Source organism: Gymnoscopelus microlampas, assembly GCF_963454915.1.
Source record: "Gymnoscopelus microlampas genome assembly, chromosome: 18".
Lineage (NCBI taxonomy): Eukaryota > Metazoa > Chordata > Actinopteri > Myctophiformes > Myctophidae > Gymnoscopelus > Gymnoscopelus microlampas.
The window spans coordinates 2222393-2356766 of record NC_139955.1 but is presented as its reverse complement, the minus strand read 5'-3'; the positions used below and the strand labels follow the sequence as shown (position 1 = coordinate 2356766).

General features: G+C 42.4%; 2 protein-coding genes and 1 pseudogene across 3 annotated transcripts; 1 reads left to right on the top strand and 2 right to left on the bottom strand.

Annotated features, from left to right (window-relative positions):
- Nucleotides 1-32757: 32757 nt before the first annotated feature.
- On the top strand, nucleotides 32758-49528 carry LOC311065310 (myosin heavy chain, fast skeletal muscle-like; annotated as a pseudogene). The gene is made up of 41 exons (XR_014602926.1): nucleotides 32758-32780; nucleotides 33961-34002; nucleotides 34120-34338; nucleotides 34421-34564; nucleotides 34820-34976; nucleotides 35067-35094; nucleotides 35185-35293; nucleotides 35424-35516; nucleotides 35604-35667; nucleotides 35750-35848; nucleotides 35933-36036; nucleotides 36652-36790; nucleotides 37105-37223; nucleotides 38466-38615; nucleotides 38712-38882; nucleotides 39080-39383; nucleotides 39569-39633; nucleotides 39959-40046; nucleotides 40368-40485; nucleotides 40824-40947; nucleotides 41041-41177; nucleotides 41861-42116; nucleotides 42564-42806; nucleotides 43169-43345; nucleotides 43429-43574; nucleotides 43698-43786; nucleotides 43902-44291; nucleotides 44503-44629; nucleotides 44799-44917; nucleotides 45389-45585; nucleotides 45986-46169; nucleotides 46301-46466; nucleotides 46614-46738; nucleotides 46859-47167; nucleotides 47281-47484; nucleotides 47570-47695; nucleotides 48307-48477; nucleotides 48561-48665; nucleotides 48768-48863; nucleotides 49159-49287; nucleotides 49388-49528. The product of XR_014602926.1 is annotated as a myosin heavy chain, fast skeletal muscle-like (transcript).
- Nucleotides 49529-60748: 11220 nt separating this feature from the next.
- On the bottom strand, nucleotides 60749-82157 carry LOC311033727 (myosin heavy chain, fast skeletal muscle-like). The gene is made up of 41 exons (XM_084041339.1): nucleotides 82115-82157; nucleotides 81222-81263; nucleotides 80869-81087; nucleotides 80642-80785; nucleotides 80368-80524; nucleotides 80250-80277; nucleotides 80046-80154; nucleotides 79842-79934; nucleotides 79691-79754; nucleotides 79310-79408; nucleotides 79128-79231; nucleotides 78448-78586; nucleotides 74967-75085; nucleotides 73457-73606; nucleotides 73191-73361; nucleotides 72689-72992; nucleotides 71591-71655; nucleotides 71181-71268; nucleotides 70974-71091; nucleotides 70726-70849; nucleotides 70501-70637; nucleotides 69581-69836; nucleotides 68843-69085; nucleotides 68331-68507; nucleotides 68105-68250; nucleotides 67811-67901; nucleotides 67331-67720; nucleotides 66987-67113; nucleotides 66699-66817; nucleotides 65448-65644; nucleotides 64942-65125; nucleotides 64584-64749; nucleotides 64314-64438; nucleotides 63857-64165; nucleotides 63545-63748; nucleotides 63334-63459; nucleotides 62166-62336; nucleotides 61978-62082; nucleotides 61782-61877; nucleotides 60974-61102; nucleotides 60749-60873 (listed from the first exon to the last, which is right to left on the bottom strand). Exons 3-41 carry the CDS (start codon nucleotides 81073-81075, stop codon nucleotides 60853-60855), a joined length of 5802 nt encoding a protein of 1933 aa, XP_083897465.1. The 5' UTR covers nucleotides 81076-81087; nucleotides 81222-81263; nucleotides 82115-82157; the 3' UTR covers nucleotides 60749-60852.
- A 14975-nt stretch (nucleotides 82158-97132) lies between these two features.
- pcdh18b (protocadherin 18b) lies at nucleotides 97133-112052 on the bottom strand. The gene is made up of 7 exons (XM_084085985.1): nucleotides 111323-112052; nucleotides 109050-110719; nucleotides 108125-108695; nucleotides 107312-107400; nucleotides 105993-106171; nucleotides 99989-100464; nucleotides 97133-99483 (listed from the first exon to the last, which is right to left on the bottom strand). The coding sequence occupies exons 1-7, from the start codon at nucleotides 111632-111634 to the stop codon at nucleotides 98854-98856; spliced, it is 3927 nt and encodes a 1308-aa protein (XP_083942111.1). The 5' UTR covers nucleotides 111635-112052; the 3' UTR covers nucleotides 97133-98853.
- Between the last annotated feature and the right edge of the window lie 22322 nt (nucleotides 112053-134374).

Below are 134374 nucleotides of genomic sequence, written 5' to 3'. Positions count from 1 at the left end.
AATTGGAAGGACCTCGAGCATGCTGCCGCCGCCGGAGCTGTTGGTGGAAGGCAACAGGGGGGAGATAGATTTTCTTCTTTTTTTGGTTGTGAAGGGGCGGTTTGGATATGGATATCATGATGTCCATAGCGCAGTGTTGTGTAAATGAATGCTTTGTTTATTTGTTTACACATTCCAATATGTTGCATTCATGCTAAGGCGTATTTCCAGACAACCACTTAAACTTAAATACTTTGGAAACCTGGCCATGGCTTTGTACTTGGCCTTGCTCTGTACTTGGTTTGACTCTTACGGGTCTGTAACTCGGGTCTGTAACTCTGAGAGTGTACACATGGAACCACATGGACCCGTAACCACATGGACCCTTACGGGTCCATGTGGTTCCATGTGTACACTCTCAGAGTTAAATTAACTCTGAGGATTTCACAGTATAAATTGGGGTCCCAGAGAATAGTTTGAAATGGGGGTCTGTGGCCTAATGCACATCAAACTGGGGGTCTAAAATCACTATTACTACTAAACCCCATCTACCTCATTGACCGGGTCCCCCGGGGCTCTATATTGTACTTGGTCCTCTCCCCCCCCCCCCCCCCCCCACCCCCCCTTAAACACTGAATCTCCTCACTGAAAATAGCCAATCTATGCCAGGCTCACAACAATGCATCGTGAGTGTGTAGATCTGCTATTTTTTTTGTCACAATGTTCGCCACAAAGTAGCGACGCTATAGGGTTCATGCGGTTACGTTTTATTGTGCAGTCCTTTTGATATTGAAATGTGTATTTCTTCTGTTGACTTAACTGTGTTGTCAATATGTTGTCAGATAAATCGCCTATAATATGTAAAAGCGTCACTTCCAAATGATCTCAGACAACTCCTGCCTCTCTCCTCTCTCTCTCTCTCTCTCTCTCTCTCTCTCTCTCTCTCTCTCTCTCTCTCTCTCTCTCTCTCTCTGTCTCTCTCTCTACAGGGAAACCATTATGTGTCATAATATAATGTGAAGGTGTGAGATGTTCACATATTAAACGCCAATCAGAGCAGTGGGCTTTTAATAGAGACAGGTGCTAATATCACTTGTTTCAGACAAGCATAAATTAGGAGCTGCATATAGAACTGATATAAGATTTTAAAATACTGTGAACATGCAAAGCTACAGTACTCCTAAAATCAAAATATATGAGATGGAAATTAGCATAATAGGCAACCTTTCAGCTCACACACAGATAGACTTGTCTGCACACACACGTGCATGCACATATGTGCACGCAGGCATGTGCGCACACACACGCACACACATACGCAAACCTAGACAGACAGGCTCATTAGCATGCATGCATGCACACGCGCACACACACACACACACACACACACACAGGCAGACAGACAGACAGACAGACAGACAGACAGACAGACAGACAGACAGACACACACGCACATGCACACGCACACGCACGCACACGCACACGCACACGCACACGCACACACACACACACACACACACACACACACACACACACACACACACACACACACACACACAGCACACTGTAAGAGGGGAGGCAGAGTGTATAATTAGCTCAGACAGCACACAGCGGTGGCTGTCTCTCTCTCTACTCAGACATGTCGTTGCGGGGAGCAGAATGGAGGAATGTTTTAAGTTCATGTCATGTCGTGTGCTTTCCTGCTTCTACCGTCCCTAAACAGTGGTTCCTCAACCTTTTCTGGACCAGGGCCCACTTAAAAATCTTGAAAGCGCAGCCCACCCATCTGACCACTTAACGGCTGCCGTGTTAAGCGGTTCAGATGGGTGGGCCGAGTAAATTTACAGAGCATGATTATTTTAACTAGAGGTCTCACGGCCCCTCACACCTATGTTGCACCGCCGATCCGACCGATAGGCTCATATTATGGAGATCTCTGTCATTCCTTGTCCCTTTTATGCCCGTATGTGGAGATCCCTGATCGTTTTAAATGCCCATATATGGGCATGTGATGGGGTCATGTCTGAGTCATGACGGGCCGTCGGCCGGCCTCTATATATGGTTATGTATGAGTCATAGGTCCAACGGCCGATGTATGGCGCTGACTGATTTGTTCGTGCCTGATGCCACGACGACCACATTGAGGCTAGACAACACACTCCATATTTGGGCGTAGCTGCATTGGGAACTCCTTATATGGCTGAGTCAAAGTGACATGTCACCAGCCCTCCCATTATTAGTATGTCGATTAATCAATTGTGTTACGGCTTGGATGAGTGGAACTAACATAGCATACTGAAAACAATTTTTTCAAGGTTTATATTAATGTTATACTGTACTAGTTCAGATCTTTTAGTTTTTTGTTTTGCCAAAAATGTGGAGGCCCACTTGCAATATCCTCACAGCCCAACTAATAGCAAAAATAGCAGATCTACAAGCTCACACTGTATGATGCTGTGACACGGTGTGAGCTTTAGGTCCGCTATTTCTGCGTGTGATTTTTTCTTCTTCTTTTTTCCCTTTTTTGACAAATACAAACTATTTTTGATCATTGTTTTGGACAATATAATGACCAAAACATGTGAGTTATGATTTTGTGCAACACGTTTTAAATGTTGCACTACCTCTAAACCAATCTGGGGAACCCATCGGCAAAAAAATTAAGGAAAAAAATTAGCAACAACAACCTCTACGTTTTAACAGGAGTTGCCGACAGATTCAGCTAAGGAGCTTTGAATCTGTCTTGAGAGATTACCTCCAAACAAACAAAGGCCTCACACCACGCCTGTGATCTTTGGCGCCCCCCCAAATAGCAACTTCATAAGCATTACATTACATTACAGTCATTTAGCAGACGCTTTTATCCAAAGCGACTTACAATAAGTGCATTCAACAAAGGTAGGCAAGAAAACTACTAATCACCAGAAGTCTTAAGTGCATTCTCTTCTAAAACAAGCAACTAAGAGTATACCGTGCTAAGGTAAAAGTGCAATATATCAGCTACCTACAGTACTTTCTAGATGAAACATATGAGACAAATAGGAAAATCAAATGAGCAGAAGCTAAAACAAATAAACAAGATCCAATAAAAACAAGAGCTCGTACAAATAACTGATAACAAGTAGGCAAATAATTGACAACAATGAGCAGTGGTGGAAAACATTACTCACATCTTCGCAAGTGTTACCAATTATTATAACTTAAACAAAAAGCATCAATACTGCACTCTGTTAGAAGTAAAAGTCCGGTAATTGAAATTTACTTCAGTAAAAGTACAAAAGTATTGTCATCAAAATACCATAAGTACCCAATATGCAGAATGTCCCGTTTCACAAGGTAGCCCTCCCCCCCGGGCTCTGAGAGAGACCGAGATTAGCTTTCCCACCCACCCAACGCTGAACTCTTGAACTCCCGAAGTCAATCAATGAAGGAGGCGATGTTCCTTTATGAATGTGTGTATGGATGTCTTTTATGTTTGCATGTATGAGCTGTGTGTGTGTGTGTGTGTGTGTGTGTGTGTGTGTGTGTGTGTGTGTGTGTGTGTGTGTGTGTGTGTGTGTGTGTGTGTGCGCGGGCGCGCGGGCGTGCCTGTGTGCAGTGCATACTTTGTAAATTATTAGGTGCCGGAACATGTGCCATATTTGTTTTGTCCATACAATTAAATGCATTGATTTCAACCAAAGGCCTACTAGCCCCAGAAAGGCCAAATAACAACATAATGGACTGCTGTTTCCACATCAAATAAAGGCGTTGATGAGGTGAAATTACAGAACAGTAATGGCGTCCCCCATAGGCAACGAGCGGTGACAGTAATGTGATTAGATTAAACAACGGTTATTTTGTCATTAATATTATAATTGATTTCTTATAATATTGAACCAATTTCAACCTGGCATCCATATTGTCCATTTCCATTATAGTTTGATCTATTTTTAAAATAGGACATCTACAAGCGGTGTGATGCGTTTTGAACAGGTTGGCAATTTTCTGCTGTCCGTTGTACAGAGTATACAGTTATTTTTTAACATTTTGTTCCAATTTGTGCAGGAATGGAAAGCCTGTGTTGGAAATGAGCTGGGTTGGTTGGTTTGTTAGTCCATCTGAAACTAGAAAGACGTGCCCTCTTGTCTCGTGAACTTCAAAATAATGTTAACTTGACTATTTAATTAGCGGCCTGTGTTTATCCCACGTATCCGTTGAAACGGCGAACTGTGATCATCAGCATCACGCGTTTTGATTATCGTCTCTGTCGGGTGGAAGCCTCATATATGTCCAAAACTGTTATTTTCCAGGACTCAAAAGTGAAAAAATACCACAGGTAGCAGATCGACAAGTTCGAAACGCGTCGCTTCGTGCCGCGTTTCGAGATTGTACATCTGCTACTTTTGATGCTTTTGTACGACGCTGTAGGATCAAGTAGGGTGTCGATTTAAGAAAAAATAAAGAAAGTTAAAATATGGAGATAAGAGGTTTCTGCCTGACAACAGTGTTATGCTAGAGGGGTCCGTCTGTCAAACCTGCACACCGAGAGCGGTTAGCGGTAGAGTGTCTTGCACAAGGACACTTCGATATGGGGCCAGAGGGATCGAACCGGGAACCCTGCTGTGACTCTCGACGTGCGCTCTACCAGGAGCAACCTACCCACCGTGTGTGTGTGTGTGTGTGTGTGTGTGTGTGTGTGTGTGTGTGTGTGTGTGTGTGTGTGTGTGTGTGTGTGTGTGTGTGAGTGTGTGTGTGTGTGTGTGTGTGTGTGTGTGTGTGTGTGTGTGTGTGCGCGTGCGTGCGTGCGTGCGTGCGTGCGTGCTTGTGCAGACACACATACTCAGACAAACTGCGGATAGTTTTTTTTACAGGAAGCAGCAATAGAGGATAGATGAAAAGCTAACTTTGTCAACCCGGGGGGTTACATCTCTCATCTCTCATCTCTCCGTCACTGCACGGCCCAAGCCTGCCAAAGAAAAAAATAAGAAGCCCTAATAATAATAATAATAATAATAATAATAGTTGGGATGAAAGGTGTTAAATCTAGCATGAAATCTGACACATTCTCTATTTTGGGCTCTTAAGTGGAGTTGCCTGTGATTAGCTGGGAGATTTGTGGCAGCGAGGAGGGAGAGATTGAGAGATGAGAGCAGTGACATTTATCAAATATTTGCAGATGCTTTCAGGAGTGACGCTACTGGCTCAACTTAATTGATTCTGCCGTCTGGCTTGCCAGGATAGGTAATCCGTAGCAGACTGGGTCTGTGCGCGTGGGCATGCGCACGCGCCCTTGTGTGGGTGTGCGTCTGTGCTTGCGTGCGTGCGTGCGTGTATGTGCGCGTGCACGCTTCAATCAGTGTGTGTCGGCTCAATTTGAAGCGATCGGCTCCTGCTTGGATTCAGGCGACAGGCAGACACATCCAGCCAGGGATGCAAAGACATCGGATTTGCCACCCGGATATATGAGAGAGAGAGAGAGAGAGAGAGAGAGAGAGAGAGAGAGAGAGGGAGGGGGGGGGGGGGGGGGGGGAGAATGAGACAGTCAGACAGACAGACAGAGAGAGGGGGGGGGGAGAGAGGGGGAGAGAGAGAGAGAGGGGGGAGAGAATGAGACAGACAGACAGACAGACAGACAGACAGACAGACAGAGAGAGGGGGGAGAGAGAGAGAGAGAGAGAGAGAGAGAGAGAGAGAGAGAGAGAGAGAGAGAGAGAGAGAATGAGACAGACAGACAGAGCGAGAGAGAGCCTTAACCTGTTATTCCACACAGTAAAATCCTCAGCGTTAATCAATCCATTTTTATAACTCCTGAGAGTGTACAAATGGAACTAAATGGACCCGGGGTCCATTTGGTTCCATGTGTACACTCTCAGGAGTTACATTAACACGGAGAGGACTTGTGTGTGTTTCAGTGTGAGCCATGATGCGGCGGGGAGTTCACCCAGACAGGACTCTCACTGTTTTCGCTGCTCGGCTGTTGCCATCCATTCGTTGGAAAAGAAACAGCCCCACCTAGTGGCAGTCAAGAGAATGTGCTCCATCGTTTCCGCACAGATAAGTGTCCAAATGGGGAAAGTGGTTTTGTCCTATAGTGTTCCTGTACTAATGATGATAATAATAATGTCACCTCATCACAGATAGTGAGCTTTAGATTGGCTATTTTTGGGGCAAAGAGATTTGGTCTAGACATAAAAAAGCGGTCCAAGTACAGAGCTAACTCAGGTCCAGTTTAACAAGTCTAAAGGGTTTCATTGGTTAAACAGCTAATGAAGAAACACCCTAGAACATCAATTTTGCAGGATTTCACCCTCCACCACCCGCTACCGATACTTGATGCACTATTGTGGGATTCGGAAGGCCAAGGTAGGGAAGATGTAGTTTGCTCCCTCAGAGTATCTTAGGCACATCATTATTCATCACCAAACCAAAAATAAATACATTACTCATGTTATATTCATATAAAAATATATGTTAGTCAATTTATGACTGAAATTATCTAAATTTGCAGGTTAAAAGATGAACCCGACAAGTATCACAATAGGGCTGAAGTGGTTAATGTATGTTTTATATAATCTAATAATTGATATCTGCAATGTAACTAGTAACTAAAGTAAAAGTACAATATTTGCCTCTGAGATGTAGTGGAGTAGAAGTAAAAGTACAGAACATTGGAAGTACTCCAGCAAAGTAACAATTCCTCAAAAGTGTACTTAAGTACAGTACTTGAGTAAATGTACTTACTTTACACCGCTGTATTTACCCAACCATCTGGACCTATGCGATCCGAAAGAATGTGTTAATCAACGACCCGAATCTGACCCGAAACTTAAATAAATTCATGTTAACATGCCCGCCAATAATTGCGTCGGGATCTTACGGAACCCACCCGACCTGAGGATCAACCTGTGGGTCGAGCCGCGCATCACTAGCAGGCAGGAAATCATTTATGAAATGTCTTGGACAGTCCAGAGTGCAGACAGAACAAAGCAGCACTAGAAAGGCCGTCAACGTTCAGACTTTATTAAATGGTTGCTGTGGGAGCTTTCGTTTTCATCATTGTCTCCGGCAGGCCGAAAGGCATGGCGAGAGAGTATGTTTTACCCTCCGTCCGTCCTTCCGTCCGTGTGTCCGTGTGTGTGTCCTGTCTGTGTGTTACCAGCTAATCTCCGGCACCGTTGGTCCGTTCGCTCCGAAACTGTGCACACACACTCCCTGGATGCCAATTCAGAACCTCTGCCCCAATTTTTTCACATGGGCCTGTTATAGCGCCACCAGGAGGCCGATTTGTGCAAAACACATTTTTTTACATTACTCCTACAGATTTTATCCAAATGTCATGCAAATCGGTACACAGTATCTCTATAGTCATGAGATCAACACGGATCTGTCCGATTTCCCATATTCCATCCTGATTGCCTATGGTTGGCTTCCAAAGTTTGCAGGATTGGTCCGTTTTGAACAAAATGCCTCAAACTATGCATGCAGCTTGCGATTTCCGTGAAATTTCACACACACATTCCCAGGTTACACATCGCTATTCCTCCACATCGCCACTTAGAAGATTGACTTCCATTCTTCGGAGTGGAGATGTTTCCCATTTGTTTTAAAGACATCGCTATTCCGACTGTGACGCATTGCTATTTATAAACACCGCCATTCCGACTATATAATCACAATGAATGTGAATTAATGTAGGCATACTTGGTAAAGCATCTCATGCGCATTAATGAGACACTTGCATCTGATCTATTGTCAAATCAGCCCAACATCAAAACACCATGTGTGTATTAATGCTTCATTAATCCTCCTTTATTAAATAATATTAAAGTTTACACCTGCCACAACCATAGGCATATGTCATTTTTGTGAACAGCACTGCTTTCTTTTTGTCATCTCCAATTAATTCTGGGCCTTTAGTTTGGAGACAATGGAGAGATTCAGTTTTAACCCAGAATGAACCCAAATCTCAAGCCCAGTAGTTCAGGGTTCTCTCTAAATCCTAAGTGCATATATCCATGTTACTTTTGTGAATAATTATGATAGGCTACACATGAGCCAAGCTTTCAGAGTCCATTATTGCGGTGCGGGATGGGGCGCGCTGCGCAGGTCGACACGCAACAAAAATAAAATAAAAAGCATTATACCGTCTCTCTCCCTCTCCTCTCTCCTGTCTTCCCGTCTCTTTCCTCCTGGTTGGAATCATCTGAGCTTAATATGTTAAATGTGTTGCTTATTTGCTGCCTCTAATGAATTAAAAATCATTGCAGAACGACACGCGCATGGGAGGGAGATCCGTTGTCATTTCATTGTAGATTTAAAAGCAGCCTAGTATTAGCCTACTATTGACTGTACTACAATATGGCTTGGTAACATGAACATGAACTTGGATGCATCACAGCGCCACGCCTTGTGAACTATAGGAGATTACATATTTTCGAAGAAACTGTAGCATTTAAGAAACTATGAAAAATAAATTAAGCATCCCTGCGCAACTTGGAGCTCTCCAAATTGCCACATTCAGATTGAAGGATTTTTCTCACCTAATTCACAACAACTGTCGTGAATTCTAACCACCAGAAGTATGATCAAATTAATCTTTCACCTTAATCTGTCCACTTACTATAATAGTCCACTTCATATGCCCATAAATGAAGTCTTCAAGAGGCGTCCATGAGATGAGATTGCGCACAGCTGTCCACCGACAGCCTGGTTTGGTTTGATATTAGACCAGACTGGACAGTGGACACTGCATGTGTCTCAAACCAAACGAGGCTGTGCGTAAATGCTGTGCAGTGCAATAAACAAATTGATGCTATTATTATTATTACCCTTATTATTATTATTATTATTATTCTTATATTATAATTTAGCACATTGGCGTGAGTGCGCTCCCACACGGACGCCCTGCATGGGTCTGTCTGTCTGTATCTATCAGTCTATCTATCTATCTGTCAAGCTCTTTGCCAAAAATAGCCGATCTACAAGCTCACAACGCCTGGTGCTGCGAGGTGTTGTGAGCTTGTAGATCGGCTACTTTTGGTGCGAGTGAGTGTGCTGACTGTGCTCCGACGGATGTCTGTCTGTCAAAGGTCCGCGGCCGTAACACGCAAGCTCTCTCTCTCTCTCTCTCTCTCTCTCTCTCTCTCTCTCTCTCTCTCTCTCTCTCTCTCTCTCTCTCTCTCTCTCTCTCGTGTGCGTCTGTCTACAAACTAAGTGCCTTTGATCCTAACCACCTTTGATGTGTGCGCCGAATGGGCCATCAAGTTTTTCTGATCTCCCAGTGGGGAGCTAACGACCGCTGTTGATTCATTGACTGAAGCCATCCACACCTATTTAATTGTTGTTGTTTTTTTCCTCGAAAGTTAGAAGACTCATGGAGAAATCATGATGTCATCTCAATCACCTCAATCAATCATGACTGAATGGCAGCTTGCTCTCCGGTCCAAGCCAGCTGCTGGGGACTATTTGTGGGGAATTAGGAGAGAAGGAGAGCTGTGAACTTTGCCTATACTGTGCACCCATGCAGGCAGGGATGTGCAGCACGCGCTAAATAGGCCCATGGTTTATTCTGGTATAGGTGGAAAGATCACCCCCCCCCCCTTTTAAATCATTAATAATACATTCTTAATTTATAACTAACTAGAGGTCCGGTCAAGCTCTTTGCCAAAAATAGCCGATCTACAAGCTCACAAAGCTAAGAAGATCCCCAAGAATGTTAGCCTACAGTGAGCTATATGTACAGCACACGTTGTGTATTATTATGTTACATGCACTTATGTGCGTAATTACGCACGTGTAAAATTCCGCTGTTACGGTAGTTGTTCCACTCAGAGGAGGGGGGGGCACCTGTCAGGAACCCCACAAATCACAAATTATGTGTATTTGGCCGTGGACCCCAGAGAGGAGGGAGAGAGAGAAAGCGCATATGGAATGCTGTGTAGTGTGTTCTGCAGACAAGTAGCCTACATCAAAATTTGGGGGTCCTTGGCATGACAAGGACTTTACTTTATTTAGTAAGACATGAGAACAGCAGTACAAGTACAAATTCGCAATACAAGGTCTACTAAACTGGAAGACTCATTAAGCACTGAGCTTGTTTAAGATGAGATCCCCATGCACACAAATCATGATGACAAAGGAGGCATGTGTAAGATAGAGGCCTATACTTCTTTTTTCAAACAGATCAGAATGAATAAATCAACATTTTGTGTCAGTTGGACCCCAGTAAAATGTACTGGGTTCATTTATTGAAATCAAGTAGCCTGCCCTATACTGTGTGAAATAAGGTGTAAAGTAGGGTAGTTACTTTACACCTCTGCAGACGCGCTGAGCAGCGTTAAGTAGCCTACATTTACTCAAGTACTTTACTTAAATGTTGTCTTATATATTACTCTGTGTCACAGACAGTGATTTGAACCGACGGCAGGCGTATATAGTAGCCATAGAGGCGAGAGTCTTCAGACTTCTATTAGAAGGGAGGTTTTTCATTGAATATAGGTCACTATTAGAGGATTTAGCCTACTCACAACGCCTCATAGTGCTAGGCATTGTGCGGTTGTAGATCGGCTATTTTTGGCATAGAGTGTAGAGAGAAAAAAGAGCAGACCACGTAAAAAAAAGACATATATATATATGGAGAGAGAGAGAGAGAGAGAGATATGTTTCATAATATAATAATATATATCTGACAAGTAACTAGTAACTAAAGTTTTCAAATAATTGTAGTGGAGTACTATATTTGCCTCTGATGTAGTGGAGTAGAAGTAAAAGTATTGGAAATACTCAAGTAAAGTACAAATACCTCAAAAGCGCACTTAAGTACATTACTTAAGTAAATGAGTTAAATTCCAGCTGTCTTTATTGTTATTATTATCATTATTAATATTATTGTTAATATTATTGTTATCATTAAATAGCATAATATTATTATCAATAATAATAATGGCATAATAATAACAACAATGATAACGATAATAATAATAATAAGGGTAATAATAATAATAATAATAATAATTAATATTAATAATATATATTAAAAAACATACTCTCTCGCCATGCCTTTCGGCCTGGCGGAGACGATAATAAAATAGGATGATGGGGGGGTTCGTTTTTCTAAGTGGGGATGTTTCTAAGTGGGGATGTTTCTAAGTGGGGGTGTTTCTAAGTGGGGGTGCTTCTAAGTGGGGGTGTTTCTAAGTGGGGGTCTGTCCCCACATTCCCACTAGGCCGAGGAAGAAATGCCACCCTTTTCTCATTGGCCTGTTATAGCGCCACCAGCAGGTCTAATTTAGCAAAACACATTTTTGGAACAAAATGCCTCAAATCATGAATGCAGTGTCTGATTGCCGTGAAAGACCTAAGAATAAATGGCACCCTTTTCACATTGGCCTATTATAGCGCCACCAGGAGGCCACAATAACGTACCTGACCTGGCGGAGACCTGTGCTCCGAGGAGCACTTTTTCTAGTTCTTTATATTTTTGCCTTTTGTCTTACTGGGGTCCAGTTCAAAAACGTCTCTGTCGTCGGGCGGAAAACTCATATGTCCAAAACTGTTAAGCCCCTTACACACCGGGGGCGAATTTTTCATGCGAATAATGTTTAAAAAAAAAAACCTTATAAAGTCAATGCAAGCTTACATGGAGCGAAAAAGCGAAGCGAAAAATTATTTTGCGTATATTCGCATATTCGCCGGTGTGTAATGACCTATACTTTCAGGATTCAAATTCAAAAATAGCAAAAGTAGCAAATCTACGGGCTCAAAGTTTCGAGCTTGCAGATCTGCTATTTTTGAGAGAGAGAGAGAGAGAGAGAGAGAGAGAGAGAGAGAGGCCTTGCAGCAGAGGTTATTCCACTGATCAGCCAGGACACTTATGCACACACACACAAGCGCGTGTGCGCGCACACACACACAACAAATAAATGGTTCTATCAGGGCTAATCTGCTGTGGGCAGCCACTGATAACAGTGGTGTGTCCACAGATAGCGGCAAGCGCCTGGAAAGGTGTTTACAGCCACCGACAGGCGCAGATTACACAGGCTTACCAAGAGAGAGAGAGAGAGAGAGAGAGAGAGAGAGAGAGAGAGAGAGAGAGAGAGAGAGAGAGAGAGAGAGTGAGTGAGAGAGAGAGCTCTCACACACACACACACACACACACACACACACACACACACACGCGCGCGCGCAGACACACGCAGGTACGTACATAGACACGCGTGCACACACACAAGCTGCACACTATATATTGTTATTGTCAAGCACAAACCTCTTATCTCAATACTCTAACCTTTTGTGTTTTTTGGAAATTAACGCCTTGCTTGATCATACTCCAGCATCACACAAAAGCATCAAAGGTAGCAGATCCACAAGCTTGTGTTGAGCTTGTAGATCTGCTACTTTTGCTATTTTCTTTTATTTAAACCTGAAAAGTTACAGTTTTGGACATATGTGACTGGTTACAAGGCTTTGTGCACACACACACACACACACACACACACACACACACACACACACACACACACACACACACACACACACACACACTGATTGCGTGCCCACAAGTGAACATATACGGTATGTACGGACTCTCTCTCAGACATCCCGTGCAGCAAACATCTTTACCAAATGATAAAGATGCATATGTGACACCTACAAGTGTACGTACACAATTGTGATATGTTATTTTTTTTATGTTAGGTATTTGCATTGAGAGAGGCCAAATGCAGACGTGTTTGTGTTCACATGATAGTAAAAGTAGTTACTTAGTCATGCCACCAGGGGGAGTATCACCTAAGGGTGAGCATGGGTTGTGTGATATTATGGACCACGGAAGCTTCCGTTCAGATTACAGCCTGCTTTGAGAACGCAACATAACGTCTCCTGTCTATATTTTCGCCGTACAAAACAGGTCAGTAACGTGTGCAAAAGTATCACAACTGATTTCAAAGGACTCATCTTTTGTTTGGTCTAAGACTGTTACAGAGATATTGTGTTTTGGTTCAGTTTGGAACTTAGTAACTGTGCAGTCAAATTAATGACTGTAATTCTACAAAATGGTGGCCTTGTTTATTTTCTGTGTAAAACGGTAGCTTCCTGACATTATGTGCCATAACTCCACAGTTTAGCGTATGGTTTGGTGTAATACTGTATACATGTTTACTGTAGCTTTTGTGATATTTTGTGGACAAGTATTTTGATTAATGAAGTTGTGTTCTGTACAAAACATTCTGTGAAAACTAAAACAAAACAAGGTTTGAGACAGCATTACAGTACTGACTGGTAAAGTAAACTACAGAGACTGGTTAAAGCAGTATTAACATAATGTGAGTTCCAGAGCACATATTGTATTTTCTCAACAGTATTATTGGTGAAATGTGACAACAGAAAACAGACCAATGTGTAGAATAGTATTCAAACAGTAACAGTTCATGGTGAATTGTGAAATGTGGATTGATGAATATGTGTGAATATTGAGAATGAGATTCAGAATTGAAACTAAGAGAAAAAGAGAAAGAAAATAAATTAAGATTAGATTACAAACTGCTTTGAGAACGCAACATAATGTCTCCTGTCTATATTTTCCCTGTACAAAACAGGACACATCTTCTGCTAACAGGTAACTTATGCCTGAGGCCTGTACGTAACATATACACACACCTACCCAGCCACAGCACACACACACACACACACACACACACACACACACACACACACACACACACACACACACACACACACACACACACACACACACAATTCCCACCATTTACAAAATTGAGCCAACACAATGGGTGAAGATTGGAGACACACGCACATGCTCACCCACACACACACACACACACACACACACACACACACACACACACACACACACACACACACAGAGCACAGAGTGCTGTGTTAGCTTCTAGCTAAATAATAGGCCATTACCTGAACAATAAGCATGCTGTGTACAGACAGCCTGCCTCCCCACTGCGACCACAGACCTGCTGCTGCTCTTATATCACACACACACACACACACACACACACACACACACACACAGTGGGGTTCGGAACTGTGACCACAGACTTGCTCTAATATAACAGTGACAAGCAGCACTGAATGCTTCAAGCTTTTGGTCTAGCCTACATATTATGCATAATATATAGACGCACATTAAAAAGACAAGATATACTTAGACCTGATTTAATAATAATAATAATAATAATAATAATAATAATAGCATCTGGGATTTATATAGTGCTTGTCTAAGTACTCAAAGACGCTTTACCGCTTTACCTGTGGGGGACTGGCATAGCGCTGGTGTAGGGCTGGTGTAGCGCCCAGGATCACTTAGGAAATTGGCACCGGGTGAAAAAAATGGGTTACAAAAATCGTGGGATAAAAATTTAAAGAAAAAAAAGACGCTTTACCGCTTTTATGTGTGGGGCCAGGGGAGAAGGAAAAAAAACAAGATAACAGGAAAATGATTAGAATTAAAAGCAACTAGAAAAAGTGCTCCTCGGAGCACAGGTCTCCTCCAGGTCAGGTAGGTTATTGTGGGCCAGGAATTCGCCAATCATGTGGAGAATCGGACGGATCGGACGGATCCGTCTTGATCACTTGACTAAAGAGATAATATGTACCGATTTGCATGATGTTTGGTCAACAATTGTGGGAGTAATATAGAAAAAACATTAGGGCAATGTTGAAGGGTGACATTTGTTCCTCAACGTAGTGCGAAAGTGTGTGCGAAGTTTCACCGCAATCGGACGCTGGGTTCATGATTCGCGGCCTTTTGGTCAAAACGGGTGACTACTGCAAACTTTAGATGTAGCCAATCAGGATGGAATATGAAAAATCAACCAGATCCGTCTTGATCACAGGACTATAGAGAGCATGTGTACCGATTTGCGTGAAGTTTTGATAAAATCTGAAAGAGTAATATCCAAAAATGTATTTTACATAAGTCGGCCTCCTGGTGGCGCTATAAAAGGTGGATGTGAAAAATGCAGGGCAAAGGTTTTTCCACAGCCTCTAGGGAGTACACATACAAAGTTATCTGTGAAGTTATAGGTAAAAACACAAATTGGCCTGTATTAGCGCCACTATGAGGCTGATTTGAAAATGTTCAAGTGCTATTTCTTCCTCGGCCTAGTGGGAATGTGCGTGCAAGGTTTCACGGAAAGTGCACGCTGTGTTCATGATTTGAGGCATTTTGTTAAAAACGGACCAATCCTGCAAACTTTGGAAGCCATTTTAGCCAATCAGGATGGAATATGACAAATCTGAAAGACGCGTTTCATTTAATGACTATAGAGATACTGTGTACCGATTTGCGTGATGTTTTGATAAAATCTGTAGAAGTACTGTCAAATGTTTTTTTTGCAAAAATCGGCCTCCTGGTGGCACTATAACAGACCCATGTGAAACATTTGGGGCAGAGCTTCTGAATTGGCATCCAGGGATTGTGTGTGCACAGTTTCACTGTGATCAAGCCAACATTGCTGGAGATTATTAGCTCCGACAGAAGGACGGACGGACGGACGGACGGACAGGGTGCAAAACATACTCTCGCCATTTTTCGGCCTGGCGGAGACAATAAAACACAAAAAAATACAAAAAGTGCTCCTCGGAGCACAGGTCTCCGCCAGGTCAGTAGTCAACGCGATGTGAGGGCTGTGATTGGCCAGTAGTCACTTTGAGTGTCAGCTTTCCTCCTCTAAAATGGCGGCCACGATACCAGTTGCTCCAATGAACTGCAGAGGCCAATGAGTTATCTAGGTTTCTATATCTATGGGGGCCAGACCCAAATCACAGAGGGCATTTTTTTTTTTGCACTGGCAGATTCGTCTGGTCCCAGGCTAGGAAAAAGGAAGGGACCAATTATAGACCCCTGGGGGACCCCGGTCAGTGTATCTAGGGTTAAAGTGGATAAACCAAAAAGCTAAACGGTGAAGATAATATTCCAGTGGGTTACAGACTTTTGGCAAAGGTTTCAATGACCAAATAATAATACAAAGTAAAAAAAAAACGTTTTTAAAAAACACAAGGGGAAAAAAAGGAAAAAATACAGGAACACAAAATGATTACTGCTGAATGGAGATCTACAGTATGTGATACAACAGGGACATGCCCGAATCTTAGCCAGAATGTAAATACAAAGGAACACATAACCCTGAACAAGTTGGAAGGTTAGAAGGAAAGACACACATTCCCACTAAGGCTATGCCTTTAAAAAACCTACTGAACTTTATACATACAAATCCAGGGAACAGCACGTTTAAAGAAATGTTAGAACATGTTTAGTTCATACTATGTTTATACTGTGACATATAGTTCACCCTATTTGTAGCCTCAGAAACCCATGCCTTTTTTTTTGTTTCAAAAGAAAAAAAGCCTGGGAGAACCTTGCAGGAACGCTGGTCTTAGGACCTTGTTATCTCCTAACCAATCAGAGTGCTCCAAACCCAGGCGCTGGAATCCAGCGCCTGGGTTTGGCTCCGCCCTTCAAGACCATCGATTGGGCTCGTTCTTTCAGTCTACCCTATTTGTTGTGGGCAATTATCTCACAATGCGGTTCATGAGGCATTCAAATTGAGTACATTGAGGAAAGATCCAATTGTTTTGGGGAATTGGAATACACTTGAGCAATAAAATGCATGTTTAGGCCTAGATGAAATGTACAATGTTGTTGGTTTTCAATAAACCATTAATTGTTTGTCTTTGTGACACAATACTACAAGTATTTTATATATCTGATCTGTGGTTTGGTGGCAGTATACCGAAGCATGTTTATGTTATTGCATTAACAATTTCTCACAAAACATTTTCTCAGATACATATTTAAGTACACATGTTTAACTATTTAGCTGCCAAAGACGTATATATACGTCTTTTAATAATCAGCTGTTGTCCGCCAAAGACGTATATAGGCTATACGTCTTTGAAAAAAAAAAAAAAAAAATGTTTTTTGAATTTTTTTATAATTTCAACCCTTGTCGAATTACGAACAGATTAGGAGCTAAAAATGTTCGAAGATTTGCTGCTCCATTCACTTCAATGTTAAAATTCAAACGGACAAACAATTCACTTTGTTTTTTGGTTTAAAACTACTGGTTTTGAGCTATATTGAAACATCAAACAACACATGTCAACGAGGTCAAAATGACCTCGTTGACATTTGTGAAACCACACCTGAATCTCATCTGTGATTAGAAACCATCTGGGGATCAATCATACTGGAGGAAAAAAATCTGTGGCTACGCGAACAGGTACCAAAATCATGGCAAAACCCTGGCAGAGGCTACAGACTATTCTGAAAAAACTCTGGCAGTCAATGTGTTAAGTTTAAAATGGTAACGTTTGTAAAGCCCCCTAATCCGAGCATCTCAGAAGTGGCTAAACCCAGCTAGATTTGTCTAAATAAGCAAACTGTATATTATATACACTGCATTATAAGACCTGAAATGACAGGAAGATGTGGAGGTATGAATAAAATACATACCATCCAAGCATGCAGGCTACTTACAGAATAAACATGGACAAAAAAATGTACATAGTTTTACAGTCAGAAAGTGTGAAGTGTAACAGGTGGCAGTTGCTCAGGAGGCACAGCGGCCGCTTGGGAAACGGAAGTCGAGTCAAGTCATGTTTATGTATATAGCACATTCAAAAACAACAGCAGTTGGCCAAAAGTCCTTTCCAATAGACAAACAGCAACATATATAGACCATAGTTCATTCACAAAAGGAATGATAGAACACATAGCAAAAGCACACACAAACAACATCACATTTCTGAGGTAAATGTATTCCCATTGAAAGGAGGCGTTTGAGGGGCACGGTGGCGCAGTCGGTAGCGCTGTCGCCTCACAGCTAGAAGGTCCTGGGTTGGATTGCCACCGGGGACGCTGTGGGCGCTGGGGGCGTGTTCTCTCCTCCGCGTCATCAGTGCCCACACCCTAGGTGGGGTTGGTGAAAGGGCCTTTTGCATGTGCTCCCTGTGTCCCCTAGGGTAGGTATACCCTCAGAAAAACATGCAGTAATCCTGGTCTCTATACTGCCTCCCCCTGGTCAGCCACATAAGAAGCGGCCTGCTCACTCCTCATGCCTTGAAGGAAGCATGAGCTCCGTTCAGGGCTTTCCCCAGGCTGGCAGAGGGAGAGTGAAAAAATTGGGTTACAAAATTGTGGGATAAAAATTATATAGAGTGAAAGGAGGTGTCAATCACTGCCGCCGTTTTTCCTTTTTCTCCTTTGTACATAGTATTTTTTGTTGATGACATGTATTATTGTGTTCATTTTGTATGCTTTTGATGAATTGAATACATAGGACCACAATGGAAATAATAGTGAAGTGAATGTACTTTGTTACTGTCAAAAATAGCTGATCTATTAGCTCACTTGATCTGCTATATCAGGTTCATGTGGTAATGCTTCATTTTCGGTGGTTGTTAATTTGCCCCTGCAAGTTCACCCCGGCGATTTCTGCCTAGGTTGGCAAGAATCCACTGAGAAACAACTTTTATCTCGTCCGCCTCTGATCGCAGTCGCAAATTAAGATAAAAAACCTCTGAGAAAATCACAGAGATAAAGTAATAGATTTTCAATAGATGAGCTATCACAGTCAGCCACGCCCAGACCATAGGCCTAAATGAATCAAATTCTCTGTCAGGGTTGGATCGGGACACTATGTTTTACCGGTAATTTAAGGATTCTGCCGGCCCACTGGAAATGGACGGAAACCTTGTATGTCCAAAATTGTTACTTTTCGGGTGATGGGGGAAAAAAAAAGAACCTCCGTTCCTATAGACCAATTATTTGTTTACTAACATTGAGACTGGATGCACAGGTGATTGTTTCACGCAATCAATTCTCAACCTGTTGTTTCGGGGTGCGCTGGTTTCAGCACACCTCAACCCCCTCTTGTGTGTTGGCTAGTGAGACGCGTCCTAGCGAGACCTGACAGAATGGGTTTCATTGCGCGCATACTGGTTGCACGCATACTGGTTCTTATCAGTGTGACGTCGTCTGTTAAGGGGTCTATGGATACAATTATTATTTCATCCATTGGAAGTGGAACACATTATTATTTAGTCACAAGCTGTTGTAAATACTTTTAATTGGTTCAATATTTATAGAACTCCACAGATAACAGTAACCACTTTCACATATGTTTGCTTTTCAATAAACAGTGGAAATAGCGGAACTACAATCTCACAACGTGTCGCAATTGGCTATTAGTATTTCCGCTACTTTCGAGCGACACAGTTGTGCTACAAAGTAGGCCATTCATTTACAAAAAAAATATATATATATGTGGAGATATATGTGCCCGACAGCAACGATACAGTATAGGCTCCATGCCAAGCAATGTGTCTGTGTGCCGTTATGCACACACATAATAAGACCAACATTCCACACGATAACAAGCTCAGACAACCAGTTACCATAATGAGGCCTCATGCATTCACAGTAACATAAATTCACACACCGAAGGTGCTGGGGGTGAATATCTGAGTTAATTTTAGAACATGCCCGGTTTTCATTGTCAAAATGACATTTTTCTTATAACATTTGATGAGTATGGGCACGGCAGTCACTGGCACTAACTTCGCAACGAAATTATGATATCGCCTCTGTCGGGTGGAAACCTCATATGTCCAAAACGCGTTTCGAGCTTGTAGATCTTCAACTTTTGATACTTTTGTGAGCGTTGATTTACGGGGGAAAAAAACACAAAAATGTAGAATGTGGAAATAAGATTCAACTTTGTAGGGTTTTTTGTTTTCGTAAATCAATTGGAACACAGGTTTTTTTTTACATACAAGTTTTCCACCCGACAGTGACGATATATGTCCTAATCTCGGATACAGGCTATGGTGACAGCATGCAAAATGATCACACAGAGGCATGGTGAAAAATAGACTCATGGGAACCACATGGATCCAATGTGGATCTCTGTCTTCATGGTACCAGCCTGTGACATCAGTAATCTGTGACAGTGGTTCCCAACCTGTGGGCCGGGGCCCACTGACGGGCCATGACGATATTGCAAGAGGGCCCGCAAATAATTGTCACAACATAACATCTATGTAACAAAAATGTTCTTTCTTGAAAACCTTGAGACGTGAGTGAAATCAGTCATTGTGATACCGATAAATAGGAACTGACAATTTACAATTTATGCATTTAGCAGACGCTCTTATCCAGAGTGACTTGCAATAAGCGAGGGAATTACATACATCAAATGCAGATAGACAGTGTACACTATAGTGTAGTGCCTCAGTAAACTAGGATCGCAGGTAAAACAAGAACCTAGCCTAAAGTCTACTTCGTTAGTTCCAGTGATCCAAGCCGGGATGTGATCGATTGATCATTAAAATAAAAATGCTCTGAAAGCGCACGCGGCCCACCCATCTGACCGTCTAACGGTCCCATGGGTGGGCCGCAAACGCTTTCGAGATTCAGCATCAATGTTTCAGCCCCATCACATCGAGCCCCACTGACTTTCATTACAAAATGTAAGCAAAATATTTCAAAGGGTATGAAAATTGGTATCCCGACCTGAAAAGGTACTTTCTGTGTACTGGAGAGCTGGAGAGATGGGACGCCCTTGTTAACCGTGTTAACAAACACTCTATAGCAATGATTACTATCAGAAACAACACTCTATAGCAATGATTACTATCAGACAGTGGTGTAAAGTAACTAAGTACATTTACTCAAGTACTGTACTTAAGTACAACTTTGAGGTACTTTTACTTTGCTGGAGTATATCCAATTGTCTATACTTTTACTTTTACTCCACTACATCTCGGAGGCAAATATTGTATGTTCACTACACTGCAATTATTTGAAAACTTTAGTTAGTTAATTTGCAGGTATACATTATTATATTATAAAACATACATTAACCACTTTAGCCCTATTTTATACCTAGGCTATTTGAAAATAGCTGATCTACAAGCTCACAACACGTCGCGACGCGTTGTGAGCTTGTAGATCTGCTATTTTCAAACATTAAGTACTTTTACTTTTGGTACTTTAAGTACATGTTGATACCAATACTTCTGTACTTATACTCAAGTAAAATTTGAATTCCGGACTTTTACTTGTAACAGAGTACTTCTACAGTATTGATACTTTTACTTAAGTAAAACATTTGAGTACTTTTTCCACCACTGCTATCAGAACATAGAGCTGAACTATTTCATCTCTATTTCAGGAACCGCTGTCACAGATTACTGATGTCATAGGCTGGTACCATGAAGGTACCACATTGGATCCATGTGGTTCCCATGAGTCTATTTTTTCACCATGACTCTGTACGATCATTTTGCATGCTGTCACCCTAGCCTGTATCCGAGATTAGGACATATATCGTCACTGTCGTGTGGAAAACTATCGTCACTGTCGTATGTCCAAAACCGTTACTTTAAAGGATGAAAAAAAAAACCTGTGTTGCAATTGATCCAATGTAGTTATTAATTATTCACAAGCTCAATACTTGTTTCCGCAACTTTAGAATTAGCGTGACCGTCTTGAACGACAAAGTAGGGCACCACATTTAAAATGGCTTTCATTTAAAAGTGAAATTTGACAAAGACCCTGTTTCTTTACTTTGTTAAGACAGTTAGCCACGGTAGGCTATACTTTCTTTTTTTCCTGGGGCAGATAGATCTACAAGTTGTGAGCTTGCGGATCTGCTATTTTGACCGAATGATCGCCTCCAGAATAAGTTTAAGTGGTTAACTATCTGGACATGACTAACATTTGCAGACTAATTTGATAGAGAATAAAACAGAGTAGAATTTGTGGAGAGAGCTGTGTGTGTCGGCTCGCCACTCCGTGATGAATTACTTTAATCATTCTCCTGCGCTATTGTCTCTCTGTGTTTGTCCGGGCGATCAATACAAAAATGGTAGCGCGCACACGCGCGCGCATGTAGGCACGTGCACATCGCACTGTGCCGAGCACAGGGCGAATACATTCTATCACCTTGCACATTAACGTTGATGGTATCGCATGGAGACATGCACGTACACACGCATGCACACACGCAGGTAGCCACGCACACACATACACACATACATACACACACAGGGGTGCATTTCTCCATTCCGACATGTCACCTTTCCGACGTTGACGAACCCTATACCTAACCCTAACCCTGACCCTAACCGCACGCGGAAGCAACTAGTCGGAGTGGTGAGATGTCGGAATGGAGAGTGAACACCCACACACAGTCACACACACGGGCAGTGCTCAATTAAGCCTCAACGTAAAGGAAACAATATTTTAGCATAAAACAACCGTTAGCGTGAGGACAGGGGAAAAGTGTCCTCGCAGTGTCTTATTTCTCAAATTCTACTATACTTGTGGGGACATTTTGCCATCACAAGTATAGTAATACAATGCACGCACACACACGCACGCACGCACACACACACACACACACACACACACACACACACACACACACACACACACACACACACACACGCACACACACACACACACACACATACACACACACACACACACACACACACACAAACACACACACACACACACACACACACACACACTTGTTGCTTGGTTTCACTCCCGCTGGATGAGCTCAGCAGGAATCTGTGTGTGTGTGTGTGTGTGTGTGTGTGTGTGTGTGTGTGCGTGCGTGCGTGCGTGCGTGCGTGCGTGCGTGCGTGCGTGCGTGCGTGCGTGCGTGCGTGCATGCATGAAACACGAACAAAAAAGCCTCCCCCACACTACAACAGACCTCCCCCACAAGCAACCCCCTATTTGCATCTGACTAGATTTTCCGTAATTTTGAATAAAATTAAAAATGAAAGTTGACAGGCACAGCGATCCTTCATTTGATGAAGGGCTAATACCCCTGTTGTAAATTCAGTTCATTCAGCATCTCTGTCAGGTCTACGAAGTAAGCCAGACCCCGCCCCTCATCTTATCAAACAGAGTATTTACCTTAATATGTGAACGCATCTGAAACGGGTATTCCCCTGTTGCATGCTGCATGTGTGAACGGCCAACACCGGACAATGTCCCGACCTGATTCCCCAGACATTGTCCAGGGTTCATATGAGAAAGGCGCTAAGAAGAATCAAGAATCAAGAAGGTTTTATTTGTCACTGAATAAATAAGTTATTGAATAACGTATTAACTTAGAGTGAAGGTTCACACTATGCCTCCTATAGTTCCACAGCCAACTGAACAGGCCCACTGGCCAACCTGGAGGACTAGTGCAGATAATCCTACTGCACCCACCTTCCTGCAAACATGGCCTTTTATGACTGAAGGCGGGTGCATATATGAAAAAAAAGCACCTTACCCCCAAAAAATTGGAACAAAAGGTTTCTCAACTGTTTGTTGTCGTATGTGGTGTCCTGAATAACATACTAAAAGTCTACCAAAGTTTGACCACTTTTAAGGTGTTATTTTCAAGATGGCGTCCAAGATGGCCAAAACAACGTTAAAATAGCTTAATTCCTTCATTAGTTATCCTAATCAAGTACTTTTTGTGTCTAACCCCATGTTTTGGGGGCATGGGAATCCATTGGACTTGTCCAAATTGCAGAGATACAATTAGATAATTGTGAAATCCTATATTTTGTTTGAGACTCGTTTGATTAACACCCTCTGAAATGGTCACCCGTTTCAAGTGAACTTAACTAATTATATAATAAATGTCCTACTTACTTACTTTGCAGAAGGTGGTGTCAGAGAATATTGTCAGTTGCAATATAGTATTGTTTTCAATGTTGCCCAAAGTAAATTCATCTTTGACTATACACCCCACCCAAAAACAATTTCTTGCATTTTGAACCAATCTCTCTGCACCCCTCCCCTTACCCAGAGGAACTTCATAACTCCTCCCCTACATACACGAGAATATTATTTTTTCTCATGGACAAGCGCAGTGTCATCTTGTAGACACGATTTTGAAAAACATTGAATAGATGTTTAAAAAAACGTTTTAACACATTTGGAAGGTATTCAGTGTGAGTGTGCAAAGAGGGATGGGGTGGTTATGGAGGTTAGTGTAGAGCTGTCAGAACTGGGTGCCTAGACAGAGGGGAGTATGCGGGGTGGGTCTGGTCTAGAGTTTAGTGGGCCTAGGGTTCCCCTCAGGTGGGTAGAGGGGAGTATGGGGGTTACTGGATTGCTCCCTGGGCACTTGGAGCACAGAGGAGCAAAGTTAGGAGCCAAGGAGACCCTGAGCTTCTGATCTCACCCATGTCCGATGTGCAAAACCTCCAACAGAAATGATACGCCATTTCAACGAAGACAGTTCTGCAAACGATACATGAAAGATAAACTTGTTTGCCAGATCTCACTCCAAGTGGCTTAGGGAGCCTGCGCTCTCCTCGTTCTCAGCTCCTCCAAAAGCTAATCAGCATTTGGGATGCAAACGATTTCTAAGCCACGGCACGCTGGAGGACGGAGTGAGGAGGAGGCAAAAATTAAGGTATTGGATTGATTGATTGATTGAATATTTTATTGAACAAGCATTTGTAGGATGGTACAAGTACAGTCACATAAGAAAAAGAACAAGCAGTACTGCACAAGTACATACAACAAAACTGTCCAAAAGGAACACTCCAAAAAAGACCTTGCGGCCTTGTTTCCGTTGAAGGTCCTTGGTGCTCAATTCAAAGACATATAAAACATTTAATATCATCACAATTTTAAAAACATTTAATATCATCACGTTAATAATAATTAAAAAACAAAACAAAACTATTAAGAACAAGTGGGGGGGAAAGAAATTGGGAAATGGAAAAGACTATATGTAAAAAATGGGGGGGGGGGTTAACTTAAAGGCCGGGGGGTGATCACCTCTCGCCTGTTTAAGCTAGCAGTGGTAACTACTACCTCCGCCTTTGGCCTCCTGAGAGGTGAACCTTCAGAGCATTCTTGAAGGATATCAGCGAGCTACAAGTCTTAAGGGAAGGGGGCAATGAGTTCCACACTTCAGTGGCAGTGCTATAGAAGGAGAATTTACCCAAGTTTGTATTGTGGGTGGGTGGTATCAGATCGTTGTTAGCCCTCCCTCTAGTATTGTGGTTGTGAGTGATTTTTTGGAGGTAATTAGACAGGTATGCGGGTACTGCAGGGACTGAGGGCAGAGTTGCATTGACTATCTTAAAAGTCAATCCCATTTTTAGTAGTTTAACCCTGTCTTCTACCTTGAGCCACCGTAGACTAGCAAAGTGTGTGGGAAAAAGGTGGGTCATCGGCCCCAGGCCGAGAAGTAGTCGGATCAGTTTGTTTTGTGAGGTTTGGAGCTTAATCTTTAGTGGCATTTTGATGTTGGAGTACCACGAGGTGCATGCATAATCAAAGAGGGGCTGAATGAGGGCCCCGGCAAGGGTCCTGAGGGCATTATTGTTGACAAAAGTGGACATTCTGCCAATATATCTTGTTCTTTGATTAACTTTTTTGATCACCTTTGTTGCCATGCTATCACCAGACAGGTATTTGTCAAGTATACATCCCAAATAGATAATCTCATCTTTGCTAGAGATTACTGTGTCATCAACTTTGACCTTGAAATCGTCTACATTTATCCCACTTAAAGAATGTCTGGAACCAAAAAGAATGGATTCTGTTTTACCGAGGTGTAGTGATAGTTTGTTATCGGTAAGCCAGGTACGGATTTTGGTGACTTCCGAGCTGAGAGCTTCCTCGACCTGCAATTTGTCCTTTCCCGAAATCAGGAGTGCTGAGTCATCAGCGAACAGGAACAACTTGCAGTTACAGGCAGCACTCATGTCATTAATGTACAAAAGGAACAGTAACGGCCCTAGAATGCTTCCTTGAGGGACACCGCAACTCACGGGGAGGGGCGAGGACATGGTTCCGTTTATATCAACCACCTGTTCTCTTCCCTCTAGGTAGGATTCCATCCAGTTTAATGATGTGCTATCAAAACCCAACGCCCTTAGCTTATTTAGAAGAATTGAGTGGTTTACTGTATCGAACGCCTTTTGGAGGTCCAGCATGACCATGCCGCAGTAATTGCCCGAGTCTACTTCGCGTTTGATGTAGTCGGTCAGGTACAGTAAACATGTGTCAGTGGAGTGGGACGTTCTGAAACCGGATTGAAATGTAAAAAGCAGATTATGTGCGGCGAGATAGCTATTGATTTGCTCTTGAATTAATCTCTCCATGACCTTTGAAATAGAACAAAGGATGGACACGGGCGGTAGTTGCCAGGTTCTAATTTGCACCCTTTTTTATATAGCGGAATTACTCTTGCCTGTTTGAAATCTCGAGGGACGTGACACTGACTAATGGATAAATTTGTAATATGGGTTACTATTGGCGTAATGGAAAGTGCTGCGTCTCTGAGGAATCTAGTGGGTATATTGTCAAGGCCAGTGGCCTTGTTTGGTTGGAGGGCTATGAGTTTTTTTAGCACATCATCTGTTTTTACCGGTTTTAATGAGAAAGCGTCTTTTTTTGCACCTAGTTCTCATAGTGCGCTTGGATGTGGTCAGCACCATACATACCTGAATGCGGGGGTAGTTTGCTGACCAACTGAGTAGCTATGGTTGTGAAAAAACTGTTAAAACTGTTTGCCACCACCAGCTTGTTGGTAATGAGTGTACCACTTGACATAATACAGATGTTTGCGTTTTTTGTTTGTAGTTTGTTACTGCATCCTAATTGCTTTAAAGCCTCCCACAGTTTTTGTGGGTGGCTTTTGTTTGCCTCGATATTCTCGTTTAAATAATTCTTTTTAGCATTTTTGATCATTTTGTTAACTCCATTTCGTAGCTTTTTGCTTTTCTCAAGAAGTTCTTCGCTTTTAGTTTTTCTATATTCAGAGTAGCTTTTGTTTCTCATCTTAATTGCATCCAATATTTCCCCTTTCATCCAAGGCTCTGTACGTGCTCTGACCCTGACCACCTTTGTGGGTACTATGCTATCAATTGCAGATAGAAACGCAGGTTTAAAACATGCCCAGGTCTCCTCGGCCGAGGAGCAATTTAGCATGTCTGACCAATTATATTTTTCCATAGCTGTTGTTAGTGCTTCGGGGGAGTATTGTTTCATGGATCTGCAGATGATTGTGGTGTGACCCTCAGCTGCAGGTCCATGAATTTTTCGAGTGCAGAAGATCAAGTTATGGTCACTTACGTTGCACTCGATGACTCCACTCCTTTTTATTCTTGATTTGTCCGATGCCAATATTAGATCTATGATGGTTTGAGATGTGGGGGTTATTCTGGTATATTGATCTATCAGTTGGGTAAGATTATACACGTTACAGAGATTGTTTAATGTTTTGAAGATAGTAGTGTCTTTTCGTAAAACATTCGTGTTAAAATCACCCGTTATGATCACCTCTGCATCTCCTAGGCTTCTCAAATCTTTCTCAAAATTTTCATAAAAATTATTTTGGTCTGGGGGTCTATAGATGGCGCCAATAATTATTGGCTTTGCTCTTGGATAGCTTATCTTAACCCAGACAGATTCAGTGTCTTTTCCTAAATCAGGAAGTACAGAAAAAGGAAGAGTTGATTTGACAAATATACAAACCCCTCCCCCAAAACGATCCCTGTCTTTTCTTATGACGGTGTAGCCTTTAAACTCAATTTCTGTATCTGGGACAGAATCGTCCAGCTTTGTCTCTGAAAATGAGAGAATACCTACCCTACCATTTCCAAACATGGATATTAATTCTGATCTCTTTGAGGAGCACTTTAGACTGTTTATGTTTAGATGAATGATGTGGAGTCCTCTAGTTGAAAATATAGTGTCCAGCTCTTCTGTGGAATAAAATCCTTCTTCATTTACAGTCTCTGTGGTTGGTGAAACGTTGGGTAAAGTGCTATCCGGCCACAAGGGGGCAGGGTGAACAGAGGTGGAACAGATATTTGCTTGACCGGAAGTGACCATGTTTGATACGGACGTAATTGAATGTGGGACCAGCAGTCAGGCAGCGTTTGTGTGCAGTATGCGCTGAATGTGAAATGCTAATGAGTTGTTTCCCTGTATGCTCGGATGCAGGCCATCACGCGAATAAAACTCTGGACGTGCCCAAAACAGGTGAAAGTTATGTATATAATTAATGCCACAGGAAGAACAAACCGCCTGAAGCCAGTAGTGTAAGTCCAGGATTCGGCTGAAGCGCACCTCCCCCCCGCGCAGCAACGGAATAGGACCTGAAATAAAGATTTGTTTGCCGCATCCAAGAAGAAGATCGAGGATGTTTTTAATGTTGTTCCTCGATATTACCGACTGTTGGCTCACAGGAGAGTTGGTGGTGGCTGACCATTAATATTCCCAGGGGCCCCCAGTGACTTATCATTATGGCTCAGAGCGAGAGCGTCATCTCCCTTCTCCATAACAGCTCCAGAACCAAAAATTGGTGTATGCCGAAAGCAATGCTTGTTTGTTGGATAGCAGCAGGGACACAGCCCCTTATGGGCGTGGAGGTCGGTTAGATTGGGATTCTATGGGGAGACTGGAGCCCAGGGCTGTCCCCTATAAGTACCTTCTTGCTGTTACAATTATCCAGAAAAAAAGATCAAGGTTCAAGCTTATTGCTAGCAGTACCAATCACAAAACAAACAAAGACATGTGAAATTAATTTTGCACTAAAACCTCACACAACTTCTCACAGGAATAAGGAGATGTTTGTGACAAGCAAATCTGAACCTTATCCACGCCACACTCCTCCACCACCCATGCCTAGACACCCATTAGAAGACACTAGATACATGTTGTGATAGCTCTGTACTGACTTGCACACCCTCTCTAGGCCCACAGGTGGCCATTTTTTCCTACTGAGTGTAGCGTTGTGAGCTTGTACATCGGCTATTTTCACAATGTTTGCCTCTTTCTTACCTAATATTTGAGATAATATATATACTGTATAGATAATATAGTCTTAAGAGTAATTAAATTGTAACTTTAGAAATGTGCAGATACCCTGTATACACTTATACTGTATGTTGGTTTGTTTACTGTTGAGTGAAAAAACAATGTTGCACATTAAGCTAACCATCTGGGGACCCCCCCTGGGGACCCCCCCCCCCCCCCCCCCCCCCCCCCAAATCATTTGGGGGACCAGACACCTTTACAAACAAATTGGTGAAGACATTTCTCGGTAAGGAATTTCTTCCAAGATTTGTGTAATATTCCCAGTCTATCACTTGGCAGCTATATTTTTACAAATGTCACAGTACCACCCAGTAATAATGAATGTATTCCTTATTGGAATCCTGGGCATTATGGCATGTAGAAAAGGGAGAAATGTCTAATTACATTGTTAAATAAGCTTATAACCAATTGATTCAATATTTAATTGTACTTATAATCACTTGACTATAATGTATATATGCTAATTGGATTCCTAGATCACCAAAACATGGGGTTAGGCACCATAATTACTTGTGTAGGGCAAATAATGAAGGAGTAATGGTCTTTTAAGGAACTGGTGGCGGCCATCTTGGAAATTTGACATTTCTAATGATCAGATTTCGGTAGACTTTTGATATGTTATTAAGTACACCTGATACTACAATAAACCATTGAGAAACCTTTTGTTCCAATTTGTTTTGGGTCAAACCATATTTGCACCCGCCTGGAGAGCCAGGTCCAGCTGGGGGCACTGGAGGATTTGGGGACACATGGAGGATTTGAAACCATAGTCTGTGCAGTGGGGATTTGGGGACACATGGAGGATTCAAGGACACATGGAGATTTGAAGCCCTAGTCTCTGCAGTGGGGGGCAGGAACCTTACCCCTGTACCACCAGAGAAACCTATATATAGTACAGATATTAACCACTTAAACCCTATATGGTTGACCGGCGTCCCTCAGGACTTTATCCCATTTAGACCTGAGGAAGATTTTTAAAACTCCTTCTAAATGCTGACCTAAAAACTTCAAATATTAAAAAAAAAACATGTTGCTATATACTGTACGGCAACAAGATTCCCGGGGTTCCCGGCTTGAAAGGTATAGTTACGTAATGGGATTCCATACACACGCACGCACGCACGCACACACACGAACACACACACACACACACACACACACACACACACACACACACACACACACACACACACACACACACACACACACACACACACACACACACACACACACACACAGAGAATGGATTCCTACACCATGGCTCTGTAAGGTGTGTGTGTGTGTGTGTGTGTGTGTGTGTGTGTGTGTGTGTGTGTGTGTGTGTGTGTGTGTGTGTGTGTGTGTGTGTGTGTGTGTGTGTGTGTGTGCCCGTGAATCGGTGCATGTTTACATCATGCTTTCTGCATGTGAATACGCATGTGGATGTGTGTTTGCGTTGCTCTGGAAAAGTCATAAAATTGCAGTGAAATCCTGTAGTGTGTGATATATATATATGTTTTTTTCCCCCAAGTCCCATTGAGATTATATACATTGTTGCTCCATATTTTCACTTTTTGTGTTTTTTCGCAAATGAACGCCCTACATGATCATACAGCATCACACAAAAGCATCAAATGTAGCAGATTTACAAGCTCGAAAGCTTGTTTTGAGCTTGTTGATCTGTTACTTTGGCTATTTTTGAATTTGAATCCTGGAAAGTAACAGTTTTGGACATAATAGTTTTGGACATAATGAGGTTTCCAACCGACAGAGACGGTACATATATTTTACATGGTAGCCTTGAAGCAGCAGTACAAAAAGTTGCAACTACACAACATTGTGTGTGTGTGCGTGCGTGCGTGCGCGTGTGTGTGTGTGTGTGTGTATTTTAAGTTAATCGTATACCGTAATCTGAACATTTTGCTGTAGTGTGAGTCAACCATATTTCTAAATTGTTTAGGATTTTAAATCTCAAATCTTTAATCTTCTTTAATTAATAAAATGTAATGTTGTCCAATCTGTATGGTAGAGTATGTTAATACAATATAACTTATACAATTGGGGTGGCTGTACTTTGTCTCACTGCTCTTCTATTGAGACATTTAGATCGTGTCAAAGGTCATGCCTCACCTAGACACAGGATCTGACAGGAATTTTGACTTGATGGTCAAGATTAAATGTATCCCCTGAGCAAGCAGGCAGGCTCTATTAGCACTTGCACAGGCAACCGAGTTCAAATCCGCGGGGTAGAAGAGGAAAGTTACATAGTGCAGAAGACAAACCTTACCCAAATTGTTTTCTTCTATCAATTTCTTTGAATTCATGAAGCTTGATTTTTTTGTTCTTGTCGCATTCCTGATCCAAAGTAAAATAGGTAAATAGGAGGCCAATCTTAACTAGAGCAATACTATATTTCAAATATGTTCTTATAACCTGGACAGTAGTAGTCACTGAGAGTTGTTTTGGAGTTATGCATTTTGTATATATAGTTTTGCCTTGACCTCGAATTTACTTCAATTGGATCAGGAATGTGACAAAAATGGCTCATTCACTTTTTACCTTTTTAGGGGCTCAGCTATAGTTCTAGGCTCAGCTCTGACTATATTCTATTCATTAAACCCACTAGATTTGGATTTGGCTTCTTTTTATCTGATTCTGTATCAGCTGTGTGAGAGAGGCTGTGTGTGCAATTATACATGACAGTCTGTTCATAAATGCATTCATGGTGAAATGTAATGCTGACATGAACGCGATGAGTACAGGGAATGTAAATAACGTGAGACATTTTTTATGGTGAAGGATTCAAGTGCTTCTGTGAAGCCATTCCAAGTAAGCCAGTGCCAGATTATTTGTTGGAGCTGTTAAAAACTCAGTGGTTCTCAAATTGTGGGTCGGGACCCAGGGGGGTCCTCAAGTGATTTTAGGGGTCCCAGAGAATGAGCTTATGTGCAACATTGTTTTCTCACTCAACAGTAAACAAACCAACTTTCAGTATGAATGTATACAGGGTGTCTGCACATTTCTAAAGTGACAATTTAAGGAATTTTAAGACCTTTTTAATACCTCTGAAATGAAAAAATAAGCCCATTACTGTGTCAACAAACAAGTAATCAACAAACAATAACATAAAAATGGTCAAACATTGGCCAAATTGACACAAATCTTTGGCAAAAGAAGATGATGATAGGCGATCTACATGCTCACAAAGTCTCGCAACGCTTGTAGATCGGCTATTTTCACAATATCTACAGTATCTGTGGAACCGAGTCAACCTCAACTCCTACAATTCCAAGTGCTTGTCAGGGTGGGGTCCCCAGTCCAAATATGAACATTTTGGGGGGTCGCGACCTGAAAAGTTTGAGAACCCCTACACATTTGAACTGTGACCCTGACTACAAAAACATCAAAACCCCCAAAAAGTAACTAAAAGCTGTCAAATTTAGTGAAGTTTCCTCATGAAACAGAGTGGAGTGGAAGTATGAAGTAGCATACAATGGAAATACTCAAGTACAATGACAAATTCCTCAAAATTATACTAAATTTCCTTATTTACTTTCCTCAATGAATATTACCATGTTCCAAATAATATATCTGACAAGACATGTTTCTGACAAAACCTAGAAGCACTCCACCACCCTGCCAATTAGAGAGTATTTTTATACCATACAGTAGCTACTGGCATGGCATTAAGCACATTGCCGAGATGCAACACAAGTATCATGTGCATGTTGGAAGTATAATTTTACAATTTTATTAATAGATTTGAAATGTTTAATTTTGATGGCTAGATGGATACTATTGCAATGCCAGCAGGAATGTCAGGACCTTTTAAAGGCATCTCCTACTTTTACTTTCTGCATAGCATGCAATGAACACCTCATATAAAGCAGGATGAGATGGACCCATGCACCCATAGCAGAGGAGTTCAGAGTTCCATTTGTTGGTGAGTCCTATTCATTTATTAGACATGCTAGCTATTCATACTTACTTAGTCATATAAATGTTTTAGAGATGTTAGCTATTCCTAGTCATATAAATGTATTAGACATGTAAGCTATTCATTTTTATCATGACTCCGTACATAGTGCCACATAACTACAAACATGATCTGAGGTTACGCACACATAAGAATGAGTGGACATAATCATTTATTGTATAGTGTACAGATTTAAATGATTGATTGTGAATTGTTTTATTTATAATGATATGGTTTTTGTTCATTCATTTCTAATCAAACATTTCAATAATGTTATGATTATTCAAACAATAATTTGCATTGTATTTCTTTTAACCAGATGCTTTCTTACTCGTAATCAAGTATTTATTTGGAAGAGTAATTTTACTGCTAGAGTTATTATTTTAAAGTAACAATATTTTTTACTTAACTATAGTTTGGCTAACCTGATGCTACCAGATCCAAGAAGCTTGCTCCACACATTGTTTCACAGCTGTCTTGAGGAACCTGGTTACTCAATACCGCCCCATCTGGTAGTATCAGGTTATAGTTTGGCTAGTCTACCCAACTCTGAATGTAACCTTAATTCATACCATGGAATTAAAGTGTATAAGAAAAAACATCTAGCATTGCTTCAGTACAATTAAAAGAAACATGGCTTTAATGAAAAAAAGAAATACTTGGTGAAAATAAGAATAAGCAAACAAACAAACAAACAAGCAAACTAATAAATAGAAATGGCAAGTATAATTTAATTTCATTACATGTAAATAATATTGAAATGGATGACTCTTTTCGAATGTGGAAATACGAAAGAAAATCTCTCTCTTATGAAGTGGTGTGTGGCAAGAATGAACATTAGGATTCATATCATCTAATTTAATTCATGATTATAAATAGTGGTGTATTAAATCATTCAACAAAGCAAAGCAAAGCAAAGTTTGTTGTTTACCCAGGGTGTCGGACTAAGTACGAAACTTGTTTCCAGCCGGACCCTGCATGGAAGCCTTGCTCAAGGGCTATTCAGCGGTGATTCATGATTGATGTGATGAATTGGGGAATCGAACTAGGGACCTTCCGGTATCAAGGCCGCCCCTCTAACCACTAGGCCACCGCTGCAACTCATGTTAATGTCCTCAAAATGATGTGTTTTTTTTTCCACACTTAGGGGTTGCACACAAGGTTTCACTGCTACTGGTAGAGGGGAAGAGTGAGTGTTCATATTTTTTCTATTAAACCTACAATGAGTTATAACCATTAGAATATTCCTACATAGTCCTACAGTTATCTGCTCAGATCTCAACGCCATCTATTTGTCCGTCTACAGAAAGCCGCCACCATGAGTACGGACGCAGAGATGGAGCAGTATGGCAAGGCCGCCATATACCTCCGTAAGCCAGAGAAGGAGAGAATGGAGTCTCAAAGTGCACCCTTTGATGCCAAAACTGCAGCATATGTGGCCGATACTAAGGAGCTATACCTCAAATGTAAAATCATAAAGAAGGACGGTGGCAAAGTCACCGTGGAAACAATCTTGGATAAGATGGTAGGTAGAGGTGTATCTAAAATCAAATAGTGGCACAGTAAAAGTCACAATACATTCTGAAGTTGTGCTTTTTTTTTTTTAGGAAAGAACTGTGCCTGAGGCTGATGTCACCCCTATGAACCCTCCCAAGTATGACAAAATTGAGGACATGGCCATGATGACCCACCTCACTGAAGCCACCGTCCTGTATAACCTCAAAGAGCGTTATGCAGCATGGATGATCTATGTAAGGTTTTCTACATGCTGAGAACAGTACAGCAAAGCACCTGTCGATAGCAAAGAAACACAGACTACAAGTTATATTTCACATCAAGTGAAAAACCATAGAATAACAAATTCAAACAAACTCATGGTTCTGAAGTTTACTTGCTCATTAGTTGGTAATCCCAGCTCTAGTGATCCATTGTCCCAGATATGTGGCATGCTCCTTGCTCAGCGCTATGTTGTATGATGTTAATGTTCTCTCTCTTCTCCCCTTCAGACCTACTCTGGTTTGTTTTGTGCAACTGTGAACCCCTACAAGTGGCTCCCAGTGTACGACCAGGAGGTTGTAAATGCCTACAGAGGCAAGAAGCGTATTGAGGCTCCACCCCACATCTTCTCTGTCTCTGACAACGCCTATCAGTTCATGCTGATGGGTACGTACTAGTCAGAACAATGTCAAAAATATATAACTTTAATGATTTTGTTCTGTATCCATGACTAAAAGTTTGCTTTACATTTTACAGATAAAGAGAACCAGTCTGTCCTGATCACGTAAGTTTCCCATCTACTAGGCATTAAAAAAGGTACATTGTACACAAATTCACTAACTGCATTTCTCTGAATGTATGCATTTATAACCAGTGGAGAATCCGGTGCTGGAAAGACCGTGAACACCAAGCGTGTCATCCAGTACTTTGCAACAGCTAGTTCTGGAGGAGAAAAATCGGCGGCCGATAGTGGTAAAATCAAGGTATGTGTACAGGTTTTTAACTTTAACAAATAAATGTTTTTGAACATAAAGCATGTATATGCGATATCGATATTCAATTTGAAAGAATTCTGACCACATTTTAAATTGGGCGATGTCTAAAACATTCTAGGGGTCACTGGAGGATCAGATTATTGCAGCCAATCCCTTGCTGGAGGCCTATGGTAATGCCAAGACTGTGAGGAATGACAACTCCTCTCGCTTTGTAAGTGTAAATAATGACATTTTATGAGAATACCTGCAATAATTCCAAAATGTAGAGGGATGCAACAAATTGTGCTATATCAAACAGGGTAAATTCATCAGAATCCATTTCAACACAACGGGCAAACTGTCCAGTGCTGATATTGAGACATGTAAGTATGAAGTTCACAGACGATAAATTATATTATTCGTTAATTTGAGGATTACATTTTGGTTTATGTACAACCCATATAGATCTGCTGGAGAAGTCCAGAGTGACCTACCAGCTTGCTGCAGAGAGAGGTTACCACATCTTTTTCCAGATGATGACCGACCACAAACCTGAGATTATTCGTAAGTGGAATTACTGATGATGCAGTGAGAACATAAATTAATGTATAAAAACACAATGTCACCCTTTTTTAAATCCCTTTTCAGAAATGTGCTTGATCACCAACAACCCCTACGACTTCCCTTTGATCAGCATGGGTGTGATCACTGTGGCCAGCATTAATGACAAAGAAGAGCTGGACGCTACTGATGTCAGTGAACATTATTTGAATCTTTATAATACTCACTGTGCTACTGCCGTCAATGTCTTTTCTAAAGCCGTGATTCTCAAAGTGTGACCCCCCAAAATAATCATGTTTGAACTGGGGGACCCCCCCCCCCCCACACACACACACACACACACACACACACACACACACACACACACACACACACACACACACACACACCCTGACAAGCACTTGGAAGTGTAACAGTTGAGGCATTACATTTAGTTTGACTTGGGTCCACGGATAAATATTGTCAAAATAGCCGATCTACATGTTTTCAAATTGTTTGCCTCTTTCTTAGGTAATATTTGACAATTTGGCCAATGTTTGACAATTTGTATAGTATAGTTTGTTGATTACTTTTGACACAGTAATGGTCTCATTTGTTTTACTGTAGTTTCATTTATTTATTTTATAGGTATTAAAAGGTCTTGAAAGTCCTTAAATTGTAACTTTAGAAATGTGCAGATACCCTGTATACACTTATACTGTATGTTGGTTTGTTTACTGTTGAGTTGTACACGGTTTTAAAGAATGTTTGTTAATCTAATGCTTAATCTCAATTTTTTTGAATACAACTCTGCTTATTGACATCAGGATGCTATTGACATCCTGGGCTTCGACGCTGAGCAGAAACAGTACATCTACAAGTTCACCGGTGCAGTGATGCATCATGGTGTCTTGAAGTTCAAACAGAAGCAGCGTGAGGAGCAGGCTGAGCCTGACGGCACTGAGGGTGAGCTGCATCTTTATTCATAGCATTATTTATTTATTATTATAATTATTATCATTATTATTATTATTAAGGAATGAATATAATGCATACTTTGTCACAAGTATTGTATTTACTTATATTCTAAATGAACTAAACTAAATATATTTTCAATACATTTCCATATTTTTTTTTATTATACAGTTTAGACTGATGGTTATTTGGTGTCTATAATCCTAGATTACTACCTCTATGCATTTGTGTTTGCCTTGCTTACTGTAAGTCGCTCTCTGTATTAAGAGTGTCTGAGAAATGCCTAAATTGTATGAACATTTCAGAGGCTGACAAGATTTGCTACCTGTTGGGCCTGAACTCAGCAGAGATGCTCAAGGCATATTGCTACCCCAGAGTGAAAGTCGGAAACGAGTATGTCACTAAGGGACAGACTGTGCCACAGGTGAGTAAGTTACATTATTTCCATGTTCTGATTTCATACACACCTTATATTCTCAACACAGCATACCATTACGACTCTCTTATCTTTTTGAGTTGTGTCCAGACTTAAATCAGCTTCTGTAAATAAAATGATCCTCCAACATTATTCAAATTCTCATTATTTATTTAATATATGACAAACATACAAAACATATCACTCTGCAGAAACATATGCAGTTCCATACACCTCTGACATATTATTTTAACTCATTGAGTGCCATTAACTTGTTTCACATGTTTTTACCGCTATGGCGCTGGGTGCCAATTACGTGTTAGACGTGTTTTTAAAAAAATAGTAAAAAAATAAAAAATACTTTGAAAAAAACTCTGGCACTGGGACAACATATTTCTATATAATTCTGGCACTCAATGAGTTAACAGTATTGTTATAGTTGTAATATATATATATATATATATATGTGTATGTATATGTATATGTATATGTATATGTATATGTATATGTATATGTATATGTATATTTATATTTATATGTATAAACACTACACATGTGTGTCCAACCATACAACCAGTCCCGCTCACTCAGATCAGGGACTCTGGAACAAACCCCCCATTGCAGTTAGAACTGAGACTCACTCCCAATCCGAATCGCTGTAATCTGAAGACTCAAGTCTTCAGACTTCACCTTAGCCTGTAGCACTTGCCCTAGCCTTGACGACCTTGCAGGCTTATGCAAAGGCTAAAATGTAATTTAGATAGCATGTTAGATTATGCTGTTTAGACTGCTTATAGGTTCCTATGATCCCAGATTACTATTGCTATGCATTTGATGTAATACATCGTGTTGTGATCTTCCGTTCTTTAGTTATCGGCAGTTGAATATAGATTGTTTTCACCAAAAACTCAATACAGGAAAATCTATCCTTCTCTGCAAGTCAAAGCAGCATTCATGGAATGGCGTAGAGCGCCCTCTAGCGTAATCACTGAAAACATCATGATGACGTAATATTACGTCCATGGCAGTCAATGTGAACTCATTCCGTGCCAGGCTTATTTCAAGCTTGTTGATCCCTGTGCCAGGATTTTGGTGACGTCAAAAGACGTCATTGGCACTGATGGCACACTGAAAACGGCCGTCAAAAGACGTCATTGGCACTCAATGAGTTAAGCGTCTGCTAAATGCCTAAATTGTGAATTGTAAATGCGTAATTCACACACCCTATTAATAATGTTCCTATTTCCTTAGGTAATGAACTCAGTTGGTGCCTTGGCCAAGTCTATCTATGAGAAGCTGTTCTTGTGGATGGTCATTAGGATCAATGAGATGCTGGACACCAAGCAGCAGAGAAACTACTACATTGGTGTGCTGGACATCGCTGGTTTTGAAATCTTTGATGTAAGCATGGACTTTTTTTTAAATGGGAGACTAATTATTTTTGTCAAAATTACACAATATTACAAGAGATTGGGCTAATGATATTTCGACTCACAGTTCAACACCCTGGAGCAGCTGTGCATCAACTTCACCAATGAGAAACTGCAACAGTTTTTCAACCACACCATGTTTGTTCTTGAACAAGAGGAATACAAGAAAGAGGGAATCCCCTGGGATCTCATTGACTTCGGCATGGACTTGGCTGTCTGCATTGAGCTCATTGAGAAGGTATACAATTATTATTATACTATTATATATTATCATGGACTTGACTGTCTGCATTAAGCTCATTGAGAAGGTAGGTACATGGACTTGGCTGTCTAGGTATACAATTATGTTGTGCTTTAATGGACATGACATGATAAAATTGTTTAAGTTTAAGTTTTAGTTTTTGGTGATGTGTCTCTTTTGTCTCCTTTACAAAGCCCTTGGGCATCTTCTCCATCCTTGAAGAGGAGTGCATGTTCCCAAAGGCTTCAGACAAAACCTTCAACGACAAGTTGCATGGCACGCATCTTGGAAAGTGTAAAGCCTTTGAGAAGCCCAAGCCTGGCAAAGGCAAGGGTGAGTCCCACTTCTCCCTGGTCCACTACGCTGGAACTGTGGACTACAGCATCACAGGCTGGCTAGAGAAGAACAAAGACCCGTTGAACGACTCCGTGGTGCAGTTGTACCAGAAGTCTACAGTTAAACTGCTGGGTGTGTTGTATCCCCCACCTGAGCCTGAAGGTATGTTTATTAATATAATATGATGTGTTCTATTTTCTTTTGCTTTAATTTGTTTTCTTCTGCTCTGTTTGCCTGCTTTTTAATTTGTTCTTGTTCAGCACTTTGGTTCGACCTTGGTTGTTGAAAATGTGCTATATAAATAAACTTTGATTTGATAATTCTAACAAATATATTCTAATACAAAGATAATACAAAGAAGGGAGGCAAGAAGAAGGGTGGTTCCATGCAGACTGTGTCTAGTGCTTTTAGGGTAAGAATATTTATTAATTATTATCCACATTATATTCCTGTAAGAATGAAGCATTATTATTATCAACATTGTAAGAAATAGGCAGGTCTTTTCATGTTGGAATTAAACCATTTCTGTATAAGTTGTGAGCTTGTACATCAGCTATTGTTGAATGGCTGAAGTTTAAAATAGGGCTTCACTAGTTAATGTATGTTTTAAAACAATCTAAATCTGTATAGTAACTAGTATCTAAAGGTTTTAGAAAAATTGGAGTGGAGGAAAAAGTACAATATTCTATCACTTTTAGCTAATAATAAGCCTACTTCGCTCTTTTATGTCTCAATAGGCGAACTTGGGGTTGCTGATGACCAACTTGAGGAGCACTCACCCTCACTTTGTGCGTTGCCTCATTCCCAACGAGTCCAAATGTCCAGGTAAACACAGAAAATGTATATATGTATGTGTGTATATATATATATATATATATATATATATATATATATATATATATATATATATATGATTGCCAACAAGTCCGAGACTCCAGCAGGTAAGCACAGGAAAAATGTAAACAATGACCAGTGTGCAGTGTGGCCAGTTTGTAACTAGCCTGGTAAACCCTTCCTCCGGAAATCTCATTTCCATTTGATTCACTCCTGAAATAAAATACAATTGAGATTTCTGGAGGGAGGGTTTACCAGGCTAGTTTGTAACTATGCTGTCCTAATAATAATAGTGGAGCAAAATCTTTACAGGCTTGATGGAGAACTTCCTGGTCATCCATCAGCTGAGGTGTAACGGTGTGCTGGAGGGCATCAGGATTTGTAGAAAGGGCTTCCCCAGCAGAATTCCCTATGCTGACTTCAAGCAGAGGTATTCATTCCTTTTTCCAGCAGCTTTTAGTTCCAGACCTGTTAACGCAAAATGACCCGATTTTACAAAACAGGTACAAAGTACTGAACGTCAGTGCAAAATGACCATGAACTTTTACAAAACAGGTAGCCTACAAAGTACTGAATGTCAGTAAAAAATGACCATGAACTTTTACAAAACAGGTACAAAGTACTGAACGTCAGTAAAAAATGACCATGAACTTTTGCAAAACAGGTACAAAGTACTGAGCGTCAGTAAAAAATGACCATGAACTTTTACAAAACAGGTACAAAGTACTGAACGTCAGTGCAAAATGACCATGAACTTTTTCAAAACAGGTACAAAGTACTGAATGCCAGCGCATGTCCCGATGGCGCGTTCATGGACAATAAGAAAGCTTCAGAGAAGCTGCTTGGGTCCATTGACGTACCTCATGATGAGTACAAGTTTGGACACACCAAGGTAAACACACTGCAAATCTTGTTTAACGTTATCCACAAAGGACTAAAAGTAGATTTTACAGTTATTTAGTTACATTGTAACATTGTATTCTAGGTGTTCTTCAAAGCTGGTCTGCTGGGTGTCCTTGAGGAGATGCGAGATGAAAAGCTGTTTACTCTGGTCACCATGACTCAGGCTCTCGCACGAGCTTACGTCATGAGGAAGGAGTTTGTCAAGATGATGGCTAGGAGGTACTTTGACAACATCATCATTTATTCAATATTCATTTGTAATATTAATAATAATTTATTATAAAAAGTATAAACTACAATTGTTCCATTACTTTTCAATACAAGATTGTTTAGTTTAGCTTTTGGTGACAGTGAAAAGGAAAAACTCCCCTTAAACGGGGGAAACCTGGAGCAGAACCAGGCTCTAGGGTGGGCGGCCATCTGGCCTTTACCTTGTCGGGGGAGTAGAGGACAACGACAATAATATCAACAGCAATAATAACGACAACATTAGTAACAATTATAATGACACCATTATAGCAATGGTATAATACAGCCTACGTTCATACAGTATGTCATGGAAACCCTCCATCTGCAGCTCGGCAGGGTTCCACAATCAGTGGTGAAAGTAACTAAGTACATGTATTCAAGTACTGTACTTAAGCACAATGTTGAGGTATTTTGTTACTTTACTGGAGCATATCCAATGTTCAATACTTTTTCTTCTTCTCCACTACATCTAAGAGGCAAATATTGCCGATCTACAAGCAACGCGTCACTGAGTTATATTTTCAAAAGATTTTTTATAAATTTTAAAATTTGTGAAATGGGACATCCTGCTAACTTTCGCCATTTTACAAATGTGAGTATACTTCTTCCATCACTGTCCACAACAATGACACACTTCAACCGTTTTTCCACAGAGAGGCCATTTACACCATCCAGTTCAACGTGCGCTCATTCTGCAATGTGAAACACTGGCCATGGATGGGGCTTTACTTCAAGATCAAGCCTCTTCTGCAGAGCGCTGAGACTGAGAAGGAGCTGATGAACATGAAGGAGAACTACGAAAAGATGAAGGTCGACCTGGCCTCGGCCCTGGCCACAAAAAAGACACTGGAAGAGAAGATGGTGGCTCTGGTGCAGGAGAAGAATAACCTTGCACAGGCAGCGTCATCAGTAAGTAGCTACACTTGTACAGGACATGTTGATAATATTTCATATTGTTTATCATCCTATGTTTTATCTAATGGTGGTCGTACGGCTGTTGGCATCATTGTATAGCTAGATGGCTACCAGCACAAAGGCCTGACCCAATTTGTTGTTCTTCTGTGGGGGAGGTTGAATCTGCATATGCCACTGCTCCTCACCCACGCACTACTATAGTATATCCTTTTGGAGGAGGTTGATAGCCTCTAGCCTCTTTCTTGTCCTCACCTCCGCCACCGCCTCCGTACCGTCCAGGCTCTGACAATGATATAGCCTGCCTTTTTCACCAGCTTGTTCAGTCAGTTAATGCCCCCCCCCCCCCCCCCCACGAAACAGCTGCAAAACAAATCTCATATATCTCACCCAGAACAAATGCTGCAACAAGTTCCCTCACTTATCTTTTTCATTGACAACCAGGGAGATGAAGCATTGAATGATGCTGAGGAGAGATGTGAGGGTCTTATTAAAAGTAAGATCCAGTTGGAGGCAAAGGTCAAAGAGACGACTGAGCGACTGGAGGACGAGGAGGAGATCAACGCGGAACTGACCGCCAAGAAGAGGAAGCTGGAAGATGAATGCTCTGAGCTCAAGAAGGACATTGATGACCTGGAGCTCACCTTGGCTAAAGTGGAGAAGGAGAAACACGCCACTGAAAACAAGGTTTGTGATCATACACTCTCTGGGTTTTTATCAAGTTAGTAGCCTAGTCGTTGTTATCAGGGAGAAACCTTCTATCTCCATATTTGAACTTACTTGATCATACTACAGCGTCACACAAAAGCATCAAAAGTAGCAGATCTACAAGATTGTCAATCTGCTACTTTTGCTATATTTGGATTTGAATCCTGAAAAGTAACTGTTTTGGACGTAATGAGGTTTCCACCCGACAGAGACCGAGTGTAATAATGATCTATTCCATGACAACAAGTTCTGTTCTGCTTAATTAGGTGAAGAACCTGAATGAGGAGATGGCCTCTCAGGATGAAGGACTTATTAACACTGTCTATGTTGGGTTCATTTAGGTGAAGAACCTGACTGAGGAGATGGCCTCTCAGGATGAAGGACTTGCTAAGCTGACCAAGGAGAAGAAAGCCCTCCAAGAGGCACATCAGCAGACCCTGGATGACCTGCAGGCAGAGGAAGACAAAGTCAACACTCTGACCAAGGCCAAGACCAAGCTGGAACAGCAAGTCGACGATGTGAGTTCATAGAAGTGAACATACACTGCATGCTTATTGTTGTTAATGAATAATAAGAACAATATTATTATTATTATGTGCAGTTGGAGGGTTCTCTGGAACAAGAGAAGAAGCTCCGCATGGACCTGGAAAGAGCCAAGAGAAAGCTTGAGGGTGATCTGAAACTGACCCAGGAATCCATCATGGACCTGGAGAATGACAAGCAGCAGTCTGATGAGAAGATAAAGAAGTAACCACAATATGAATAATTAATTTATAATTTGTGTAATAATAATAATAAACAATATTAAATGCCATGGAGAAAAACTATACCTGTAGAATGTCACTAAATATGATGTACTGTGTTCCACAGGAAGGACTTTGAAACAAGCCAACTTGAGTAAGATTGAGGATGAACAATCTTTGGGGGCCCAGCTGCAGAAGAAGATCAAAGAACTCCAGGTATTTATTTTTTCCTTTCTGTAAAATCATTAATAATAATAATAATAATAATAATAATAATAATAATAGTGTATTAGGATTTGAATATGTTAATCTAAAATCATTAATTCGAAAGGCTCGTATTGAGGAACTGGAGGAAGAGATCGAGGCAGAGCGTGCTGCTCGTGCCAAGGTTGAGAAGCAGAGAGCTGACCTCTCCAGGGAACTTGAAGAGATCAGTGAGAGGCTGGAGGAGGCTGGTGGAGCCACCGCCTCTCAGATTGAGATGAACAAGAAGCGTGAGGCTGAGTTCCAGAAGCTGCGTCGTGACCTTGAAGAGTCCACCCTGCAGCATGAGGCCACCGCCTCTGGCCTCCGTAAGAAACAGGCCGACAGCGTGGCTGAACTGGGTGAACAGATCGACAACCTCCAGAGAGTCAAGCAGAAACTGGAGAAGGAGAAGAGCGAATACAAGATGGAGATTGACGACCTGTCCAGCAACATGGAAGCTGTCGCTAAGGCAAAGGTAATACAAAATACTTCAATGAACCAAAACCTCCAGAAATGAGAGAATATATGATTGATTGATTGATTATCTTTGTTAAAGTGTAATATGGACTTTAAGGACACTTCTCCATTTCATGTAACAAACAATGAACTGACATGACAATTCACAAACAATGATCAAACAGGCAGGTTACTTCAGTGATTGAATATGTCCCACTGTTAATTAACAGGGAAATCTTGAGAAGATGTGCCGCACCCTTGAGGACCAACTTGGTGAAATCAAGGCCAAGAGTGATGAGAATGTTCGCCAGATAAATGATGTTTCAGCTCAGAGAGCAAGACTGTTGACAGAAAACGGTAAATGTTCACCGTAAATTCTAGTTTGCCTACATGGTTTGTCGTACTTGAGCAAATTCCCTATTTAGAGATAATGCTTTTATCAGCAATTATCCCAGTAATTTAAGGAATATGTATTCAACAAAGATATATTTAAATGTTTGAAATTAATATTCAAATTTCTAACCAGGTGAGTTTGCTCGTCAACTTGAGGAGAAAGAAGGTCTTGTCTCTCAGCTCACCAGAGGCAAGCAGGCCTTCACACAGCAGATTGAGGAGTTGAAGAGACATGTTGAAGAGGAGGTTAAGGTAAGCAGTTAGAGCTGCAGACTCACTCCCAATCTTCCACCCTAATCTGAAGACTCACTTCTTCAGACTCCACCTTAGACCGTAGCACTTGCCCCATAGCCTTGACGACCTTGCAGAATTATGCAAAAGTTAACATTTTATACATATTTAGATAGTTTGTTATGTAGACAGATGCCAGGTTAATTTGTTGATCTGGCATCTTATAGTAATAGTTTGTATAGTACAGAATAGCTTTTATATTATACTGATGATAGGTTCTTGGTTTACCTACAGTATGATCCTAGAATATGATTTCTATGCATTTGATGCATGTATTGAGTCACTCTGGATTAAGAGTGTCTGCTAAATGCCTAAATTGTAATTGTAAGGAACAGCCTTTTCTTTTCTTTAATTCTTTTTTACAGGCCTAATGTGTATCCTTTTGTAATTTGAACAAGCTGACATTATTTTGGCATTGTTTTCTTTTGACAGGCAAAGAATGCTCTTGCTCATGGTGTGCAGTCAGCTCGCCATGACTGTGACCTTCTGAGGGAGCAGTTTGAGGAGGAACAGGAGGCCAAGGCTGAACTGCAGCGTGGAATGTCCAAGGCCAACGCTGAGGTGTGTCAGTGGAGGAGCAAGTATGAGACTGATGCTGTCCAACGCACTGAGGAGCTGGAGGAAGCTAAGTAAGTGATTGTTTTACACCTAAAACCTTTCTGTGCCAAGGACCCACACATTGATATTTGGCCGCAAACCCCCCCATCTGTCAATGTTTTGTGCCAGGGACCCCCCAGCAGGGAAGGTTATTAAACATTTTTCAAACACTTCCAAGATTTTTCAATAATGGTCAAAAATAGCAGGAATTCACGCTCTGTGAGCTTGTATATCTGCTATCCTAGCCAACGTATAAAAAGATAAAGTGGTTAAAATGATTGAGATGCTGTATTAAAATATTTAGCTGGGGACTTCCTGGAACCCCTCCCAAGGACCCCTGGGGGGAACCAATGTTTTACACTATCAGGTAGCACTCACTATACAAAATACTGTCCAAAATATAATTTGATTCCATTCAAAACCGACCAACAGGAAGAAGCTCGCCCAGCGTCTTCAGGAAGCTGAGGAGCAAATCGAGGCTGTGAATTCCAAATGTGCCTCTCTGGAGAAAACCAAACAGAGACTCCAGGGTGAAGTGGAAGACCTCATGATTGATGTGGAGAGGGCCAATGGTTTGGCTGCCAACCTTGACAAAAAACAGAGGAACTTTGATAAGGTGCTTTGACAGTCATCATTTAAAAACGAATTAATCCTCCTTAAAGTGGTAAATGACACATGTCATTACAAATGGTGTGCTGGTCCTTGAAGTGGAGGTAAATGACACATTTCATTACAAACGGTGTGCAGGTCTTGGCAGACTGGAAGCAGAAATATGAAGAGGGACAGGCAGAGCTGGAAGGAGCTCAGAAAGAGGCTCGTTCTCTCAGCACTGAGATGTTCAAGATGAAGAATTCCTATGAGGAGTCTCTGGACCACCTGGAGACCATGAAGCGTGAGAACAAGAACCTGCAACGTGAGTCTTTCTCTAGACATTTATTTTAAATAACAGTAAGAAATGTATCAAATGTTCAAGATCAATTGGATTAGCCTACATCAACTTTATTCAAATGAAATTGCTGATTAAAAAGTTCCTTGTTGATTATTTTCAATCAACTTGCAGAGGAGATCTCAGACCTGACTGAACAGATCGGTGAGACTGGAAAGAGCATCCATGAGCTGGAGAAGTCCAAGAAACAGACGGAGACAGAGAAGTCAGAGATCCAGACAGCCCTGGAAGAAGCTGAGGTAAAACCTTTTTAGGTTCTAGATGAAGAATGCAGTTGACTATATCTTAGATTTATATGAATATGTTTTATATTCAAACAGTGTAGAAGTATATGATCAATGACTACCTTTACATTTTAGGGTACTCTGGAGCACGAGGAGTCCAAGATTCTTCGTGTCCAGCTGGAGCTCAACCAGATCAAGGGTGAGGTGGACAGGAAGCTGGCAGAGAAGGATGAAGAGATGGAGGGGATCAAGAGGAACAGCCAGCGGGTCATTGACTCCATGCAGAACACTCTGGACTCTGAGGTCAGGAGCAGGAACGATGCCCTGAGGATCAAGAAGAAGATGGAGGGAGACCTGAACGAGATGGAGGTTCAGCTGAGTCACGCCAACCGCCAGGCTGCTGAAGCCCAGAAGCAGCTGAGGAACGTCCAAGGACAGCTTAAGGTGCAAAAACATTTTAGTTAGACACATATCCAAACAGTTGAACTGCTCTGAGCAATGAGTGGTCACATTCTGATGTTTCTCTTAACCTGACCACCTCAAATAATTCATTTTAGGATGCCCAACTGCACCTTGATGATGCTCTCAGAGCCCAAGAAGATTTTAAGGAGCAAGCTGCCATGGTGGAGCGTAGGAATGCCCTCATGGTCTCAGAGATTGAGGAGCTGAGAGTGGCTCTGGAACAGACAGAGAGAGGCCGCAAAGTGGCTGAACAAGAACTCGTGGATGCTAGTGAACGTGCTGGCCTGTTGAGCTCTCAGGTAAGTCAATGGAAATATCTCAACATCAAATATTTAACATACAAGCCATGCATACTTACGCTGCTAAACTGAATCTTTATTTTAGAACACAAGCCTTTTGGGCAGCAAGAAGAAACTTGAGAGTGACCTGATCCAGGTCCAAGGTGAAGTGGATGATAGTGTTTCAGAAGCAAGGAATGCTGAGGATAAGGCCAAGAAAGCCATCACTGATGTAAGTTAGGATGTCCGCCCCCTGTCCAATATACCAGACATGCTTATAGCATGCTTAATATAAACATACAATACAGCTCGCTCATGCAATGTGCATGTTGAAAACCTTTGCTCTATAGGCTACAACAGAGGATGTATTTTAGAACAAAATCCTAAACTTGCCTAATGAAGATCATAGGGAGAAAAGGAACATCACTATCTTACTATCATCACTATTACATTGTGAACCCAGCATTCTGAGCTGCTGACTTCAGGCAGATGGTTCAGAATGCTACAGTGCAAACTGAACTGGTTCAAGAATCCATTCATGCCATCCTCCACAAAGATATTTAATATCAACAACAAGTAGTTGTACTACTGAATGTGATGAGTAATAAGATATTGTGATTGTATACTTACGACCTGGTTTGTTTCCTTCTGGTCTTATGACAGTATCCTTTTATTACCTTTCATCATTTTAATGAGCTATTTTCTCACATGTGAATTTAAGCAATCTTATAGTGTGGTTAAGTATAATCTATGTACCATGTTTTAACATTGTGATTTTCTTGGCAAGTGTGTTGTGTGATGCAGCGGCATATATTTGATCTTAATACAAAAATGACTTTCCAGGCTGCTATGATGGCTGAGGAACTGAAGAAGGAACAGGACACTAGTTCTCACCTGGAGAGGATGAAGAAGAACCTGGAGGTCTCAGTCAAGGACCTGCAGCACCGTCTGGATGAGGCAGAGAACCTGGCTATGAAGGGAGGCAAGAAGCAGCTCCAGAAACTGGAGTCTAGGGTAAGATGTAGTTCACTTAAACACAGGTTATAGTCCATGAAATGAGAAGAAATCATTTGATAATGTATAATTCACTTGTGAAGGTGCGTGAACTGGAGGGAGAGGTCGAGTCTGCACAGAGAGGTGGAGCAGATGCTATTAAAGGTGTCCGCAAGTACGAGAGGAGAGTGAAGGAGCTGACATACCAGGTACTGTATATCATGTTCACTTTAATGACCATCAATGCCATTGACAAAATGAATAGATTGCATGAACATACGACTAATGTTATAAATTCACTCTCACTTCAGACTGAAGAGGACAAGAAGAATATTGGCAGGCTTCAGGATCTGGTAGACAAGCTGCAGATGAAGGTGAAGGGCTACAAGAGGCAGGCTGAGGAAGCGGTAAGACAAATATACACAGTGATGTATTTTTAGTTGTGGTTGCCATGGGCTTAGTGTCGTTGTCATAGTGTAACTAAGGAACAATAGGAATCAGTTATGTAAAAATAATGCTGGTATTAATGAGAACCTGTCAAGGCTCATTCGCGAGGTCCCAAGGCACTCATGAACATGCATGGGCCACTGTATTAGCCACAACCACATATTACAATTTCCTGAAATTGTCTTGTTTGGACTAATTGTAATTGGGTGCTCTTTTCAAATATTGAGGCTGTGAACCATCTCTATCATATTGTAGGAGGAAGCAGCCAACACTCACCTTACCAAGTGCAGAAAGGTGCAGAATGAGCTGGAGGAGGCTGAAGAGCGTGCTGACATCGCTGAAGGCCAGGTCAACAAGATGAGAGCCAAAAGTCGTGACTCCAAGGTAATACATGTTCAATATTAAATGAAGGTTCATTATCTTTAACTAAGATTTAACTAAAGATTCATGTTGAATATCTAAAATTGCATTCCTATTGTTACAGGGAAAAGACACTGCTGAATAAGTTCTCCAATTCAAGTCACCGTACAAAGTCATAAAATATGATCCACTTGTATTCAAAAAGTCATAGAATATGACCCAATAAAGGTGGCAACACAATGATGTTGTTGTTTCTTGTTTCTTATTTCTTATTTCTTGTTTCTTATTTGTTTGTCTTGTCAATACATTTTATTGTGAGGTTTGAATTCTGGTTCCAACTCATGTCCACTACACCATTCTGTAAACCCATTGTAATGATACATAGTGTACCTAAACAGAGGTAACTCACTCACTCACTCACTCACTCACTCACACGCAGGCTTGACGTTTATTTAGTTTATGCGCTAAGAGGAAGCATAAGAGCCTATGTGATACAAACACAGTGACGAACTGTAGAAGTAGAGCGATAAAAACACAGTGATGAAATTCAATGATAGAACATCAAAAGACAGGGAAAATGGTCATTATATGTGCATCCTTTGCTGAAAATATGTTTTGCCAGAAGAGAAGATTAGTGCAAACATTCTGAATTATTCAACCTTTTCCCCCCCCAAAAAAAAAATGCAGATTTACAACCTTGCAGCACGGCACGAAGTGACGCGCTACGAGCTTGTAGATCTACTATGTTCTGAATAGTCAACATATAAATGGATAAAGTGGTTAAAGTGATTGCGATGCTATGTTAACTACTTTTGCTGAGGACCCTCTGGAGTGATGAATACGTTACAGGTACCAGGATGTGTCACCACGTAACAGGTATGTTGTACCTGGAAAACAGGTTAAAGTGTTCGAACAAATGGAGGCAGTGAAACTGTAGTCTTCCTTTCACCGAGCTCTCATTTATGAGAGGAAACAACCCCGCATGCGCTAGACTACACTGCCAGGCGAACCAGGTCAATACCATGGTCTTGCACTGCCACCTACTGACCAAAGTTATTATTGTTTTTAGGTGAAAACATAATACAAGGACACAAATTGGATTTAAAGGGAACATAAAATACTCTCAAAACACTGACAAATAAACAATTACACTAACGTGATGACACTTTAGTGGGCATCATCACACACTCAACTCTTAAACCTTTAGTTTTTCTCTTCAACCTCTAACAAGTAAGCGTTGTGGGTGGAATGTGTGTGTGGCATGGGTGTATGGTAAGTATACGGTATGGTGTGGGGGTGTATAGGTAGAGAGAGTTTCTCACTCAGTCAATGTCCTCAACATCTGGAGTATGGTTGTATTGAGCCGCTCAGCCAGGTCTAAAGGTAAGTTGGAGTTGATGCTGCCCATGGGAGCTTGAACATGGGTAACAGGCTTCTTAGACAGTCATTAGGATGCATAGAACGAAAGACTTAAAAACGTACAGTTTCAGTGCAAAAGAGAAAAGAAAAGAGAGAGAAGAAAAAATACAAGCAAGTAGCCTACATCAGAAATGTATTTTGGCCCGAAACCATTTATAGCTTTATAGACCAACAGTAGTATTTAAACCATGTTTAGCTTTATAAACCAACAGTAGTGTTTAAACCATTTATAGCTTTATAGACCAACAGTAGTATTTAAACCATGTATAGCTTTATAGACCAACAGTAGTATTTAAACCATGTATAGCTTTATAGACCAACAGTAGTATTTAAACCATGTATAGCTTTATAAACCAACAGTAGTATTTAAACCATGTATAGCTTTATAAACCAACAATATAGTATTTAAACCATGTATAGCTTTATAGACCAACAGTAGTATTTAAACCATGTATAGCTTTATAGACCAATAGTAGTATTTTGAAATACATTATTTGACACACAGGGAGCCAGTGTAAGGATTTAAGAATTTGTGAAATATTTTTTGACACAGAATCACAGGAGCCGGCATGGCTTGGTTCCAGGCTTAAAATAATTGATATAAATATTTTCGCAAATCTCTATAAAAGTATGGGTTTTCTATCTGTGGCACCACAAAATGTCCGCCACTGCTATGCCCTATGGGGGTGACAATTGCCATCAAATGGGACCCCAAAAGAAAGCTATGAGGAGACAAAAGGGGACGATGTGATGAATGTTGATGTATCATTTGTTACTCTGCTATGGGTATTGGAAATCATGGCCATTTTGTGAGAAAGTTCTGCCAAAAAAGGAGAAAGTAAACGCTTCTATGGCAACCATAGCAGGGCTCTCTGCGTCTCTCCAGCTCTTCAATCTTCAGCCAATCAGGAGAGAGTACCCATTTATCAGCTTCAATGTTTCTAGTGTTCCAGTTCCAGTGTTGTCTGCTAATGTATGCTAATGTATGGGTGTCATCATGTCACGTCCAATCTCACTTGTTTACCCTGTGTCCTGTGTGAGTTCTCTCTCCTGATTGGATAAGATTGGTATCCCTACCTGAACATGTATGTGGTTTGTGGTAAGCACAGCTGCTTAGCACATCACCTCCTTCACAGGGCAATAATCCAATGTTTTAAAGCAAAACATTTCTTAACTCCAATCTGTGCTTCTGGGGGTCCCTGGAACAACATATTTTGAGTTGGGGGTCCGCGGCCAAATACATATCATTTTGGGTGGTCGTTGACATGGAAAAATTTTGAGCACCACTGATATAGAAACATACTAGTGGAGTCACAAATGGAGGTTCCGTGACCATCCTTTGGCAAGGATGGTTTGACGATTGATTTGACCTCTATGGACCCTTTAAAAAAAATGTAGCCCCCAGGTCCCTCCCAAAAATCCCGGCATTTTTTGCTAGACAGCCAAATTCAAAATGGCGCCCGGCGCCATCTCTAAAAATTAACTTTTGATCTGGATGACCTAGAATCATATATGAAGGCACTTTTCCATACAAGTCAACCATGAGGATTCCAAATCTGACACAATTTTAATTGTAAGACCTCGTTTTGACTCCGAAATTCAAGATGGCCGACATCCAGTAGAGTAAAAACTTATACCCAGGGGGCAAAGGGGGGTATGCTGCATTTGCCCTGCCATAAAAGGTTGGCCACCAGAAATAATATCTATGACCCAGTAGGATCACAACCTATATGGACAACAAGGTCACCTTGCTGCTGGAAATCCAATATGGCCGCCTCAATATTATCAGAAAATAGCTTTGGCAATAACTTTTGAACCAGATGGGCTAGAAATAAAAACTTGGTGTCTATTTCATGGTTTCAGAGCATGAGACACTCAATGGAATACTTATCTTTATGATTGGGTGTGTCTGGACCTTTCATTTGCATATTTCCAAGATGGACGCCACGCGAAAATGAGTTTTACTATGACTTTTACAGTGACAGCTGACTGTTATGGCAAAAAGTCTGCTTTTTAAGTAATATGAACACATTTGGTCAGTTTGAGCTTTAATTTATATGTTGTCAATATGGCAGACCCACACCATGAGTCTGGTCAGAGTCGTGTAATCCGGGATGCAGAGATGGTAGTCAAGGCAGCAGTGGGGACATAGATTGGTGAAGCAATCGGAGGACGCGCCTGCTCCGGGCGCCTGGGTTTGGATCCGCCCTTCGAGACCATGGATTGCTCTCGTTCTCTCAGTCTACTGTCCAGTGAACAGAAGAAGACAAGCATAATGAAGCTTAACACTTTCTACACTCAAAACACAAAATCTAAAAAATCTAAGGGGAAAACCTCAGCACCTGGCAAGAGCAATGAAATCACTGCCCTCCTGCGCATGACCCCAATCATAGCCAGTGGTGGAGAACTCAACCTTGTTGACTTTATAGGCAACCACGAGTGCAGTGACTTCCCCCCTTCCCTCTTCCAGGAAGATGGCAGGATGAGAACAGGTACCAAGGCAAGCCTTGTTAAGGTCCTGAAAGAGGAGACCAAAGTTGCATGCATCCCTGACCTGCCTACAGAAGACATAAAAACAGCAGTAGTTATTGATGTCATGTATGCCATGCGCCATTGGTCGTTCCTGAAAGGTGAAGCATTTGGAACAATCGCTGAACGATACCAACGTCTGCTGTTGAATGATGTGCCTGCTGGCACAGAGATCATTCACTTCTGTTTTGACCGGTACAGTGGACCTAGTCTTAAGACAGCTGAGCAAGAACACAGATATGCTTGACCAAGCATAGAGAGAGAGTTAGTATGCATTACACAGCTCCAGATCCTCAGGAGTTTTTTGCTGTGTCAGCTAACAAGGCAAACCTATTGAGTTTCCTCTGTGACGAATGGTGTGAAAATGAGAAACTTAAGTCAGCCCTTCGTCCAACACATCTTTACCTGGGTGGGGGGTTTAAAGAAGAGACAAGGAGTGTGGTGATCAAGGAGGGGTCTATTGAAGATGTCCCTGCACTAGAATCCACACAACAGGAGGCTGATACAAGAATAATACTCCACACCCTGTACAGTGTCCAGAATGACAAAGTTGACAGAGTTGTCATCCATGCCAATGACACAGACATCACCATCATGTGCCTTTACTATGCAGCAACCCATCTCAGATGCCTTCCAGAGCTGTGGGTGACAGACAGAGCAAAATTCATACCTTCCTATCCATCAAATGGTATCAGCACTGGGGCTCGCACAGTGTCGTGCCCTGCCCTTTATCCATAGTTTAAGTGGCAGAGATACTGTACCACCAGCTATCCCTTCTTCACTGGGAAGAAGGCATGGTTCAAGGCCATCATGCGTCTGGATCTCTGCACTTGAGGAGTTTGGTGAAAACTCTTATGATTCCCTCTCAGATGACGTCCATCAATAAGGCACGAGACCTCACAATTGCTGTATATACATCCAAAGCAGACCACCAGGAGGATTTTGACCTGAGTAAGCTTAGAGTGTACAAGTTCCTCAATAATAGATCAACCCTCTTAAAGCTGCTGCCCCCGACAGAGAATGCCTTTGACCTGCGCCTGAGAAGAGCTGTTCTAGCAACCATAATAGATAAATGTGCACATATCGCCAAGCCGGATATTCCTTCTTTCACAGAGTATGGATGGTCTCTCAGTGCTAGCAATGCAGTCCCCCTTGCATCTACCGAGCCAGCCTGACCTGTGTCAATGAACAAGGCAATATCATGCAGCTGTATCAAAGGCTGCCAGAAAAACTGTTCCCGTGCAAAGAAGGCAATTCCATGCTACTTAGGATGCCGTTGCCAGGGACTAGAGACATGATGCAGCAAGATCAGTGCAACACATGACAACAGTGACAGTGAATAGCATTGGACCATAGTATCATTGGCTTTAGAAGCAGGCAAGACAGCACCATAGAGGTCAAAATGAACCTTTTGTAGGCAACCTCAACTCCGCCTTTACTCTATTTGTCACTAAGTACTCTATCTTTTGTTATGTTACTTGAATGCATACCACTATGTTAATTTGTATAGCCCTAAAGTTGAAGTTTTTGGCAAGTCTTGGAGTGTGCATGTGTCTGTTTATATTGTATTTAGTTTATTAAAATGATACATAAGATACATTGTGGGCTTTTTCTCCGATTTTTCTCTGCAATCATCCCCACAACTATAGATCTATAAATCAATAAATCTGAGGGAAAATGTAATACCATACATTATTTATGACTGCAGCCATATTGACAACATATAAATTAAAGCTCAAACTGACCAAATGTGTTCATATTGCTTAAAAAGCAGACTTTTTGCCATAACAGCCAGCTGTCACTGTAAAAGTCATAGTAAAACTCATTTTCGCGTGGCGTCCATCTTGGAAATATGCAAATGAAAGGTCCAGACACACCCAATCATAAAGATAAGTATTCCATTGAGTTTCTCATGCTCTGAAACCATGAAATAGACACCAAGTTTTTATTTCTAGCCCATCTGGTTCAAAAGTTATTGCCAAAGCTATTTTCTGATAATATTGAGGCGGCCATATTGGATTTCCAGCAGCAAGGTGACCTTGTTGTCCATATAGGTTGTGATCCTACTGGGTCATAGATATTATTTCTGGTGGCCAACCTTTTATGGCAGGGCAAATGCAGCATACCCCCCTTTGCCCCCTGGGTATAAGTTTTTACTCTACTGGATGTCGGCCATCTTGAATTTCGGAGTCAAAACGAGGTCTTACAATTAAAATTGTGTCAGATTTGGAATCCTCATGGTTGACTTGTATGGAAAAGTGCCTTCATACATGATTTTAGGTCATCCAGATCAAAAGTTAATTTTTAGAGATGGCGCCGGGCGCCATTTTGAATTTGGCTGTCTAGCAAAAAATGCCGGGATTTTTGGGAGGGACCTGGGGGCTAAATCTTTTTTAAAGGGTCCATAGAGGTCAAATCAATCGTCAAACCATCCTTGCCAAAGGATGGTCACGGAACCTCCATTTGTGACTCCACTATACTGTTAGGATTTAGAAAACATTTTTAGATATGTATTTGCCCCGCGGACCCCCATCTCAAAATTCTGTTCCAGGGACCCCCCCCCACCCCCCGCAGAAGCAAAGATTTGAGTCAAAAACGTTCCCTTACAAAATATATGTATTCATAGATTTGCAATGTTTTCATAAATAGCAGATCTACAAGCTCAGAGTGCCGCACTATGAGCTTGTAGATCTGCTGTTTTTGAATAGCCAAACAAATCTAAAATGACAGAGATGCATTTCCTTATTGAATGGTGTTAAGTATAGACCAAGGTTTCCTCTGCAACATTGGTTCTCAAAGTGGGGTCCGGGGACCCCCAGCACAAGTAGTTCTTATGGCGTCACAATCATTTTAACCATATTTTATACTTTGGCTATACAAAAAAAATGCAGATATACAAGCTCATAGCTCATATGAGCTTGTAGATCTTTTTTTTTTTATCGTGAACATTTTTGAAAATCTTTCCAATTTTCCAACGTTCCAATACATATCATTTTGGGGGTCATAAAAAGTTTGAGAAGTTTTAGAATCGTCCGCATCTCTTATGGGTTATGGGTTATGGGTTAAGTAAGAGCAAAGCTTCCTCTACAAGTGTGAGCTTCCTGCTCGGCTGTCCTGTTTGGTGGACTCTTCTCTCTGTGGGTCCTATTCAGGACCACTTGGAGCAAACCGCTAGTTTCGGAGTGCGGACTAGGCAAGAGGCGTGGCCCCGCAAAATTTGGTATTCTGTGGTACTCCCCCGCCCCGCAAAACACCTGCGCTCCCCGTTACATTATTGGTTTGGGCATTACAATGATAAAACCAATCACCGTGCCAGAAGCCATTGCCTTTAAGAGAAGACTGCGCTAGCCGCCATCCGCCGTCATCCCCGATCCAATATATGCTCTAGCCTATCTCCCCCTCTGCACTGTTGCCTGGTCTGATTATTATAAGCCACATTGGGCTTGTTTTCCTTCTTTTTTATTTTATTTATCCAAATACATTTTTGTATTAATTTGTAGCCTATTGTGTTAACAATAAGCGTGTCATATTAGTCAGATCCGGAATAGTATTATGAAACTTAAAGCCATTTAAAATATTTATACTATTGGTACACACGGCTGCTCCCAAATAATTAATTACATCATGTTGCCACAACGCTCCTACAGGCACCCATGGACCTCCAGCTGGTCGACCACAGGGCTTGGCGGTGGTACACTGACATACAGTAGCACATGGGTATAATAAATGGGACAGTTTTAGGAAAGGTCTATATGTACTCATTTTTGCTGTTATTGTTCTATTCCACCATTCTAATGGATTCCAGGGGTGTGTAAACAGGGGTGTGAAGTTGCTCCATAGTTTCCTCTGAAGTGACGCAGTTAAAGTTAACTATTATACATCCATATTGTCCCCATTATCTTTCATCATCCACCTTTGTTCAGTAATCCCGAACAGAGCTACACTTTAAGTTTACATCAATCATATCCTCTCAAACCCAGACACATAGCTGCGAACCGCGGTTTGGGTGGGTTCGGGTCAATCAAATATAATTATTAATTAATATCGGATAAACCGCGGGTGAAATATTGCGGTAAATAAATTAATGACATCTAATAGCCTATATCTATCCATAAAATAGCTACATCTCTGCGTGCTTGTGTCTGTGTGAGTGTGTAGAGCAGTGCGATGCGATGACAAAATGCATTGATTTAGCCTATGGAATGTCCGTGCGTCTTTTTTCTTTTTTTTTAACCGGTGCTGCAGTGGTGGAAAAAGTACTCAAATTCTTTACTTAAGTAAAAGTACCGATACTGCAATATAGAAATACTCTGTTACAAGTAAAAGTCCAGAATTCAAAATTGACTTGAGTAAAAGTACAAAAGTATTGGCATCAAAATGTACTTAAAGTATCAAAAGTAAAAGTATTTGAAAAATATTTGAAAATAGCAGATCTACAAGCTCTCAACGCGTCCACCCTTGAGAGCTTGTAGATCGGCTATTTTCACAATATTTATCTGTGGAACCGAGTCAAACAAAATGGGGGGGGTCCCCAGTTCAAATATGGTTATTTTGGGGGGTCGATGGCCTGAAAAGATTGAGAACCTTTAACAGTAAACATGAACGTAGCGTTTACGTGGGGAATATAATAATAATATAATATATATAATATATAATATAATATTCACCCGCAGCATGGGTTTAACGACACAGCAGCCAAAATGAAAATCACACTAGATGATCCGATCATCTTATAAAAAATGTAAGTGCTTAAGATTTTAGCCCAAACCCAACGGGACCCGACCCGGGCCGGGTCGACGTTTTTTTTAATCCAAATAAATTCATATATTAATTCATTTGTAGCGTATTGTGGTCCCAATAAGCAACGGCTTTCCAAGAGTATATGAAAGCCATTTAAAATAGTTATACTCTTACACAGCTGTTTCCAAATAATTAATCATCAGGGCAGAAGCGCAAAAGTAGGTCAAATCAATCAATCAGCCAGCTGTTTTCTGTCACTGCGCAGCACGCTTTAAAGTTTAAACCAACATGACATATAATGGATCTTCAGACAAATTGGATTATTTCTTCAAATGACAAGAGCAGGCAGCGGCAGTACGAGGTAACATTGGATGTCAATTCAATTCAATTCAATTTTATTATAGTGTCAAATCACAACAAGTTGTCTCAAGACACTTTACATGTAGAGAAGAGACCCACAATCCCACCCTGAGCAAGCAATTTTTGCGACAGGGCAACGAAAACTCTTTCCCATCAAACAAAGTAATCCGAACTGTTTTGTAGCCTACTGCTTATTTTGCTTGCTTGATTTTATTAAGACATGCAGACAGCAATATGGAAAAAACGAAAATATCTCAATTAAAAGTATATTTCGTATAATAACCGAATATCATTCTTAAAATGGTTATGGGGCAGTGTATATATTTATATAGCCCTATTTGCTCCAAGCTGTTTTTTAAATAAAATATAGACTTTTGGAATAGGGTGGAATGACTCCTGTTCTTAACGAATTACCAAGATTTAATGCAGCAATTAAGCTTCTTTAGAAAAATGACTGACGGGCTGGGCTGGGTCTAATTTGTCAATTATTTGTCAAGCCGGGCTAAAATATTTAGGGGATATGAAAGCTCTAGTTAGTAGTTTGAAGTGCTCATGTGGCCTTATAGTTGCTTCTTTTTGTTTTCATAGATGCGGTTGCTTATTTCTCAAGGCTGAATGGCAACAGGGCTCATGGTCAAACGCACAAAGCCATTGCAGTGTCTGTGTGCACTTGGCGGGTGGTTTGAGAAACGGGCGGGTGCTTTTAGAATCCATTATCCCCCCTCCCCAAGCCGTACCCATGTGTGGGTTGAGAATGGCAATGTGGGGGAGATAGCAACAACACGCCCACGGGCACACCTCCACGCGCAACTAACGGCGTCGGCATAATGGGGGACGGGGAGCGCAGGTGCTAGCAGGTGCTAGAATAACATATAGGGGGTGCGCAGCTCCAATCCTCCCTATTTAACGGTAGTAGGGGCGGGCATGTGGTCCTGAATAGGACCCTGTGTCTCTCTCTCTCTCTTTCTTTCTCTCTCTCTTTCTGTCTCTCTCTGTGTGTGTGTGTCTCTCTCTCTCTCTCTCTCTCTCTCTCTCTCTCTCTCTCTCTCTCTCTCTCTCTCTCTCTCTCTCTCTCTCCCCTCCCTCTCTATCTCTGTCTTTCTCTCTGTCTCTCTCTCTCTCTTTCTCTCTGTATCGCTTTCCCACCCCTCCTCTCTCTCTCTCTCTCTGTCTCTTTCTCTTTCTGTCTCTGTCGTTGAGGGCAAAGCCCTTTTGGCTATTGTGAGCAAATGTCTCTTTCCTACACTACAGCAGTGGTGGAAAAAGTACTTGAATGTTTTTCTTAAGTAAAAGTATCAATACTGCAATGTAAAAGTACTCTGTTACAGGTAAAAGTCTGGAATAAAAAATGTACTTGAGTAAAAGTACAAAAGTATTGGCATCAAAATGTACTTAAAGTACCAAAAGTAAAAGTACTCAAATATTTGAAAATAGCAGATCTACAAGATGTAGTGGAGTAGAAGTAAAAGTATTAGAAATTGGAAATACTCAAGTAAAGTACAAATACCTCAAAATTGTACTTAAGTACAGTACTTAAGTAAATGTACTTAGTTACTTTCCACCACTGCTTAGACTTAATGCATGGGCATTTTTGGGTCACATATCCCTCAATCTCTGTGGACATAAAGGGCCAGTAGAATCTCTCCCTTGCAAGGTGGAGCACTCTTTCCGTCCCAACATGGCCCATCTCATTATGTAGATGTTTCAGAGCGAGTGTTCTGTATTTTTAGGTCTTGTTCAACTTTGCACACACACTCCCTAGGGGCCAAACCATTGTCCTGCATTTTTCACATATGCCTTTTACAGCGCCACCAGGAGGCTGAGCTTTGTAAAACACATTTTTTGCTCTTACTCCTTCAGATTCTGTCCAAAGATCATGCAAATCGGTACACAGTATCTCTATAGTCATGTGATCAAGATGGATGTGTCCGATATATTCCATCCTACTTGGCTAACATTGGCTTCCAAAGTTTGCAGGATAGGTCCGTTTTGAACAAAATTAATCAAATCATGAACGCAGTGTGCGGTTTCCGTGAAATTTTGCATGCATATTCCCACTAGGCCGAGGAAGAAATGCCACTATTTTCACATTGGCCTGTTATAGCGCCACCTGCAGGTCTAATTTAGCAAACCACATTTTTGGAACAAAATGCCTCAAATCATGAATGCAGTGTCCGATTGCCGTGCAAGGCCTACTGTAAGAAGAAATGGCACACTTTTCACATTGGCCTATTATAGCGCCACCAGGAGGCCATAATAACCTACATGACCTGGCGGAGATTTGTGCTCCTCGCACAAAGCACTTTTTATAGTCTTTACAATGGGTTTAGATAATGGTATAGTGGACATGAGTTGACATGAGTTGGACCCAGAATTCAAATCTCAAAATAAAAGGTATTGACAAGACAAAGTAATGACTACAAGAAACAACAACAACATTTTGATGTCACCTTTATTGAATACAATGGGTCATATTTTATGACTTTTTGAATACAATGGGTCATATTTTATGACTTTGTATGATGACTTGAATTGGTGAACTTATTCAGCAGCTTCTTTTCCCTGTAACAATAGGAATACATTTTTAGATATTCAACATGAATCTTTAGTTAAATCTTAGTTGAAGATGATGAACCTTCAGTTCATATTGCACATGTAATACCTTGGAGTCACGACTTTTAGCTCTCATCTTGTTGACCTGGCCTTCAGCGATGTCAGCACGCTCTTCAGCCTCCTCCAGCTCATGCTGAACCTTTCTGCACTTGGACAGGTGAGTGTTGGCTGCTTCCTCCTACAATATGATAGAGATGTTCACATCCTCAATGTTTGAAAAGAGCATCTGACAATTATAATCCAAACAAGACAATTTCAGAAATGTGTGGTTGTGAATAATAGTGGCCTACAGTATGCAGCATGAGTGCCTTGGGACCACATGAATGAGCATTAGGTTATCATTGGAACGGCACAATCAAGACTGTGTTCTTGTTCTTGTTTGACACTCCGAGCCCAAAATATGCAGCTTATAGGAAATTATCTATTGCTTTCTGTAGTCCATTCAGCAAAGGCACTTTTACCATTATGCCTGAAACACACTGCATGTGTCTGCAGCATGTGTGCATTGTGGCGCAACTTGCTTTTCTGTTCACAGTTTTCTGAAAACTATATGTTTCTATGTCAGTGGTTCTCAAACTTTGTCATGTCTATTTTGTTTTTCCCCAGGGACCCCCCAGAAGCAAAGATTTTCAAAAATGTTCACAATTTATTTAAAAAAAAGCTCTGCTATTCTTGTATGAGCTTGTATATCTGCTATTTTTTTATATCTAGAGTATAAAGTATGGTTAATGTGGTTAAAATGATTGTGACACAGATGCTTTCCCAGTTTTAATGAGTTGATCCTTAGTTACACTATGACAACAACACTATGCCCCATGGCAACCACAACTAAACATGCATCATTATGTTTGTCTTACCGCTTCCTCAGCCTGCCTCTTGTAGCCCTTAACCTTCATCTGCAGCTTGTCTACCAGATCCTGAAGCCTGCCAAGATTCTTCTTGTCCTCTTCAGTCTGAAGTTAAAGTGAATTTATAACATTAGTTGTATGTTCATGCAATCTATTCATTTTGTCAATGGCATGATGGTCATTAAAGTGACATGGTATACAGTACCTGGTATGTCAGCTCCTTCACTCTCCTCTCGTACTTGCGGACACCTTTAATAGCATCTGCTCCACCTCTCTGTGCAGAGTCGACCTCTCCCTCCATTTCACGCACCTTCACAATCGAATTACACGTTATCAAATGATTTCTTCTTATTTCATTGACTATAACCTGTGTTGAAGTAAACGTCATCTTACCCTAGACTCCAGTTTCTGGAGCTGCTTCTTTCCTCCCTTCATAGCCAGGTTCTCTGCCTCATCCAGACGGTGCTGCAGGTCCTTGACTGTGACCTCCAGGTTCTTCTTCATCCTCTCCAGGTGAGAACTAGTGTCCTGTTCCTTCTTCAGCTCCTCAGCCATCATAGCAGCCTGGAAAGTATTTTTTGTAATAAGATCAAATATACGTTTCCCACAAGGAAAAGACATCTTGGTATATGCTGCCGCACACACAAGAAAATCACAATATACAATGGTACCACACTATAAGCGTGCTTAAATTCACATGTTGACCGTGAGACAATAGCTCATTCAAATTATAAATAACTAGACCATACCCGGTCGACGCATCCGTGGGGGGATATACGCACATGATCTGGCAACCCGGGAGGCAGTTCGTCCCATAGCTGGGCAGCCCCGTAACCATGGCGACAGTGTTTTACACAAAAAGGCTAATAAGAAGCTGAGATTTGATGAAATTGAAAAACGGGCTTCACAGTTAAGTTCAGATGGTAATGGTCAATGGCTGTGTGCAAAATCAAAGCAATTGGTCCAGCCACTGAGGAGAACCGGGTAGCTTCACCTACTCACCTACTCACCTACTCACCTACTCAAGACGGTTACTAGAACTATAGTAGGATAAACAGATAGTAGTGCCAGAAGACCAGAAGGAATAAAACCAGGTAGTAGGTAATACAATCACAATCTTAGTACAGTAGCACTAATTGTTGTTGCTATTAAATATCTTGATGGAGGATGGAATGATTCTTTTACCAGTTCAGTCTGCACTGTAGCATTCTGAACAATATTACTGAAGCTAGCACCTCGGAATTCTGGGTTCAGAATTTTCTTTGTCTACGCTGAGCTCATATTTTTTGACAACATTAGTGATAATGTTTTCCCAATGATCTTCTTGGCTGTTTGAATTAGACAAGACATTTAGGATTTAGTGTGATAAAATACATCCGCCTTTTTGAGCAAAAGTTTTCATCATGCACATGTCATCATGAGCGAGCTGTATTATATTATATTTTTGTATTAAGCATGCCATAAGGATGTCTAATTGTCTTGGTATATATTATGTTTATATTAAGCATGCCATTAGGATATCTAATTGTCCTGGTATATTGGACAAGGGCCGGACACTTACATCAGTGATGGCTTTCTTGGCCTTCTCCTCAGCATTCCTTGCTTCTGAAACACTGTCATCCACTTCACCTTGGACCTGGATCAGGTCACTCTCAAGTTTCTTCTTGCTGCCCAAAAGGCTTGTGTTCTAAAGTAAAGATTCAGTTTAGCAATGTAAGTATGCATGACTTGTATGTTAAATATTTGATGTTGAGATATTTCCATTGACTTACCTGAGAGTGCATCAGGCCAGCACGTTCACTAGTATCCACCAGTTCTTGTTCAGCCACTTTGCGGCCTCTCTCTGTCTGTTCCAGAGCCACTCTCAGCTCCTCGATCTCAGCGACCATGAGGCCGTTCCTACGCTCCACCATGGCAGCTTGCTCCTTAAAATCTTCTTGGGCTCTTTGAGCATCATCAAGGTGCAGTTGGGCATCCTATAATAAATCACATTTGAGGTGGTCATGTTAAGAGAAACATGTGTCACTCACTGTTCAGAGCAGCTTCACTGTTTGGATATGTGTTTAACTGATATGTTTTTGCACCTTAAGCTGTCCCTGGACATTCCTCAGCTGCTTCTGGGCTTCAGCAGCCTGGCGGTTGGAGTGACTCAGCTGAACCTCCATCTCGTTCAGGTCTCCCTCCATCTTCTTCTTGATCCTCAGGGCATCGTTCCTGCTCCTGACCTCAGAGTCCAGATTGTTCTGCATGGAGTCAATGACCCGCTGGCTGTTCCTCTTGATCCCCTCCATCTCTTCATCCTTCTCTGCCAGCTTCCTGTCTACCTCACCCTTGATCTGGTTGAGCTCCAGCTGGACACGAAGAATCTTGGACTCCTCGTGCTCCAGAGTACCCTAAAATGTAAAACAGGATCAAAAGTTTGTAGGACCTTTTAATGTAACATTGATCATAAACTGCTACACTGTTTGAATACAAAACGTATTGAAATAAATCCAAGATATAGACAATTGCATTCTTCATCTAGAACCTGAAGGTTTTTACCTCGGCTTCCTCCAGGGCTGTCTGGATCTCTGACTTTTCTGTCTCCGTCTGTTTCTTGGACTTCTCTAGCTCATGGATGCTCTTTCCAGTCTCACCGATCTGTTCAGTCAGGTCTGAGATCTCCTCTGCAGTTGATTGAAAATAGTCAATGAGAAACTATTACATTTGAAAAATTAATGAAGTTGGTGTAGCCTAATCCGCTTATTGATTTTGAAAATGTAATGATTTTCTTACCGTTATTAAAAATAAAATATGTAGAGAAAGACTCACGTTGCAGGTTCTTGTTTTCACGCTTCATGGTCTCCAGGTGGTCCAGAGACTCCTCATATGAATTCTTCATCTTAAACATCTCAGTGCTGAGAGAACGAGCCTCTTTCTGAGCTCCTTCCAGCTCTGCCTGTCCCTCTTCATATTTCTGCTTCCAGTCTGCCAAGACCTGCACACCGTTTGTAATGAAATGTGTCATTTACCTCCACTTTAAGGACCTGCACACCATTTGTAATGACATGTGTCATTTACCTCCACTTTAAGGACCTGCACACCATTTGTAATGAAATGTGTCATTTACCTCCACTTTAAGGACTATTTTAAAAGGACTTTTAAAATGATAAATGACAGGTCAAAGCACCTTATCAAAGTTCCTTTGTTTCTTGTCAAGGTTGGCAGCCAAACCGTTGGCCCTCTCCACATCAATCATGAGGTCTTCCACTTCACCCTGGAGTCTCTGTTTGGTTTTCTCCAGAGAGGCGCACTTGGAATTCACAGCCTCGATTTGCTCCTCAGCTTCCTGAAGACGCTGGGCGAGCTTCTTCCTGTTGGTCGGTTTTGGATGGAATCAAATTATATTGTGGACAGTATTTTGTATAGTGAGTGGTGCCTGGTAGTGTAAAACATTGGTTCCCCCAAAAATAGCAGATATACAAGCTCACAGCTTGTATATCTGCGTGAATTCCTGCTATTTTGACCATTATTGGAAAAATGTTGAAAGTGTTTGAAAAATGTTGAATAATCTTCCCTGCTGGGGGGTCCCTGGCACAAAACATTGACAGAGGGGGGGGTCCGTGGCCAAATATCAATTTGTGGGTCCTTGGCAAAAAAAGGTTTTAGAACCACTGGTGTAAAACAATCACTTACTTAGCTTCCTCCAGCTCCTCAGTGCGTTGGACAGCATCAGTCTCATACTTGCTCCTCCACTGACACACCTCAGCGTTGGCCTTGGACATTCCACGCTGCAGTTCAGCCTTGGCCTCCTGTTCCTCCTCAAACTGCTCCCTCAGAAGGTCACAGTCATGGCGAGCTGACTGCACACCATGAGCAAGGGCATTCTTTGCCTGTCAAAAGAAAACAATGCCAAAATAATGTCAGCTGGTAAAAAATACAAAAGGATACAAATTAGGCTTATTTGTAAAAAAAAAATAAACAATAGAAAAAGCTGTTCCTTACAATTACAATTTAGGCATTTAGCAGACACTCCTAATCCAGAGTGACTCAATACGTCAAATACATAGAAATTGTATTCTAGAATCATACTGTAGGTAAACCAAGAACCTATCATCATTTTAATATAAAAACAATTCGTTACTATCCCCTGCATTGTGTTAGAAAACGGCATCCACTTGTGGTGTTAGCGGGTCAAATTTGACCCGTGGTTTAAATCAGCCCAAAATACAAAAAAATAAATATATTTTCATTATTTTTTTTCTCCCACCTCATAGCTGACTTGTAATGCATTCATATCCATGTAAACACTTTTTTAAATATTATGTTGGGTTAGGGCTAGGGTTTAATCTTTCCTATAATGAAGGCAATGGGTAATGATGTTATCTAGCTATAATAGAATAATTAAGAATAATAATTAGAACACACAACTTTAAAAAATGTTAATATTATTAAAAATAGTGACACTAGTGGTGTTAGGGTCATTTTTGACCCGTATACCATAGAAGGTCAAAAGTAATTTATTTTTCATTAACTCAAACTTTATTTTACTCCTGATAGCAAATGCTAATTGAGGACAAGTCTCTCTCACTCTCAAACATGTAAACATTGAATATTGACAATTTGGGGGGAATTGAGCCACACTTCTCTGCCGGGTCATTTCGGACCCTAACACCACAGGTGTCACTTTTTTTATAGAGACCATCATAATTAATTCAAAATGATGATAAATAATTTTGTTGCGTTAAAATGGCTATTTCTGAGGATATCATGAAGCTGTGTACATAACATACTATCTAAATATGTATAAAAAGTTAACCTTTAAATAATTATGCAAGGTCGTCAAGGCTATAGGGCAAGTGTTACGGTCTAAGGTGGAGTCTGAAGAGGTGAGTCTTCAGATTAGGGTGGAAGATTGGGAGTGAGTCTGCAACTCTAACTGCTTACCTTAACCTCCTCTTCAACGTGTCTCTTCAACTCCTCAATCTGCTGTGTGAAGGCCTGCTTGCCTCTGGTGAGCTGAGAGACGAGACCTTCTTTCTCCTCAAGTTGACGAGCAAACTCACCTGGTTAGAAATTTGAATATTAACTTCAAACATTTAAATACATATTTGTTGAATACATATTCCTTAAATTCCTGGGATAATTGCTGATAAAAGCATTATCTCTAAATAGGGAATTTGCTCAAGTACGACAAACCATGTAGGCAAAGTAGACTTTACAGTGAACATTTACCGTTTTCTGTCAACAGTCTTGCTCTCTGAGCTGAAACATCATTTATCTGGCGAACATTCTCATCACTCTTGGCCTTGATTTCACCAAGTTGGTCCTCAAGGGTGCGGCACATCTTCTCAAGATTCCCCTGTTAATTAACATTGGGACATATTCAATCACTGTAGTACCTGTATGCTCATTGTTTGTGAATTGTCATGTCGGTTCATTGTTAGTTACATGAAATGGAGAAGTATCCTGTAAGTCCATATTACACTTTAATACAAAAACAAAGAATCAATGCATTCCCTAATTTTTAGATGTTTTAGTTCATTGAACCAAGTATTAATAGCAATATTTTGTATTACCTTTGCCTTAGCGACAGCTTCCATGTTGCTGGACAGGTCGTCGATCTCCATCTTGTATTCGCTCTTCTCCTTCTCCAGTTTCTGCTTGACTCTCTGGAGGTTGTCGATCTGTTCACCCAGTTCAGCCACACTGTCAGCCTGTTTCTTACGGAGGCCAGAGGCAGTGGCCTCATGCTGCAGGGTGGACTCTTCAAGGTCACGACGCAGCTTCTGGAACTCAGCCTCACGCTTCTTGTTCATCTCAATCTGAGAGGCGGTGGCTCCACCAGCCTCCTCCAGCCTCTCACTGATCTCTTCAAGTTCCCTGGAGAGGTCAGCTCTCTGCTTCTCAACCTTGGCACGAGAAGCGCGCTCCGCCTCGATTTCTTCCTCCAGTTCTTCAATACGAGCCTTTCAAATTAATGATTTTAGATTAATATCTGAAAATCCTAATACATGTACTTATTATTAATGATTTTACAGAAAGGACAAAATAAATACCTGGAGTTCTTTGATCTTCTTCTGCAGCTGGGCCCCCAAAGATTGTTCATCCTCAATCTTACTCAGAAGTTGGCTTGTTTCAAAGTCCTTCCTGTGGAATAGAGTACATCATATTTTAGTGACATTCTGCAGGTATATTTTTTCTCCATGGCATTTAATATTGTTTATTCATTATTATTATTATTATTATTATTATTATTAGTATTATTAGTATTATTAGTATTATTAGTATTATTAGTATTATTATCATTAGGCAAATTATGAATGAATTATTCATATTGTGGTCCACGTTACTTCTTTATCTTCTCATCAGACTGCTGCTTGTCATTCTCCAGGTCCATGATGGATTCCTGGGTCAGTTTCAGATCACCCTCAAGCTTTCTCTTGGCTCTCTCCAGGTCCATGCGCAGCTTCTTCTCTTGCTCCAGAGAACCCTCCAACTGTACATAATAATATTATTGTTCTTATTATTCATTAACAACAATAAGCATGCAGTGTACGTTTACTTCTAGGAACTCACATCGTCGACTTGCTGTTCCAGCTTGGTCTTGGCCTTGGTCAGAGTGTTGACTTTGTCTTCCTCTGCCTGCAGGTCATCCAGGGTCTGCTGATGTGCCTCTTGGAGGGCTTTCTTCTCCTTGGTCAGCTTAGCAAGTCCTTCATCCTGAGAGGCCATCTCCTCAGTCAGGTTCTTCACCTAAATGAACCCAACATAGACAGTGTTAATAAGTCCTTCATCTGGTTCAGGTTCTTCACCTAATGAAGCAGAACAGAACTTTTTGTCATGGAATAGATCATCATTACACTCGGTCTCTGTCGGGTGGAAACCTCATTATGTCCAAAACAGTTACTTTTCAGGATTCACGTCCAAATATAGCAAAAGTAGCAGATCGACAATCTTGTAGATCTGCTACTTTTGATGCTTTTGTTTGACGCTGTAGTATGATCAAGTAAGTTCAAATATGGAGATTTCTCCCCGACAACAACGACTACTAACTTGATAAAAACCCCAGAGAGTGTATGATCACAAACCTTGTTTTCAGTGGCATGTTTCTCCTTCTCCACTTTGGCCAAGGTGAGCTCCAGGTCATCAATGTCCTTCTTGAGCTCAGAGCATTCGTCTTCCAGCTTCCTCTTCTTGGCGGTCAGTTCCGCGTTGATCTCCTCCTCGTCCTCCAGTCGCTCAGTCGTCTCTTTGACCTTTGCCTCCAACTGGATCTTACTTTTAATAAGACCCTCACATCTCTCCTCAGCATCATTCAATGCTTCATCTCCCTGGTTGTAAATGAAAAAGATAAGTGAGGGAACTTGTTGCAGCATTTGTTCTGGGTGAGATATATGAGATTTGTTTTGCAGTTGCTTCCTGGGGCGGTACATTAACACAGGGGACATTAACTGACTGAACAAGCTGGTGAAAAAGGCAGGCTATATCATTGTCAGAGCCTGGACGGTACGGAGGCGGTGGCGGAGGTGAGGACAAGGCAGAAGCTAGAGGCTATCAACCTCCTCCAAAAGGATATACTATAGTAGTGTGTGGATGAGGAGCAGTGGCATATGCAGATTCAACCTTCCCCACAGAAGAACGACAAATTGGGTCAGGCCTTTGTGCTGGTAGCCATCTAGCTATACAATGATGCTAACAGCCGTTCGACCACCAGACATTCTTTGCCATGGTCTACATCTAATTCTACATTAGATAAAAGATTTAAGATAGGATGATAAACAATATAAAATATTATCAACATTTCCTGTACAAGTGTAGCTACTTACCGATGCCGCTGACTGTGCAAGGTTATTCTTCTCCTGCACCAGAGCCACCATCTTCTCTTCCAGTGTCTTTTTCGTGGCCAGGGCCGAGGCCAGGTCGACCTTCATCTTTTCGTAGTTGTCCTTCATGTTCATCAGCTCCTTCTCAGTCTCAGCGCTCTGCAGAAGAGGCTTGATCTTGAAGTAAAGCCCCATCCATGGCCAGTGTTTGACATTGACGAATGAGCGCACGTTGAACTGGATGGTGTAAATGGCCTCTCTGTGGAAAAAAGTAAAAGTACTCATTTACCAGAATGTCCCATTTTACAAGTTTTAAAATGTATAATAAATCATTTGAAAATAGTTCAAAGTGACGTGTTGCTTGTAGATCGGCAATATTTGCCTCATAGATGTAGTGGAGAAGAAGAAAAAGTATTGAACATTGAAAATACTCCAGTAAAGTAACAAAATACCTCAATATGAATGAATGTACTTAGTTACTTTTCACCACTGATTGTGGAACCCTGCTGAGCTGCAGATGGAGGGTTTCCATGACATATGACTGCAGGCTGTTATTATACCATTGCTATAATGGTGTCATTATAGTTGTTACTATTGTTTTTATTGCTGTTGGTATTAGTGTCGTTGTCCTCTACTTCCCCCGACAAGGTAAAAGCCAGATGGCCGTCCACCCTAGAGCCTGGTTCTGCTCCAGGTTTCTTCCCCCGTTTAAGGGGAGTTTTTCCTTGCCACCATCACCAAAAGCTTGTATTATGGTGATTTGACAATACAAAATATTTGTAATTAAAAAGTACTGTGAGAAAGTACTGTACTGTAGTTTATACTTTATAATAAGAAATTATTATTATTATTATTATTATTATAAAGGATACTAAATATTGAATATTGAACCATTTATTAATGGTGTTTTCAAAGTAGTGTACCTCCTAGCCATCATCTTGACAAACTCCTTCCTCATGACGTAAGCTCGTGCAAGAGCCTGAGTCATGGTGACCAGAGAAAACAGCTTTTCATCTCGCATCTCCTCAAGGACACCCAGCAGACCAGCTTTGAAGAACACCTAGAATACAATGTTACAATGTAACTAAACAACTGTAAAATCAACTTTTAGTCCTCTGATAACGTTAAACAAGATTTGTAGTGTTTACCTTGGTGTGTCCAAACTTGTACTCATCATGAGGTACGGCAATGGACCCAAGCAGCTTCTCTGAAGCTTTCTTGTTGTCCATGAACGCGCCATCGGGACATGCGCTGGCATTCAGTACTTTGTACCTGTTTTGTAAAAGTTCATGGTCATTTTGCACTGACGTTCAGTACTTTTTCCTGTTTTGTAAAAGCGGGTAATTTTGCGTTAATAGGTTTGGAACTAAAAGCTGCTGGAAAAAGGAATTAATACCTCTGCTTGAAGTCAGCATAGGGAATTCTGCTGGGGAAGCCCTTTCTACAAATCCTGATGCCCTCCAGCACACCGTTACACCTCAGCTGATGGATGACCAGGAAGTTCTCCATCAGGCCTGTAAAGATGTTGCTCCATTATTATTATTATGACAGAATAGTTACACTCTGGCCACGCTTGTCATTGTTAAAACAAATCTGTGTTTACCTGGACACTTGGACTCGTTGGGAATGAGGCAACGCACAAAATGAGGGTGAGTGCTCCTCAAGTTGGTCATCAGCAACCCCAAGTTCGCCTATTGAGACATAAAAGAGCCAAGTAGGCTTAATAAGTCATACAATATTGTACTTTTTCCTCCACTCCAATTATTTGAAACTTTTAGATACTAGTTACTTTACAGATTTAGATTGTTCTAAAACATACATTCACTACTGAAGTCCTATTTTAAACTTCAGCCATTCAAAGATAGCAGATGTACAAGGTCACAACTCGTGATACAGAAATTGTTTAATTCCAACATGAAAAGACGTGCCTATATCATGGATATAAAGTTGATAGTAATAATGCTTCATTCTTACAGGAATATAATATTGATAATAATGAATAAATATTCTTACCCTGAAAGCACTAGACACAGTCTGCATGGAACCACCCTTCTTCTTGCCTCCCTTCTTTGTCGTATCTGTTTGTATGCGTTAGAATCATCAAATCAAAGTTTATTTATATAGCACATTTTCAACGACCAAGGTCGAACCAAAGTGCTGACCAAGAACAAATTAAAAAGCAGGCAAATAGAGCAGAAGAAAACAAATTAAAGCAAAATAAAATGTTTAAAGGAAGGCAAACAAGTTAAACAGATCACAACAAGAATTAAACAAAACAGCATAACAAAGTATACAACATCAAGGTATACATTCCAAGGGTATACATACATACGTGGTCAAGCAGCATTAAAGGCCAAGAAGAAAAAATTGGTCTTTAATAGAGATTTAAAAAATCCCCAAGGACTGAGCAGAGCGAATGTGAAGAGGCAGGGTATTCCACAATCTGGGATAGAACCCTGAGGGACCCCACAGTTAAGAAGGCAATACTAGAGGAGTGTTCGCCTAACCTGACTGCAAAGCTCCCATCAGTCAGGTACAGTAGGGACTTAAACCACTGTAGAGCAGTGCCGTTGACACCAACAGAGTGCTCCAATCTAGACAGCAGGGTCCGATGATCCACTGTGTCAAAACCTGCCGTCAGGTCAAGGAGCACCAGGACAGCTGGAGATCCAGAGTTGGCGGTTAAAAGAATATCATTAAAAACTCTGAGGAGGGCTGTTTCGGTGCTGTGGTATGTTCTAAAACCTGACTGAAAGGTGTCGTGCATGCCGTGAATGCTTAAAAAGATTGAAGCTGGAGATATACTACCTTTTCGAGAACCTTGGATAAAAATGGGATGAGTCTAAAACTGGGCCTAAAATTAGAAAGAGCGGAAGGGTCTAGATTCTTCTTTTTTTAATAACGGCTGCATCACAGCATGTTTAAAAGCAGCAGGGACGTGGCCAGAGCTGAGACAAGTATTCTTCAGGAGTAAAATACTGGTGCCAACAGAGATTATAAAATATACCTTTAGGCTCAGGTGGGGGATAGAACACATTATATTATATTAATAAATATAATTTCAGACTCAGGTGGGGGATAGAACACATTATATTGAATTAATAAACATACCTTCAGGCTCAGGTGGGGGATACAACACACCCAGCAGTTTAACTGTAGACTTCTGGTACAGCTGCACCACAGAGTCGTTCAACGGGTCTTTGTTCTTCTCTAGCCAGCCTGTGATGCTGTAGTCCACAGTTCCAGCGTAGTGGACCAGGGAGAAGTGGGACTCACCCTTGCCTTTGCCAGGCTTGGGCTTCTCAAAGGCTTTACACTTTCCAAGATGCGTGCCATGCAACTTGTCGTTGAAGGTTTTGTCTGAAGCCTTTGGGAACATGCACTCCTCTTCAAGGATGGAGAAGATGCCCAAGGGCTTTGTAAAGGAGACAAAAGAGACACATCACCAAAAACTAAAACTAAATTAAGCTATTTTAACATGTCATGTCCATTAAAGCACAACATAATTGTATACGTAGACAGCCAAGTCCATGTACCTACCTTCTCAATGAGCTCAATGCAGACAGCCAAGTCCATGATAATATATAATAGTATAATAATAATAATTGTATACCTTCTCAATGAGCTCAATGCAGACAGCCAAGTCCATGCCGAAGTCAATGAGATCCCAGGGGATTCCTTCTTTCTTGTATTCCTCTTGTTCAAGAACAAACATGGTGTGGTTGAAAAACTGTTGCAGTTTCTCATTGGTGAAGTTGATGCACAGCTGCTCCAGGGTGTTGAACTGTGAGTGGAAATGTCATTAGCCCAATCTCTTATAATTGTGTAATTTTGACAAAAATAACTAGTCTCCCATTTTAAAACAAAGTCCATGCTTACATCAAAGATTTCAAAACCAGCGATGTCCAGCACACCAATGTAGTACTGTCTCGGCTGCTTGGTGTCCAGCATCTCATTGATCCTAATGACCATCCACAAGAACAGCTTCTCATAGATAGACTTGGCCAAGGCACCAACTGAGTTCATTACCTAAGGAAATAGGAACATTATTAATAGGGGGTGTGAATTACGCAATTTACAATGCACAATTTATAATTTAGGCATTTAGCAGACGCTCTTAACACATTGACTGCCATGGACGTAATATTACGTCATCATGATGTTTTCAGTGATTACGCTAGAGGGCGCTCTACGCCATTCCATGAATGCTGCTTTGACTTGCAGAGATGGATCGATTTTACTAGATTGAGTTTTTGGTGAAAACAAGCTATATTCAACTGCCTATAACTAAAGAACGGAAGATCACGGATACAATAGGAATAAAAAGAGACCCTTGTCCTCCCCCAGACAGCTTTTGTTTACATCCGTGTCCAAATCGTGGGTTCTGTGTTTTTTATTTTCTATTGATTGAATACTTTATTAGAAATTTGCAAAAACAAAGCACATGAAAGTACAGTTCAATACGAGGTCAGCTATTAGGATTTAAAACCCAAGAAACCCTATATGGCTTGTTTCCATTGGGGTCCTTTGTACTCAATTCATAGAGACATTTAATGACAGACAGTCTCTGTGGGTCATCAAAATAAGGTAAAAGCGTTGACGATGGCGGATGAATTAATTAATTAATAGGAGGGAAGTTGATGTGCTAATACGAAGTAATACATCAAATGCATAGCAATATAGTAATCTAGGATCATAGGTGAACCAAGAACCTATCAGCAGTCTAAACAGCATAATCTAAAAAAATCAATAATCTCTACATTGAAACTATAGGATGCCAGGTCTATAAATGAACCTGGCCTCTGTCTACATAACATGCTATCTAAATGACATTTTAGCCTTTGCATAAGCCTGCAAGGTCGTCAAGGCTAGGGCAAGTGTTACAGGCTAAGGTGAAGTCTGAAGAGGTGAGTCTTCAAATTACAGTGGACGATTGGGAGTGAGTCTCAGTTCTAACTGCTTTGAGGAGTTTGTTCCACAGTTCGGGGGCCAGAAGGGAGAAGGGTCTGTCCCAGGTGTGTAAGGGAAGGTTCTGACAGCTTCCCTGTGTTAGCTGATCTGAGTGAGCGGGACTGGTTTAATGGCCGGACACACGATATGTAGTGTTTTTCTTTTCTTTTCTTTTTTTACATATATAACAATACTGTTAAAATAATATGTCAGAGGTGCATGGAACTGCACATGTTTCTGCAGAGTGATATCTCTTGTTTTGTACGTTCGTCATATATTAAATGAATAATGAGAAATTAATGTGAATAATGTTGGAGGATCATTTTATTTACATAAGCTGGACACAGCTCAAAAAGATATTAGAGTCGTAATGGTATGCTGTGTTGAGAATATAAGGTGTGTATGAAATCAGAACATGGAAATAATGTAACTTACTCACCTGTGGCACAGTCTGTCCCTTAGTGACATACTCGTTTCCGACTTTCACTCTGGGGTAGCAGTATGCCTTAAGCATCTCTGCTGAGTTCAGGCCCAACAGGTAGCAAATCTTGTCAGCCTCTGAAATGTTCATACAATTTGCAATTTACAATTTAGGCATTTCTCAGACACTCTTAATACAGAGAGTGACTTACATTAAGCAAGGCAAACATGAATGCATAGAGGTAGTAATCTAGGATCATAGGTAAACCAAATAACCATCAGTCTAAACTGTATAATATCAAAAAATAAATAATGGAAGTGTGTTGAAAATATATTTAGCTTAGTTCATTTAGAATGTAAGTAAATACAATACTTGTGGCAAAGTATGCATTATTTTCTTTCCTTAGTTGAAGATGCAGCTCACCCTCCTTGCCATCATGATAAATAATAATAATAATAACAATAACAATAACAATAACAATAACAAATATAGCTGCAAGCAGCGATAATACGGGGCCAGTGAATAGAGAGAGAGAGAGAGACATGGAAACGGAATAGATTGAAGAGAGAGAGAGTGACATGGAAACAATAGATTGATGAGAGAGAGAGAGATGGAAACATAATGGTTTGATTGGACATCTCAACCTACTGCCATTAACAGGATTTGAACTCTTAACCTTCAGACTAATAGGCTGCAACACTACCTATAGTGCTATAGCTTTGTCCAGGCTGATATTGTCTGTTGAAGATCATAAACTCTCGCCTTCTTTCATGAACCAAGCCCCTGTTTCACTAACACTAAGATCACTTGTTCACAAACCATTTACCAATGAAGAAATTGTACATCACCTCAGAACCAAAACTAGTGAAAGTAGCCGATCTACAAGCTCACAAACCATGAAAAGTTGTGAGATTGTAGATCAACTATTTTCAGAATGAAGTATGTCATACGTTGAAAAAACGTACTCTCAAATAAGCATTTCAGGTTATCTTTACCATTTGCACATGTATTCATTGATACAGTCATGTTGTTTGCAATTCAACTTTAATTAAGTCTGCATCAAGTGAGGCTTGAACTGGCGACTTCGAGATTGTGAGGCATTCATTTAAGGGAGACGCCATTGGCCCAACAGGCAAGTAACTGTGAAAAAGGAGATCACACAGATGATACAGTTTCACGCAAATAGCTGAAAATCCTGGGTTTAAGTGTTTTTCAAACTGCTCAAAATTGCGGACAATCTAAGGGCGGAGCTTACTGGTCAAAGCGATAGATGTGTTCCTCATGAGTCAAGGCACATGTGTCCAACAGGCGAATATTCTTTTCAGCCCAACCCAGCTGAGGTGGTCATATATAGGACGCAGGGGGGCAATCCCAGGTGAAAAACCTCACCCATTAACATCTCAACCTATTGCCATTGACAGGAATCAAACTCTCGACCTTTGGATTCACAGGCTGAGACACTACCTATAGGGCTATAGCTTTGTCCAGGCTGAGGTCATCTGTTGAAGATAAAAGTGAACCAGTGAAAGCAGCCGATCTACAAGCTCAGAAACATGTTGCTATCTGAAAAGTTTTGAGATTGTAGATCGGTTATTTTCACAATGAAGTTTGTCATACATTAAAAAAACATACTCTCTCCAAGAAGTATTTCATCATTACCTTTAACAGTTGCACATGTATTCAATGATACAGTCATGTTGTTTGCAATTCAACTTAAATTAAGTCTGCATCAAGTGAGGCTTGAACTGGCGACCCTGAGATTGTGAGGCCTTCATTTAAGGGAGACGCCATTGGCCCAACAGATAAGTAACTGTGAAAAAGGAGATCACACAGATGATACAGTTTCACGCAAATAGCTGAAAAATCCTGGGTTTAAGTGTTTTTCAAACTGCTCAAAATTGCGGACAATCTAAGGGCGGAGCTTACTGGTCAAAGCGATAGATGTGTTCCTCATGAGTCAAGGCACATGTGTAAGCAAGTTTCACGGCTTTCGGCCAAACAAGGCATGACTTATGCCTGTTTAAAGTATGCCTTTTCAAAAAATTGCTATAGCGCCCCCTTTTGGCCAATTGGAGTCAGATTGGTTTCAGTGATATTTGGAATGACCCTGTACATTTCTGCCAAGTTTCAAAGAAATGTGAGTCTGCATGAATGTTTTAGGCACAGATGAATAATTTTCATAAAACTGTAATAGTTAAAATCTATCTCCTCCTGGGATTTTTGAGCAATCTGCACGAAACATTTTACACATGAACTTTGGACCACTGCCTACAAAAATTTCCAACGGATTTTCCATAAGTGAAAAAATGCAGAAGTTAGGAGCCAATGACTGTTTTTCATATAATTCAAAATGGTGGGCGATCTAAAGGTCAGAGGTCAAAAGTCAGACCACGAAAGTTGTCGGGCATGAAGAGACGCATGTGTGTATCGAAGTTTCATGGTTGTAGGTCAAACAGGGCATGAGTTGTACCTGTTCAAAGTTGGCACTTTCGATTGAGTGCTATAGCGCCACCCTTTGACGAATGAGTGTGAGAATTATTTCTTGGTAGTTTTTCATGAGCATCTACCATATGGCCGAGTTTCGTAAAAAGCGTATGCACGGTTAAGCCAGAACTGGCAAAAACAAGTATTTTTCAAACTGCTCAAAATTGCGGAAAATCTAAGGGCGGAGCTTAATGGTCAAATCGATACGTGTGTTCCTCATGAGTCAAGGCACATGTGTAAGCAAGTTTCACGACTTTCGGCCAAACGAGGCATGACTTATGCCTGTTTAAAGTCTGCCTTTTCAAAAAATTGCTATAGCGCCCCCTTTTGGCCAATTGGAGTAAGATTGGTTTCAGTGATATTTGGAATGACCCTCTACATTTCTGCAAAGTTTCAAAGAAATGTGAGTCTGCATGTATGTTTTAGGCACAGATGAATAATTTTCATAAAACTGTAATAGTTAAAATCTATCTCCTCCTGGGATTTTTGAGCAATCTGCACGAAACGTTTCACACTTGAACTTTGGACCACTTTCTACAAAAAATTCCAACGGATTTTCCATAAGTGAGAAAATGCAGAAGTTAGGAGCCAATGACTGTTTTTCATATAATTCAAAATGGTGGGAGATCTAAAGGTCAGAGGTCAAAAGTCAGAGTGTGAAAGTTGTTCAGCATGAGGAGACGCATATGTGTATCCAAGTTTCATGGCTGTAGGTCAAACAGGGCATGAGTTGTACCTGTTCAAAGTTGCCATTTTTCAATTGAGTGCTATAGCGCCACCTTTTGACGAATGAGTGTGAGAATTATTTCTTGATCGTTTTTCATGACCATCTACCATATGGCCGAGTTTCGTAAAAAGCGACTGCACGGTTCAGCCAGAACTGCGAAAAGTGGCAGAAGAAGTGACAGAATAATGCGAATAACAATACGTGTCCAGAGCAGAGCTCTGGCCCCGTAATAACAATAACAATAACAATAATCAAAATAATAACGCTATAAATAAAGATGCAGCTCACCCTCAGTGCCGTCAGGCTCAGCCTGTTCCTCACGCTGCTTCTGTTTGAACTTCAAGACACCATGATGCATCACTGCACCAGTGAACTTGTAGATGTACTGTTTCTGCTCAGCGTCGAAGCCCAGGATGTCAATAGCATCCTGATGTCAATAATCAGAGTTGTATTCAAAAGATTGAGATTAACCATTAGATTAACAAACATCCTTTAAAACTGTGTACAACTCAACAGTAAACAAACCAACATACAGTATAAGTGTATACAGGATATCTGCACATTTCTAAAGTTACAATTTAAGGACTTTCAAGACCTTTTAATACCTATAAAATGAAAATAAAACAAATAAGACCATTACTGTGTCAAAAGTAATCAACAAACTATACTATACAAATTGTCAAACATTGGCCAAATTGTCAAATATTATCTAAGAAAGAGGCAAACAATTTGAAAACATGCAGATCGGATACTTTGAAAATATTTATCTGAACCGAGTCAGACTAAAAGTAATGCCTCAAATGTTACAATTCCGAGGGCTTGTCAGGGTGGGGTAAAAAAAACATGATTATTTTGGGATGTCACGGCCTGAAAACTTTGAGAAGCACTGCTTTAGAAAAGACATTTTGCAGAGCAACTGACAGCAGTAGCACGGTGAGTATTAGAAAGTTAAAATAATGTTCACTGACATCAGTAGCGTCCAGCTCTTCTTTGTCATTAATGCTGGCCACAGTGATCACACCCATGCTGATCAACGGGAAGTCGTAGGGGTTGCTGGTGATCAAGCACATTTCTGAAAAGGGATTTAAAAAGGGTGACATTTTTATACATTAATTTATGTTCTCACTGCATCATCAGTAATTCCACTTACGAATAATCTCGGGTTTGTGGTCGGTCATCATCTGGAAAAAGATGTGGTAACCTCTCTCTGCAGAAAGCTGGTAGGTCACTCTGGACTTCTCCAGCAGATCTATATGGGTTGTATATAACTTATAATCATAATCATAAAAAGAGGGGTAATAATAATAATAATAAATCTATATGGGTTGTACAAAACACATAATAATAATAATTGTAATAATAACAATAAAAATAATAATACTAATAAGAATAACAATAATAATCATATGGGTTGTACATAACTGATCATGATAATGATAATGATAATAATCTATATGGGTTGTTCATAAACCAAAATGTAATCCTCAAATTAACGCATGTATCATTTATCATCTGTGAACTTCATACTTACATGTCTCAATATCAGCACTGGACAGTTTGCCCGTTGTGTTGAAATGGATTCTGATGAATTTACCCTGTTTGATATGGCACAATTTGTTGCATCCCTCTACATTGTGGAATTATTGCAGGTATTCTCATAAAATGTCATTATTTACACTTACAAAGCGAGAGGAGTTGTCATTCCTCACAGTCTTGGCGTTACCATAGGCCTCCAGCAAGGGATTGGCTGCAATAATCTGATCCTCCAGTGACCCCTAGAATGTTTTAGACATCGCCCAATTTAAAATGTGGTCAGAATTCTTTCAAAATAAATGCTTTATGTTCTAAAACATGTATTTGTTAAAGGCAAAAACCTGTACACATACCTTGATTTTACCACTATCGGCCGCCGATTTTTCTCCTCCAGAACTAGCTGTTGCAAAGTACTGGATGACACGCTTGGTGTTCACGGTCTTTCCAGCACCGGATTCTCCACTGGTTATAAATGCATACATTCAGAGAAATGCAGTTAGTGAATTTGTGTACAATGTTCCTTTTTTAATGCCTAGTACAGTATATGGGAAACTTACGTGATCAGGACAGACTGGTTCTCTTTATCTGTCAAATGTAAAGCAAACTTTTAGTCATGGATACAGAACAAAACTATTATTGTTACAAATTTTTGACATTGTTCTGACTAGTACGTACCCATCAGCATGAACTGATAAGCGTTGTCAGAGACAGAGAAGATGTGGGGTGGAGCCTCAATACGCTTCTTTCCTCTGTAGGCATTTACAACCTCCTGGTCGTACACTGGGAGCCACTTGTAGGGGTTCACAGTTGCACAAAACAAACCAGAGTAGGTCTGAAGGGGAGAAGAGAGAGAACATTAACATCATACAACATAGCGCTGAGCAATGAGTGTTTCTCTGCTATAGCCAGGTGCAATGCTGTATTGTTCTCAGCATGTAGAAAACCTTACATAGATCATCCATGCTGCATAACGCTCTTTGAGGTTATACAGGACGGTGGCTTCAGTGAGGTGGGTCATCATGGCCATGTCCTCAATTTTGTCATACTTGGGAGGGTTCATAGGGGTGACATCAGCCTCAGGCACAGTTCTTTCCTAAAAAAAAAAAAAGCACAACTTCAGAATGTATTGTGACTTTTACTGTGCCACTATTTGATTTTAGATACACCTCTACCTACCATCTTATCCAAAAGTGTTTCCACGGTGACTTTGCCACCGTCCTTCTTTATGATTTTACACTTGAGGTATAGCTCCTTAGTATCGGCCACATATGATGCAGTTTTGGCATCAAATGGTGCACTTTGAGACTCCATTCTCTCCTTCTCTGGCTTCCGGAGGTAAATGGCGGCCTTGCCATACTGCTCCATCTCTGCGTCCGTACTCATGGTGGCGGCTTTCTGTAGACGGACAAATAGATGGCATTGATGCCTTTGCTGACTTGAGATCTGAGCAGATAACTGTAGGACTATGTAGGACTATTCTTATGGTTATAGCTTGTTGTAGGTTTAATAGAAAAATCATCAACACTCACTTTTCCCCTCTACCAGTAGCAGTGGAACCTTGTGTGCAACCCCTAAGTGTGAGAAAAAACACATGATTTTGAGGACATTAACATGAGTTGAATGATTCAATACACTACTTTTTATAATCATGAATTACATTAGATGATATGAATCCTAATGTTCTTTCTTGCCACACACTTCAAGAGAGATATTTTTTTACATTATACTTGCCATTTCTGTTTATTAGTTTGCTTGTTTGTTTGTTTTTTGCTTATTCTTAATTTCACAAAGTATTTATGTTTGTTTCCTTACAGCCTTTTTTATACACTTTAATTCCATTGTTTAATCGATTATGAAATAAAGTTACATTCAGAGTTAGGTAGACTAGCCAAACTGTACTCATGTAAAAAAAATAGTTACTTTAAAATAATAACTCTGGTAGATGTTAAGGTACTCTTCCAAATAATTACTTGATTAAGAGTAAGAAAGTATCTGGTAAAAAAACGCATACAATGCAAATTACTGTTTAAATAATCATAACAGTATTGAAATGTCTAAATAGAAATGAATGAACAAAAGCAAATTCCAATCTGGCCTAAACCATGTCATTATAAATAAACAATACACAATCAATCATTTAAATCTGTACACTATAAAATACATTATTCTGTCCACTCATTCTTATGTGTGTGTAACCTCAGATCATGTGTATAGCTATGTGGCACTATGTACGGAGTCCTGATGAAAATGAATGGTTAACATGTCTAATACATTTATATGACTAGGAATAGCCAGCATCTGTACAACATTTACATGACGATGAATAGCTAACATCTCTAAAACATTTATATGACTAACTATGAATAGCTAGCATGTCTAATAAATTAATAGGACTATGAAGGACGGATGAAGTCTCACTCACCAACAAACGGAACTCTGAACTCCTCTGCTAATGGGTGCATGGGTCCATCTCAGCCTGCTTTATATGAGGTGTTCATTGCATGCTATGCAGAAAGTAAAAGTAGGAGATGCCTTTAAAAGGTCCTAACATTCCGGTTGACATTGCAATAGTATCCATTTAGCCATTAAAATTAAACATTTAAAATCTATTATTAAAATTGTAAAATTATACTTCCAACATCAACATGATACTTGGTGTTGCATCTTGGCAAAGTGGTTTATGTCCATGCCAGTGGCTCAGGTATAAAAATAATCTTTAATTGGCAGCGTGGTGGAGTGCTTCTGGGTTCATTCATTTGGTAGAGTCATTACAGCGTCAGCATGTCGTGTCAGATACATTATTTGGAACATGTTAATATTCAGTGAGGATTGAGAAGTAAATAAGGAAATTCACTCAACTACTTGAGTATAATTATGAGTAATTTGTTATTTTACTTGAATATTTCCATTGTATGCTACTTTCACAAATAGCCGATCTACAAGCTCACAACACCTCACGTTGCGAGACTTCTGAGCTTTTAGATTGTCTATTTTCAAAATGATTGCCTCAATGTTGTGTTTATTTGGCCAATGTTTGACCATTTTTATTGTTGATTATTTTTGACGCAGTAATGGTGTTATTTTTTTATTTTAGAGGACTTAAAAGTCCTTAAATTGTCACTTTAGAAATGTGCAGACACCCTGTATACACTTACACTAGATAACTTGTTTAACCTCCTTTACCCCCCCCCCCCCCCCCCTCCCCCCTTCTATGGAAATAACGATAAGATGAGAACTATGCACCAAAAACGAATTTCATCCACTTTTTGTCTCGGCCAGGCCGAAAGGCATGGCGAGAGTGTATGTTTTGCACCCTGTCTGTCCGTCCGTTCGTGTGTCTGTGTGTCCGTCCTTCTGTGGACAGCTAATCTTCGGCACTGTTGGCATGATGGCAGTGAAACGGTGCACACACACTCCCTGGATGCCAATTCAGAACCTCTGCCCCAAACTTTTCACATGGGCCTGTTATAGCGCCACCAGGAAGCTGCTTTTTGCAAAACACATTTTTTGTCAGTACTCCTACACATTTTGTCACCACGCAATTCGGTACACAGTATCTCTATAGTCATTAAACAAAACAGGTATTTCAGATTTTTCTTTTTCCGTCCTGATTGGCTAAGAATGACTTCCAAAGTTTGCAGGACTGCTCCGTTCTGAACAAAATGCCTCAAATCATGAACACAGCATGCAATTTCCGTGAACTTTTGCACACACATTCCCACTAGACCGAGGAATAAATGCCATTTGAACATTTTCAAATCAACCTCATGGTGGCGCTATAACAGGCCACTTTTAGTTTTTACCTATAACTGCACCGATCTACGTAAAACTTTGTATGTACACTCCCTAGAGGCCAAGGAAAACACTCTGCCCAGCATTTTTCACATCTGCCTTTTCCTATAGCGCCACCAGGATTTCTAATTATGTAAAACACATTTTTGGATATTACTACTTCAGATTTTATCCACATTTCACCCAAATCGGTACACATGATCTCTAGTCATGTGATCAAGACGGATCTGTTAGATTTTTCATATTCCATCCTGATTGGCTAAGATTGACATCTTAAGTTTGCAGGAGTGGCCCGTTTTGAGCAAAATGACGCATATCATGAATGCAGTAAAACTGCACACACATTCGCTCTACGTTGAGAAGCAAATGCCACCCCTTTCAACATTGCGCTATTATAGCGACACCAGGAGGCCGATTTTTTTTATATATTACTCCTACACATGTTGTCCAAACATCACGCAAATCGGTACATGTTATCTCTTTAGTCAAGTGATCACGACGGATCTGTCCGATACGTCCGATTTTTCACATTCCAGCCCACACACTAACCTACCTGACCTGGCAGAGACCTGTGCTCCGAGGAGCACTCTTTCTAATTACTTCCAATTGTGAGTGACAATAAAGCTGATTCACTGGATGTTGGTTTGTTTACTGTTGAGTGAGAAAACAATGTTGCACATTAAGCACATCCCCTGGGACCCCTCAAAATTCATTTGGGCACTCCCCCTGGGGGTCCCGACCCACAGTTTTAGAACCACTAATCTATGAGTTATTAACAGCTCCAACAAATAGTCTGGCACTGGCTTACTGGGACTGGCTTCACTGAAGCACTGGCTCTCTCCCTCTCTCTGGGTTGTTCTCAGATGTGCCCTCCATCATCACTTCCAGTCAACCCGGTTCTCCATACATCTGGCCAGCTCATTGGCACTTAGTGCTCCTGCATCATTCTTGAGTACATCCACATATGCCAGTGTGGGACGTCCTTGTGACCGGTGCCCGTGTGTTGGTTCCCACAGCACCAATTTGCTGTCTGGCAGCTCTTGACGTCTTTGGCAGTGTCCTGCTAGGCTCATTCTCCTGGTTGCTATTTTCTCGCTCACCCTTGGTATTCTCTCGTACAGGCACTGGCACATGAATTCCTGTCCATAAAAAAAGGGTCTCAACTAACATTATTTCCATTCCCTGTACTTATCACATTTCATTTTAGCATTACATGGCAACACAAATGCATTCATTAACAGATGTCATGTATAATTGCACACACAGCCTCTCTCACGGTCTCACCAGTGTTGGAAAGTAACTAAAGTAACTTAACGAAAAAAAGTAATATTATTACCTTTTTCCAGTAACTAGCAATATAACTAATTACTTTCACGTTTTGACTAATACATATTACAGTTACTATTTTCCAAAAGTAACGAGTTACTTATTTCACAAGGCTTAGTGGTACTGTGGGCTTGAGTGTCTTGTTTATTTTCATTCCGTGATCTGTGATGTGTTGTTTTTGGTCCGTTGATATTATGGTCAAATGGATTATTTGAATTGTCATTTTGTTTTCGCCTAAATGTTTTGGTTCCCACATTTTGTCAGAAGCTATGTGTTGCTGAGGGAGCCTTTTTTCAGAATTATTGTAGTTGAACTGAAGCTCTTTATAAAAACTACACATCTTGTAGGCTTGTTATGTGTAATGCTCAGTGGATTATTTACACTAGACCATACCCGGTTGACGCATCCGTGGGGGGATATGCGCACATGATCTGGCAACCCGGGAGGCGACATTGTTTGACACATACACGCTAATAAGAAGCTGAGATTTGATGAAATTGAAAAACGGGCTTCACAGTTAAGTTCAGATGGTAATGGTCAATGGCTGTGTGCAAAATCAGAGCAATTGGTCCAGCCACTGAGGAGAACCGGGTAGCTTCACCTACCACTACAGAGGTTACTAGAATTATAGTAGGATAGTAGGATAGGATAGTAGGATAGTAGGATAGTAGGATGTGTCAAGCCTGACCAAGGTTTTGTTTGGCAAGTTATAGGACACTAGCTTTTTTATAATGATGCACTACATATCCAGCCATACAGAATGTTGTATCCTATAATATATAAGTCAAGTAGTCAACACATTATTTTTGTTAAACTCATTACTGTCACTCAGATTAATATTGTAGGGCTATTTGTGAAATTGTGACTGACTGTGACAAACGTGTTATGCTAATGTGAATAGTTTTGGATTGCATTGAAATGCACTGGCACATGTTGGCCTCATATGGCCAAGCACTTTGTTTGGAGCTTAACTGCTTTAATAAACAACAGAAGTTGTTCAAAGGTTGTGTCTCATTATCAGTTTGAGGCCACAGTTTGAGGTGTGTTTTTTATTTAGTCTGTAAGTTATGAAGTCATACACAGTAAAAGTCTTAGTGTTAATTTAATTCAAATTAGTGTACAAATTGAACCAAATGGACAAGTCAAACAAGTTTTTGAGGAACTTTTCTAACACTGTCTCTCACACAGCTGATACAGTCCAAGGTAGTGGTCACAGCTTGCCCATCCAATCAAGCACATACCAAGTAGCCTAAACCCAAATCCAGTGGGATTTAATGAATAGACTATAGTCAGGGCTGAGCCTGGAACTATAACTGAGCCCCTACAAAGGTGAAAAGTGAATGAACCCTACTGCCAAGGGGTAGTTCACCCCAAAAGAAATGAATGAAAATGATTTGTTTTTACGGTCTTAGAAGAGACTGAGCAACTAGTCAACATGTGTTCGACATGTTCTCGACATATTCTCGACATGTTTTCGATCATTGGCTGTCCTTTAAGCCAATGGGGAGACTTTCCCATACTCTGAACGGCGGTCTCATCCTCCCAAGCTATGACTGAAAACAAGCCCAAAAGAAGCCACTAGGCTACGGCTATTTGAAAATAGCCACCTCATTTATTGATAAAACACAGAGTAATCACAGACGAGCAGTGGTGGAAAAAGTACTAAATCGTTTTACTTGCGTAAAAGTAAATTGGAAATACTCCAGGAAAGTAAACAATACCTCAAAATTGTACTTAAGCGCTGCGAGGCGTTGTGAGCTTGTAGATCTGCTATTTTTGGCTAAAGTTCTCCTCGGAAAAGGGATGCTAGGGTTGAGGTAAGGTTGAGATAAAAAAATTTAAAAAATCATATCACACAAAGATTTGGCGGACCCCTATAGTAACTCTGAGGACCCCCTAGGGGTCCCGGACCCCCTGTTGAAGACCCCTGACCTACTTTGACTTTTTTCAAAAGATTTTTATACATTTTGAAAACGTGAAATGGGACATTCTGCTTAATGAGTAGGCTACTTTAACTTTTGGTGCTTTAAGTATATTTTGATGCCAATACTTTTGTACTTTTACTCAAGTATAACTTTGAATACAAGACTTTTACTTGTAACAGAGTATTTCTACATTGTGGTATTAATACTTTTACTGAGGTAATTTGTTTTAGTACTTCTCCCATCACTGCTCTAACGTCTACACATCCCTGTCTCTCCCCAAGTTCCTTTCTTTCCATTGCCTTCCCTCTCTCACTGTTTCCCCTGGCCTCTCTCTCCATCTCTCTCCATCTCTCTCTCTCTCTCTCTCTCTCTCTCTCTCTCTCTCTCTCTCTCTCTCTCTCTCTCTCTGTCTTGTGTTTCTTTCCGTTCGTTCGGTCCAATTCTCTCCATTTCTTGGCGAATACTAGACTGTTCCCCACAATTACCCTCTCCATCTCCATCTCCACTGCACTCACCCCCACCCCACTCCAACCATCTCTCTCTCTCTCTCTCTCTCTCTCTCTCTCTCTCTCTCTCTCTCTCTCTCTCTCTCCCCCCCCATCCCTCCCTCTGTCTGGTTTGGCAGTAACAAGGCGGAACGGAAAGAGACAGAAAACGATAGTGAGAAAATATCGAGACAGACGGAGAGATAAAGAAATAGAGAGATGGAGAGAAGTGGAAGAGAAAGCAGTGGTTAGGGCGGGGGGGACCCAACTCAATCAGGTCTCTCCCTAGCGACTATACCCCCCCTCGTCGGTAAAAGTGGTGGCTCTACACCTCGTTATGCCCGGATATTTCAGGCACGGAGTGGGGGAACCTTACACCTTACACACGGGGGCTAAAATCAACAGTTAATTCAGGCACAATCTGGGGTTATGACCGGTGGTGTTAAGTGACTAAGTACATTTACTTTAGGCTACTGGAGTATTTCCAATATGCAATACTTTAACTTCTACTCCACTACAATAATTTTTGCTAATTTGGTACATTTTGATACTTTTGAATTCCGGACTTTTACTTTTAACAGAGTATTTCTACATTGCAGTATGATACTTTTACTTAAAAAATGTACCACTGGTTATGACGGCATTGACATAATGGAAATGCATCGTATTTGTACTACCCTCTGTACGATGTACAAGCAATAATTCCAAAAATGCCCAAATACGATCATTTCGTATAATAATATTTAAAAAGTGTGTGAATTTATTGAATTCCCTGGCTGCTGGTTCGGGATCTGGTTTGGCTTTTCAAAATAAGTCAGTAAATCTGACTGATCTGAGGGCAGGAGGACATTGAGGTGACATCACTTCTTTTTCCCCCTTCTTTTCTTTCCAGTGGCATTCAACTGAGCCATGCAGTACAGAACTTCCACCTGCAGAGGGCTCTGTTGAGTCTCTCCTCTCCTCTCCTCTCCTCTCCTCTCCTCTCCTCTCCTCTCCTCTCCTCTCCTCTCCTTTCCTCTGGTATATTAGTAGCGCGGAGCTACTGGTGTTTGCAGTCCACATGGTTGGCCTCTAGGTGTCACCATTATCCCCTCGACCACCCCGGTCCACCGTGTTCCCAACTGTGTGCATTCCTCAGACAGACCTGCTCATTTCACAGTGGTTAGAAGAAGCACTCAGATTGTCTTACTGAATAATCTAAATCTGCAACGCAACTACTAACTAAAACTGTCCAATATGTGTAGTGGAGTAAATATTTGCCTCTTAGATGTAATCAGGGCTGCCAACACTCCTGGATCCTGCAGGAGTCTCCTGGATTTCAACCATGTCTCCTGACATCTCCTGGATCGTACTCCCCCTTTGGCCCCCTGAAAGGTGGATTTTCAGGCCTGTTTTAAAGGAAGCACATGTTTTAAGGGATGGGGTCAGGAGTACCGCGGGAAGTAGGGGTGCTGGGGGGGCTGCAGCACCCCCTGAAAATAATGAGCACAGGTCTCCGCCAGTACTGTTCCTGATTAATCCTGTCTTACCTATTTATATTACATATTGTCACGTGTCACTTGACCAATGTTAGCTTGGCTGAGACGGACACACACACGGAGGGTAAAAGTCTCCTGGCGGAGACAAAAAATCACACCCCATTCATATTTAGAAACAACAGTGGTCATCACAGTGATGGAAGCTCACTTCGAAAAATATAAACGATTTTTTGAAGTGCGTGGTGCTATTTATAGGTTTTTATTTCATCATGCGTCTCGCTAGCCAATCAAAGCATTGGTGACAACATATTGTCACGTGTCACGTGAAGCTTGACCAATGTTATTTTGGCTGAGTCGGACACACACACGGATGGACGGAGACGAAAACATACTCTCCACCATACTGGCGGAGACAATAATAATAATAAATATAGCTGCAAGCAGCGATAATACGGGGCCAGTGAGAGAGAGAGAGAGATGGAAACTGGAGAGAGAGAGAGAGAGAGAGATGGAAACTGGAGAGAGAGAGAGAGAGAGAGAGAGAGAGAGAGAGAGAGAGAGAGAGAGAGCCATGGAAACGGAATAGATTGAAGAGAGACATGGAAACGGAATAGATTGATGAGAGAGAGAGAGATGGAAACAGAATGGATAGATTGGACATCTCAACCTATTGCCATTAACAGGAATCGAACTCTCAACCTTCGGACTAGGATAAGGATAATTCCTTTTAACAGGTCGTTCATGAAAGTCCTTGTGGTCTTGTTTCCAATGAGAACCTGTGAGCAATTAGGGGTTAAGAGTCTTGCTCAGGGACAAATTTAATTTCATCGACGCATATGCTAGGATGGCCTGGAATCGAACCTGGGGCAACCAGGGCCTCTGGTTCCCTAGGCGTGCTCACTAACCACCCAGCTATGGCCGCCCCATGATAGGCTAATAGGCTGCAACACTAGCTATAGTGCTATAGCTTTGTCCAGGCTGATGTTGTCTGTTGAAGATCATAAACTCTTGCCTTCTGTCATGAACCAAGCCAACACTAAGATCACTCGTTCACAAACCATTTACCAATAGAGAAATTGTATGTCTCCTCTCTACCGAAAACAGTGAAAGCAGCCGATCTACAAGCTCAGAAACACGTTGCTATCTGAAAAGTTTTGAGATTGTAGATCGGCTATTTTCAGAATGAAGTATGTCATACATTGAGAAATCGTACTCTCAAATAAGCATTTCAGGTTATCTTTACCATTTGCACATGTATTCATTGATACAGTCATGTTGTTTGCAATTCAACTTAAATTAAGTCTGCATCAAGTGAGGCTTGAACTGGCGACCTTGAGATTGTGAGGCACTCATTTAAGGGAGACGCCATTGGACCAACAGACAAGGAACTATGAAAAAGGAGATTACAGAGATGATACAGTTTCACGCAAATAGCTGAAAAATCCTGGGTTTAAGTGTTTTTCAAACTGCTCAAAATTGCGGACAATCTACGGGCGGAGCTTACTGGTCAAAGCGATAGATGTGTTCCTCATGAGTCAAGGCACATGTGTAAGCAAGTTTCACGACTTTCGGCCAAACGAGGCATGACTTATGCCTGTTTAAAGTCTGCCTTTTCAAAAAATTGCTATAGCGCCCCCTTTTGGCCAATTGGAGTAAGATTGGTTTCAGTGATATTTGGAATGACCCTGTACATTTCTGCAAAGTTTCAAAGAAATGTGAGTCTGCATGTATGTTTTAGGCACAGATGAATAATTTTCATAAAACTGTAATAGTTAAAATCTATCTCCTCCTGGGATTTTTGAGCAATCTGCACGAAACGTTTCACACTTGAACTTTGGACCTCTGCCTACAAAAAATTCCAACGGATTTTCCATAAGTGAAAAAATGCAGAAGTTAGGAGCCAATGACTGTTTTTCATATAATTCAAAATGGTGGGAGATCTAAAGGTCAGAGGTCAAAAGTCAGAGGGTGAAAGTTGTTCAGCATGAGGAGACGCATATGTGTATCCAAGTTTCATGGCTGTAGGTCAAACAGGGCATGAGTTGTACCTGTTCAAAGTTGGCATTTTCAATTGAGTGCTATAGCGCCACCTTTTGACGAAAGATTGTGAGAATTATTTTTTGATCGTTTTTCATGACCATCTACCATATGGCCGAGTTTCGTAAAAAGCGACTGCACGGTTCAGCCAGAACTGCGAAAAGTGGCAGAAGAAGAAGAGACAGAATACTGGCAATAACAATACGGTTCCAGAGCAGAGCTCTGGCCCCGTAATAAATAAATAAAATTATTAAAACATTTTTTTTGTTGTTGGTCGTTATTTGGGGGGGGGGGGGGGGGGGGGGGGGGTTTAGTGCAATATGTGTTCTGGAACCGAAGCAACCGAATTAAAGTAACAAAAAAAAAAAAGTTTAAAAAAGCGGAAAATATAACCACAAATAACGTTTTTTTTTTTTTCATGCGTACCCAATTTTCCCAAACCCACAGTTGGTATGGTTCAGCATGGATGGACTGAGCATACTCACTACAAACAGACAGGCACTATATAAGGCAGCCTGAAGCTATCCTCGGGTCCTTCGTCACTGGCCAGAACCAGGAAGCACTGTGGTAAGAGAAAGAAACAAGAGTCAAACATTTGCCAAAAACATTCCCTGCAACTTAAAAGAAATAAAGACCAATTCAAAGCCTTTAACCCTGTGTTGTGTGAATTAATTGATGTCATATGTTAAGGGAACAATAATACAGGAAACTTACTAAAGGCTGTTATATGGTGTTTAGTGTATGCACCAAACTATCCTAGCATGCTACCTGGCTAGTGTGTATATTGTGTATTGTGCAGTGCTGAGGTGGTTATGAAGTGTCAGTGACACTGACACTTCAGTGTCGGTGAACTGCCACAACAGTTCTTATTTGACACGATATTAAACACGTCAATGGGAATTCAGAATGGGGGAAAAATGCTCCATGCACAGCAGCCATATTGGAAAGAAATTGGGCCTCTTCCTTACTTCCTTCACAGGTGTTACCAATTATGTTAATAAAGGCTCTGTTCCATTTTGGTCAAACAAAGTCAGGGTGCTGATATTGTGCATGTTGGTTCACTGGAAACACTGCTACACCAGTGGGTCTCAAAGTGTGGTCCAGTGTGGTCCTTGAGGGGGTTCCAAATGGCCCCTTATGGGTGTGTAACTCTGAGAGTGTACAAATTGACTCCTACGGGTCCATTTGGTTCCATTTGTACACAAGAGTTACTGTATGGGGGTCCTTGAAATTAAAAAAGTTTGAGAACCACTGTGCTACACTAAATGGAACAGAGCCTTAATTAGTGTAAATGGTAACACCTGAAGAGGCCAAATTTCTTTCTAATGTGGCTGCTGTGCCTATTGGTCACCTCTTTTGGTGTGACAGTGTCACGCGGCTGACGGTACTTCCCGTTTGGTTTTGTATTACGTTAATTTGTTTCACCTGTCCTATGGCAGAGATTGAGACAAGACAGAGAGGATACCCTATTGGTCATGGAAGTATTCACATTATGTTCTGATTTGTTGGTGAAGGGAGAAGTAAGACGAACTTGGACTATGCCAGTATGCCATGGTGAAGCCCACCACAGCTCCACAACACTGGCCATTCCGGTAGGCTGCACTCATGGTTTTATGTTTACCAAACGTACTCTTAATGAGCTGTGTCATTCCTCGCAAAAGGGGTTTTAATCGTTGGTATCGCAAAAGTAATCTAAAACAAGTTACTTTTCTAAGAGGGTAATCCTGTAACGTAATGAGTTACTTTTTAAAAGTAACGTTACCCAACACTGCTCAGGAATGCAACAACAATTCAAGGCTTCATGGGGTGAGAAATTTACAGGGATTTTTTTTGGTGTGTACAGTACTGTACTATCCACCACTACATCAAATCCATTTCAGACGAGGCTTTTAGGATTATACTGCGGGTGGTCTCTCTCTGTAGATAGAGGTGGTCTCTCCCAGTAGATAGAGGTCTCTCTGTAGAAAGGTGATCTGTCCAAGTAGATAGAGGTGGTCTCTCTGTAGATAGAGGTGATCTCTCCCAGTAGATAGAGGTCTCTCTGTAGATAGAGGTGATCTCTCCCAGTAGATAGAGGTGGTCTCTCTGTATATAGAGGTGGTCTCTCCCAGTGTGTAGAGCCTGTGATGTGACTGACAGGTCAACATGGCGTAGCGTCCTCAACCATCACTGACTCATGTTGCTGATGTAATCCCAGAGCAAGACCCTCGTCTCTCCCCCCCCTTTCACTCCTACACGGCGGTGGATAGGTGTGTGTGTGTGTGTGTGTGTGTGTGTGTGTGTGTGTGTGTGTGTGTGTGTGTGTGTGTGTGTGTGTGTGTGTGTGTGTGTGTGTGTGTGTGTGTGTGTGTGTGTGTGTGTGTGTGTGTGTGTGTGTGTGCGTGCGTGCGTGCGTGCGTGCACACACGTGCACAATTTTTCAGCTTTAGGTGTATGGTTAAAAATGGCAATTAGAAAGAAAATTGGGATTAAGTACCAGCCAACATGCAGTAACTATGCCAAATAAACAAACTGACAAAAAGGGCCAAATTCTGGGGGGGGGGAGCATTAGTCCAAAAAAAAATGTATACAAAAGTGCTCGAAGTACAGCTGCAACTCAAGTCCAGTTCTCTAAGACTACAGGGGTTTAAGGGGTTAAAGTGTTTCAAATGGCCAGCCAAATGAGTTATCGGTATATTAAGTGATATCGCACTAATTGTATGGTAAGTTCATGAGGTCATTGTTTATCCCTCATAATAATGAAGGCTGTTTTGACTTTTGAGACAAATAAATAAGTGAATGTGTCTAAAATATTGGTCACTGTACTTTGGCTCTGTATGGCAGCTTAGTGTAGGGCTGTGGTTCTCAAAGTGGAGTCCAGGGACCCACAGGGGTCCTTGAGGGGGTTCCAGGGGGTCGCCAGCTAATAGATAGGTAGGAACCAAATGGACCCTTATAGAGTAGTCCAGACGTCACTCCCACTATCCCTGGGTCACAGCGTTATTTTTTTGTATTGGATTTCCCATAGGGGAATCTTAGACTGCAAACTGTGTTCCAGACCCAGGGGGATAGCGCCCTCTAGCAGCAGTGTCAGGCATGTCAGACTTTGGTGCTCTATGGGTCTGTAACTCAGAGAGTGTACAAATGGAACCAAATGGACCTGTAAGGGTCCATTTGGTTCCATTTATACACTCTGAGTTAAATTTACACTGATTTTACAGCATAGATTGGTCTCCCAGAGATTAAAAAATCACACCCTGTGTGAAGGAAGCGGTGCCTTTGGGGCGGGGCTTAACTCATTTCAGTTCGTCCCTATTGGTGGTCTGAGTCCACTTACCAAATTTGTACTTGGTAGCATGCTGCAAACTGGAATGATGGCTGTTTAAAGCCCAGCCAATGGGCAGACAGAGGGGGCGGGGCGTAACTAATTACAGTTCGTCCCTATTGGTGGTTTTAGTCCATGTACAAAATTTGTACTCCGTAGCATGCTGCGAACTTCAGTTATGGCTGTTTAAAGGCCAGCCAATGGGAAGACAGAGGGGGCGGGGCTTCAGCAATTCATGCTCGTCCCTATTGGTGGTCTAAGTCCACATACCAAATTTGGACTTGGTGGCATGCTGCAAACTGGAGTTATAGCTGTTTAAAATCCCGTGCTCATCCCGTGCTCATACGGGCGGACGGACATAACATACACTGGGGGTCCCTGGACCCCTCTTTTATAACTTCAGCAATTCATGCTCGTCCCTATTGGTGGTCTAAGTCCACATACCAAATTTGGACTTGGTGGCATGCTGCAAACTGGAGTTAAAGCTGTTTAAAATCCCGTGCTCATCCCGTGCTCATACGGGCGGACGGACATAGCATACGCTGGGGGTCCCTGAACCCCTCTTTGATAACCAGTGGCACGTGTGGCCAATGAGAGGAGAGATGGCATAGGCAATCTCCAAGTCCGTGTGTGTGTGTGTGTGTGTGTGTGTGTGTGTGTGTGTGTGTGTGTGTGTGTGTGTGTGTGTGTGTGTGTGTGTGTGTGTGTGTGTGTGTGTGTGTGTGTGTGTGTGTGTGTGTGTGTGTGCGTGTGTTTGTATGTTGCTTCTTTGCCGTGCTCATCCCGTGCTCAAACAAACGGACGGACGGACGGACACGCAGACAGAGTCAAACGTAGAGCGGTTGGCACCACTAAAAAAAAATCCATCTAATGGGTGGTTCAGAGACTGTTGCAAATGCATATCAAACTGGGGGGACTTGAAATCAAAATGTTTGAGAATCACTGCTACTGCTACCATAATAAAATCTTCGATTATTGGGTCCCTGGCATTATCTTTTCAAATGGGGGTCCGCGGGATGATATGTATCAATTTGGGGGTCCTTGACATGCAATGATTTGAGAACCCCTGGTGAAGGGAATGGCGTATAAAGAATGACCACAGGTGTCCAAATATTAATGTTTCAAGCTGCTGAGCCTCATAAAATAAGCCTAATCTACGCACTCAGCATCTCTGTTTGCACCCCCAACACACTGACACGATGCCTATTAGCATGCAGGGCGTCACTGTAGCTAAAGAAATGACGGGTGGGTCTGGATGGCCGTCCTGAATTTGCGGTTTGATTCTGGATCTGTTTTACAAGGCAGCAAAGGGACGGTAGCGAGGGAGGGGAGGGGGACAACTAACGTAAGGCCGTGAGCGGCCTACTGGCAGACAACGGCCGATCTACAAGCTCACAACGTGTCGCTGTACGACACATTGTGAGCTTGTAGATGGCTGTTTTCGGCGCGAGCAACCGAGTATAAATTTCGCCTCGCCTTGACAGGTGGAGGTGAAATATTGTGTGTGTGTGTGTGTGTGGATGAAATAGTAATCACATTACCTCTCTCCGTATTCACTATGAACGACTCCATTCGAACGCTTTACTGGCACTACTGTATTAATCAAGCCAAAGTGTGTTGACTTTTGTCTGCAATGCAAATGTATAATGCTGACAGTTTGGATTTACTTGGCTTATGACTGCACATATATTTTGTTCGTGTGATGAATGCGATTCCTTGTCTGGTACTACAAGTTGTTCCTGCCTTTTATGAACCTTTACAAATATTATTATTTGGGGGCTATTAATAATGGTGCGGACTGCGGAGCGATCAATAAAGTCTGGGGCATTGGAGAAGGGTTGGAAAGGCCCTGTCTACTCTAAACCAGTGGTTCACAAGCTTTTCAGGCCACGACCCCCCGAAATAATCATTTGAACTGGGAAGCACTTGGAATTGTTGGAGTAGAGGTAATATCTGACAATTTGGCCAATGTTTGTCCGTTCTTTATAGTTTGTTGATTACTTTTGATGCAGTAATGGTCTTATTTATTTATTTTGATTTAAGAGATATTAAATTGTTCTTAAAAATCCTTAAATTGTCACTTTAGACATGTGCAGATGCCCTGTCTACACTTATATGTTGGTGTGTTTACTGTTGAATGAGAAATGTTGCTCAGTGATTAAGACCTGAGGCACATTCTAAAAATGTCTTCTAAAGGTTTTTCATGTCAAGGACCCCCAAAGTGATATGTATTTGGCCGCGGACCCCCATCTCAAAATATTTTGTTCCATGGACCCCCCAGAAGCAAAGATTTGAGTTACAAATGTTCGCCTTACAAATATATTTATATTCAAAGATTTGCACACATTTTCATGATTTTTCAAAAATGGCAGATCCACAAGCTCATACTGCGGCACTCTGTGCCGCACTATGCACTATGAGCTTGTAGATCTGCTATTTTTGAATAGCCAAACTATGAAATAATGGTTAAAGTGGTTAAAATCTAAAATGACACAAATGCTTTCCCGGTCTTAATGGGTTAAGCAAATCACCCCCTTGGAGGTCCCGACCCACAGATTTAGAACCACTGGTCTGAACGCCCTTATGTGTAAACCAGTGGTTTCCAACCTCGTCTAGAATAGGGCCCACTCATCTGACGAATTGTGAGCTTGCTCGGCTAAAACCGTTCCAAAACGTTGTAAAATTTTGAAAAAAGTGAGTTTTTAAATTTATTTTGATACTGTAAGTATATTTTGATGCCAATTATTTTGTACTTTTACTTAAGTAAAATTTAGAATACAGGCCTTTTACATGTGAAATTTTCATATTATGGTACTGCTACTTTGTATCTAATACAAACATTTTATTATCCTAGCCTCCGTATTCTGGTCATGTCATAGGCAAACATGCTGTGAAAATAGGCAAACATTCGGCGAAAACAGCCAATGTACAAGCTTGACGCATTGTGAGCTTTTTTTTAATATTCATTATAGATTCATATTCATTTTTGGTGAAGAAATGTTGCGTAGACAAAAGCACATGGCTTAGTATATCGCCCCGGGGGACACCGGTCAAAGTGGTCTAGCAGGAATAGAGGAGTCAAAGATTCATGATGGAGATTCAGTTCTATTTGTGTTGTGTTTTTTTATTGGTGTACCTTCCCCTCTCCCGCACAATTAATCACAGAGACGTGTCACATGTCTAATAATTAATATATTCATATTACATATCATAGTGACAATAATAATAATTATAATAATAAAAAAACATTTCACAATACAAAAGACAGTTTAAATACGCAGATTTTCAATCGCATGTCAAAGCCTTGATTCACGTTTTTTTTTTACTTTTAACATGCATTTGAAATATAAAAATAGAATTCTGATTGCTTAAGTTTATATACATAACTTTTTTATAAATATAAGAATACAAATGTATTTTTAAAATACAAAGATAAATACAGTCACATAGTGTACATTGTGTACCAAACCAAGAAATTACATTATTATTAATTAATTTTTTTGGATATTTAGCATTCACAAAACACATTTACGTTAGAAATGCAACTTTAACGACAATTGCAGGTCTCTCCTTCGACGCTCGCTTTTCCTTCAGTTTGTTTGTTTCTTCATGTGTCTGTCCTCTCGCCACCCAGAATCCTTCACTCTTAGCCTAGGTCAGTGATTCTAAACACGGGGGTCCGGGGGACCCCCAAGGGGATTTGCAAGGCTGTAACTCTGAGAGTTAAAGGAGCACTGTGCACATTTTCAACATTATCTTCATATAGTTGGTCCTCGACAATAAGATGGCACCATGTCTGTCTACATACTCTGTGTCTCAGGGGAGGAGACTGTGGACAGTTCGGAAAGCACCAATGACATCATTGGTAGGCACGTTTGGTCATTTCAAACAAGATTTCAAACTTGTTTTGTTCCTTCTTAGTTTTTCGTCCTTTTTTTATATTGATGCATGAGCAATGGATTCTATTTCAGCATGCTACCTTTACAGGAAGAGAAAGGCTGTAGTTTTATATTAGCTTGGAATCCCCATCGATAATGTCACTGGTAGGCAGGCTTCTGAACTGCCCTTAGCCCACCAATGAGACGCAGAGCAGACAGAAATGGTGTCATATCATAATGAGCATTAGTGAGGACCAATTATATGAAGATACGGTTGGAAATGGGTGAAGAGCTCCTTTAAAATGACACTGAGGATTGTACAGTGTATTTTGGCCTTCCAAGAGATAGAAAATAATAATAATATCAAACTGGGAGACCAAAAAATTAATAAGGGTTTGAGAATCACTGGTCTAGATAAATATGGCGGCTCTCCACAGTATGGCGAGAGGCATGGCGGTCTGGAGAGCGAGGCTAAAGACGGAGGATGCAACATGGACAGGAACTGTAACTCAGCGGTCCGGGGACCCCCAGGGGTCCTTCAGGAGTTACAGTTCTGTAACTCCGGGCGTACAAATGTATTGACTATACTCTCTGAGTTAGTACTTTATATAGTGTAGATTCCCGGTCCCAGAGAACATCGTATCAAACGGGGGTCCGTGGCCTAATAGGCTCTATGCACAGCAGCCATATTGTGAAGACATTCACAGGTGTTATTTGGTGGTTCCATTTGTACACTCTCAAGAGTTATCTGAGAACCACTGTGCTACACTAAATGAAACAGAGCCTTCATTAGTATCCTTGGTAACACCTGTGAAGGAAGTGACAATACGGCTGCTGTACATAGAGCCTACACGCATATCAAACCGGGGGGTTGAGGGCCTTTTGAAACTAAAACGTTTTTTTATTGTTTTTCTCGAGAACCCGGCAGTCGGGGTCTTAGCTCTGCCGGACGTCCTGTAGCAGCTTGTTGATTTCGGCCACCAGTTCGCTGGCGTCCATCAGCTCGTGGCGGCTGTCGCTGCGCTGCTTGCCCTGCAGGTGGCAGCCCAGCACCGAGTCGAAGTCGTCCTCCTCATAGTTCTCGGGGATCTCCTCCATGGCGGGGAGCCACTTATTGGCCACCGGGGGCGGCCCCTGTAGGGCCACCACCACCTGGCCCGCTGGCACGGGCACCGGGGGTACCACCGGGGGTGGCGCCATCAGGGTGGGGCTGACGAGCGCGGTGAGCGGCGGGCACGACGACGGCGGCCCGTTGTTGTTGTTGTGCTGCTTGAGGAGCGGCATGTTCTGGGGACTGTTCTTGGGGGCCTGCAGGTGGTTCTTGTGGCCCCCGCCGCCGCCCTGCGAGCCGAGCTTGGTGCTGGGCTTCAGCGTGTGGTAGATGCTGCTCACGCCGCCGGGGTTCTGGAAGTGGGTGTTGGCGGCCCACGCCGCCACGCCCTGCTGGTGGACGGAGGGGCTGGGCTTGCCGGGCAGGTGGCCCCGCCGGCGGTCCAGCGAGCCCGTCATGGGGACGCCCACGCCGCTGTTGCCGCTGCCCACGCCCTTCTGGACGCTCTCGTTGACCTGCGCCAGAGGTGGGGAAAAGTAATTTAGTACATTTACTCGAGTGGTGGACGTTTGAGGTACTTATTTCAGTGTTTATGTTTTTCAATACCTTATATTTTCACTCGACTACGTCTTACTTTTTACTCTATTATATGACAGCCTTAGTTATTAGTGACTTTGCAGATTTAGATTATTTTCACAAAACATACATTAACCACTTAAAACACATTTAATTTTTTGTCTATTCAAGAATTGCCGATCTACAAGCTCACAAAGTGTCGCATCACAAGCTTGTAGATCTATTATGTATGTATTATTATGAAATCGGACTTTCATAATAGCCTAAATACTTCCACTTTGTGCACTGCACTTTTGTACTTCTACTCACGTAGACATTCTGAATGCTGGACTTTTACTTGTAGTATTTCTACATCGTGGTATTGCTACAACCAGTGGTGGAAAGTAACTAAGTACATTTACTTAAGTAAATAGTCCTTAAAGTATTTTTTGCAAGCACACTGACCTGAACGTAGGCGTCCAGGGACTGGGGCAGGAGGCGCTGGAACACGCTGCTCATCTCCGACAGCAGCGACGTCGTCCCGCACAGGTCCTCCTCGCCGCCGGCCCCCCTCCTCCGGCCCCCCTCCTCCTCGTCCCCCCCCTCGTCCCCCTCGTCCCCGCCGCCGCCGTCGTTTCCGTCGCCGTTTCCGGGGTCCTTGCCGAACGTGGAGAAGCTCTGGTGGTTGTTGCGGGCGGAGCTGAGGAGGAGGAGGCCCCCTCCCCCCCCGACGTCCGTGCAGGGCTGCGGGGTCTTCTCCTGCAACGCGGTGGCATCGCCCACGCCGCCTCCTCCCCCGGCCAGGCGGGAGGACTCCTCGCCCGGGATGTAGAGGTTACTGCGGTAGTCCGAGGACGAGGAGGCCGGCGAGGCCAGTGGAGGCATCCAGCACTGGTCCGAGTGGCCCAGGACGCGACACTCCTCCGTGCACAGTCGCATGGCTGCAGAGAGACGGGAGACAGACAGATGGGGTCGTTAGGCAGGTATAGGCAGTGGTTCTCAAACATTTTAATGTCAGGGACCCTCACGTTACTGTGTATTTGGCCGCGGACCACCGTCTAAAAAAATGTTTGTGGCAGGGACATTTTTTTTTTTTTTTTTCTTTTTTTTTTTTTTTTTTAAGTATAGCTAACAAGAGAGGTTTTGTGTAGAGGGGAAAAAAGAGCAGACCAGGTCGAGTTTACCAAGTATTAAAGGTTTAAGTGGTTAAATGAATCCAACATTTTGGCTCCGCCCCCTCAGCCAAAAGTACACCCTGGGTATGTCACTGATCACATGACCTCAATCAATTATCCTTTTCTAGGCAACACAGAAGGGGGGGGGGGCTTTTTTCTTATTTCCACACAACAGCTCTAAGGTGTATTAAAGACATAGTTCAATGTTGAAAATGAGTGGTCTTCCCCTTTAAGTGTTTTGACATTTATTTGGGCGGCCCACTTGCAGTGACCGCGTGGTCCAGGAACCGCTGCTTTTTAATCATTAGGCAATTCCGTCGGGTTAAATCTTTCATTTTCCCCGCCTTCATCGACAGGGCGCCGTGTTGTGTGTGTGTATGTGTGTGTGTGTGTGTGTGTGTGTTTGTTACTATACTTGTGAGGACCAAATGTCCCACACAAGTACAGTAGAATTTGAGAAATGGACGTTGCGAGGACAATTTTTCTGGTCCTCACACGACATATGGTTGTGTTTATGGTTAAAAAGTTTAGGGGTTGGAATTAAGAGTTACACCTGATTAATACGTAGTTGCGTTGCCATTGTCATGCACCGAAAAAATAGACGATCTATAAGCTCACAACGTGTCGCAGCGTGCCATTGTGAAATGGCAGATTGTATTAAAAATAACATACATAAAATCGCTGTCCAAAAATGTTGATGTTCTCACAAGTATAGTTGCGAACGCGGAAGGAGGCGCCTCCGCCCAAGTGGAGCCTACTATGTAACTCGGCTCGGCTTGTGTGTCTGTCTGTGTGCAGTATGTGTGCAGCCGCGCCCCCATGTGACTCACGCTCTCATTGGCTCGCGCCCCCATGTGACTCAAAACTCCGTGACTGAAATATAGCAGCTGCACTACCTGTGTGCAGCCGCTAGAGTGCGCCAGAGTTCACTACTACAGTGTGGCTGAAATATAGAACTGCGTTCGCTTCCAGCGTTCGCGCGTCTTACTTGTAATACAAACCTGTGTGTGTCTGTGTGTGTGTATGTGCGCGCGTTGCGCAACGTGGTTTTATCAGCGCACACCCAAACAAGCTTTTCATCTGCCCTAAGATGTATTATAAATGTCCCTTTCATGTTAATGAGGGGATAATGAGGTCCCTCTATAGCGGCGGCCGATACGTGCGCGGCAGCCGCTCCTTTTTTCCTTTTTTTTTAACGAAGGCTTTAAGTTGGCATATTTGATTTGTCTAATTTATTCTTCAGAGATTTTTCTATTTGAAGATTTAATATTGAATGGGAGGCGAGTTGAAAGGGAGGGGGGGGGGGTGGAAACAGCACAAGGGCTTTTAAGAGGAGGAGCGGCTTTTTGAATGGCTAATATGCATTGATCTGCCTGGATGAATTGTCCCCTCCATGCTAAATACATTTGCAGGTAGCGAGGGCACTCTGTCTCTCTCTCTCTCTCTCTCTCTCTCTCTGTCTCTCTCTCTCTCTCCCCTAAGAGTAGTGCCTTTCAGACTAATTAGGGCAGATTTCCAGCATGTGCCCGGAGACAGCAGAGCGTTGCACCCACCAGAGAGAGTCAGTCAAATATTACCTTGATGGAAAAAGACAGGAATAACCAACAGGCATTCACTTTTCTCATCTCTTTCTTTCTCTCTCTCTCTCTCTCTCTCTCTCTCTCTCGCCAATCTTGCCCGCACACTGAGAATTAGAAATCACATGACCTTATTGTTCTCCCTGCATGGTGTTGATTTAATCATTTAGCCCCCGTTATGCTGTATAAATGCGTTGGCCGACGGTTAGTGTTTTGGGATCCGGATCCGGAGGAACCGGGTCCAACATTGAATCGGTTCCATCACATTTGGGGGGAAAAACGAATTTCAAGCACCACCATACTAACTCTGAGAGTGTACAAATGGAACCAAATGGACCCGAAAGGGTCCATTTGGTTCCATTTGTACTCTCTCAGAGTTACAGAACTGTAAGGGTCCTTTTGGTACCCCACTGAGTAACCTAGAGCGTCTATACCACACTTTGAGGACCAGCGAGGTGTATATAGGAATCATTAAAGGGAATCAATAAGAAAGACATTTCTTATCACATAAATATTTGGCGGCCCCCCTGTAGTAACTGTAAGGACCCACCGTAGGGGTCCCCGGACCCCCTGTTAACTATTTGACTGCCAATGATGAGATTTCTCGTCCTGTTTTGCTACGGTGCAGGCAGCCAATGGCGAGAATGACGAGATCTTTTTTTGTTTCAGTGGTTTTCCACTAGATTGGCTCCCAGTGAAGGAGAGAAGTGGCGGGTCACACGATCGCACAAAAAAAAACTGTTCACTTCCTTGTTATTGGATTTGTGAGAATGGCTACATTCAACTGCCCATAACTATGGAACGGATTATCACGGTCGGATAAGTCTTTTAAAGTGATCGGGGGATCAATCATACTGGAGTTGAATATTCTATGATTATTCAAAGGTTAGTGAAATCACTCAAAAATCGCTGGCAGTGGCATGGCAAATTTATGTTTTATTTCTGTCAGTCAAAGAGTTAAAGACCCATGATTGGAACCGGGGCAAGAGGCCCCCCGCCCCTCTCTGGCCCTACCTCTTTGATCATTTGTCTTAATACAGAAACGGTAAAGGGGGGGTGCATTTTTCTCTTCCTTTAGCCATGAGACACGTTTGGGAAGGGCTCTACAGTCCGTCGAGGAACAAAAGCCGACGGATCGGGAAAAACGCGGAGTCGGCAAACGCTGTCAACGTGGGGAGCTGATCTGCAAGCCGAGAGCGAGGCACGTACAGTACAGTGGTGGGCGAAGGATTCAACCCCCAGGAGTCAGAGTGTAGATGCTGCTGCTGGTCAAATATCGCTACAACTACAAAGTTGAAAGTTGCTCAGTCGAATTTGTATTTGAGTTAAAGTACTGGAGTACTTGCTTTTAAAAGTCCTCAAATTTAAGTGCTTAGGTATTTAAAAGTGCAAATTGCAAAGTACATTTCCTTTATTTATTTATTTTAATGTTTTTATGTCAATGCATTGCTGGATTGAAATGTAGAAATGTTCTAAAACAATTCAACGTTTCAAAAAAATATTTTCAAAAAAGTTGATCTGTATTTTCACAAAATTTTTGAATAGGGCTTAAGAGGTTAATTCATAATATATTTGTGTAAGTTTGTGTACCAGAAAATGAGTGGGGTCTACTACAGTAGTAGTAGTGGAGTTACAGTTATAAGCTTCCCAAAAACTAATAATAATAATAATCAAGTAAAGAACAGATACTCAAACAATGTACTCAAGTACGGTACTCTGTCAGTAAATGTACTTTGTTACTGTCCACCACTGCGTGCGAGAGGGCATGTCTTACCCTCTCAAAACCAGGAGGGGGAAATCTCAAGCGTGTTCCAGTTCCATCCTCACCACATGCACGTGTCTACTCACTCTCTCTCTCTCTCTCTCTCTCTCCCACATGGACCCCTGCTCCCGCCATAATGACAGGCCACTGAATAAACTCCTGCCGCGCTGAGAGGCCAGTGGAGGAAGAAGCACTCCAATTTATTTTACTGAAGTAAAGTAAAAGTACTTCAACATCTTTTACTCTAAGTAAATGAACTTAGCGAATGGGTGGTTGGGTTGTGGGGTACGGTGGCATGGTACACATGCAGAAGGAGAAAGGTGAGAGGGCTGGAGGTGTAATTATATGTTCTGTAAGGGTTTAATCACTATGCCCTGGTCTCCCGGGGCAACCCGTGGCAATTAGGTGGCACCCTGTCCTCAGACGCATGCATGCCGCGACTTCCTGTTTGGGTGGCGGCTAAAAGTGACGGTTTGGTTGGAGGAGAGGAGAAGAGGGATGGGGGGGTGACTAACAAGCAGAGCTGTGGTGCGCGCCAGGGAGGGTTGAGGCGTTAGCGATGAGATTGTCTGCTGAGTCTGGGCCGACCTTAATTGGGAGATAGCTCAATCGCCATGTTGAATGATGGCTGTGGGAAGATGGCTAGGGGAGAGGAGGGGAGAGGACAGGAGAGGAGAGAGCCACTGAGTGATAAAGGAGGTGCAGCAGTGTGCAACCGGTGTAATGATGGCTGGTGGTGGTGGAAGGCATGTGTGTGTGTGTGTGTGTGTGTGTGTGTGTGTGTGTGTGTGTGTGTGTGTGTGTGTGTGTGTGTGTGTGTGTGTGTGTGTGTGTGTGTGTGTGCGTGTGCGTGTGTGGTCTCCGGGTGTGGTGAGACAGAACAAGCCTGCAGTCTATTATTCTGTGAAATCCTTGCACTTCCTATAAGCACTGCAACATTTGTCTTGGGATGCAGGCTCGGTACACTTGTTTCCTCCATTTTGTGCCAGGCAAAGCTAACTGACACCGAAACGAGCGTTTTAATCCGTTTCGTTTTTTTTGCCGTGGAGAGAGAGCGCCAACGCTCCATATTGCAATAGGAAAGTGGGCCGCTGAAAAGAGGGGGGCATGATATCACACTGTATCTGCAATGATATAGAAGTATAAGGCAAATAAAAAGCAGGAGGCTGTGAACCTAACTTGAATTTGAACCACGTATGCCCTATACACTTAGTAAACTAATTTGCTCATTTTGAAACTCGTGACATTTTCTGAAACGTTCAGATTGTTTTTGAAAGCGAAATTGAAATTGTTTTTCCTATGACACATGGCCCAAAATAGGGATGCCAGGTTGATGATAGCGGTTGAAGCAGCCCATCACTTCTGTGTCTAATCGGCGATTCCCTGTGACGTCATTTGGCCATCCCCCTGTGACCCGCCGGAGCGCAACAAACACGGCATATAACGAGAGCTGTGCTGTCGGATGCAGTCTCTACGGTCGGGAGGTGACGCGAGAGAAACATGATGAAATGCTTGAGGGATGGAGGGGGGGGGGGGGGTGTACGCGTGGGTATGAGGGCAGTGGTCCCCAGATGATTAGCTTAATGTGCAAGATTGTTTTCTCACTCAACAGTAAACAAACCAACATGCAGTATACGTGTATAAAGGGTGTCTGCACATTTCTAAAGTTAGAATTTAAGTATTTTTAAGGCCTTTTTAATACCAAATTGTCCCAATTGTCAAATATTACGTAAGACGAGAGGCAAACATTGCGTTGCGAGGCGTTGTGAGCTTGTAAATCGGCTATTTTCACAACATGTATCTGTGGAACCGAGTCAAACTAAATGTAATGCCTACAATTCCAAGTGTTTGTCACTCAGGGAAGGGGGGGGGGGGGTAGTATGAGTAGTTTTTTTTTTTTTGGGGGGGGGGGTTCGCGGCTCTTAAAGGTTTAGATGGGGGAGGGGGGAGTGTACCTGCATGCCCTCTGTGGTGGTGGTGGCCGTCGAGCGGGTAGAGCTCGGTGAAGCCCTCCCCCAGCAGCAGCCGGTCCATGGGCGACTCCCTGCCCGGGTCGTAGTCGCTGTCCCCTGCCTCGCTGTCGCCGCGGCCGCTGTCCTTCAGGCTAAACTTATCCATCTCATTCAAAGCATATCTGTGGAGAGGAGAGAGGGAGAGGGAGAGATACAGATGGATTGAGAAAGAGAAAGACAGAAAAAGAGAGAGACGGAGAGATTCGGGTTAAATCTCCAAAATGTGATTGGTCGATCATCGGGCATTAATATCATCAAACGGTCGAGGACTTATGCTGCGCTGTCGATGGAGGGGAGGGGAGGGGAGGGGGGGATAAGACGCGGCGAGAGGCAGCGCTTAGCGGAAGAGGTTTTGCATGAAATTATGCAAATGAGCAGAGAAATGTAAAGTTATTAAGCTGAGGGTGTTTGACTCTGCACCTCGAGGCGGCAGAACGTGTGAGCTTTCAAAGAAGGGGGGGGGGGTGCGGTGTGTGTGTGTGTGTGTGTCTTGTATACTACATTTGTTAGGACCAAATGCCCCCACAAGTATAGTCAAATTTGATAAATAGACATTGTGGGGACAGTTATCCTGGTCCTCACAAGACAAATTGTGGTTTTAATGTTAGAGTCAGGCTTGCACTTGAAAAAATGTTCAGGTTAGGATTAGACATTTAGAGGTTAGGTTTAGGGTGTTGGAGTCATGCCTGATGAACACCTAATTGCAGGCTGGTGTCTTGCATAATAGAATAGCCGATCTACAAGGTATTTTCGGAATTAGGGTTAAAAACGGTTATAAAGAAATACATTGAAAATGACATTCATAAAATCACTGTCTTAAAACACTGATGTCCTCACAAGTATAGTGTGTGTGTGTGTGTGTGTGTGTGTGTGTGTGTGTGTGTGTGTGTGTGTGTGTGTGTGTGTGTGTGTGTGTGTGTGTGTGTGTGTGTGTGTGTGTGTGTGTGTTTGTGCGCGTGCATACACATAGAACCACATTTTTTTCCTTTGGAACCCCAATCTACACTGGAAGATTCTCAATGTGAGAGGGCACAAATGGAACCGAATTGACCCGTAAGGGTCCATTTGGTTCCATTTCTACCCTCTCAGCGTTACAGACCCGTATGGGCCCGTTCGGGGTCCCCAGACCCAAAGTTGAGAACAAATGACCTCAAAAGTATAGTAATACCAACGTGTGTGTGTGTGTGTGTGTGTGTGTGTGTGTGTGTGTGTGTGTGTGTGTGTGTGTGTGTGCGTGCGTGTGCGTGTGTTTGCGTGTTTACCTGTAGCTCCTAGTATATTTGTTGCCTCTGAAGCTTGGCCTGGGCTGGTACTGGCCCTGATGAAGCATGGATAATAGCTGTGAGACTTGCTACAATCCACAAAGAAAGACAAAAGGAAGACAAAAGAAAAGAACGACAAAAACAGAAAACAAAACAAAAAAAAGGGAAAACAAAAAGGAAAGGAAAAGAAAGGAAGGAAAAAAATGGAAGAGGGGAAAATGAATTGTGATGGAGGCAAGACAAGGCAAAGCCACACGACAATGTGGGGTGCATGGTGCTTTTTTTGTGGGGTGGGGGTGGGGGTGGGTTGGGGATGGGGGTATTGGATGGGGTGGGGGTCGGGAGCGGGTGAGGGGAGGGCACTGCTGAATTATGAGGTCAACAAAAATATGGCACAAAGGGCTGAAGGTAACGGAATAATGGAGGGCGAGGGATAAAATTCAGAACAGTGCTGCTGAATAATATTACGCATGACGTCATACAAGTAACATCAGAATCTGCTCCCTGGCATAGCGTAGCAAGTGATTCACACATTGTATACTATTTACTATAGATCCATAAGTGTGGATACAATCATGCTTAATTTATGGTAAGTGTTATGATAATGTAGTGGTGGTTAAGTGATGGTGTAGTGCACCAGAAATAATCAATATACAAGCTCACAGAGTGTTGCGCATAGGCTATATTTGCCGAGTGACACTGTCACACACCAAAGTATAACAGGCGTTAAATTACTTCCACTTAACGTCAGCGCGTCTACGCATGCGGGAATCTGACCAGTAAACGCCATAAGTGAAACATTCCGTCTCTTACCTCCACGGGGGGCGTGGCGTGGGCCAGCTCCAGCGCGAAGTTCTCCGCCACGTGATTGGAGGAGATGGTGACCAGGCTGTTGAGCGACTGTCGGCTGTGGTGGCTCTGCCGGCTGCCCATGGTGCCGCCCCGCTCCGGCAGCGCGGGCGAGGGCGAGGCGGAGGGCGAGCAGCGGCCGGGGTGGTGGGCGCGCACGGGCAGCGCGCCGTTGACGGTGGGCACCAGCGTGATGTCGCCCTTGTGGATTTGCCGCGCGGGCTTCTTGGGGTGGTTCTGGTAGCTGCTCTCGGCCACGCGGCAGTTGTAGTTGTGCCGCGGGTCCCTCTTCTTCTCGCGGCCGCAGCGCGCCGTGGCGAACATGACCATGACGACCAGCAGCAGGGCGCAGACGGCGCCCAGCGAGATGATGACGATGAGCGAAAGGTCCAGCGGCGGCTGGCCGGAGCCGCCGGTCGGGTGCAAGGGGGGGAGGACGTCCATGTTCTCCTGCAGCGAGAGCCGCAGGACGGCCGACGTGGAGAGGCGCGAGGAGCCCCGGTCCTGCACCTCCACCCGGATCTCCAGCACGTCCCTGGGAGCAGAGGGAGCAGTAGTTTAATAATGGAACTTAGTTGATTTAATTGATTTGGGAAAATATCAAAAATATCAAAAATCGATCATTTAATAAAATAATCAATTCATAATCTATCCCTATACTGGGTATGTCATTAGGTGAAAACTTAACCAAATATATGTTTTCTTTATTTGGAATATAACCGATCTAGAAGCTCACGTGTCACAATTGCGATGTGTATTGAGCTTGTAGATCTCTTATTTTCACTATTTTGGTATGACACTGTTGTGTATCCTTCAATATATAACAAAATCTCATCAGAAAAGGCATCGATGGAATCGCTAAGAAAACAATCGATTGTTGCCGCCCTACCTGGGAACCTGCTCCAAGCTGCCATTGGTCCGCAGCTCGCAGCGTCGTGCATCCATCGCGAACAGCCCGTCCTCGTTGCCCCCCGCGATGGCGCAGCTGAGCTCGCCGTTGGCCCCGGCGTCGCGGTCGGTGGCCCGGATGGCCGCGACCAGCTGGCCGGGCGAGGCGTACCTCCAGACCGGAAGCTCTGCGGTGTGGTTGCGCAGGGATGGCGAGTGGATGACCGGCGCGTTGTCGTTCTCGTCCAGCACCGTCAGCAGGACGCTGGTGTTGACCGACAGCGCCGGGTTGCCGCCGTCACGGCCCTGGACTGTGAAGGCGACGCGGCTGATGTCCTCGTGGTCGAAGCTGCGCAGGGCGTAGATGGCGCCGTTGGACGGGTCGATGGTGACGTAGGTTGAGATGGGGCTCCCCTGGACCAGGGTGTCCACGATGGTGTAGGTGACCTGGCCGTTGGTGCCCAGGTCCGGGTCCGACGCCACCACCGTCATCAGGTAGGCGCCGGGCGAGTTGTTCTCCGAGCGGAAGACCTCGTAGCGGTCCTTCTCGAAACGTGGCGGATTGTCGTTCTCGTCCAGCACCTGGACGGTGAAGTGTTTGATGGTGGACAGGCTGGGGGAGCCCCTGTCCTCGGCGATGACCGTCAGGCTGTACTCGGACCTCTTCTCGCGGTCCAGGGACACGTTGGTGAGGATCATGTAGTTCTTCTCGTAGGTCTTCTGGAGCCGGAAGTGGCCGTGGCCATGCAGCCGGCACACCACCTCGCCGTTGAGCCCGGCGTCGCTGTCGTCCACGCGCACCAGCGCTATGAAGGTGTCGACGGGCGCGCCCTCCGAGATGTAGGCCACCTCCTCCTTGCCCGGGGTCATCAGGTTGATGTTGATCTCGGGCTTGTTGTCGTTCACGTCCACCACCTTCACCACGATCTTGCAGAGTCCGGGGATAGAGTTAGGCCCCAGGTCCTGTGCCTGAACGTCCAGCTCGTAGCTGGAGGTGGTCTCATAGTCCACCCTCTTTATAAGAGTAATGTGGCCGTTTTCCGGGTTGATCTTAAACGTTTCCAAAATCTTGGGCGAGACGTGGCTGCTGAAGGAGTAGACAATTTTCCCATTCGTGCCCTCGTCCGGATCGGTGGCGTTCAGGTCGATAATCAGCGTCCCGAGCGGCGAGTTCTCCAGCAAATTGATCACATATGCCTGCTCGTCAAAGCTCGGGCTGTTGTCGTTGGAGTCGGAGACGCTGATCTTGAGCAGCGTGGAGCCCGACTTGGGGGGCACGCCGTTGTCCGAGGCGGTCAGCTGCAGTTGGTAGCCGGACTGCACCTCGCGGTCCAGCTCGCGCATCACCACCAGCTCGGCGTACTTGGCGCCGTCGGTGCGCGTCCTCACTTCGATCCGGAAGAAGTTGTTGGGTGTCAGTGCATATGCGTGCAGGGCGTTATCCCCGACGTCGGGGTCCGCGGCGGCGTCCAGCGGCACGCGCGTGCCCACCGCCGCGCTCTCCGAGATCTCCACGGGGACGATGGCGCGCGCGAAGCGCGGCGCGTTGTCGTTGATGTCCAGCACCTCCACCTCGACGTGGAACAGCTGCAGGCTCTCGGTGGGCAGCGTCACCACGTCGAACTCCACCGAGCAGTTGAGGTTCTTCTCGCAGAGCCGCTCGCGGTCGATCTTTGATTGATTGAGTGAATATTGTTTTGTTAGACATAAATACGAGTAGCCTAGCTACAGTCATACAGTCTAAAAAGGATTTATACAAAAAAAGTATGTTAGATTTTACGAGGGGGTGGGGGTTCCCAGATGACAGAGTGACAATTTAAGGACTTTAAAAAAAACGACTCTAATAACTGGCCAAATTGTCAAATAATATAAGAAAGTGGCAAAAAATAGCCGATCTACAAGCTCACAACGCCGAATCCAACTATAAATCGAATTGAAAGTGGCAACAAGAAAGAAAATCGCCGATCTGCAAGCTCACAACGCCTCGCAAAGCGAGGCGTTGAGAGCTTGCCGATCAGCTATTTCCATCTATCCGTAGAACCGAGTCAAACTAAACGCATCAACTCCTAAAATTCCAAGTGTTTAAATTATTATGTTTTTTGGGGGAAAGGTTGTGAGCTTGTAGATCAGCTATTTCCATCAATCTGTAGAACCGAGTCAAACAAACTAAATTGAATTGAAAGTGGCAACAAAAAGAATAAATTGCCGATCTACAAGCTCACAACGCAGGGAACCACCGGCCGCATAGAGAAAGGATAATGTTTTTTGTTTTACCTTGGTGCCGACGCTGATCTCGCCGTCCTCCTCGCGCACCAGGAGGAACGGCGTGTCGCCCCGCTGCATGGCGCGGAACCGAAAGGCCGGCGAGCCGGGCAGCTTGGCCAGGACGCCCGCCACGTCCTCCTTGAGCCGCGCGATCACCGTGCCCACCCTCTGCTCCTCGTACACGCTGTATTTCAGGGTCTTGCCGGCGGCGCCGTGCAAATTGACGGCCAGCAGGAACAGCAGCAGCGCGATGGAAAGTACATTCCCTTTGGTGGTGATGGTGTGGTGGTGGTTCGATTTCTGATGGTGATGATCCCCCATCTTCAGCCCCTCAGATGTTTCCCCACAGAGGAGACACAACAGCAAAAAGGAAAATGGGGAAGGGGGGGGGAAATAAATAAAATCGCTTGATCACAAGTCTGGCATCTTTAAAAAATCCCGTTTTTCAGTCACTTGTTCCCAAGAAAAAGTGCCACCAGAAGCCGTGGTGGGGGGCAGATCATGGAAAACCCCGCAGTTTTAATGCAGATTATGCTCGATCCCCATCTCCCACAACAAACAAAAAAAAGTCCTCCTTATTCGGGGTTCCCGTATTTCCACGTACAGAAGACCCTTTTAATAAACTCGGGTCGCGGTGGTGATGTTGTCGTCGTCGTCGTTGGAAAAGGAGCTGTTGCTGTTATATTATAGATCCACATGCGTCCGGACCCGTCGCCCCTTCTTGACTGAGTGTGTGTGAGTGAATGAGTGAGAGTGTGCCTGAAAAGGCGCAGCGCTCTGTCTGGTGGTGTGTGCGCGCGCGTGTTGCATGTGTGCGTCGAAGTGTGTGAGAGTGTCTGCGCCCGTGCGCGCTGGTCTCTCTCTCTCTCTCTGTCGCGCCCCCCCCCCCCCTCTTTGCCCCCCCCCCCAAACTGCGTCTCTTTTTCCTCGACTCACACAAAAACATTCCCCCACCTCTTCTCCTCCTCTCTCTCTCTCTCTCTCTCTCTCTCTCTCTCTCTCTCTCTCTCTCTCTCTCTCTCTTCTCTCTCCTCCAGTGGTGGAAAAAGTACTCACTTTTATTTTACTTGAGTAAAAGTACCAATGCTGCAATGTAGGAGTTCTCTGTTAGAAGTCCGGAATTCAAAATGTATAGTATTACTTGTATTACTTGAGTAGAAGTACAAAAGTATTGACATCAAAATGTACTTAAAGGACCAAAAGTAAAAGTACTCGTTATGCAGAATGAAAGTGTATACAAATATTTTGAAAACAGCAAGCAGCTGCAAACAGCAGTCTTGCAACGCATTGTGAGCTTGTAGATCGGCTATTTTCAAATGGCCGAAATATAGGGCTGAAGTGGTTAATGCGTGTTTTGTTATAATAATCAAAATGTACAAAGTAGCTATACTATCTAGAGTTTTCAAATAATTACAAAGTGCAATATTTGCCTCTGAGATGTGCAGTGGAGTTGAAGTAAAAGTATATAAATTTGGAAATACTCCAGTAAAGTAAAAATTCCTCAAATGTGCACTTAAGCACAGCACTTGAGTACATGTACTGAGTTACTTTACACCACTGCCCCCTTTAAATCAAGTGAAAGCCCCCTTCCCTCTCCATCGGTGTCCAGTGGCAGCACAGAGGGACTATTGATGGAGGCGCGGGGGACCGTTCCTCCTCCCCGTCTCTCCTCCTTTTCTCAGGGAAAAGACCCCGGTATTAAAAGTGTGCCACAACAATGGGGGCCAGAGGGAGGAATTATATTCTGGGGGAGCTCAACTTTAAAACATGGACATAAGATTGACCTGGAGCCAGCCGCCAGCGCAGCCCCGCCATTGTTGTGAAGCAATTCACAGCGTGTGCCAACATAGGCTCTCTATATGCACAGCAGCCATATTGTAGAAGATTGTGGGCCTCTTCCTTACTTCCTTCACAGGCCTTAGCAATGAAACTATTTAACACTATAACACATTCTTAGCAATGAAACTAGGCTCTGTTCCATTCTGGTCAAACAAAATCCGGGTGCCGATATTGTGCATGTTGACTCACTGGCAACACTCTCTGGGTCTCAAAGTGTGGTCCAGGGACGCTTGTAGTTCCTTGAGGGTGAGAGTGTAACAAATGGAACCAAATGAACCACTGTGCTACACTAAATGGAACAGAGCCTTCATTAGTAGGCTATCATTGGTAACACCTGAGAAGGAAGAGGCCCAATTTCTTTCCAATATGGCTGCTGTGCATAGAGCCTACTGCGTCCCCTTTTGTAGGCTACACGAGCGCAAAACACCAAGTTGTCAAACCCTTATAATACCTATAGAAGAAAATATGCCTGCTACTAGTAGGCTAATGTCAGTGGTGGTTCCTTAAGTAAAAGTAGCATTACCCCAATATAAAATACTTGCTATATGCATACCATGTCTATAATGCATTATAACATACTTATAATGCATTATAATCGGCTTATAACACTTATAGTTGTAAGAAGTTATAGTTATTATACAGGCCTAAGTTGGGGACCCTCTTGAACCCCATCAAGGCTCCGTGATGGGGCTCCCCGGACCCCCAACAATGAGAACCAGTGGAATAATAATGCAGCAAACATTATGACTTGCACCCAACCAAACCCTAGCAGACTATTTTGCAATTGCGAGATGCACCGTTGTCAAAAATGAATGCAAAGCTATTTTGGGATAGATAGTAGATGAGACCATTAATTTAGCTCTATTCCTGGTGGAGAATGAGCCTGGATGAATAAGGAGTTCAGTTGCACGTTTTTAACTTTCATATCTCAATTCGACACCAGTCGAGAATGAAATAGCGTAAAGTAACTAAGTACATTTACTCAATTACTGTACTTTTTGAGGTTTTTCTACTTTACTGGAGTATTTCCAATTTTCAGTATACTTTTACTTCTACTCCACTACATCTCAGAGGCAAATAATATACTTTTACTCCACTACAATTATTTGAAAACTGTAGTTACTTTGTAGATTTTGGTTATTACAACAAAACATACCATTAACCACTTCAGCTCTATATTCATTTTGCCCATTTGAAAATAGTAAACAATGTGAGTACTTTTTTCCACCACTGTGAAAGAGACATTTCATTTTTTGGGGTGAGTGTCACTCAGAGAGAGAGAGAGAGAGAGAGAGACCTTTGTGAGCCCTGGTCATTGTGTTGGTTCCATGATCACTCCTCCGGGCCTGAATGAATGCGCGCCTTGCTGGCGGGTCGCGGGCCCTATAGCCTCCCCCAACCAATCCAACCCCCCCCCCCCCCCGTGCACAATACCACTTTTACGACCCCACGTCCACTGATCCGCGGGGCTAAATTAGCATCCTGAAAACGCGCGCGGAGCCAGAGAGAGAGCAAACACACACAACACACACACACACACACACACACACACACACACACACACACACACACACACACACACACACACACACACACACACACACACACACACACACACACACACATGCAACTGGAGCTTATGGGCGCGCGGCGCACCACCACCACACCATCTGGCCAGAGCTTTTCAGACGACCCAAACCTATAATTACATCAATTCAGACCCTGTCTGTCCAGCCCGGGCTTGAGGAACACCAAGACCCAATTAGCCTGGTTATCTACAGGGGAGGGTATTAGAACTGTGATCTGATATAGGCTCTATAACGCTGCTGTCGGGCAGAAACCTCTTATCTCCATATTCTAACTCTTTGTGGTGTTTTATTTTTGTAAATTAACGCCCTGCTCGATCATACTACAGCGTCACCCAAAAGCATCAAAAGTAGCAGATCTACAAGCTCGAAACGCGGCGCGAAGCGACGCGTTTTGAGCTTGTATATCTGCTACTTTTGTATTTGAATCCTGAAAAGTAACAGTTTTGGACATATGAGGTTTCCACCCGACAGAGACAATATAGTAGCATATAGGGCTAGGCTATCTGTGTTCTCTAATAGCTGCTTTTGTTTTTGGCTTGCATTCAAAAAAACACCATGCATTGATATTTCTACCCATTCAGAACCTGATCGGCTTTTGGATTACATGCTACAGCCTGTAAATTGCACTGATGCCGTATATATAGCTTGTACAATACATCATGGCACAAGTTATAGTCGGTAGCCTATATCAGGGCATCTAAAAAGGGATTGCATTGCATTGCTTTACTTTAGTGGGAGTCGGGTCTGCATTTTAAATTCCTGGAGTGACTCGTGGGAACAGGGCAGGAGAGGAGAGGAGAGAGGAGCCATCTGTTTCATGGACATCGATTCCTTCCACCGCGATCATAGAGCATGCTCACACACTGTGAATTGTTTTAAAAAAAGCCTCCGTTGATGCTCCCTCACCGCCCTGCAAAAAAAAAAAGACCAGATCTACAAGCTACCAGATCTGTTCTTCTTTCTTTGGAGGGGAGCAAGCGAAATCAACAAATATAGCATCCGTGCTTGTAATTGAGCACACATAGCCAATGAACTAGTCGAGAACATAATGGAATGATTATTTCACCATGACTCGCCTAAAGGCAGTGGTGTTAAGTAACTAAGTACTCAAGTACTGTAGCCTACTTTAGTACAATTTTGATTTTTTACTTTACTGGAGTATTCCCAATTTTCAATACTTTTACTTCTACTCCACTACATCTCAGAGGCAAATATTGTACTTTTACTCCACTACAATTATTTGAAAAACGTTAGTTACTACTATAGTTACTTTGAATATTATTACAAAACATACATTGACCACTTCAACCCTACTACTTTGGCTGTTCTACAAGCTCACAACACGTCACTTTTGTGGTATTGATACATTTACTTAGGTAAAGCATCTCAGTACTTCTTCCCCCACTGAATTTAGCACACATATGAACTAGTCGAGAACATAATGGAATGATTATTTCACCATGACTCGCCTAAAGGATAAAAAGGACAACCAAGAGTGAGAGAGATAGAGGGGGAGGATAAAATATTTCAAACCAACTCCAACATTAGCTACTCCAATTATCGCTGATGCAAATCCAACAGTGGAAAATAATATGCATGCTGTGTGCTCATATGAGGGGCGCACACATTTATTTTGCCTATAATTGCCTAAAATGTTTCTATAATAGCTGCAGATATGCATCTAATACAGAGATAATTAGGAAGGAGCCACCATTACACATGGTGGGTCCCTCTTTTTGGTGCCAAACTCTCTGTTGTTACCAGTGGTGTAAAGTAACTAAGTACATTTACTCAAGTACTGTAGCCTACTTAAGTACAATTGTGAGGTATTTTTTACTTTATTGGAGTATTTCCAATTATCAAGACTTTTACTTTTACTCCACTACATCTCTGAGGAAAATATTGTAGCCTATACTTTTACTCCAATACAATTATCTGAAAGCTTTAGTTACTTGTAACTTTGTAGATTTAGCATTTTATTACTAAACGGCATAAACCACTTGATCTATATATATTAAGGCTATTTGAAAATAGCAGATCTACAAGCTCACAACAAGCTCACAACAAGCTCACAACGCGTCGCGCTGTGAGCTTGTAGATCTGCTATTTTCAAAAGATTTCTATATATTTAGAACACTTTTTGCATAATGAGTACTTTTACTTTTGGTACTTTAAGTAGCCTACATTTTGATGCCAATACTTTTGTACTGTAAGTAAATTGTGAATTCTGAACTTGTACTTGTAACAGAGTATTTCTACATTACAGTATTGATACTTTTACTTAAGTAAACAATTTGAGTACTTTTTTCCACCACTGGTGGTTACCACAAAAAAAGAATATGCATGCTGCGAGCTCATATGAGGGGGGGGGGCACACATTTATTTTGCCTATAATTGCCTGGAATGTTTCTATTATATAGCTGCAGATACGCATCTAATACGGAGACAATTAGGTAGGAACCACCATTACGCACGGTGGGTCCCTCTTTTTGGTGCCAAACTCTGTGGTTGGTAAAGGCCGCCTATCGCTGGGAGCGACAACAATAGGAGAGAGCGGTTTGTCTCACGAGAGCAGACCATAGACTGTATAAATGAGATGGACAAACCCCCTCCGCTGCTTTCTACAGACCGAAAATGAATCCTTTGCTGCAGACTGTAGGTCCGCCATGTTTCACTACGCGTCAGAATGAGTTCAGACCATTATTGGTTGGGTAACTTGTCAATCAAGAGCGGGGGGCGGGGAATGAATGCTATTGGTTGTGTAGCGTGTCAATCAAATCATCCCGCCCCTCCTAGAGAATAGCCTACTTTATCGTCAATTTTATAATAAATAGAACCATAATTTAGCAAAACGCATATCCTGATGATTGAAAGGAGACTTTAAACTAGCGACTGGAAGCATATAGAATTTATGACAATTTTTATTACAGTAAGAAAATCGAGTCTGAAAGTTGGTAAAAACCCATCGGCTTGCGTTAAAATAAATTCTTTCTGAACTCACAGGTCGGCACGGGTGAAACAGCGCCTCTCGCTGGACATTTACTAAACATCCGGGTTGGCCTCATAGTAAATATCTCAGCCTTGCCCCTTGGAGCAGACACACGCAACGCAACAGAACACAAGCAGCGATGAAAAGAGAGCGCCACCGTAACGTTTAACTGCGTTATCCACGGGCCGGTGCGTCGACTCTTTCTCTTTCTCTCCCCCTCTCTCTCCCCCTCTCTCTCTCTCTCTCTCTCTCTCTCTCTCTCTCTCTCTCTCTCTCTCTCTCTCTCTCTCTCTCTCTCTCTCTCTCTTCTCTCTCTCTCTCTCTCTCTCTCTCTCTCTCTCTCTCTCTCTCTCTCTCTCTCTCTCTCTCTCTCTCCGTGGCCTGTTAAACCTTGGGTTGAGCCTGCGGTGTCCATAATGTCATTACCGGAGCGGGGGTGGAGAATGGATGCCCATGCGCTCTAATCACATTTCCTCTGCGCAACCCCCCCAAAAAAAAGTCCCACACAGAGTGCACATATTTCTTTGCTGAAAGAAGTTATTTTAATTCCAATTTCCAACAAGATTTCCCCATGCAAAAAACAAACAAAACACGCTTGGTGCACGCTGGCGACGCGCAACACGCGCGCAAGGACATGCAGGATTTAGATACGCCTCTTTTAGTCACCTTTGGAGGGAATTTTTGATACAGCAAACCGACTTAATGTTAACCTCATGTCGGCGGGGCTTTAAACTGATACCAGGTGCCTCGACAAAAAAAACAAAAAAACAGTTGAAACGTTTAACCTTATTGCTTGGCAATGGCAGAAAGAAAAACAAAGCCCAACCCGGCTATTTTAACAGCCCTAATTAAAAGCAGGAGAATAGCCTAAATGACTCCATGCCCAAGCTCAACTGTGGCAGGCATGGGGTTTATTGTTATTTATAACAATTATAACCAAATGTCAATTCGACATTGTGACGAGACAATAGGCCTGTATGAGACGGTGCCATGTTTAATGTCTTTGTCCCTTTGAGGAGAAACAGCTCCATTGTGCTGGGCTGGCTCTGTCTGCTGCCGGCATCATTCCTAGCAGTGGTGTAAAGCAACTAGATACGTTTACTCAAGTAGCCCTCTGCACTTAATTATAATTTTGAGGGACCTTTCTGTAGTATTTACTTGTTTTATACTTCTACTCCACTACATCTCAGAGGCAAATCATATACTGTTTACTCTCCACTACAATTGTTTACAGCTTTAGTCACTATAGTTACTTTACATATTGTGGTTATTATTAAAAAACATATGAACCATTTTAGCCCTATATGTTACAAACTTCTTCAGCTATAAGAAATGTCAAGTCATGTACAGGACCAACAATCCAATATGCCCAGACCTGTATGAGCTGGCTTGTAGAACAAGTTTGACACACAAATGTGTCATTTTACCCTGGTATACTGTAAGTATATTTTCATCCCAATACATTTATACTTGTACTCAAGTAACATTTCAAACACAGGCCTTTTACTTGCAACAGAGTATTTTTATATTGTTGTATTGCTTTACCATTGGTGGAAAGTAACTAAGTACATGTACTCAAGTACAATTTTGAGGTACTTTTACTTTAGTAGCCTACTTCTTCCACCACTGAGTCGTAGACCCTCTCAGATATCTGTCTGTCTGTCCAGTTGGAGGAAGGGAAGGTCAGAGCAGGGGGGATGCAGAGATCCGGGCCTCCCCTCAGGGGACCATAAAGTTAGGGAGAGCCTGGGAGTCACAGGGGGGGAAGGGAGTCGATCACCATCAACTTTGTCATTGAAATGAAGCAGAGCCACATAACAATGGACTCAGCAGGTGGAGAGAGAGGAGAGGAGAGGAGGCAGACCACTGGAGAAATCTGTGCCCCCGGGGATGGGGATGGGGGGATGGGGGGGCTTCCCAATCTTTTCAGCTCAACACCCTAAAGATAAATTTGGTGTCTCTTCGGGACACACATTTACACAAAAAAATCCATATGAACTATAACCACTTAAGCCCTACACATGTCAAAACTTGTGGAAAATATATCTGCTATTTTCACTATTTCTCAATATGGATAATTTTTCCAGATTTTCTTTTTAAAATACTTGTACCGTGTACCTGCATGTAAAATATTCTTCAAAAAATAATGAACCAATTAAATCCGAGCATTCGTATTCTGCAGAAAACGTTTGCAGAAAATAGCAGAACTAGCTTACTAACGATATGCGTTGCGACGCGTTGTAAGCATATAAGATCACGGCTATTTTCAGCCGCTAAGATATTTAACGTCGAGCCAAAACAGAAAAAGACACTGTGGCACAAAGCCCTGAGGGACTCCGGTCAACCATATAGGGTTTAAATGGTTTAGATGTTTTTTTTGTTTTAGGAAACACTGAGACCCCCCAACCACCCACCCCTCTGCAGCAGAAGGAGGGTGCTCTGGCGTGCGCCGGGGTCGGTGGGATGGATTGTAAAGGCATGCGCGCATCTGCCACCGTCTAGCATCCCTTTCATTAGCATGCTGTTAGCCCGTCAGCCAAGAGGAGGAACCAGGGATATAGTTGGAGCTGGATAAAGAGAGAGAGAGAGCGAGAGAGAGGGGAAAAGAAGCTGGGAAGAGGAAGAAAGACAGGGGCACCGGTCTTGTGTCGGACAATGCCGATTTGTTATTCATCCTCGTCCAAGACTTGCCATACTTAACCAAAGTACAGTTTTTTTTTTAAATGGCATCAGACGCGCCCGGGCAGGGCGCGCGGGGGAGAGGGCAGAACGTCTCTGAAGAAGTTGGACATAACGGCCATTTAGTGTCCGCTGTCATCCAGGTTGACTCATTTAGTTTTACAACCGGCTAACGGTTGGTTATATGGTCGCCTCCCCGTCCCTTCTGTGGCGTCCTGGAAAAACAAAACAAACACAAACAAAAGAGACACCCTTTTTTGTTTGGCGGCCTCTTTGTTTAGTGGCTTCTTTGTTTAGTGGCTTATAAAACACTTAGCCTAAAGGCTTGTGCTATCGTTTGTTTAAGTCTTGAGTAAATGTACATTAGCATCCCTTATTCTGGACGTTGTCATACAGTGAGCATAGGCAAACGTTCCCCCAAAAATAGCCGATCTACAAGCTCATTGTTCATCGTTGTGAGCTTGTAGATCGGCTATTTTTTGTTGAAGAGATTGTAAGGGGGGGGGGGGGGGAAGAGTGGGTCAGGGATTGAGCCCTGGGGGACCACAGTTTTCTTGATTGATTGAATACTTGATTATTGATTATTGTATTTACATTTACAGTTATGGTAAAAGGTTAAGGGACCTGTTTCCATTGTAGCCCATTGTACTCAATTCATCAGTAATACATGATAATACAATACAAAACAATTACAAAACCTATTAGAATAAAGTCAATTAAGTACATGGTTTAAGTCATTAAGTCTATTATCACACAATACAAAAAAAAAGACATCTGTTTCTCTTTAAAGTGATCAGTTGTGACTTCAGCGTTTTGATTCACAATGCACTGTAAGAGGACATGGCTCTGCTATGGGCTACACATCAATAACTGTTTCATAATTCCAGTGTTTGAGGCTCATCGCGTTCGCTCAAATCCTTTCTTTGTGTACAGACATAAAAGCCTATAGTCGCCGCATATCTGCTGCATCAGAAGCCCATTGTGTTGTGGTATACACTCGAAATTACCCCCACCCCCGCACAGAACTAATACCATGTGTGTGTGCTTTGGGCTCATGAATGCTTTGATCAGGTATATACCTCAGTGACAGACAGAGAGAGGAGGGGGAGAGAGAGAGAGAGCAGTGGTGGAAAGTAACTAAGTATATTTACGTAAGTAAGTACTGTACTTTAAGTCAAATGTTGAGGTATTTCAACTTTACTTGAGTATTTCCAGTTTCCAATACTTTTACTTCTATTCCACTACATCTTGGATCCAAATATTGTACTTTTACTCCACTTAATTTGTTTGAATGGTTTACTTACTAGTTACTTTGTAGATTTTGACTACATTAGTCCACTTCAGCCCTATATACATTTCGACCATTTGAAAACAGACAATCTACAAGTTCACAATGTGTCGCGATGCGACGCATTGTGAGCTTGTAGATCTGCAATTTTCAAAAGATTTGTATACATTTGAAACATTTAAATGGGACATTCTGCATAATGAGTACGTTTACTTTTGGTACTTTAAGTACATTTTGATGCCAATACTTTTGTACTTTCACTCAAGTACATTTTTGAATTCCGGACTTGTAACAGAGTATTTCGTTATTGCAGTATTGATACTTTTACTTAAGTAAAACATGTGAGTACTTTTTCCACCACAGAGAGAGAGAGAGAGAGAGAGAGAGAGAGGGGTGCAACAGCATGCCTGGGCCATAATCACACCACATGACTGAAAGACATAATAAACACGCAGCGTTCCATGTTTACTGCGCCTGTCACTATATCCCTCCACAGAGGTATATGGTGGAGATTATACCCTGAAATATGCTGCCGTTTTCCGGGATCGTTTTCCATTACAGGAGACAATAGGCAGGGCACGAAGGCAATATCTCATGCTGTTAAGATTTTTCCTTCGGCTGCACAGTAGCAATAAGGGCCTAACTCTTTTGTCTGTTCTCGGATGCTATTGTCTTTGGTCTTGTTGTAATGGCTGTGTGCTGAAGCATTCGTAATGGCATCAAACTGTTAAGTAAAAGTCCGAAATTCAAAATTTACTTGAGTAAAATTACAAAAGTATTCGCACCAGAATGTACTAAAAGTAACAAAAGTAAAAGTACTCATTATACAGAATGTCCCATTTCAAGTTTTAACATGTATAAGAATCTTTTGAAAATAGCAGATCTACAAGCTCACAATGCGTCGCATCGCGACGCATTGTGAGCTTGTAGATCGGCTATTTTCAAATGGCTGAAATATAGGGCTGAAGTGGTTAATGTATGTTTTGTGATAATAATCTAAATCTGCAAAGTAACCAGTAACTAAAGCTGTGAAATAATTGTACTGGATTAAAAGTACAATATTTGCCTCTGAGATGTAGTGGAGTAGAAGTAAAAGTATTGAAAATGGGAAATACTCCAGTAAAGTAAAAAATCCTCAAAAGTGTACTTAAGTACAGTACTTAAATAAATGTAATTAGTTACTTTACACCACTGCGAGTCAGTGGTGGAAGAAGTAGGCTAACTCTGTAGCAGCACATACAACAATATAAAACATACTCTGTTGCAAATAAAAGGCCTGTATTTGAAATGTTACTCGAGTAAAAGTATAAACGTATCTGATTTTTTCTTCGGCTGCACAGTAGCAATAGGGGCTTAACTCTTTTGTCTGTTCTCGGATGCTATTGTCTTTGGTCTTGTTGTATGGCTGTGTGCTGAGGCATTCGTAATGGCATCAAACTGTGTCGCGGGCGTGTTAACTGCCCCTCCAGCATCTCCATTCAGGCTGCAGGGCCTTTGAAGCATGGCTCCTTGACTTGGTAATGCATCTCTGGGCTGTTTAGGTATGCGCCTCACTTTACCTTGTTGACATTCTCGCATAGCTGTGAAAGGCGGCTATTCAGGGGGTCCGGTTTCAACCTTTTAAACCGTAAACGGTCTTCATCGCTAAATGGTCTTTCTATGGCACCGTTATCCAAAGTGCTTTACAATGTGGGTTTACATTCACACATCCAATGCACAGACGGCGGAGGGAATCATGCAAAGTACCATGGCCTGCTCATCAGGGCCACTTAGGCGTCGTTAAAAGTGTCTTTGCTCAAAGACACTTTGACAAGCCAGGAGGAGCCATGGGTATCGAACCAGGGACCGTCTGGTTCCCAGACCGCCGCTCTGTGTACCAGTGTGGCTCTCAAAAGTGGGGTCCGGGGACCACCAGGGTTCCTGGAGGGGGTCCCCAGAAAAATATGTTAATAGAGCATCACAATCATTCTAACCCCATCATCCATATTTTGTACGTTGGCTATTCAAAAATAGCAGATGTACAAGCTCACGTCACCAAGTGCCGCGCTGCAAGCTTGTTCATCTGCTATTTTTGGGAATAATCTTGAAAGTATTAAAGGAGTAGTTCACCCAAAAGAAACTTAGTTTCTATCAATTACAATTTTTTGTTTTTGTCGCATTCCTAAGCCAATAATTTGATTACCGGCAGAAATATGCTAATGTATCCGGTAGGAGACACTAAGTAGACTCTTTGTGTCTCCTACCGTCACCTAGTCATCAAATTGGCTTAGTTAGGAATGAAGAAAACAAATCCATCAATTCAAGGCTTCATGGGTTGTGTAATTGATAGAAAATGAGTCATTTTTTGGGTGAAACTCCTTTAACTCCTTTAAGAATGTTTTAACACAAATCTTCTCTTCTTGGGGTCCCTGGCACAAAACATTCTAAGAATGCGGGGTCCTCGGCCAAACATGTATCAATTTGGGGGTCCTTGGCACGAAAAAGTTTGAGAACTACTGCTGTATACCTCCTGAGCCACTGCGGCCTGGCAGCAAAGCCACACAAGCACAACACAGAGGCTGATGAAATGGCCGTCCTGTCGGATGTGCGGTGACGATTTTGTGACATTTTGGGTGAGGAAGAAAACGACAACAACAGCTTGTATTCTACAGACATGGGGAAACACTCACACGCCCCCCCCCCCACCCCTCAGAAGTTAGATGGTAAAGTCGTCCAAGTCGCTTCGCTCATGAAATATTCATGACGCGGGGGGGGAGCCCGCCTCGTCGATAAACGGCTGCACAAAAGCAGCGAGTTGTCATCGACCGGGTTCTGTAAATTAGAACAGTGCTGACAAACACGCAAAAAAGGAAAAATAGAAAAAAGGTATCCGTCGGCGAGGATTCTGCCAGCTTGCCTATTGTCTGCTACAAAGGCCAATTGACTTCGCCGGCACTCCACAAAAAAGAAAGAAAAAAAAGAATCCCCCCCCCCCCCCGGCGTGGTATAATCTTACGTTTCATACACGAACAAGCGTAGGAGGAAGATCATATAGACAATTATAGGCGGAGGGAAGGGAGTGCATGAGGGGGGCCCTCCCTGCATTCAATGTTTTGACGGAGAGCTGAAGCCCGCCACTCTGCACAGACACACGTCTGGCATATGCCGCGCTGACACCCGATCGCTTGTTTTTGAAGCCACACAATGTCAGGCCTCCTCCGCCGTCCCCGCCCGGCCCCGGAACACCCCCCCCCCCCCCCCGCCTGTCCCCGCCATGGACAGATCCAGTGTCTATAGCCAGTTGTGCCCCAGTTTAATAACTTTACAATCTCTCCTGTTCGTTCAGTTACACCCCGTGCGCGCGCACACACACAGTGGTGGAAAAAGTACTCACATGTTTCACTTATAGGTAAAAGTATCAATACTGCAATGAAGAAATACCCTGTTACAAGCAAATGTCCGGAATTCAAAAAGTGTACTTGCGTGAAAGTACAAAAGTATTGGCATCCAAATGTACTTCAAGTACCAAAAGTTAAAGTACTCATTATGCAGACTGTCCCATTTACATTTTTCAAATGTAATTGGATGAAATGCAAGTGTAATTTTGAAAATAGCCGATCTACAAGCTCACAATGCGTCAAAATCTCTAAGTAACTAGTAACTAAACCTTTAAAAAAAATGTAGTGGAGTGAAAGTACAATATTTGGATCCAAGATGTAGTGGAGTAGAAGTAAAAGTATTGGAAACTGGAATTACTCAAGTAAAGTACAAATACCTCAAAACTGTACTTAAGTACAGTACTTAAGTAAATGTATTTAGTTACTTTTCACCACTGCGCACGTGTGTGCGCACACACACGCACGCACACACACACACACGCACATGCACACGCCCTCCCATCTACCTTTCTCTCTCTGTCTCCCTTGTCACTTCAAAGGGCTTAGTTTTTTTTTGTTGGAGTTTTTTTTCTTTTCTTTTTTTCTTTCAGAGGATTTACCCAACAGGTGCAGAATGAAGCCAGTGCTTTTGTTAGACTTATGTCGGTCACAATTCAGACCTCCTTCTTCTCCTCGCTCTCTCTCTCTCTCTCTCTCTCTCTCTCTCTCTCTCTCGCCCGCACACTTCGGAGACGAGCAAAAACAGCACAAAAGCAGAAGGGCGGGCGACACCTCTTCCAACGCAATGAGTTTGAGCCACACACAACTTGGATGGATCTGCCTGTGTGGGTACTGTAGCCCGGCGTTTCATATCAAGGACCCCCAGATTGATTCGCGTTTGGCTGCAGACCCCCACCTGAACTGATTTTGTGCCAGGGGACACCCATAACAGATGATTTGTGTTTTTAAATGTACTCCAAATAGCAGATCTTCAAGCTCAAAACGTGTCACATTGTGATCTTGTAGATTGGCTGTTTTTGAGTAGCTGAAAAATGAAAATAGGGCTTAAGTGTTCAAACTGTTCCTCATTTTGCCGGGGACAACCCTGGAACTGTTCCCATATTAAAGGAGCGTTGAATTCATGGACACTTATTTTTTTTGATGACCGGCGTTCTCTCCGGCAGGAGACTCAAAGGAGACTCTTTGAGTCTCATTTGAGTCTCCTACCGGATACGTTAGCATCTTTTCCACCAGTCATCGAATTATTGGCTGAAAAATCACCATGAATTCTATGCTTCATGGGGTGTGTAATTAATAGAAAATAAGTCATTTATTGGGTGAACTACTCCTTTAAGACATACCACAAATTAGGATGCTAAGTGGTTAACGCTGCCTCAAAGAACCATCAAAATCTCGTTTTATTTGACAACAACAAAACAGCCTCCCTAGAACCATAATGAGGAACATGAAGAACCATTCACTCAATAAAATAGTTATTTAGTACGTGATGGTTCTTTGTGGAACCATATTATAGAGAACCATTTAAGAACCATTATGTTATGTAACTCCACTATATGTGTAGTTTCACTCAAATTCTACAGCCAGTTGTAGGATTTGTTGCTAAATCTAAGCTGCTGATACTTTTACTGCCTCATTAAACTGCTATTTTTAACCACACACGTGCATTATATGTAATGTACCTTATGTACAGTATATATTTCACACCGCCATGTTGATATCTGATCTGTTTGTCTCTCTTTTTCTTTTTTTCTCCAATTCAATTCAAAGGGCCTTTATTGGCATGAGAAAATATATGTTTACCAAAGCAGTCAAACATCTAAACTAAGAAGTGTATACAATTACAAAGGAATAAAGACATGTGTAGGCCCACTGTAAACAACTGTGTCACATTGCAACTTAGAATGGTACATTTGCTGTTAGAAGTATACACATAAAGCTTTTTGAGTTGAATCTAACAACAAAGATGTTCTCTTATGGGGGTCCCTGGAACAAACTCTTTTCAAATGTGGGGGTCTGTGGCTACAGAATCACAATCAATTTTCACAGGTGTAAAGAAGTTGGTGAAATGTGTTTCTGTGCAAGCTCCATCAAGGAGAAAACATGGGGAAAAAAGTGGGTCAAAAGAAAAGTGAAAGATATGTACATTTATACACACTGTATGACATAAAAAGCAGCAGGTTAGCCATACAGTAATGTGCCAAAAGTAGAAGCACATCGGCAGATCCACATACGGCAAACTCAGGTAAACACATGGTACGTCCACAAATGTTTGAGAATCAACCTCCGCCCTACAATATACTGTATACATTGTAAAAAAAAAAAAAAACAGTTTGGTGGCTTTGTGTTCAGAGTGTCTGCCCTGAGATTGGGAGGTCAGGGTTCGATGCCCCGGCGAGGTCATACCAAAGACTATAGGAATGGGGCCCAATGCCTCCTTGCTTGGCACTCAGCATCGAGGGATTGGGGGTATGAGTCCCTACGACATACCAGCATCATGTGTACTTGTACATCATGGCTGGGGGGTGTATTTGTACATCAAGCCGCCTCACTCTACTGCGAACAGCCTTATTGGGCGGGCGCGCGGGCGGGGACTTCTTTCCTCTACATTAGAAGAGTTAGGACGTCACATTCTAATACAGCCCGAATACCCAAAATCTGCACTGGCCTCAGTGGCGCACCTTGATAATCATTGGACTACCAATCTACTATTTCTAGGAGTCTGGGTTCGACTCCCGCTTGGGACAATGCTTTTTCAAACAACCGCGGACTACTTTTTTTCGCCGATAAAGTATAGTTTTGGACCATGACGGGGCTGCTAGTCGACTAAGCGCCTGTGTGCCTATGTACCGATAGGCACAGAATCGGATATGATGTTGTGGGGACTGCGTTTGCCCCAACTGCCACTCACTGCACTAACATAGCCCGCCAGCCCCGCCCCCTTGCCCCCTTGTCCATATACTTAGATGGCTGGAGTCCCCCAAGGCTCTAGACTTGGCCCGCTCCTTCTCTCTACACCAGGGGTCTTCAACAGGGCAGCCCGGGACCCCTAGGGGGTCCTCAGATATACTACAGGGGGGCCGCCAAATCTTTGTGTGATAGGATCATGTTTTTTTTACATAAACCACTTGAACCCTAGCATCCCTATTCTGAGTGGAACATTAGCCAAACATAGCAGATCTACAGATCGGCTATTTTTGGCAAAGAGGTTTGGTGTAGAGGGGAAAAAGAGCAGACTAAGTATTGACGGTTCATGTGGTTAAATGTCTGAAAATACACAATCCAACATACACTGATGATAGTGCTGTCCGTGACGTCTAGGACACTGTCTAAGAAATGTATGAAAATGTTTAATCTGCAACACAATTGTATACAGTACGTAGTGGGGGGGGGGGGGTCCCTGCTTCAAGAACTCTCTCTCAGTTAGGGGGTCCTTGGCCTGCAAACATTGAAGATCCCTGCACTAGACTAAATCTCTTGTCCGAGCTCGCAACGCTTCGCAGCATTGCTTGTAGATCTGTTTTTTTTTTTGGCCCGAATGGGGACACTTTAGCGGTCGTTAACCAGGTTTTGACCACACAGGGCCGCTCTCGGTGGGAGGGCTTGCGGCAGTAAGTAAAATCGTAGCTCAGCTCTGACCGCCAACTTGGGAGAGCGTCGGCCCAGGGCTCATTAGCCCTTTCCGACACAAAGCGCCCGTCCTCTCCATGAGTGTCTGAGAGTCGTGGCCATAGGCTGACGCATGCCTGCCGGGACAATGGAGCCTCGACAGCAGCCACAGCCAGCGAAGGAGGTTTCTCCTCCGTGCTGACCCGTGCGTTGGGAGGAGGCGGGGGGGAGGGGATGAACAAAGCCCCCCCTATGTGGCCGAGAGTTGAATGTTCCCCGCATGCAGAGGGCCAATGGCTGACATATTTCTTCTTTTTTTTTTTGGGAGAGGGGGTGGGGGGCTCATTCATTAGACAGAAGATTTACTACCCCAATCCCAAAAACCCCCAGTCCCCACACAAGCACCCCCACTTCTTTTCTGTTTGTATTGGCAGATGTGAGGCAGGCGCTGAGCTCCTTTTTTTTGGGGAGGGGGGTGTCTCCTCCTCGCTCGTCTGTCCAAGTTACCGGGGCGCCACGTGTTCTTAATTTGGGGGCCATTTCCGTGGAAACTGTTGTAGATCGCTGGATCACCTTTCAGGCGGGTCATATCCCCCCACCTACTCCCCCGACTCCCCACTCCCCAAATCTTGTGCCTTCGGATTTTTTAGTGCTGTGTGAGGCCGGGTTGCTCCTTCAGTCGTTGGTCTATAACAGTGGTCCTCAACCTTTTTTTTAGGTTTCGAGAGCCTGTAAGGCTTCGAACCCTATTACATCTCTACACTTTCACTATTATTATTAGGTTTCGAGAGCCTGTAAGGCTTCGAACCCTATTACATCTCTACACTTTCATTATTATTAGGTTTCGAGAGCCTGTAAGGCTTCGAACCCTATTACATCTCTACACTTTCATTATTTAGGTTTCGAGAGCCTGTAAGGCTTCGAACCCTATTACATCTCTACACTTTCATTAGGTTTCGAGAGCCTGTAAGGCTTCGAACCCTATTACATTCCTTGGCTTTCATTATTATTATTATTCTTCCGCCGGTTTTGCCAGTTCTGGCCTAACCGCCTGGTCACTTCTTATGAAATTCGGCAATATGGTAGAGGGCTATGCCAAACGGCGAAAACCCGAAACTCACAACCATTGGCCAAAGGGTGGCGCTGTAGCACTCAATTGAACATGCCAACTTTGAACAGGTACAGCTCATGCCCTGTTCGACCTACAGCCATGAAACTTCGATACACACATGCGTCTCCTCATGCCTAACAACTTTCGCTGTTTGACTTTTGACCTCTGACCTTTAGATCTCCCACCATTTCGAATTCTATGAAAAGCAGTAAAAAGCAGTAAAAAGCCTACTCCTCCTGGGATTTATGAGCAATCTGTACGAAACTGTATACACATGAACTTTGGACCAATGCCGACAAACGTAACTTAGCGGATTTTCCATAAGTGAAAACGTTAAGCTTTTATAAGCCAATGAAAATTGCAGCTTTTTTTAAATTATTCATCTGCCCCTAACACATACATGCAGACTCACATTTGTTTGACACTTTGCAATATTGTAGAGGGTCCTTCCAAGTATCACTGAAACCAATCTTACTCCAATTGGTCAAAGGGGGGCGCTATAGCAATTTTTTGAAAATGCAAACTTTAAACAGGCAAAAGTCATGCCTCGTTTGGCCGACAGCCGTTAAACCTGCTTACACATGTGCCTTGACTCATGAGGAACACATGTATCACTTTGACCAGTAAGCTCTGCCCTTAGATTGTCTGCAATTTTGAGCAGTTTGAAAAACATTTAAATCCAGGATTTCTGAGCAATTTGCATGAAACTGTGTCAAATACATGTTTGAGGCCCTTTTTCACAGGTTCAGGTGTGTTGGTTCAATAGCTTGATCGCTTAATCATCTGCCTTGAAACCATAGGGTAGCCGGTTCGAATCCCACCTCAGGTAGTCTTAATTATAATTGCATTGCACACAACATGACTATATCAATGAATACATGTGCAATTGTTAAAGATGACGAGAAATGAATACTTGAAAGTAGTTATTTTCAATGTATGACGTACTTCATTCGCGCTTTTGTTTTGTTTTGTTGGATTCTCCCTTTTCACTGTCTAAGGCTGTGTATTGGATAGCTCCACCAGTATGTGTGAGTCTCATGTGCCAAAGGTCCCTGGTTCGAATACCACTTATTACAGTTCACATTTAAATTGCATTGTACAAAACATGACCCTGTTAATTCAGACATGTGCAATGTTTAGACAATAACACGAAATGCTTTCGAGAGTAGTTGTTTTTTATGTATGACATACTTTCTTGTGAAAATAGACGATCTACAATCTCACACCTTTTTAGATAGCAACGCGTTGTGAGCTTGTAGATCGACTATTTTCCACTAGTTTCCATTCCGAAATATATTGAGCAGTTTGAAAAACATTTAAACCAAGGATTTCTGAGCAATGTGCGTGAAAGTGTGTCATGTGTGTAAACTCCCTTTTCACTAGTACAGGTCTGTTGGCCCAATGGCTTAATCATCTGCCTTGAAACCACAGGGTTCCTGGTTCGAATCCCACGTCATGTAGAATTCATTATAATTGCATTGCACACAACATGACTGTATCAATGAATACATGTGCAATTGTTAACCAGTAAACTCCGCCCTTAGATTGTCTGCAATTTTGAGCAGTTTGAAAAACATTTAAATCCACTATTTCTGAGCAATTTGCGTGAAAGTGTGTCATGTGTGTGAACTCCCTTTTCATCAGTTCGGGTCTGTTGGCCCAATGGCTTAATCATCTGCCTTGATACCAGAGGGTCGCCGGTTCAAATCTCACCTCATGCAGACCTCAACTCAATTGCATTGCACACAACATGACTGTATCAATGAATGACCAATGCCGACAGACGTGAGCAAGCAGATTTTCCATAAGTGAAAACGTTAAGCTTTTTATAAGCCAATGAAAATTGCAGTTTTATGACAATTATTCATCTGCCCCTAAAACATACATGCAGACTCGCATTTGTTTGACACTTTGCAATATTGTAGAAGGTCATTCCAAGTATCACTGAAACCAATCTTACTCCAATTGGTCAAAGGGGGGCGCTATAGCAATTTTTTGAAAATGCAAACTGTAAACAGGCAAAAGTCATGCCTCGTTTGGCCGACAGCCGTTAAACCTGCTTACACATGTGCCTTGACTCATGAGGAACACATGTATCACTTTGACCAGTAAGCTCTGCCCTTAGATTGTCTGCAATTTTGAGCAGTTTGAAAAACATTTAAATCCAGGATTTCTGAGCAATTTGCGTGAAAGTGTGTCATGTGTTTGAACTCCCTTTTCACTAGTTCAGGTGTGTAGGTTCAATAGCTTGATAGCTTAATCATCTGCCTTGAAACCACAGGGTTGCTGGTTCGAATCCCACCTCAGGTAGACTTCATTATAATTGCATTGCACACAACATGACTGTATCAATGAGGAACATATCTATCACTTTGACCAGTAAGCTCCGCCCTTAGATTGTCTGCAATTTTGAGCAGTTTGAAAAACATTTAAATCCATTATTTCTGAGCAATTTGCGTGAAAGTGTGTCATGTGTGTGAACTCCTTTTTCATCAGTTCGGGTCTGTTGGCCCAATGGCTTAATCATCTGCCTTGATACCACAGGGTCGCTGGTTCAAATCTCACCTCATGCAGACCTCAACTCAATTGCATTGCACACAACATGACTGTATCAATGCATGTGCAATTGTTAAAGATAACGAGAAATGCATACTTGAAAGTAGTTCTTTTCAATGTATGACGTAATTCATTTGCCCTTTTGTTTTGTGTTGTTGGATTCTCCTTTCTCACTATCTGATGCTGTCGATTCAATAGCTCCACCAGTAGAGTGTGAGAGTGTCAACAGACACCATCAGGGAGGCCATATCTCTAGCTCAATGAGAAGAGAGGCAGCCTGTGAATCCATAGGTCGCTGGTTCGATCCCTGTCCCCAACAATGCGTTGAGGTGATCATCATTTGGAATTCCCCCTATTCCCATGGATTGGATCCACCCCTCTCACTCATCACCAATCACACCTGCCACATGCACAGTACAATTTTTAGGTACTTTTACTTTACTACTCTACTCTACTGCAATTACAGCAGATGACAGCTTTAGTTACTTGTTACTTTGCAGATGTAATTATTAATACAACACCTACAGTAACCACATACAGCCGATCTACAATGTGACGCGTTATGAGCTTGTATGTATATAATAAGCAACCCATGCTGTATGATAACTTACCACATATGAAATCCAATTCTGTCTATCCAATGGCTCAGTCTGTACTGTGGCCATAGCTGAGTGGTTAGTGAGCCCACCTAGGGAGCCAGAGGCCCTGGTTGCCCCAGGTACGATTCCAGGCCAGGCCAGCAAATGTGTCGATGAAATGAAATTTGTCCCTGAGCAAGACTCTTAACCCCTAATTGCTCACAGGCCCTCATTGGAAACAAGACCGCAAGGACTTTCATGAACGGACCTGGAATTATCCTTATCCTTTACACTGTCTACCCACAAGTCTATAGGTCCCTGGTTCAAACCTCAATTTAACCGGTCCAAATATAATTTACTGAACAAAAATCATGACTTTGTTAATTAATGCATGTTCACTTCTTCTCTCTCGCTCTCTCTCTTACTGCCTCTCTTTCTCACTGCCTCTCTCTCTCTCTCCCTCTCTCTCTCTCTCTCTCTCTTTCTTTTCTCTCTCTCTCTCTCTCTCTCTCTCTCTCTCTCTCTCTCTCTCTCTCTCTCTCTCTCTCTCTCTCTCTCTCTCTCTCTCTCTCTCTCTCTCTCTCTCCCCTTCTCTCTCTCTCTCTCTCTCCCTCTCCCTCTCCCTCTCCCTCTCTCTCTCTCTCTCTCTCTCTGTCACTGTCTGTCTGTCTGCCAGTCTGCCACTCTGTCACTGTCTGTCTGTCTGCCAGTCTGCCACTCTGTCACTGTCTGTCTGTCTGCCAGTCTGCCAGTCTGCCACTCTGTCACTCTGTCACTGTCTGTCTGTCTGCCAGTCTGCCACTCTGTCACTGTCTGTCTGTCTGCCAGTCTGCCACTCTGTCACTGTCTGTCTGTCTGCCAGTCTGCCACTCTGTCACTGTCTGTCTGTCTGCCAGTCTGCCAGTCTGCCACAGTCTGTCTGTCTGCCAGTCTGCCACTCTGTCACTGTCTGTCTGTCTGCCAGTCTGCCACTCTGCCACTCTGTCACAGTCTGTCTGTTTGTCTGTCTGCCACTCTGTCACAGTCTGCCAGTCTGCCAGTCTGTCACAGTCTGCCAGTCTGCCACTCTGTCACTGTCTGTCTGTCTGCCAGTCTGCCAGTCTGCCACAGTCTGTCTGTCTGCCAGTCTGCCAGTCTGCCACAGTCTGTCACAGTCTGCCAGTCTGCCAGTCTGCCACTCTGTCACAGTCTGCCAGTCTGCCACTCTGTCAAAGTCTGCCAGTCTGCCAGTCTGCCACTCTGTCACAGTCTGCCAGTCTGCCAGTATTCTCGAAACCGCTCATTGCTGCTTGCAGCTATATTTATTAAGGTTTCGAGAGCCTGTAAGGCTTCGAAGCCTTATTACATTCCTTGGCTTTCATTATTATTATTATTCTTCCGCCGTTTTTGCCAGTTCTGGCCTAACCGCCTGGTCACTTCTTATGAAATTCGGCAATATGGTAGAGGGCT

Excerpts from the sequence above, each read along its gene's own strand:
- pcdh18b (XM_084085985.1), bottom strand. The coding sequence starts at position 111,634 with ATGGGGGATCATCACCATCAGAAATCGAACCACCACCACACCATCACC. Across the intron at positions 108,696-109,049 it reads AGCTTGGAGCAGGTTCCCAG|GGACGTGCTGGAGATCCGGG; the intron begins GTAGGGCGGCAA and ends CTCTGCTCCCAG. Across the intron at positions 107,401-108,124 it reads ACGCCACGCCCCCCGTGGAG|CAAGTCTCACAGCTATTATC; the intron begins GTAAGAGACGGA and ends TGTGGATTGTAG.
- LOC311033727 (XM_084041339.1), bottom strand. The coding sequence starts at position 81,075 with ATGAGTACGGACGCAGAGATGGAGCAGTATGGCAAGGCCGCCATTTAC. Across the intron at positions 79,409-79,690 it reads CAGTGCTGATATTGAGACAT|ATCTGCTGGAGAAGTCCAGA; the intron begins GTAAGTATGAAG and ends CAACCCATATAG. Across the intron at positions 68,251-68,330 it reads TGGAACAGCAAGTCGACGAT|TTGGAGGGTTCTCTGGAGCA; the intron begins GTGAGTTCCTAG and ends TATTATGTACAG.